At 39.7% G+C, this 144,179-nt stretch overlaps 1 protein-coding gene and 1 long non-coding RNA gene across 3 annotated transcripts; both read left to right on the forward strand.

Annotated features, from left to right (window-relative positions):
* The first annotated feature begins 37,487 nt into the window (after nt 1-37,487).
* LOC124057309 lies at nt 37,488-100,831 on the forward strand. Of its 2 annotated transcripts, XR_006843092.1 has the most exons (5): nt 37,488-37,612; nt 48,130-48,206; nt 71,100-71,177; nt 100,027-100,182; nt 100,396-100,831. It is a non-coding gene; the product is annotated as an uncharacterized LOC124057309 (long non-coding RNA). The 2 variants fall into 2 exon arrangements; XR_006843091.1 differs by having other exon boundaries at nt 100,027-100,831.
* A 39,738-nt stretch (nt 100,832-140,569) lies between these two features.
* On the forward strand, nt 140,570-141,928 carry LOC124057310. The gene is made up of 2 exons (XM_046385384.1): nt 140,570-141,675; nt 141,736-141,928. Exon 1 carries the CDS (start codon nt 140,604-140,606, stop codon nt 141,645-141,647), a length of 1,044 nt encoding a protein of 347 aa, XP_046241340.1. The 5' UTR covers nt 140,570-140,603; the 3' UTR covers nt 141,648-141,675; nt 141,736-141,928.
* The last annotated feature ends 2,251 nt before the right edge of the window (nt 141,929-144,179 follow it).

Below are 144,179 nucleotides of genomic sequence, written 5' to 3' on the forward strand. Positions count from 1 at the left end.
AAAATGGATGTAAAAAAGGGTATTATGCTGGTGATGTGAGGATAGCTAAATGAAAATTGTTGTAGTTTTGATACCACTAATTCCCATAACTCAACAGCCAATCAAAAACACTTGATCTCCGCACACAACAAGTGCTTGCACAAATGCAGATGCAGTTAGTGGACCTCGTACACAGATTTCATATGAATGTGTACATGCATGAAGATTTAATACACAACCTGTTCCTAACGTGCAATACTGCATGTGTAAAATTCATAAGTTAGACAGAAAACTGTGGGCAAGCTGAGGTAGACAAAATAAAGTTGAAAGTGTGTCCTCTTTAGACCAGAAAATACCAAAACATGTCTGGCATAAAGGGTGATTCTGGTCAGCAGGTTGATATGATAGAGCTGGGCATCCAGGGTGTGTGCCTGGTTGCCAAGTCGTTTTGTCAGAAGTGGGGCAATATTTCTGTAATCCAGGGCTATTGTGCCTTTTTGGCAGGGTGCTTTGAATGTGTCAAATGGTGACATTTGTATATTCTGGGGTTTTCATGTTTGGCAGCTCATTGTTGCTCAGGCCAGGTGGTATTGCAAGCCAGTATTGTTGCATTAGTATGGATGAGCCTCGGTTGTAAGCAATGCTGTTGGCAAATGGTGTCATAAACACACTGATTGAGGAGATGTTGTGTCGTTAAAGTGACTGGAAGATGACACTGTTTTAGGATGTCAGTGTGTGGTCTCCTCTGATCCAGTGTCTCATTGCAAGGTCTACCCTCACTGTTGTACAGAAATCCATCTTGGAGCACCAGAGGCACATGTCAGCTCAATTTCTGACTCATGAGTTACTGTTGAGGTAGAAATCACCACTTCTTACTGTGCTCAAGTGGTAATTTCTCAAGTTCACCACGGAGTCAATGTCCAAGTACTGACCTGTCAAAGATATTTCCACACTGCTAGATTACACATTAGAATGATCCCTGATTGACCAACTTTGCCATAAATGAATCAGAGAACAGGACAAACAAGAAAAACCCAAATCAGAAGAATCTCCATGTATGTTGCCTCAGTTGGTGTGGTCTACCGTTGCTTCACTGGAGGGAAATAATGGCATTATTAATTGGCCAATTTTCAACTATTTCAATTTTTAATTAAGATGACTGAGAATAAAGATTAAATAGAGGTCATTAACTCACTAACTTGCGTTATTACCAGCATTAAATTTGCATTAGTGTTGGTTGGGTGCAGTGGTCTCCTGCTTTGGCCACATATGACTTAAAAGAGACCCTTCCAGGGCTCTGTGGTCTTTATGTGTGTGTGTACGCATGCATGCTTGTACTCTACTAACCAGTACATGTGTGCTTTTGAGTGTGCTTAGAAATGTAGACATCAGCATGCTTATGTACATATGTGGGGGAGGAGCATGTTGTTTGTGCTTATGTATCTAAATGCCATGCTTGTGTGTGTGTACATGTGTGTGTCTGTTTGTGTGTGGACCTCTAAGATTGGATGAGTTATTTAGATCCCCCTAGTCCTTCAATAGAGGACTTCAAATTGATTTAGCTGAATTGCCTTTCAAAGCTACTTCAATTTCACCCCATGCAAATTTACACTCCTCTCTCCTGTCTCCCTCTTCCTATCATTCAGTCTCTTTCTCCCTCACTCACAGTGTCTGTCTTCCTCAACCTGCCACCTAACTTTTCTCTTTGCCATTCCACCTTAACTCCTCCTTTCCCCTTGCCCTCCACTTTCTCCTCCTTTTCCAGTGGATCTTTAATGCTCATCCACCTCTCTTTATTTTATTCATTCATTTCTCTCTATGTCTCCCCTCTCCTTGCCTCAAAATTCACTTCTAATAATACTGTGCAGCACATAAAAGGCCATGTGTTAACATGGCAGTCCCGCAGCCAGTTAGTCCAGCGATGTTTGCAAGTGTGTGCGTGTGTGCACACTCTGTTGAGTGTGTTAGGATGCGACAGCAAAGCAGTGAATCATTTGGTTAGCTCCTCTTGTCTGCGCTGCAGTCTGACTCTTGTTTTGTGTGTGTGTGTGTGTGTCTCACCGGACTAAGAGACCATGACAACATCATCACAATTGCAAGTCCATAAACTGGTGGCAACATTTTAGCTTATGTACCTGGAAATAACTTCTGGCATAAACTGCTTGTCAGTTTACACACATACACACACATCCGTACGAACACACTCTGAGGTAAAAACGCAGACAGATAAACACACTAACACTGTCCCAGTTACTCATACACACCGATACACAGACAGATACATAGGCCCGTCATGTTGACGGCGAGGTTAACTGGCTTCCTCTCTCAGAATACACGTGCAAACATATCTTGTCTATAATGCGCATGCATTTGTGTTATGAGCATGAACACAAATCACACACAACGTCTGTGTATAAATCTGCACACACACACATTCAGGTTTTCTGGTACTGCATCTTTTACTGAGGAATCGTTACATTTTTTTGATGGATTCAGCAGTAGGGGGTCGGACTGAGATAGTGTCTATTGATTTTATATTTGGCAGACTGCGCTCTGGCCACTTAGTCCTGCAATATACCTTACAACCCCACCACCACCACCACCCCCCCTCCCCCCACCTCCCTCTCTCTCTCTCTCACTCACTTGGTTTCCCTCCCCTGTATGCTTGTCTTACTGCTTTTTGCTCGCTGTCCTTCTCTCATACACCAATCACTTCCCTTTCCTCCACCCCCTCATGTGCTCTCTCTGTCTGCTTTCACTTTGCTCACTCTTCCTCTTCTGTTCATCTTCACTCATTTACTGTCTCCACTTAATCTGTCCCAATATTTTTCTTGCCTTTTTTCTGTCACTTTTCCTCCTGCAACTCCTTTCACTCCGTTTCCCTTCCTAATCCTTTCTCTCCTCTTTTCTGCTACCTCACCTGTTTTACACAACATCCATCCAGTCCCCCTCCCTCCCCGTTGCAATTTTCTGCTGCCTCATCTTTTTTATTACCTTTTCCCTCTATCCTTCCTCCCCTCTCCCTTCTACACTCCTTCACAATATTTCTCTCTCTCTCCCCTCATCCTTTTGTCATTTCCCTTCCACTTTTCTAGTGGAAAAGATTTTTTACCACATTCTCTCTGTCTGTATTTCCTTTTCCTTCTGCTTTTTTCTAAAAACACACCTTATTTCCTCCTCCTCATCGAGCTTCATACATTCATTTTTTTTCCTCGTTCTTTTTAACCACCTTTCAGCCTGCTCATCTATTCTGTGCTCCCTTCATTTTTCCTTCTTCCCTAAATCTTTTACGCCTTTTCTCCCACCTATTCTCATTTTCTCTTTTTTAAAGTTTTTTAATGTCTTTTTGTGTCTTTTTTTCTTTCCTACTGTCTTTGGTTTTGACACTATTTTGTAAAGCTGCTAACATTTTCAGACATTATATATCATTTTCAGATTATTTATGAGCACTTGGTATAATTACCATAAACTAGTGAGACCATGGTCAGTAAGATTTGTTTCTCTGTTGTACGTCAGTGGTCATGTTTAGAAATTGTAAGATGATGTGTTTCTTTCTTCACTGCGTGAAAACAAATATAAGCCATGTTTCACAAAAGTTCTGCTGGATTTTAAATGATGTCTGATCCAGTGACACCACGGATTGGAAAAGCTCAGATGCACTGTGTGTGGTGGTCTCAACCATTTTGAAGGACAGTTTTGAAGCCTGATGAGCGAAGTTTCAGTTTTGGTTACAAGCAAAATAAATAAATAAATAAATAAATCTAATTTTGGTATTTTGCATGCAGAGCTTATTAATAACCAAGCAGGCAGCAAGTACATACACATATACAAAAAACCCATCTGATCTGATTAACAGAACAATTTGGAACATTACCAAACCAAATTACTCAAAGTGAATTAAAACTTGAACAAACAGATTTTATTAGGCTCCTCTATTCTAAGGAGTGTGAGATCAACATCAATACGTTTTTCACTTGTCCCGTCGGACAGGTGGGTCAGTTTTGGATGGAGAAGTTTGCAGCTATTGGCTGGTGGTCTTACTCCTGACTCCATTTGCTGATGTAGATGGCCTGACTTGGCCTATGAACTGGCTTCAGCAGTACCCTTAGCTGCATCTGAATGGTCAGTTGCAGTAGCCAATGAACGATGAAGTACATTTACAAGTAAGGAGTGTGAAAGTCATTAACAATGCTTGCACTGTGTCCTGTCTTTTGCAGTTCACTGTTCATCGACAACATGATCTTGTTCTGTGAACACACTTTTTTGCACAACAGAGCCCCCAGCTCATAGACACGTCAGACGACATAAGAATGTATTTAGACTTGCTACGTGTTACAGTAAGTGGTAACAAGCAATAGAAAGGTTGAAAAACACCGATCAACAGTAAGTTGTGAAGTTGCAGACAGATTGTAATTGTGATTTATTGATGTTAAAATTCCTCTTTTAAAATACACTTTTACTTTATTTTTGTTTTGGCTTTTTAAAATATTTACTTCCTTTCATTCCCTTCGTCCCTCTTGCTTTTTTTCTTTCTTTATTCTTCTGTCTTTTGTTCTCCCTCTTTTCCTCATCACATTTATGTGTGTGTGTGTGTGTGTGTGTGTTCAGAACTAATATTTGCTTTGCGTCTGTCTTTACTGTAGTCAGTGTACCATGACACCTGTTTGAACTAATTAACTGAGTTGACTGAGGTGATTAGATCTATATTCTAATACCAATATTACTAATCCTGAAGAGTAATGGACTGTCACTCTGAGCCTCCAGCCATCACAACATGTTCACGTAATACTTCTTCCAACTTGTTTAGGTTAATGAAGCGATAACTCTACACCCAGACTAGACTATTACACCTAACAAAGAACTTTAGATTTTGCTTTGAGAAGCATATTACAGTAAAATATATATATTTTTGGGGAGACAAACTTTCCATCAAGTTAATTGATTTAGTAATAAGCTGTTGACTTGTTCAACTCACTGGCTTTGGTCACCTCATGCACTTAAAAAAACGCCATCATTTGCATGATATTTTCTTACTTTTTACAGTTTTTGTGTGGTGGATCCAAGTTTTAAAAAAAAAGAAAGAAATCACACTTTGTTGCTTCTCAGAGTGGCATTTTCAGATTTATCAGCTGTGTGAACAGGTTATGGATTTTGATGAGAGGGACAGATAATGTTCACATGACAAAACTGCTCTTCACAGCCTCCCAGCAGGCCAAAGCTCAGATACAGCAAGTCACTCTGTGCCATTCATTTCTCCCTCTCTAAAGAAAAATAACACAGCAAAAGTCAGAGCTATATATATATATATATATATATATATATATATATATATATGTCTGTCTATCTTTCTCAAGTTTGTAAGATGTCCGTTAAAGGTTGGGATGTTTAAGATTTCTTTTTTCTGTGTGGCTTCATACCTCAAATAGGTGATTTCGGAAAACCAGGAAGACGAAGCTGGTCACTTGTGAGTGTATGACAAACATTACTACATTCTGACATGCAAAAGGGCTGGATTATTTTATGAAAACAAATAATAAAAACAAATCATGATGACTTATTTCACATATACTGCATGTTGAGCTTGACTGAAAGTAAAATGTCAAAATTATTCATTTATTTCAATTCTAATCCAGTGTTTTTTTTTAGGATTTTTCAATGTGTAGTAGAAAGTTGGCTACATAAATGTCTCACACTATGCAGCCAACACTTCTTGAGGTAATAACAATAATTGCAATTTATTACAACTCAGGGAATAGGTGAATGAATAAACAGGAGTATAAGAATTATATTGAATATTTTTTAATATTCATATTTTTTCTGGCTTTCATCCCTGAAACGCCTTGAAGGACTAGAGGGCCCTCCCCTGGGTTCAAGCAAAAGATAGAATAAAGTCGCCTTGTGGGAGGTGAAGGATCCAAGTTTATTGAGCTTCTGCACTTCAAGGGGTAAAATAACTGGATAACTCGGCTTTCGTTGCATGGATCTTTCGATTTTTTTTTTTTTTTTTTTTTTTTTTGACTCCCTGCTGTGGCAAAAGGCATTATGTTTTTAGGCTCTCCATCTGCACATACATCCCATTTTCAGTATAAACAAAATCTCATGATTTTTCTTTTTTTCCCAACTCGTTTTAACCAAATGCAGTACAAGGCTTCAAGGATAAACTTATTACAATTTGGTGGTCAAAAGCCACAGCTAAAGACTTAATACACTAATTATGTCAAAATTCACAATTCAAAATCCACATAAATATCTTACATATGAGTGAATAAATGGTGACGTGACGGCATTCATATATTTTTCATCATACTACCTCCCTCTGCATTGCTCTGAGCCGTTTCTCCTCCTTTGCGCCCTCACTTCCTACCTCCTTCTCTTCCAGTCTCTCCCGGTGTTTTGAGCATGAGCAGAGGGATCTTGTTCCAGTCTGTTGGTTGTTCCTTATCAGCCCACAGACCAAATAACAAAAACAGGGAGTCTGACAGAGCAATCAGGCAGCGACAACAAAAGGCAGGGAGAGTTTTTAGCCCTCTGTTTGTCTGACTGAAATAAATGAAGCCGGCAGGGGTACTGGCTTATATCAGGGGACAGCTTGTTGCAGATAATGCTCTCATTTGGAGGGAAATTGACCCCGGGCGTTGAATTCACAACAAGATAACTTAGTCTAGCCAGACTGCATATAGGATTTTATTGGAAAAGAAAGAGAGCAGGATAAGTTGAAGAAAGGAGAAAAAAAGCAGTCTGACTAAAGACAGAAGAGGAACGTGAGTGTCCATATAGAAAGAGCTGAAGTAAAAAGTAGAAAAAATTTAAAGATCCTATTGTGTGCAGGCTCTATTCTGTGAATCTGTTCAAGTTGTAATATATCATTGGACTAGTAGTAACAATGGGGTTTTCTAAAATCAAGAGTGATGTATTTAATCATCTAAGTAGTAGCTCTCGTGGACATGGATGCCTACTGGATGTAATCAGCTTTAGGTGATTTTTTTCTATTACATTTGCATAATCCCAAGTACACAGTCTCTCTTACTACCTTAGTATCTGAACACATATGTTTCTTAATCTAGTTACAACAACATCAAAAGCCTATTATCTCATTATATCATAATGAACTTTCTGAAGAGCATGGCTTGAGTAGATGGTTTTTGAAATCTCTCACCTTCTCGCTCTCCTCTCACCTCTTAAAGGTAGCGATGCAATATATAGACAGAAGTATTGGGACAGCTGACCATTACTCCGGCAGGGAATTTGGTGACATCACATTATAAGTGAATGGAAATTGGTGCGGAGTTGGTGGATTGGCTTTGTGCACTGGGATGCAGTCATGCAGGGGGTGTCGGTCCTTTTCAACTTTTGCCTTTTAAACGATAAACTTTTAATTATGCAAGAGGTTGTGGTAAATAAAAGTTCCATTATAAAGAATGAACTTAAGTACTTTCTGAAATACACTGTATACTGTGTATAAAATGTGCTGAACCCATAGTTACATTTTAAAACAGCTCACTCAAGCAGGTAAGGCTTAAATACACATTGTGTGTAATTCTCGGGAATACACTGACTTACAGTACACAGGTTAAAAGTTTTAAAAACAGCTCCAATACCAAGCTGGAAAGCCAATTTTTCACTGACCTTTTACAAAGTTCACAAAGTTTCAAATCTGATGCTGATGTTACAATGAAGTGACCAGACCCTAAATCTATTTTTACAGAAAGATAACTTTAACCACTAGAGGTCAGGAAAAACAGTATCTTTAACTGTGTAAAATTATCAGCCAAGTTTATTAAGTGCAAGTGTGCAATGTGATGTAGAAATGTTATTAAGAATATGCTTTTATAAATATATTATTATAGTTTAGCAAAATTTAAAATTTAGAATTTTGATTTTTAAGACACTTCCTATTCCAGAAATATACTTTTTATGATGTTTTTTTCTCACTAGCGTTGATCAGTTTAGAGGCAGCTCAGTTTCCTCTTTCTCGATTCTGAACTTCTTCCTCTATTTGAAGATCCTGGTACTTTTGCACCGAGACTTCTTCACTCATTTTCTCCTTCTGCTGGTGGAACATTATTTTATAAAATTGTCTTTTTTTTACTCTCCTCAGATTCTACAATGTAATGAGAATCCTTTGATAGTTTAGTCTAGAGGGCAGTGGTGTACTTGAATAAGAATGACTGTGAGTTTCTGTGGGCGTGTGCCTGCAAATATGCTTGCAAGTGACTGCTGATATTTAACTAGTCCCTATGCATGTGTGCATGTGTGCATGTGTGTGTTGTTTAAATGTGCTCGCATATAGATAAGTCAGCCAGCCAGCGTGTCATATTTAACTAGAGAACAGGAGGTATTTCAGGGGTGTTTGGTTAAGCAGAGGAAGCGTGCCTGCGGGGTCCTCCGGGGCCCGAACCTCTGTGATCCCATTACACCAGTGCCACCAGGACACTCCAGAATGTAAAACTAGTGTACTGGTAAGATCTCATACATCCGACATGAAGAAATGCAATCATTTTGCACTTTGTAATTTTTGCTCCTGGAATGCCAAAACAGGCCTCGGTTTACCCTGTAGCCATAGCTGGATTTTTTTGGAGGAGATCACAAGTTGATTATTAAGCTATCTGAGATATGAAGTTTGTGTTGGACACCAGTGAGAATCATCTCAGGCAATTTGTATTCAGAAAATGTGGAACCAGACCAGACTGACACAAAATACTAAACACTCATGTCCCTTAAGCCTGCTTATGTGGAGAAGGAAAATGTCACTTGAAAGTACTAAACCAGATCCTGTATAAAAGTCATTGATTTCATATACATTATTAACGCTATGCCTTCAAATATTTCCACTGTGGTATATTTCTAAGTTGTACCTGAGTCAGAACAAATAAATAAAATACATCATCACTAATTCTTCCTTCATGAGTAAAAAATCAACACACCCATTTTTCAATAATTGCTGAAAAAAAAACATTTTAAGAAGCTGAAATGTACGAAAATATAAGGGCTATAAAAGAAATTTATCATTGCAAAATTGATCAAATATACTTTCTTTAATTTCATTCACATATGCCTGGTATACTACTCTACTCTAAAGAGCATACCAAGACAACTCAAGTCATTTTACTACTCCACCAGATGTTCATACCTACTGCAGAAATCACAGCCAACTTTACCAGGCTGCCTCTTTAAGCTTAAGAGTACCAGACAGATTAAGAACAACACAAATTAATTTGCTTTCACCATCTGTGGTTGGCATGACTTGAGAATTGTCTGGTAGAATACAAGTTGTCAGCGAGCTCTTAATGCTCTCTTTAAATGAATTTTTACTGAGGAAAGTACACACCTTCGGTCCTATAACGGAAATACATAGCATTGATGGTGAGGGAGACCAAGACAGAGAAAATGAAATGAATGGCAAAAAAAGATGAAATGCAATGGAAGAAAAGATATATGTTGATTGAGAAACATTTCCATTTAGATGGGAGGGCAGAGTGTTTTCCTGAGGATGGGACAGCGTTTTGATGTGACTCACTCTGCAAAGTCATCACAGTAAAATAGAGCTTGGACGTTGCATCTGCATGAGTTTGAATCCAAACTTTCAAGGAATGCGTCATGAAAACTTTCCCAAACCTTCGGACTGAACCTCCCGGGCAGACATCAAAAAGAAGCTGTAATGCAATCTTGTTCTGAGAGAAAAGTGAAATTGAAGCGATTATTTCATCTTTGTGTCTAGAACGAGTGTGTGTGTGTGTGTGTGTGTATTAAGCCATTTTCAGCGTGTTTAACCAGCAATTTCACCATTTTTGGTATTGTGATCATTCGCTTTATCTGTGTTGTCACAGTAGAATGAAACGCAAATAGAGATTTCTGTTTGAGAAGTTTAAGTTTATTTACAGATTAAGGTCACACCATAGAAAAACACTGACTTTCTGTCATTTTTGCAAATATTTACAAACTACAAAAAAATAATCACAAGGGAAAAGATTAACAATTTAGAATCAGTGAAACTTTTGGAAACAAAGTGACAATAAATGCACAATATGAATTTTTCTCATCCGATATGGATAATCAACAATTACCTGAAAATAAGTTCATAAATTAGTTAATACGCTTGAAATCAGGAAGGCTGAGATGAATTGATTGATAATTGAAGAGATGGGTGATTTAGTATTTTATAGCTCTGCTTAACCATATCTAATGTCATTATCACAACAAAAATAATAAACGGTCCATACTCTTTAAATATTCAAGTTTTGCTGTGTTAAAATTAGTAAATGGGTGGAGAGGCTTGCCTCTGTCTGTATCCTTTTCTGTGTAAGATTTATTGTACCAAACGAAACATGTAGATTTCTACTTGTATTTGTTTTCAGAAGCGTAATTCATTGTCTGCCGAAGAGAAGATAACAGTAGTAACAGAAATAAGATTAGGTCCCAGTGTGTATTTTTCTTGTACTGTGAGCAGCTTCTATTTAACAACTCATAATTTGCCATCATGTTACAATTTGTTTTTGTCTAATTATACCACAATTACAGAAGTGATGAGACAGTAATTTACAGAGTTGCTGTGGAGTGAGTATAATTAAGGAGTCTGATATGTATCTGTCAAGTTTCAAGGTGGCTGTGTTGTTACCTGCCCACTGCTTTTGAACCTTTTAAAATCTCAAATCTGTTCTGTTGAATCTGCAGCCCTACTTACAGAGATAAAACTACAAAGTGATGCCTTTGATAGCAGCTATTTTCATGCCTTCTTACTGTACCTGCATTTAAAGCTATGTGACTTTGAATGCATCATTTCAAATTCTCTCTCTTCTTGTATAAAATATAGGCTACCATTGTCTTTCCTATTTCTTTCGTCAGTGGTAGATAGGCAGAGAAGTGATTCCTTTTTCTCTCAAGATTTGAAAGAGACAGCCTGAGCGACGTATAAAGAGATTAATGCATCAAATGATAACAATCTCCATACAGCAAAAAGCTCTTTTGTGGCGTTAATCATTGAGTGTGTGTGCGTGTGCGTGCGTGTGTTTGTGGAAGTATGTGTGGCCCCCCTGAATAATGATGACGCCATCATTTCCTCTTTATCTGTGTTGCTAAGTAGAAAGAGGTTGAGCAGGAGGAGAGGAGAGCTGGGGAAAAAAACACCAAAGTGGAACAAAGACGAGTAGTAGAGTAAGAGGAAGTATTGAGACAGGGAAAAGAAAAAAATAACTCCACTGCTTTTTTTTTGATAAATTGTTTTTCCATTTGCTATGACAGATTAATTTGTTATAAAAATGATTTTCTTGAAAGTCATTTCATGAAAGCTATAACATTCACTGTTTCAACCCTAGAACATGTAGCATTTTAATAAGATGACCAGATTACAACTGCCTTTAGACCACTGACTGATGCCAGCCCCACCATGTGTTTTGTGAGATCTGTGTGTTGAAGCTGTTCAGCACACTCTTCCTTGCTCTACCTTGCTAATCTCTTTTTCAGGAGGAACATGAACCTTAAATGACTTGGGTGGAATTACATTATATAGATAAAAGTATTGGGACATACCTCTTTATTGCTGAACTTAGGTGTGGGATGGGGATGTTTTCTAGGGGTAAGGCTAGGCCTCCACTGAAGGGACATCTCTGTGCTTCAGCATACCAAGACAGTTTGGAAAAAGATTTGTCTCCAACTTTGTGGCAGCAGTTTGGGGAAGGCCCTTTTCAGCATCTATTTCTATTCCCAGTGCACAAAGCAAAGTCCATAAAGACATGGTTGGATGGGTTTGGTGTGGAAGAATTGGCCCACACAGAAGCCTGACCTCAACACCATCCAACTTTGGTATGAATTCGAACAGAGATTGTGAGGCAGGCCTTTTCACCCAACATCAGTGCCTGACCTCACAAATGCTCTACTACATGAATGGACAGAAATTTCCATATAATGTATGTTCTTTAGCTATTTCTGTGACCAACAGTGGTTTATTCATCTTGGTTCATTCGTCTTTGTACAGACATGATGGTACCAGAAGTCAGCCCGGGTGAAATGTTGTTTAGATTTTCAGCTAAAACTGTTGAAAGGTGTAATGGATTTTCCTGCAAAGAGATTTTTTTTCTGCTTATATTTAGCAGCATCAAAAGGCTTTGTGTGTGTATCTTTGAGGTTGTATGTTACATACATGTCCTCTCACCACTTGAAGAGTACTGGATAGTGTGAAAGGCAATGAGATGTTGATTGGAAAGCATTGAGGTGGAGGAGAAGATGTTGGGTGGTGTGGTGTGGTAGGGTTGAGAAATGTGAGCTGCTATGACGTGGGACTCAGAGACACCTGCTGCTGCAGTGGTGATATAAGTTCTTTTTTTACGGCACAGATAAGTTTACACAAGCCCCCTTTTGTCAACCTTCAGGGGAACACATCTATTGATGTGGTGGTGGCAGGGAGGTGACAATGGTAGCAAAATGAGGAGGAGGAGGAGGAAGAGAGATAGCATGAGAAGGATTCACTCAATGCCTCCTCCCCTCTCTGGATCCTGAGGCGTTCTTATCACACCTCTATCACACTCAATGCCACTTTGCCATCCTATACTTCTCTGCCTGTCTCACATGTTCAGTCCTCATCCTTTCTTTGCTGTGTCTGTCTTTCTCATTTAAGTTCCTCTGGTCCTTGCATGCCTCCATGGCTTTTTCTCTAATAATAATAATAATACTCAAGCAAAGCAAAGAATGGCAACTAGTGGTTAACTGTTCATGCTGTCTTGAAGTGGCATGTATGAATAGATAAAAAAAACAGCACAACGTTTGAATGCTGATTCAGAATTTAAATGTTATGAATGACGCTTTGAAGCTTTTAACTGTTCAGTATTATTATTGTTGTTAATTGTATTGTTTTAATCTTTATTTTTCTTAAAGATTTAAAATCACAGCTGACTCACTTGCATACGGTGTTCTATGATTAGATTAATTACTTTTAATTTTAATTGCATTTGCAATTGAAGAATTGGTAGTTTATTACAAAGTTGGTCCCAGGAACCTTTATTAGTGATTTAGCATTGCTGTTTATTCATGCGATAACTGCATGAATAAACATACATTAAATAAATAGATAAACATACGTTCAGTGATGTTTAATTTTGAGGTGTTGCTTGCTAATGACCCTTTAGTTTACCACTTACAAAATGTACTGTATGTTTGTCTTCCTGATGAACTTCTGTGGCCAAAAACACAAAACAAATCTTGTTTTGCGCGATAAACACCAGTCCAAAAAATTATTCAAAATCTAGCAACTCTCAAGTTGTTATTCCTATAAAACTTCAACTCTTTTTTTTCTTTTTTTTTTTTTTTCTTTTTTTCACCTCTGGAGTGAGATTTTACTCAGGCATGACTTTCCTCAAGCTGTTAAGCATAGGATACTAACATTAAATTCTAATTAGGTTTGGTTTAAGTAAAGTTTCAGTAAAACCCAACCAGACAAAATATTCAGTTCCTATAGGATTTAAAATATGCCTCTGGCAAGTTTGTCAAAACAGCCCAGCAACATAAGCACTCACTCAATTTCACTCACCTGTATAACATACTGTATCAGTATTGCTCTGTTACCTCCTTATAGCTCTGAAGCTCTGTCAGAAGTAGTGTTTATCAATTTACTTTTTTTTTTTTTTTGAGGATAAGCACTAGAAGTTAAAGTCAAAGGCAGTTTACCGCAGTGTAAGCCAAAAGTTAATACTTTAAGGCAACCTGTTCGAGGCAAACATGGAGACCTTCAGAGAAAAAACTAAGACGGGCAAGACATCTCCAAAGCCATGTAAAGACAGGGTTAGGTGATGAATGGAAGTTGATTGATTTTGGCATGGCCACACAATGCCCTCTGTGTATTGTGGCATTGAAAAAATCTGCCATGTTCTGACATCTTTGATTCCTGTAGATCCCCCCTCTTGGCGCTGAAGCCAGCTCACAGTCAAAGCTTTAGGGTATGTAGTTGGCAGACATTATGGGAGGACAGAAAAAGGGAGGAAATAGAGAGTACAAGAGGTGACAGAGAGGAAGAGGACACAACAGTGATGATGAAGGAAAAAGGAAACTGCAGAGATGGAACAAAAAGGATTTAAGAATTGTTTTCACACGTAAGTGGAAAATCTCAATCTGTTAAGGCAATTTGACTATGCAAGACATGTTAACACCACAAATGAAGTTACTTGCTGACACATTGAGTGAAAAGGGCAGAACATTACAGCTACAATGAGTTTGACAACAGAGGATATCAGGACTAATGGCCACGGTGTCCAACTGGTCACTTCATATTAAAATTAACTTCAACATTGGTTGCAGCCGTAAGGGACTTTTTAAAGTTCATAATGTAACACCCCACTAGAAACAACAACGTCCACGTTTTAGAACATGTAGGTTTTTTGCAGCATCATCGATATTTGAAGCATTGTAGTCCAGGACAAGCTCATTGGTTTTGCTGATACTGAGCATCAGTGTCCTTGCACCATGTGATGAAGCTCTCTGTCAGTCACTACATGAGTGTCAACAGACATGGATGTAAACTGCAATTTGAGTGGTGCGTGGAGGCTTTCAAGCACAAGGGTGTTTCCAGTTCTTCTTGTCGCCATGTCTCTATTGACAAACTATGTGACTGCAATTTCATAACACAGCAAAAGGACCACTGATAGCACTTGGCTGTTGATTGCTCCCCTCCCTTCAATTGCCTCTTAATCCCCATGGGTCTTAATTCCTTCTCCCAATGGACTCCCATTTAGCCTTTGTTATAGAAAATGAATGAGAATAGCCTGACCTTGTGGTCACTGGCATAATTCCATGCAAAAAGTAATGCAATGTGGAAAGCAATTGTGCTCAAAGGAAGACGAAACAATAGTGCACTCCACTTGCAGCTTTGGCACTGCGCTCTCTGGTACTTTTTCTGTTTTCTTTTTTTCTTTTTTATTTTCAGCTCTCTGATCACATTCGCCAGGGAGGAACTTAAATCATATCAGACAATCCTGGGGTCAAAGTTTTTCTCCGTTCTTCACTGAACAGGAGAGTTTTACTGAGCTTCTAGCTGGAGGAGCAGCAGCTCCGTGGGATTTCTAGGAGACACCAATGGGTGAAGTGAGCCGGACTGCTCATTAAACTGAGACAGCAGGGATTTCCAAATGCGGCCCCGTTAATCTATCTGGGGAATGTCCACTCTGTGGTAATACATCCCAGACCCTACACTACATCTGACAAGATTCCAACTCCTCCGTATGACCATATATAACAGATAATGGAGAAAACAAGGGGAAGCCGAACACATTCTTCTACATTATGGTTGGTGTACAAATGTCATAGTGTTAAGGAAATCATGCAGTCCATTTTCATAACATTTTATTCACTGTGAGAGTTTTCCTCATTTGTTCTGGACAGTGATTGTATCGCCCCTCATATAGGGACAGCTCAGTGACACTGCATCGTCAGTGAAAAACAAAAACAATACAAAAATTCAGCCAAGTCTGAAACACACTGATAAAAGAGATCAGAGTAGCAACAAGACGCTACACTGAAAAGCTAAAAAAAACAAGCTTTCATCTAATGACTTTGTGTCAGTCTGGTGAGGCCTACAGGAAATCACCAACAAAAACCACACACTGTGGAGAACCATAACCTTGCCAATGATCTGTATGTTAATGCAGATAATTTGATAAGCCAACACTGGTGTTTGTCCTATACATATACAGGCATCTTTTTAGTGCCTAAAGTAATGCTAAATAGCCATTTATTCCTTTAGTTTTTACATTTATAGGTTTGTTTCCACTTTCTTCTCTTTTCGCTCGTCGTCTCTGCTATGGGTTTCTGCCATTGCTCCGAGAGGCTTTGTGATATATCCTTGTCCAGTTTGTCCCAGGTGGCAGTAAACTAAATCAAAGTAAGTATTTAATATTTAAAGACATTACACAAAGCTGTATATGTCATTGATAAACTGTGCAGTGCAACCTAATGTTGGAAAGAAGAAGAAGAAATCCATTCTAAAGAAAAGAAAGTATCTGAGCACACTTGCCCAGAGACTTTCACTGTGTCATCCTATCTGACCACTAAATCTTGGTAGGTAAAGGGACCACCCTTTCTAAAAATAAAAGCACTCAGTGAGGTACTTCAGCTCATTTTGGTTGAAAGTGTCTGCTTAATACCATTTAGCATATTGTATTGGTCCCATTAATGCACTATGGACCTCAGTCTCTAGCTGCCCATTGACTTCATGCATTCCCAGTGGGCCATCTGTCTGTCCATTGACTGCCATTTAGTGTCAATGGAGCAATAATTCGTTAGCTGAATGACGTTTAGACACTCAGCAGCTCGTTTCAGAGGCCAGGGGTTAGCTGGCTGTTGATAGGACACTTCATTCTCTTTCTTTCTGCTCCCTGTCAATTTGTCCACCTTGCTCTTATACTTACTCACTATTCTCTCTCACTGTACACGCTCGCTTCACCTTCCCCCTCTCTTACCCTCTACCTTATTCCCATTTACTTTAAAACTCTGTCTTTATGTGTCTTTCTTTCTGAGTGTCCGTACTAATGCACAGATATTTACTGTATTTATACGGATACGGTTATTAGCAGACATGAAGAGTGCATAATGCCTATTTCACAGAAATAGTTTAATAATGCCCATAATGTCCTTCAGCTGTTGTTTGCTTTGTGACATAACCACTGGTTTTCCAAGTGTTTTAAACTGTGTGTATGGGGGGTGGGTTTGGGGGAGTTAAACCAATTAAGCTTTTCTCAGGTTGGTAACGGAGAGAAACTTGAATTCAGAAGGTGTACCACTGTATTTTACTGTTAAGTAAAAGTAGGTCGAAAATTGTTTTGACATTTTATGAGTTTGTTTTGTTTGCCTATGATACTAAAAGCTACACTCTTATTATTATATTGACAAAAGTTTTGGGGCACCTGACGGTTACAACAACAGGGATTTTAATAATGACATTCTAAATACGTGACTTTGCAGCTATAACAGCTTCCACTCTAATGGGAAGGCTTTCCATAGGATTTATAGGAGTATTTCTGAAGGATTTTTTTGCCCATTCATGCAGTAGAGCATTTGTGATGTCAGTCACTGATGTTTGACAAAAAGGCCTGGCTCACAATCTCCATTCCAGTTTATCCCAAAGGTGTTCAGTGAGGTTGAGGTCAGGGCTCTGTGTGGGCCAGTCAACACTTCCACACCAAACTCATCCAACCACGTTTTTACGGACATTGCTTTGTGCACTGGGGCACATGCTGGAATAGAAAAGGGCCTTCCCCAAACTGTTGCCACAAAGTTGGAGACACTTTCCAAAATTTTCCAAAATTTTCCATTTACAATACTTTTCATTTTACATTTTCCAAAGTGTCTTAATAATTAATTAATTAATTAATAAAGAGGTACATCCCAATACTTTTATCTATATAGTGTAATTCCACCCAAATCATTCAAGGCTCCCGTTTCTCCTGAAAAGAGATCAGCAAGGTTTAGTCGCAGTAAAAGGCACACCTTCAGCAACATTAAAATCTGCATTGTCATGCACTCATCAAACTTTAATGAAACTAGTTAACTTTTGGAACTTTATATACTCTATATTAAGTGTCTTTTACCATATATTATTATTGTATGTTGACTTATCTTCAAATCATCTGTGGTAGGAAGAGTGTGCTTCAACACACAGATCTCACAAAACACATGGTGGGCCTGGCATCAGTCAGTGGTCTAAAGGCAGTTGTAATCTGGTCATTTTATAAAAATGCTACATGTTCCAGGATTTAAACAGTGAATGTTATAGCTTTCATGAAATGACTAAAATATCTTGGTATACCGAAGCATTAAGATTATCCTTCACTGGAATTAGGGGACCCAGTCCAACCCCAGAAAAACAGTCCCATCCCACACCTGAATTCAATAATAAAGAGATGTGTCCCAATACTTTTGTCTTTATAACGTGATATTTTGCTTGCCTGCATATTTTACTTTGTCTGGCAGACACATTGCGATTCGTTGTAGCTTAATTTTCCTTCCTGTTGTTTTTCCTCATGCTGACCTCACTCATGACTGAACCACTTTAAAAAAAAATAAATAAAAAACAATATAAATTCCAAAAATACAGTATTGTGCATTATATTAGATTAGTTGTTTTAGCAATGCTATAATGATCATATATAATCATTTCTCAGTTTAATATGGAAAATACAGAAAATGTGTAAGCAGTATTAAAAGAAAAAGAAAAGAGCTTCTGTTTCTTCAGAAAGTGTTTTGTGTGATCTCCCCTTACACTTGGGCAATAGCAGGAACCCATCTCTCTTAAAGCTAAATGGAATAGAACCCTAATTAATGTTATTGTTTGATCAAGACATACTCGAGCATTACATACGCATGTTGTATGAATTTAATTCATTGGAAGTTTGCTAATATGTATAACTATCAATCACATCATTCCATTCAAAATGCCAAAGATCACAGAATTTGACAGACATAAAATAATAATTTCGCATCAGAAAGGCCATTCTCAAAGGGAAATCGGCAAACACAGAAGGGCCCAGACTGAGATTCAAACCTGAAACCATCTTGCTGTGATGTGACAGTGCTAACCTCTGCACCATTTTGTGTACATATTTCCTGTATTTTCTGTTTGTATCTTAATAAAGAGACCAAAAAATAAATGTGGATGGTCATTAAAACTTTACCAAAACAACAAATCTAATGGTTTGCACAGTACTCTACATCATTGTTGCGATCACACACACACCAATCAATAAAAACAATGCAAGCTGACTATATGCAAATGCCATCTATATACACATTCTAAGAGCAACAGCAACTTATGAGACAAGACTTCTCCTGTCCTGACGCAGCTGATTAGAGACCACTCACATAGATCCACCCATACCAAGAGGGATCTTTTACCTTGATCTATGTAACAGCACATCTATTTTTTTCTTTTATTTTGTGATATCTTTTCACATTTTTGTTGTATCTATTCAAGCCAGTTATTTTTCAGTTTGCTATTTTGCACCCTTCAGTAGGTACTACCATGTGGAGTTCAGAAGTTCATTTGTACCATCATGACAAAAAAGACAGAAAAGGAGGAAAAAGAGAAAAGGTTTTTGGAGTGTTCTGGTGTAATGGATAACATTTTGAGTTGTAATGTAAAGACAGTGTTCTGAGCTGTCTGTTGGCCGAAACAGTATTTGATTTCAAATGTGTATGCCATCGCTGTACAAAGTAGCAAGAGCTTATAAAGGAAAGAACACTTATTTTTCCATTCCATTATAATGCCTTGTTTGCCTTCAGTTTTACCGCAGGTAAACAATCAAGAATTTGAATTCTGTAAATAGAAACCTCATACTTGTACACAAAAAGACATAGTCATGCAAACTGTGTATAAATATTCACTATATACACACCCACGGGGCAACAGGACCTCCCTGTCAGACAGACAACACTGTCACTAAATTATTTTCATTGAAACAATATCAACCAAGGGGTATTAGCTCTCTTATCTTCACTAGGTTTTTAGGGAGTAAAATGTTCAACTATACCTGAGAGTAAATGTGAGAAAATAAGATAAGATAAGAACTTTATTGATCCCGCAGGAGATTGTTGTGCCAGGGTTGCAATACAAAGAAGCTGGTGTTAAATACAATAATATATTTTCAGTACCTTTTTATTGGGCATCACTCTAGTATTTATATTATTATTTTCTTATTACTTTGCATGGAGCGTCACAGAGTCTGCTGCAGACACCAGCTGTTGCTGAGTAAAAAGGCGATCTCACAATCCAGATCATATCCAGATTTGTGATTGTAGGCCACTACTTACAAACCTATACAGCCTGATGTCCTGAGACAATAGAACCATGATTTTGTGTTATTTAAATATGAACTGTTTAATAACTGTTTTCAAACTGCCAATAGTAATATGAGGAAATCAAAGTGGTTCTGCCCCATGAGAATAATAATAAAGTGATAATAAAATATGAAAAGCTAAGGTTATTTGTTTTTCCTCTGTGGGAAGCCCCTCCCTCTCTCTGTAGCTCTTTATAAACATTGTCAAGCTTGTTGGACATTTCAGATGGGAGGTTCTTTGTCTCAGGAAGAAGACAAAGCTGAAGATGAAGTTTGCTGTGTTTGTTTCTCTGCTGGTTATTATACCGTTTCAGGCTGAAGCTGGTTCGTGTATCAATAAAAACTTGGAATTGCATGTGGCATTTGCTGAAGACCTTTCAGGGGATGGACTTTTTGACCCCGATCCTTATGTTGTGGTGAGTTTTTGGCTGTCTTTCTCAAAATATAACCAAACATATAATGGGAGTAGCTGGTTTCTGATGTTGTGTTCCACTTTTCCGAAGTTAGAACTAGCAAGCAAAAGTAGTTATATCTTTAGCGTTTTCATGTCAGTGTGGATATTAGATATTGGTTTATAAAACGTGTATGGATGAAATCTTACATAAGAATGATCCAGCAAGTGCAACAGGCCCTGCAATGTAATTTAAAGAAATGAATTTATGCCTAAACTTCACAATGCTACCAAAATATATATCCCAATCTATATATATATACATATCTTTTAATTATCAAATGATGCCCTTTTATACAGTTCACCAGCATCAGGATTTGGACTCAGCAAAAGACTGTTCCCTTAAATGTGGATAGTTATTCTCTGTGTGATTATTTAAAATAAATTTTATTTTACATTTCTCAATTTGCTCTAACAGGTGACAATTGGCAAAGAGACCAGAAAGACAAGAGTCATTCATGATGATCCCGACCCAGTTTGGTGGGAGAGATTCAACATTCCCAAAATCACCAGTGACAAGCTAAAAATCGAGGTCTGGGAAGTTGACGGAGGACTTCGAGGTGGTGATGACCACCTAGGAACCTGTGTGAAGCCACTGACTACAGAAGGTCACTTTATAACGTGCAATACGGATTCTGGCTATGTACGGCTCTATTATTCGTGTTACTAGATGTAAACCACTCTTAAAAATGAAAGGAAATGATTTGAAGTGAAGAAAATATACTCTTTTTTTTCAAATCTTAAAAGAAAAAACATAAATACATAATACAGATGATTTTTTTTCCTCTCAATATTGTTTTGTCTTTGTTTCAAAATAGATGTTTGCTGTTCTGAAACTATACTTTCAAATGACTCACTGTGCACAACAGCCAACATGTCTTCCTGTAACTTGAGCACAAATCTGTCACCATCATTTGTGTAATTGGATATCATATTAAGAAAGTTGTTTTGTCAACCGAACTGTTTGCTGTGTAGAAACTTTAGCGGGTCAGTATCTTTTCTGTATAACCTTTATAGCTTTTTCCTGAAGAGTTTTAAATGAGATAGTGTATGAATAAAAGCAAATCAAGAAAACAATACAAGCTTTGAATGTATGATTGTTAGAGCACTTACAACAGGAAACACTCAAAATAAAAACATTGGGGTTCATTTGGGTGCTCACACATAACTTTGAGGCCCACCCAATCAACATGCAAACATTGGCGGATTGTTGAGGATAAATATGACAATTCCTTTAATTGAGATCAAATAGATGGCAAATCAGGAAAGAAAAAAGCTGAAAAATTGTGAATAGTGGAACCATCATCGTGGTTTGTCAGCAAGTCCTCCAAAGCAAATAAGTTTTGAAATAAAATGTTCTCACTTGAACTTTAACATACACTACTCACAAAAAGGGATATTTGACTTCCGGGTGAAATTTATGGAAAATGTCACAAGTTCATGCTACAGCGATATTGTATCATGAATGTAGGGCATTTAAATAGAAGTATGCAATGATAATTTCTTCATCTCAAACAATTTATTGAAACAAAAGCTAACAACAGTGGTGGGTGTACCAGAACAAAAAATGTCAATATCTCAATAAGTTGTCATGTGTCCTTGAGCATCAAGTACAGCTTGATATCTCATGTTGTTCACAAGTCGAAATTATTGTCTGTTGAGGCACTGCATTCCACTCTTCTTGAAGAGCAGCCCTCATTGAGGTTCTGGGGTGTAGAGTTAAGGCCTTCTACACGACGACTCAGCTGACCCCATTGGTTTTCTGTGGGATTCAGGTCTGAAGAAAGTACAGGCCACTCCATCTGAGGTACCCCAGCCTCCAGCAGCTGTTCCCTGATGATGTGATCTTGATGAGCTGGGGCATTGTCATCCATGAATATGAAATCAGGCCTGTGTTGCTCATGCAGAGACACAGTGACTGGATTAATGATGTTGTTCAGGTAGTGTCGGCTTGTCGCAGTACCATTCACAAGGTGTAGGGCAGTTCTGTATTGACTAGACACACCTGCCCAGACTGTAACACCACCATCTCCAAAGGCTAATCTGGTGACACCAGTGGCTGATGCATAGCGTTCTCCTTGACAACTCCAACAACGTTGGCGTCTATCATTTATGCCCAGTGTGAATCAACTGACATCAGAGAACAGCACTGAGAACCACTGGTTCCTCGTCCAGCACAAGCTCCCTGGCCCATGTGCCGGTTGGTGTATTCAGGTACCCTTGCAGGTCGTCTAGCACGCAGACCATGCTGATGTAAGTGGTTTCAAATGGTCTGATATGGCACTCGGGTGCCTCTCACTTCCCTTCAATGTGCATGGAGTTGAGTGGCATTCAGCATCCGGTTCTGCAGTGCACTGTTCACAATGAAGCGGTTATCAGCATGGGATTTGGCCAATGCTATGCCTTTCTGTCACTCTTTCAGTCTCTCTGTTGCAACCTGCTGATGACACTCTGTGACACTTTAAGCTCAGTGGCAACTTCCCTCTGAGAACATCCCGTTTGAAGCCTCGCTATGGCCAGGTACTGTTGATCAGTTGTTAGGTGCCGTCTTGGTCTCATGTTGTCAAAATGTGAACAGCATGAGGAAGTGGACTGTTTAAATACAAACTGTCATTGAACCAGAACATTTCATGGCTGATTCATGGATCAGACACTTGTCATTTTTGCAGTTGATCACGTTGTTAGAGAACAGCATGTTATGCAATAAGTAGTGGAAAATTGAACAGTTGGACATGTGCATTCTAAAGTTTAGAGAGGGTCAAATTAAGTTCACCTGTAAAGTTTATAGGGCATTTTAGGTGCTTTTGAAATTTCACCCGAAAGTCGAATATCCCTAACTTTCTGTGAGTAGGGTATGTTGCGTTGCATTTAGGGAGTACTCTTTCGGTATTGCCGTCACATTCACATGCATGTCTGAAAGGGACAATGCTGTACTTTAAAGGTCTGCAAAAGGTTGTTTTACAGAAGGCTTTTAGGTCTGACTCAGACTCATTTAACTTCTATCCTTTCATTGTGCCCTTACATATACTGCATATCCACACATTGTGGTTACGTGTGCATTATACACAACTTTGTTATTCACATGTAGGGCTGGATACTGAACTTCGGTTCTTTTATGGCACTGACGGAAATGCTTCGGTGGTACCGAGTATCAAAATATGCCTTGTCTTTCAATGCCAAGTTTCGGTACCCAGAGGTTAAGAAGAAGAAGAGAAGAATCAGCTTTATTGACAGTATATATATTTTTACATACACACACTGAATTCGTCTTCTGCATTTGACCCATCCTTAGTTGAACACACACATGCAACACCTGGCAAATTACATGCAGTGAAACACACACAGGAGCAGTGGGCAGCATCAAGCGCCCGGGGAGCCTATTGGGGGTTAAGTGCCTTATTAATCACGTGATCAAGACCTGATCATGCTGCTGGTGATTGGCTGTAACGTTACATGTGATTGGGGCATGCAGACGGGGTTCACGTGTGTATGTGTTGGAAACTGTAGTTGTGTGTGTGTGTCGTTGAACCGGTTAAAAAAATGCCATCAAGGTCAAAAGTGTGGCTTCATTTTAGCAAGATTGATGCCAATAATGCGCAATGCAATATGCAAAAAAGTCATCGTTGCTAAGGCTGGCAACACGACTAATTTGATAAAGCACCTGATCGTGCACCCAATCAGTTTCAGAACATAAAGTTGCTCCATGTTTGACTGCAAGAATAGTGGACCGCAGCCTTCCTCCTCTCAGCATTAAAGTCCGCCTGTGGACGTCACAAAGCCCCAGTGGCCTGATTCAAAATCTCCACCACTGGACTCTGCTTCATCTGAGAGAACCAAGGACGGTGCGGTGTGTGGGATTATTAGACACTGACCTGTCATTTGTTTGCAACTGTGCTTTTGCACTGGAAATTATTCGTTTTTATATTTTTCTGTAAGAAAACTGCTTGGAGTAGAAAAATACCAAAGCTGAAAAATGAAACTCAAGATCTGTACTGTATTGTGTAATGTAATTTTCTTTTTGTTAGAATTGATATTGTAAAATTGGTATCGATAAAAGTATTGTTCAGGAACCGGTATCGAAGAGAAGGTATTGGTATTGGTACCAGTATCATAAATTTTTGATTGATACCCAGCCCCAGTGCGCTGCATGTGACAGTTCAGTTGGTTGAACATTAGCCAGCTGGCTTTTTTGAGACATTCTTCTTCAGTTTCTCAGAAGTTAACTAAAAAACAAAGGCTATAAATCTTAATTTACTCAATTGTTGCTGTTGGATTACAGTTTTTTACTGCATTATGCTTCTCTGGTCAGTCTTAATACTTTTAATATATGTGAGAATATTTTAATTGTTGATATTAGGCAGGGTCCACATTAAGCTGAAAAACTGCAGACTTTATGGGACTGGAACCGAACATGAGGGGCCAGCGCCGGCTCTACTGTACTTCTATTCCCTCCTTCTCTCTTCTTATCCTTATTATTTCTCCCTACCAGTTGTGTGTCTTCTCCCCTTGCCTTTACCCTGCATTTAACCTGCTTCGTCTCTCTCTCTCCCCTCTGAGCTCCACGCTAATCATGCAGTAGACAGTTCCACAGGCCTCCAATTCCACTTCAAAGGGCAACCATTTCCTCCTTGTCTGTAAGAGGACCTGTCAGCCCTGCCTGCCTGCCTGTCTGCCTACCTACCGCAAAGAGAGAGCAAGAAAGAGAGAAAAAGAGGGCAAGAGGGAATGTGAGACAGAAGGAAAGGACGTCAAAAGAAGCAATAGAAGAAGAGAGGCAGAAGAGGAGAATAGGAGAGGCAAGTTGTGGGTGGCATCAGCGTCAGCACAGAGGTGCGTTTTTGTTAAGTGGGTGTTAAAAGTATCTCAGTGCTCTCCCATTAGGAAGAGCACACATCAGCGCTTTGTCAGTCTCATAGTTGTTCGAGAAAAATTAAAAAAATAAATAATAAAATCAGAAAAAGTACTCAGGACAATTTTCATGCTTAAGGGAAAAAAAGCTTTACCTTGCGATTCCTATTTGAACTTCTCTCCCTCTTTGCATACCTCTCTTTCTCTCTTTTACTCCTCCCTCCTCCTCCTCCTCCTCCTCCTCCTCACTCGCTTTTCCTCCCCGCAGCAGGGAACAAGCGAGAGGAGCGGTGTCCTGTTCCTTCCCGTCTCGTTTTCGTGAGCGTGAATTAAAGTTGCATTCCGTGCCGCCATTGTTAGGGTAATAAGAAAAAGTTATCTTCAAAGAGTTCGGGTGGCGAGAGAAGAGACAGCCAGGGGGATGGGAGACGAAGTGTGTGTGTGTGTGTGGGGAGGGACGTAGGGTTTGGGTAGAGCCAAGATTTTTTTTCTTGAGTCCTTCTAATGCGTGAAATTACACCTGCCACCTTCCTGTATGTGTACTGTGAAGATGTGTGCGTGTGGGTTTCTGTGCACATAATCACACACTTCCATATTTGTGTATGCGCTCATCCCAACAGATGTGTATATTACTGAACAATAATCCAGTTAAACACACACACACACACACTCACCACCAGACATTCCCCATCCTAGTGTGTGCCGTCTAAAGCTATATTTCTGCTAACATGGTGCGCAACACTTTATTCTTATTAACAGTTCGAATTCCTATTAACAGTCAGTCCCAGATAGCAAGTTAATTAACTCTCTGCCCTCCTCCCCTGGCTATCAGCGCACAGGTAGCCTTTCATGTTGCCACCGAGAGAGAGAGAGGGAAGGGAAGGGAAAGGTAAAGTGAGATGGAGGAAAGACGGAAGCCAGCGATGGAACGAGGGAGGAGTGAGGAAGCAATGGAGAAGAAAAGGACAAGGAAAAAAGAGCAAGGAGAGACGAGGGGTAAGGGAGAGAGGTAGAAAAGGGGAGGGGGCGGGTGGAAACATGAGCTAAATTGGATTTGGATGAGGAACCGCTGAGAGGGTTGTAAAGTGGCAGGGACGGTGGATAGAATGTAACAAACGTTTCTTTTTTTTTTTTTCATCACTTCTTTTTTCATGTTGGGCATTTCAACACCTGCTCAGAGCACAGCAGGAGATGAAACAAATGAAGAGGGGGAATCGGGGGTGAGCTGAGGAGGCGAGCGCTCGGGATGAAATGGTCGGGTTTTGATCTCATATGTACTTTAAGCAGGCTGACATTCAGATCATTGTGTTTTACAGTAGGGGCTAAGAGCCCCTCTGTAGAGCTGAGCATGAGTTTACTAATGGGCTAATGCCCAACATCTCTAATTATTAAGATGCTAAAGCTCTAGTGAGACATGCAGAGTATATCAGGATGCATCCCATTGGCAGTGGTCTGCTATCTCTTGCAGTCAGAATAGTGGATGGCTGTGAAGTGGCGCATGCATACTTTGATTTGTGTCTGTGCTGTGCTTGAAACCACATAACTGATCCGTTCTGCTTAGTCAAAACAGCCACGACTTCAGAACTGAAGATTGAGTGTTTTCACATGGAGGAACAGCAAATGAGGACATTTAGTATTTCTGCAAAAAAAAAAAAAAAAAATCATCCAGCCAAGAGGTAGTTTACAATTTCTCTCTCGTGTTTTCTCTAATATGCTTCTGAGATAAGTAATAATCTGTGTCTTCTCGAGACCCAGGGAGAGCAAAAGGGTCAGTTGTGCCCCAGATTGTCAGATGTTTACATTAAAGTGACAGAGCCCAGTAACTCCCCTGGTAATTATGATGAAAGCTAAGTATGAAGTGGAGCAGGCTTGATACAGGGCGAGATAGATGGTCAGGGTTGATGCGAGGATCTCCATATCTTTAGACAGACCTTAACATGTGACATCAGCCATCTGTATTTTTTTTTTTTTTTTAACATGACTATGGTCATTTCACAACCTAAATCAAACATTAATTGTTATTGTCACTATTACAACCTGAATAAATAAGTCATTTCACCCATACCATGATCTTTCTGCTTTTATGGTCGTAGTGCAGATAAAGGTTGACTGTTAAGGACTCGTCAAAGCTGTGATCGTATTTAACACTTCAGTCACATGTGACAGCTAATATTTAATGCAGCCGTATCATGTTTGGTGGAACACGATCTGTTTCGCCCCCATTTGCCACATGTATCACTGTCAGTACCTTTGGACCTAGTGAGATTTCAGATCTCATGTATTCTCTCCATTTTCAGTTTGGATGCCTTTTTTTTCCAGATATTTAGTGATGAAAACTCACACAGCACACACTTCAGTCTTTGTAGGAACATACTGTACACCAGATCTGTCTTTGACAGTGAGTTTTGATGTGTATTAACTCAGTTCTTTTAGTTTGCACACACACAGAGGAAAGCAAAGTGTGATGTTTTTGTTATTGCTTAAGAATTGTGCAACAGTTTTTGTCCTGCTGGCTACTGGATTCATTAGAAATGTCACTTGGTAATTATCGAAAGGTACTGTACAGCTCATTTTCATAAGTTCTGATTTGTGTCATCACCAGTTTTCCTTTGCAGCCCCCCAAATTCTATCCAAAAAATATATTTTTCTTTTGCTCTATTTACACAGTTTTCTGGCGTGGACCACACTCACAGTGTTCATCTGCAGCAGAACATTTTACTTTTTATTAAGAGTGTTTTCCTCTGCCTTTAGGGTAGACTTAGTCACTCTTTGCTATTACAGTGCAAACATACCACTATACCCATTTATGGCTATAATACACAGTGTTTACCTCGAGGCAGAACTGTTGGTTTTACAAGCCTCTTGTTTGTCAGTTTTTATCCAAAACACATGTCGCTCATGTTGTTGCGCGTGTGTGACAACCAAAAACAGCCTGAGACCAGTCACCACCTGTAACGCCTGGTGCTGAAGAATATGTGTGGTGACACTTAAAGCTTTTCTGTTCTTTTTTGTCTCTCTGCTCTTTTCTGATATTGTTGTAGCCTTAGATTTGTGAAAAAAAAAATCCTCAGCATGGAAGCACATAGAGTCTTGGCAGAAAATTAGCTCCACACTACTCACATAACATTTCATCAGCCTCATCTCCATTGTCCACCTGTCTGCTCTGACTGTGCAGGAGCATCACCTTTGTTACGTGCTGTATTACTGCAATACACATCTTTAACCACATACACTGGTATGATTTTTTTTTTGGCTTTTTCGCAGAAGTAAAACATTGAAGGCGTAATATTCAGAACATTTTGACTGCTGTTGCTAAACACACCATTCAACATTTGCTGTTCTGTCTCCACTTAATGGGTTGAGAGAAAGAGGGAGCAAGATAGCAGCAGTGATTGAGCAAGCTGCACTGCAAATGAAGAGGGAGAGCGGCGGTTAGCATGAACAAAGCAGTGAATCAGAAAGAAATAAGACATAATTTTCTGATTGTTTCACATCAGTTACATCAGAGACACAAATAAACACACTCAAACCTCTGCACAAACCCTCTGAATTTTGTGTGAATGCAGCTTCCTCTCTGCTCCCGTCTGTCTCTGTGCAGCTCACGCAGACAGACTTACAGCTCTTTATGACAGCCTGAGACAGCAGATGAGAGAGACCACTGAGAAATGGAGACAGCTGTAAAACTGGCTGCTGCATTTTTATGGAGTCCCCACCTCACACTGTTATTGGCTGGTGGCTACACAGTGCTGTATGAAGACTGACGGCCAAAAACGTCCCAGCACAGCAAAGTACCAAGAGAAACAAGAAATGCAGACAGAGGACAGGGGTCTCAACTTGTTGAGTTTGTAACAGGTGGTGGGGGATGACTTGAATAAGTGGATGAACCTCCCTCTTAATTTAGTAAGCCAAATTAATGGTTTTTGGCCTTCATTTCTGTATATATTTCAATCGCTTTCAATTCATATCCCTTTGGCATTCTTTTTATCTGGTGAGAAAAAGGTCTTTTTAAGCAAACTTGCTCTAAGCTGGTGGTTTGAAACATCCTATTTCAGACTGCATTATCTTTCCACACGATCTAGATTTTTAGCTCAGCTCTTTGACGAGGACCCTCGACCCTCATGGCTGAATATTGACAAGCTATAATTAGATGATTCCACTTTATAGAAATTGGATTTAAAGTTGGCAGGGTGTAGTTTCCTGTCCTCCAAGACTCCCTTATGGGGAAACAGGCTTATTCCTATCTTGAACTAAAATCGACACTGTCAGTCTCGGTCTAACAGGGGTATCACACATACACACATATAAAGGTTAACCATCAAGGACAGTGGAGACTACCGAAGTTAATTTGCTATTACATTTTCTGTCAGTTCTCAAAGCTGAAAGATCTAAACTTAGTTGCGAGAGTGATTTAGATATAGAGATTGATTCAGGACAGCAGAAGGACTTATGTAACGGGTATCACAGGTTGATTTGGTTTAGATTTTTACATGAGATTCATCTCAGCCCATGGGTAACTAGTAACTGGTCTGGTTAAGGTCACCTTCCGTCATTCTCCTTACTTACTTACTTACTACTAATATATTTTGTCCCATATATGTATATGCATTCATGCCAAATACTAATACGCAGTTTCTTAGACATAATGTATTACAGTAAACTGCGTCACCTCTAGCTAAAGTACAGACACACTCATATTAGAACCTGCTTTGGTATTAAACATTGCAGATTTCTGTGAGTTTACATTTAATCATTGGGATGCTTGGTCTTCTCTCATGTGTTTGAGCACACCTGAGTGTGTGTGTGTGTGTGTGTGTGTGTGTGAGAGTGAGTTGGCCTGCTTATATATCTGAGTGTTACCCTCAGGCCTTTTTTCCAGATCAAGGCCTTCATGGTCTCAACTCGATGAAGAGGTCGTGACAGCCAATTAGCTCACACAAAATTGATCCAACTGTGTGTGTGGCTGTGTGTGTGTGGCTGTCTGTCTGTCCGCCTGTGTATTTTTCAATCAATGCTCATGTTTTATTGGCAAAGCCATTACTCATTTCATTGAGTTGATGGTGCACACAAAAAGACTCAAAAACAGGAAATGTGTCATTTATGATGAAGTGAGACCAGAATAATGGATGTGTGTAAACACTTTTCATTTACATCTCAAACAGGAGTAAACCGTAACCGCTAAATTTAACTCAATTTGTCATATATTTACATATTTATAAAGGTTTAAAATGAATTTAAATGCAAGTTCTGTCAAACTGTAATTTCAGTTGCTTCAGGCGAAGCTTGCAGAGGTTGACTGACTTTACTGTGTCATTTGACTTGGCAAATGACTTCCATAAGGCAGGACTGTACAGTGTGTCCGTTTTAGGTGGCATGGAGATATTTTTAACTTAACAAGAGATGTGTGTGACATTTAGACATGTCAAAGCAAAAGAAGCACAGGTTGAATTAATACAGTTAATTATGACTGCCTTTTCTTTGGATGTACTAGTTCATGAGCTCAGATACTGATCTTGCAGGCTAAGTGCTTCAATAATGTCACCCTCACATGGTTGCATTGTCAGGCATTTTTTTATTTCAGCACATTTTTTTTTTTTACATTTCTCCTCAAGCACAATACTTAACAATTAATATGTATGTATGCAGAATATCAGGCCGTAAACATCCACAACAGTCATGTTTTTGAAAAGGGAAAGGTCCGCTTTTCAGAAAATGACCCAATTCTTGGTGGTCTTAAATGCAGTCCACACTTTCTGTTGTGTTTTTGTGTTTTTCTTGTAGATGTTCATTTTTAGTTGGATGAATAAGGTGTCTGCATCTTCCTTTTAGCCCATGTCTGGTTTCGTGACATGTCTGGTCTAGTCTTGCACTCCATGCCAGGAGTCGAGTTTCACCAAATCACTTGAATTATAGAGTGACTTGTGTATTTACTCACGACTGAGTGCAATATATTTGATTAATAAAGTTTTAGGCAATCTTTAGTGAAGGGTCAAACAATAAAACAAATCAAAAGGTTTTCTGAGGTGGAGTTTGAGTCTTATAGGGCCCACTGTAACTTTTCCCTTTTAGTAATTGTAGGTACATGTGGTAATCTGCCAAGCTTGAGAATGAATGAAGTATTTGACAAGGTTCTGTTGATATGGGAAATATACTTGTGGACCTCAAGATGCAAGTGCCCAGCTGGAATTTAATCCAGCAGGGCAGGAAGGAAAGCTTTGATGAAACCTAAATCTCAGTGGAGCAGAGCAAAGCTGTGATAGTTGCCTGAGCCAACACAAACTAATGAAAATGTGCTGTAAACAGGAAGTATAACTGCTATAACGTGAACACAGTTTGTGTGTTATGAACTTTTATTTGTGATGGACATCATAAAATTGCAAGTCACACATTATATAAATACTGTGTGGGAAAGTGGACCAAATTCCAAAATTAACTTTTTATAGGACACTTCTTATATTTAGTAGCATTTATTTTGTCGTTTACTTTGGTATACAGGGTTTGGATTTGTTTATATTCTACAATATGATCTAATTAATATTGCCTGTTGTCTTAGACTCACCATTCACTGCAGTGATTGTTGTTTTTTGTTGTTGTTTTAATGCAATCCTTGTCATCATTACGTAAAACAGTTTAAGACATACACATAGTGTGTGCCCCAAGGGTGAATCGTTTTTTGCTCTCATGTGATTAGGATTTCATTTTGAAAATGATGATTTATGGTTTATCTATAACTACTTTCAGCACCTCGAGGGGGCTCAGGGGTCACTTTATCATATTAGTGAAACAGGTGGGGGTGGGGGGGTCTCTCATCTTTCATCATGCAGATCCCTTTTTTAGGTACCTGATCTGAGCAGAGATGCCCAGCAGCAAAGCAAGATGTAATGATAGTGGGACTTGTAAATACAGGTCTTTTTGGCTCACAGTGAAAATTTTACTCATTCAGATTATTATTATTTGTTTGTTTGTTTTTTTACTTGTTTACATGAATACAATTGTCACTTTATGTTGTTAACTCCAACAAAGATCCCTATTCACTTTCAGTTTACCTGGTGGAATACAGTGTAGCAAAGGCTTACTTTATAGTTAATTGATTAGTATAGTATAGTATGTAGTATAGTTAGTATTTAGTCCAATCATTTCCCCAGAAGGTTGTACCACCTAATCTCCGGGGCGCTTTAAGTTTGAGCAGACATCTGGCCAACATTTGCAAAGGATTTGAAGCCAGGGCACACTTTTTTTTTTCTTATGTTAACTGTCCCAGTTTTTTGGTTGTTTTGTAGGAAGTGGTTTCACAGTCTGAGATGGTGTTCATCCCTTAACTTGTTTATCTTTAAAACACACTTCCTTTCTGTGTCTCTGGGGATTTCAACAGAAGAGAGGTGTACACCACATGACGATGGAAGGATGGCACTTGGCTCTTGTGCTACATAAATGTGTGTGCGTGGTTAATTAAAAAAAAGAAAGAGCATACACAAGTATTAAAGTGTGTGGGGTTTGTGTGATTTGTTTCTCTGTTATAGATAGTGCTTTTTAAATTAAATTAACATTTAATAAAGTGGATTTTTAAATTGATTTTTTTTTTTTTACTTTTTGCCTACCACCACTTTCTTCTTTTGCTCTTCACGTGCATATCGCTCTCACTGCCTCACTTCATTTTTCTCTTTCTGATTTTTGCTCTTTTTTCACAAACATTCTCACACACACACACACACACACACACACACAAGTTCCTGTCACTGTATGATCAAACTCTGCAACTCAGTTGATGATGCTTTCAGCTGAAAGCAACGCAGTAAATAAAAATAAAATGAAACAAGGGATGAATAAAATATGAGCATGATAATGAATAAATAAAGGTGTGACTGTATTAATAAGAATGAGCCAAAGGTATCAGATGAATAGAAACCAACACACGCCACCATCGCCTACGCTTCTAGTTCTGATGAAAGGCTAAGGTGTGTGGGTTAACAGACAACCCGTCTACCTTTACCTCTCTTCTTTCTCTCTTTTTCTCTACCTTTCATTTTGACCTCATTCTCACCGTAACTTTATTGGTGCGCCATCATAAATATATATATTTATAGTTATTTGGTTTGAAAACATGTATTACACAAAGTCAGAGTATAGGCAGTATTTATATAATGAAGTAGCAACTTTCACCGGTGTCTCCCATCCCAGCCTGTTTTTAACACATCTCTTCTCTAACTTCCTTTTGATTCATTCTGCCTTAAAGTTCCCTCTCTCACTCTGTTTTCCATGGTCTTCAGTGAAGAAAGTTGGGTCAGTGAAGACTGATGAATGCATTTGAAAGCAGCAGGAACTAGTAAGTGATCATTTTTTGAACATTTAATGTTCAGTACAGTCAAGACTTAACTATTGGATATGAAAAAATGCCTTAGAGAGATGTAAAACTTGAAACAGCCCTTTTTTGTCTGTGAAACATTGTTTCCCACCCATTTATTGATGAGAACTCTTCAGATAGGAAATTTATGAAGCAAAATATCATCATGTCATACACATGATGTCCCCAAACTAGCCAGGTGACAGGTTACATACAGGTCAATCTATTTTAGCCCACACAACAAATTTAAGTAAATGCTCCTTTTTCCAAGTTGACTTTAAATTTCCACAGCCATTTAAATGCAACACCTCTCCTCATTCACCACCGTGGGCATTCCACAACACTGTGGCAGTGCGACAGAGAAGAGGTGATTGGCCATGCTCGTTATCATTCCTGTCAGGACAGGTGTGAGCGCACTCAGTTTAACTCACTCTTGATTGGTTCAAACCGCCGGGAGGCCAACAAATCCCTAAACAGAGCATTGGCATATGAAAAAGAGAAGCGAGATAGAGAGAGCAGGAGGGAAGGAGAAGGAGAGATGGAGGGGAGTAACCGGGAGGGTGAGAGAAAAGAGAGAGGGAGAAAATTGAAAATGAGAATGATATCAATATATTTGCAGGTAGAATGATTGGGAAACGGCTCCAGTGTTACATCAGCATGCACAAGCATGTCTACACACACATATGCACATTTCAAAAAACATGCAACAGTGAAGCAAACCTGTGTACACACACATACTTCTGCTTCACACAGATGGGCCAGTGTGAGTACCACTGTGTGTGTTGGGACAGAGGCAGATGGTGCTGTTAACACCCTATGGCACGTTTCCATCTAGTCTCAGACAAACAAAAACTCATGTTGATGCAGCACAAAAAAAGGATGATCCCTAAGACCTGTCAGCCTTCATTTTGGCTCTGAAAAAGGCAAATGTAAAAGAGAGTGAGACACACGACAAACAAAGGAAAAAGAAATTTCACCACACCACCCAGTTTCAGATAACCTTAAACACAATCTGTAATGTTAATGATTGTCAACTGAGAGGTATTCGCCATTTGATATACCTCTTACAAATGACTTTAAAACATATTTAAGTACATGCATGCATTTTTAATTTAAGTGACCTTGGTGCAAATCAAACTTTAAATGGAACATTTACGCTGGCGGAATTGGACCAAAAAAGGCACCGTTGCCTTAATTCAGCGATTGTTTGACGTGATCGTTGCAGTTGTCATGAGCATATTTATATGCATATGTTGATGTGTGCATGACATTGCAACCACATTGGACTTTTTTAACAGTTTGTACTTAAATAAAATAAAATAAATAATAAATATTAATAAAATATTTATATAATAAAATATTTGGTTAGTATATTTGACAAGTAAATGTTTCATTTTTCCTGAGGCCTTAGTTGTTGTTTGTGTGTCACCACACCCTCACACCGATCAGCAGTTTCAGGCTATGTTCACTGTGTACTCCCAAAGATTTAATGTCTTTAATGTGCCGGCTTAGTGTTGATGCTACAACTTGTGCAGACAGCCTGTGAGTCATTTTGGTGCTTTTTTTTTAATGTCTTTTTTTGTTTGCAGGGTTTAGCCATTTTTACGACAATATTTCAGCTGTTTTCTTTGTGTTAAACTGGCTAAGTGTTTCCCCAGAGAGGCAATTGCACAGTCAGCTGACATGCTCATGAATGTTTACATTTGTTGATTTTGGATTTTAAAAGTTTCCGAAAAACACTCAAGGGGTTGGAATGGGTTAAGAAAGTGTTCCTACTTCTTAAGCTAAATAAACTATTTGCAAATCCTATTGGATTAGATGGAGTTGGAAGCAGGACCGTTATTATTATTTTTTAGAATTTTTTTGGCACAAAAGTTGACTTTGTAGCCGTTCATGCTTCTCATAGGACAGTGACGCCACAAATATGATGATCTTATATATCAAACTACACCAACAGTACATTAAATAGCTTAATCATAAACAACTGCAGCAAAAAAAACTGCAACGTGCATATTAATGCACCAGTTACTATATTAAATTCAGAAACAGAAAAAAAACATACATACAGGAAGTAGCATTTTAAAACACATTCATGCACACTATACAACAAATTAACAAAAATACAATGGCTGCTTTTTCCAGGAGCCAAAGTTAAAATAAAATATAGTTCTAGTTATTGGATACCTTCGCGGATGGATGTCACCAGTTTATGTCTCTCTGTTTCTTTGCCTTTTCTTTCTTCTCTTTCTCCCTCAGTGTATCTATCTCAAGCTTTCAGGCTGCCAGCACTGACACCCAGTGTAATATCAAGAAAAACTGTTTTCCCCTTTGATGTGTGTGTGTGTGTGTGTGTGTGTACTTGAACGCTACCTGTTGTGTGTGGAGTGTTTCTGCGTGGGTGCATGAAAGGTGTGAGCCCTATGTATGTATATGTGTGTTTGTGTGCACAGCACGTCTGTGTATGACACCTATGCTGTGTGTTATTTCTTGCATGTGAGGCTGTTATGCAAGAACATCAATATGCGATATCTGTGATGTATCTGCCCATACACATACATGTTAAATATTTGTTGACGTGTATGTACTATATGTGCGTATGAATGAGACATAGAGCAGGAGCCCTCATGGGAACCTGTTATCTGTATCCTGTAGACCTTGAAAACACAAACAGGAGCTACATATATACTGTCTGGATCATCAGAAGGGTGTGGACCACAAAGTCCAGATGAATGTACTATGAAGCAAGTTCAACATACTCAGGACATCTTTCCCTTATCTGCCTATACTAAACAATCTGTCTATCAAACAATCAAACAAAAGTCACGTTAAGCGGTTACACAAAGGTGGTACCAACTCGTCAATCCGACTTTTCTCAACAAGCTCCGGAATGTTCTGTGAATGATGAATGAATGGCATTTTCCGGAGAATTTATTGGTCTTTAGCCAGTGCTTTTAAAATCATTGATCTGTTATTTTGAACATAGCCATGATGGCTAAGCCATAAGTAATAAAACTAAACAAATAAAAAAAAATGCTACTTAACAGCAAGGTTAAAACTGAAGTATAAAGTAGTTAGGTCCAGGTCCTTGCTGTGTATTGCTCCAATAGCTCTCCCATGCTGGCTGCGAAGGTCTCTCCAACCCTGTCAGAACTGCAGAAGACCAAAGATCACAGCAAGTTGTGGATTCCCCACGGGTAGATTAGCTACAGCAGCTTCAGCTCCGACCTTTCATGGCCTCACAGTTTTCTTGGGCAGCAGGTCACCAACTATTGATCCATGCCCAAGTGAAACAGGTGGACATTTGTGCATAGGTTAGTCCCCATGAAACCCCTTGGTCGCTCGGCTGCTAGCTGGTGGCTGTGGGGACAACATGTATTCAGCTGCTGCCTGTCTGTTGCAACACACATGCTCATTTTTTTCTCTGCTCCATCCGTACAAAATCACCCTGGTCAATTGTTTGTTGCACCACCACACGTGACAGGTTACAGTCGCTCATCCTTTAATTAATAGCTGAGTGTGGACGTGTCTCCAAATCACGGTTCAGTTAGTCCATGACAAGTCCATTGTTAAAACACACACAAACTAAATCAAAAAAAATAAAGCAAACTGGTTACAAATAAGGAGATAAATATGATTTAGACACAACAACTGAGTTAAAATGCAAAAGCTTGTCAAATTGCATAAAAACAGTATTCAGATAAAAACGTGAGCTTGTTGGAAAATATGTTCCTGGTGGCAAAGAAGGCCTGTAAGCTAAAATTGTCCATGTGTGTAAGTGTGTGTATGTGAGTGACAAACAGTGCGTGTCAGCTGTGTGGGAGCAACAACATCCATCCATCACACTTACAGCTGGGCTTATGTATGTCATGGTCTCTTTTTTTTTTTTTTTTCACAAAAAAAACACACACACATACACCCACACACACACAGTTTTGGAGATATTGTACCAGGTTCCTTCTGTTCCCCTGATGCATGTCCAAATGGCTAAATGACTATCTTCATTTTGATGTTCTTGTTATTCAACAAGGGTTTCAAAGAAAGTCATCATTCTTCTGTTGTTTCTTCAAAGGCAGGGTCTGGCCAGCCTTGTGCCGCAGAGAGCCGACCGTCTGCAGGTGGTTGTACACCGAGATAAATGTGTGCATCTTTGAGAAATTGGCTTGGTGACATAAAGGCTACTCACAGGTCTGTTTACACACACACAGCTTTTGTGACTATCTTTCCTCTTTCCATCATGTGCCATCAGGAGAGTATCCTGTAGTATATATAAAGTATCAGCCCATAGTAATAGAAGCTGGTAAATGTCCAGTGTGTCTTTGAAGGCTTTAACATTCAGGTGTAGGTGTGTGTGTGTGTGTGTGAGAGAGAGAGAGAGAAAGAGAGAGAGAGAGATCTAGTACTTGCAACAGCAGTTGAAGGGCAGGGGAACAGACTGGACCTAGGTGCTTGGCTGTGGGGGTTAGGTGTAAATATCTCATCCATGACTAAGTTTCAGTCCTGGTCTTGCCTGATAGTACACTTTGAATGCAAAATGGGGACACAAAAAGCAGTGAAATAATGCAGTGGCTATACTGAACACCTGTATGCCTTCCTGGCTTGCTTTTTGCCATCTTTCTCTCCCTATTGGAGGTGAAATGAGTTTCTTTGAAGACTGCCCATTCAAGGAAAAACTTATCTCTCCCTGGGCATATTATGTAATAAAATATTCTGTTGAATGCATTTGGTTTTGTTTACTTTGCATTATTGACCAAGGAATTCTTTCTTGGCTTAAACTGAGCAGTTGCTGCCATTCGTTAATATTCACTTGTTGTGCATGTTTATGTGAATCTTAGCGTAAGATAACATTAGAATGTGAGTAATTATGACCATAGAACCATGCATACCCACTGGAAATGTATTTTACACTCTACTTTACACTCAGGAGCTGCCCGCTGTAACTTTTGAAAAAGTTACTGTGTCTTGTGATTTATGTTGGCATTGACTTTCACGGTTGTTCCCAAACCAAGTATTTTGAGTTGCCTAAATCCATAAAGATATTAATTATGTCCTTGTAGCCAAACGCAAAGATTGGATGAAAGATATTTGTTGACATTGAACATTTTGCAGATACATTCAGTGTGAACATTTTGTTTTGACAGTGAACAGTTTGCACAACATACCTGCTATTGGTCTCAGAACCTAAGCTTCCTTCATATATTATACTGTAGACACCTGCGTGTATCTGTTTAACTGTCAACAACCTCTTCATCTAATTCTCTGTCCTCCAACTTTAGGACTGGGACAGAGATGCTCCAGAGTTCACATTTACTGAAAGAAATCTATTTCTAGATATGATATTGTCACAGTGCTAGAGCCCAATATAGTTACATTAGTCTACGTGAAGATGGTTAGACATTATGATTGCCAGTGGCTGTTGCACAAACCCACATGCAGACTCACGCTTCAGTAATTTATGAAACATGGCTGGTTATATTAAACTTGTCTGGAGTCTATTTACTGCAGGTAAACCTTTTCTGTCCTCTGTTCCCGATCCTGTTCCAGTAACGTCAGAGCTGGTGAAAGAAAGGTAGACAACTGTTGAGAGAGCCTGAAAAAGAAAGAAAGAGATGGATGAAATTATAACTCTTTAGTTGCTGTGTCACAGCCAATCAAACCTGTAATTGATGGGATCAATTTAACTGAGCTAATGAAGCCCTTTCAGTCTGAAGATGATTCTCCTATTTAATTTCAGCTGTTTCAAATGAAGATATTGAATGTGATCTGACTATAAATGAAGAGTTTGATTCTCACATGCTCGTTGTTTACTGTCACATCAGCAGTAGTTTGGTTGGATAGGACAAACAAGGAATATCTAATAAATAAAACAGTCTGTATAAGGGCAACAATTCATGTCATATCATGTGTTCCATCATTGTTCTTTTAACCTTGATATGTTTTATTGCTAAACTGCTGTTGCACTTTGACTTTTTCTTTAAAAGAACATGCTATAAAATATGTACAGTTAAAAGCAGTTACCAAATTCTGAAAAAGTAAAAAGGGCACTGGTATTATTAACTTTTAACCTTTTTTTCTAATTTCCTGTGAGGCAGACAAGTTTTTAGACATGAGCCTTTAGGGAGACACAAACCATACTGTTTAAAAATGTTGAAATTGTCAGAAATGACCCCATCAGATAAGCATGATAGTTTAATAATGTGTGGCAGTGTAATCATAGATATGTTAATAATGTAAATTTGGGGCAAGACAAGTTGGCAAGTGCATGAAAAAAATAGTTTAACTGAAGTCACCTTGTGTTATTCATATTCATGAATTCATGAATATCTTTCTATATAATTGGTGGAGGTTTTCCTGAAACAGTACCTTCTGAGTATGAGCTCTTACCTCCAGTTCTATATATCAATTTTTTTTTTTTTTTTTTTTTTTTTTGCTTAAATTTTACCAATACAATAATGGCTGTTGGATTTGTACAATATGTGCCGTGTTGGTTATATGGGTTACAAATGGGTTACAAATGTCTTCAATCTACAAAACTCTCTTTTAAAGGAATAGTTCCGCATTTCAGAAAATACACTCGCTTTCTTTTTGCAGATAGGTGAGATGAAATGATTGAAACCGGCTTTTCCTGTCTGTCAGGCATGGAGCTGACACCAGGATTTGTTTAGCTTAACATCAAAACTGGAGACAGAACAAAGACCTAGCCTGGCTCTAAACCTAAACCTGATACGTCTGAAGGCCACTAACTTGCATACTGCATCATCTAGAATACAAGTATTAAAGTAAAAATGACAATAAGTGGGTTTGTATGTTGGCAGATTCCCCAAAATAAGATAAGGTAGAATAATCCTTTATTTGAAAACATCAAACTATTCCCTGTTATTGCTAAGTAAACGTGTAAATGTGTGTGTGTGTGTGTGTGTGTGTGTGTGTGTGTGTGTGTGTGTGTGTGAGAGAGAGAGAGAGAGAGAGAGAGAGAGATGCCTTTACAGTAGCAATATGCAGGTGTCATCTCAGTACACGTATGCTAATGTTAGTGCATGTACTCTTACATTGTTGCATGTTTGTGTGCATGTGTGAGACACTCACCGGGCAGCAGAAGAAAGCTCATGCTGTGAGTCGCTAGCTTGCTCTGCCACAACAAAGGTGTTTCATTATCATTGGTTAGCACACACAGCAGGTGAGATGGAGAAAAGACACTTGAACTTGAAGCCTGTTTTATCATTATGACCAGTTTAGATATCAGTGTGCTATGTTATGTTCTGCTTATTTTCACCAGTCACAGAGGAAATAAACCCTCATATTTTATTTGTATGGTCTCAGCAGGAACAGTCATGAATTTCAAGATGCAGTATATTTTCCAGCATCAGGTTTGGTTAAGAAACTGTAGAAAAACAAATGCATAAAATAACTAAAAAAACAGTGTAGGAGTTAAGAATGACTCGCGATAAACTCAAATGACATAACCATTTCTCTTTGACAAACACTGTTTTATCAGTGCACATTAAATATTACACTAGTATTCAGAATTGCTTATGGACTGCCTGAGGCACCCTATTTTAAAACTGAGAAAACAAATTAAAACTAGAGAAAAATGCCTGGTAGCTTTTAACACTTTTTTTTTTTTTACAACCCATACTTGCAGTTAGTGGGATGTTTTACAAGCTGGCCAAATAAATGTCAATTAGGGTGGACCTTTGAATTTTACATCACAGACATATGGGTAAATAACTGTAGGTCATTTTAGACAAAAGGGCCCTCACTAAATAATGAATTAGTTTTAAAATCAGTTTCATAAGATGTTATCCAATTCTACTAATTCATTCAAAAGCAAGTTTTATTGTTGTGACAATGTAGTGAATTGAGCTTGGGCTGTTTGACCCAGAGTTTGGCTTCAAGCATGAGTGAACATTTTGGGGATAATTTTCTTTCTTCCCACAAGTTATATGAGAATGTGTTAAGCCTGAACTATTTGTTGATGAACCACGACCAGGCTCAGTGACTTTCTGTAGTTTTGCCATCGTAACAAACTTAAAAGTTTGGGTAAATAATGTGTTCATGAGTGAGCTTCAGAGGTGTTGGTTGAGGAACAAGGGCTGGGTGTTTCTGCCTCCTCCCGAGCTGAGTTCAGCCGCATGTTGCAGCTCAACATTTGTACAGAAATAATTAATGTAGATCTTTTCATCTATATCTCAGAAAAGACATAAAAACATATTCCCCAAATGTAGAACTGCACCTTGAAAATAAAAACATGCAGCCATTCTTTGACTAGTGTATAAAAACCCACAGCTTACTTCACTTCGGCTGAATTGAATGCGAAGAAAACAGGAAATAATTTTTGACCTGTGCAAATGTGGATGATGACTTGCAGGTGGTCATCTACAGCACCATTAAGCTACTGCACAGGTAAGGTTGTCGAAGTGCTTGGGCTGCATACTCAAAATACACTTACCCAACTGTGCTGTGCTGGTTTTTTGGGTCTGGGATAACTGGATGGTATGGCAACATCTGTAAAGCTGGGAGCATACATCACTTGCTCGTTATATGTGAAAATCATTGGTTTTAAAGCACACCCATCACATTAGCTCATGCCTGAGTAGTCTCTTACCAGAAAAGGCCCTAAGTGTAGCATCTGATTCAACTTGTCTTCTTTACACGATCTCAGCTTTTACCTTTGGGCACAGGCTGAATTGCTGTAACATTCCTACATGTTCCTGCCGACATGTATTATAGCTATGCATGTTTAGCAATAAAGTCAGTGGGTAGGGACTTGACATGCATAGATTGTTTGAGTGATTGTAGGGTAAATTATGGAGATGATGGATGCACTGCATGTGGCAAAAAGTACTTTAAGTATGTTAAGAGATCAAGAAAACATAAACAAAAAATATCTTATTTTCATGTAAAATATGTTATCCAGCAGTAAAACTGTTTCCAAACAGTTTTGGGGGGTTGAACAGTAGTTTACCAGTGCAATCAAATTCAAATATGCATGTCCATATATTTTTGTTTCTAGGGTTTTTATACATGTGTTCAAGGTTAGAGACTTTGTCCTTCGTACAAAACGGCTTTGCATCATGGCAGACAGCCCAATGACAGTAAATTGAGAGATACAATACAGAAACATAAACAAAACTGCATTAATTAAAACCATAAAAGAGCCGCAGATTGAATGTCCTAGCCAGTGGAGAGTCCGTAAGTCATGGTGTGTGTGTGTTTGTGTGCAAGAGAGAGAGATTATGTGTGTGTGTAGGCACCCATCTGTTGTGTGGCAGTATCCATGGAGACCTGTGGAGACATAGAGGAGCCACTGTACAATGTCCTGTTGTTCTGCACATAGCTAACACTCAATCCTGTGCGTGTCTGAATCTTGGCATCCACCTGTGAATGGAAGTAAGCATGCTTTTGTGGCTTTGTGTGAGAGAGTGTGTGTGTGTGTGTGTGTGTGTCTGCTGTCTGACTGCAAATACGCTCCATATTTGTGTACGTTTGTGCATTTACACACACCATGGGACTCCACTGCCAAATTCATTAAATTTGCATTACTCAGCCCGATTAGAAAATGTGCCCTCTCTCCTGTGGAGAGATGAAAGATGATCACAGCACCACAAAATACAAGTGAGGCAGACGGAAATGAGGCTAAAGGATGGAGAGATGAGGACAGCAGTGACCTCAGGGTTAGAAAAGCAGCTTTGTAACTAAAAGGCTGACAATTTCACTCATTTTAACCATTTGGCGGAAAAAAAAGTGAAATCCATTCTGAGAAAGATTCATAGGTTGCTTTCTAAACTTTATTGACTAGACAACAGCTCATTTTTAGGAAAGTTTGACAACACCTCATTTGTATTTTAGATGACAAAAATCATCATTACTTGCAAATGTTAGCAATAATTTAACATTAACATTATATGGAGCAAACAGAATCGTGCAGCCAAGTGTCCCTACAAGTAACATCCATTTTGGACCATTCTGTGCCTCTGTCATCCCATTGACATAACATCACAGAACTGAATTTAATGTTTAATGTTTTAATGCATTTTTATGGACCGTATCATGATCGTTCTGGATTCCATAATCTTAAGTTGCCTGAATGTTTGCTTGTGGGAGGTGTTGCTGCTCATTCCTCAGTATCTCCCACATCTGATGCATTTCTATTTTCATCAGCTATCTACACAGACTGCATGCTCACCTTTGTGTTATATGCTATACATTAAACATAACTGGGTGTTTTGCAGACTCATCTGATGATAGACTTGATTAGCTTGTTTTGTGATGGGTTGTGTTTTGACAGTCATGTAATTGAGAGAAGGGATAGTCATGAATATTCTCACTGTTGGCATGTTAACATTTCTGAAAAACTGTAGGCCGTAAAGTATACGTGGTCCAAAACATGCAAAAGTATGGTGCTTTAGGTCTCTTACTCTTTCTGTAACTACTCTTGTAATTACTTTGTGTGCATATGCATGCAAAGGGTTTCCATGGTTCTTTAGTGACCCTGTTGGTTCAACTTTTTTATTCAGTTGTTTTACAAGAAATATGCTTGTTGTGTTTAAGACCATAAAATACTGTTATTAGAAACTTTGACAAAATCGTAATTGGTGCTTATTCGGGTGGTGGAATGAGTACAAGAGGCATGAAAAAAGACAACAAAACTAGAATAAAGGCAAGAAAAGTGAAGCAAATAAGAAGGGGAGTGCAGGAAGAAGGGATTTACATGGGAAAATATGTGCTACTGCAAATCAAGTGAGAAAGAAAAGCAAACAAACTAAAGAAGAACACACAGGAAAAATTATAGAAAATCAAAGCGAGCAATGTGGAGATGATGGGTGAGGAGAAAGAGGGAGAAGAGAGGGAGCAGAGGGAGGGAAACAGGAGGCTCCAGATGGAAGGTTTGCGTTGCCGGGGCGGGTTGCCGAGGAAGTCATTAAGCAGCCATTTCATCTGCGTCTGCTTGGCTAGCGAGGAATCTAATTGCATCTGAGGAGTGGAGAGGAGAAATGCCAAAGTACATTTAGATCAAAGATAGAAGACACCAGAGAGCCTGTAGTCACCCCCTCCTCATCTCATCCTCTCACACTTTGGCTCGCTTTCTTGCTTTCCTCCCTTCTGTCCCTCCCTCTCTCCCCCTTGTTCCTCCCACTCTCTCCCAGATCTTTCTAACTTTTCCATCCTCATTTTGGATTTTTTCTTCACATTTTTCATGCTGTCTCGTCTCCACTTTATTTATTTTCCCTCTCTCTCTCTGTGTGTCCCCCATCCCCTCACCCCCTCCTCTTCACCCCTTCTTGATTTCTTCACCTTCCTCGGCTCCTGGAGTAAGTAATGGAGAGTGTGTGGGTGGTGTATTGTGGGAATTTTTTTCTGGCTCATATTCTCCCTAATGGCTCTAAAAACTGTCACACATCACACTCATTAGGAATACAAGTGAATCTGCATTTTACATACTCAAAATAACTACGAAGCCATAACACTTACCCTCACACCCTTCCCCTTGTGTCATCCGTTTTCTTTGTTTGTTTGTTTTTTGCTTTCTCTTTTCCTCTCATTCCTTCATTTCTGCCTCTTCCAGCCTTCTTCTTTCTGACAACAAGTGTTAGCTGTCTTTATTTGGGTGCTGCTGAGTATTTGTTTTGTGAGAAATAAAAAGGCTCTGCTTGTATTCTGTGCTTGTGCAGTAGTTTGCTGGCAAGGTTTGCTGTTTCAGTTATGTGTGTGGGCGGATGGTGTCATTGTGTGTGGGTCGATGTGAGATATAGTGTGTTCCTCTACTACTGCCCTTTTACTGTTTGTTACGGGGTGTCTCTCAAAATGTTGATTATTTGAGCACTTTCTGAGCAGGAAAGACAATTAGAGGCAGGTTGCTGTTAATTTAACAAGACTTCAAAAGATAGCTGAAAAGTACACACAGACTGTGTACTTCTACTTGCTGCTTACTTGCGTGTGTGTGTGTGTCTGTATATGTGAACGAGAACTTAAGAAAGTAATTGCTTTGTCCGGGATTGGCCTTCCACTTTCACCCTAAGAAGAGGAATTGCTTCTCGCTTTTAACCTCTTGAGAGAAGGGGCTGCTGAGAGGGGGGAATCTTGTGTCCAAAAGGATTTCAGCTTCTCCTTAGGAACCATTAGAGCCATTTATTCAATCGAGTGACAAGGCCAGCATTTTAGCAAGAGGTGGACATTCTGCAGTGGCATCTATCTCAGCTCAAACAAAGCTGATGAGAGAGGATTGGGATGTAAACACAAGTACCACTTTGTAACATTAAACTACAACTACACTGAAAGAAACACAATCAACAAATCAATTCCTGTTGAGCTGAATGATACAGTAAACTTTTATCTGCCTCTTTAATTACCTACCACTGTCGGTATGTTTCCTAACTAACATTTTATACCTGGCAAAAAGAAATTAGAAATATGATTTAACTGTAAGGTGACTAATTTTGCTTGATGAAATCTTAAGCTACTTAAAACCACAAATGCAATCAGGCAGAATGTTACTGGTTATTTGTTATTTGTAGAGCAAATAAGTACCACTGCAAAGTTACTGGTTATTTGTTGAACAAATATGACAGGATTTGTGAAAGAAATCAAACAGGGTTTGCTCTAAAGCTCAGAAAAAATTATTAAAAGCACATTGAGGCACATACTACTTTGAATTGTTTTTTGTAATTTATTGCTTTCCACAATATCAGCAAAAGTTGACTATTTTATAGTTAAGGTTAGGGAAAGGTAAAACTCAGGTTAAAACTCAACTCTTATCACCATACTGGTCACTTACGGTAACTTTTGACTATTTGGTATATAAACATGACTTAGCAAAAAGCATATTGCCTGTTAAGAAATGAATGAATATATCCCCATGTCAAATGTTTTTTGTTTTTTGAACTGCAAAATTAACAGAGTCTGATTTTATTTATGCTTTATATGAGATATTTCAATATTTTTTTTCACATTCCAGTGCTAAAATTTGAATGTTATTAAGAATTAGAGTTTCCTGCACTTTGAGAGTGTGTACTTGTGAATTCTCCCATTTAAAGGTAATTTTGATCATATTAGGCTATCCTAACTCAAAGGTTTTAAAACATCAGCAGTGAGCTCATGAGAAATCTTAGAAATCTGTAGAGATGCTCTTGAATTCTACAGAAAAAGAATAAATCATAAATCATGACAACAGTGAAACTTAATCAGTTCTAATAGGACCCTGCTGACGTAGCAGATTAACATTCTGTGCCACCTGCAAGGCTAAATATCAGTCAAATCAAGTAGAATTTGAATCAAGGCACCACCAGCAGGTATTCAGTTTTATGCAAAAGCAAAAGCATGCTGAAAGCAAACAAAGACACAAGTACTTAATGTTTACTTAAAAGGACAATGCACTCTACTACAGGTTGTGTACATTCATTAATGTATTTCTTCAATTTCGCAGCCAGAAAAATAGACAAAGCGAATTGTAGGCCATGTTCGAGAAACCTAAATTAGCATATGTGACACCAAATATTTCTTTGTTGATGATACTCACATAAACTGAAGGATGTATGCTATACGTCTTTATTCCCTGTGAATACAATGCTGATGTTAAAATGCTCAGTGACTTGTAAACTATATATAAAGATTTGACAATTTACTTTTTCTAACATGACTCATGTTAGTGAACCATAGTCAAATGGAAATGGAAGGCAGATCACAGTTACTGGAGGGAGTAAAACTAAGGTTCTTCTTTTTAAACAGCAGACTTAAATACAGGTGTAACTTTAAACAGTATTAATTGCTGCATTCACCTGCAATGAATGCTCATTGAAGTTATTACTTCCACCTGTGTTTTTGAGTGAAAATGCTTTGATAAAGGCTTGTGTATCGAGTTCATTTGAAAACAATAATGAAGCAAAAAACCTGATGCTTTCAGGATCAAAATTGAGGTGTGTATATGAAGAAAAGTTGAACAGGACAAAAAGAAAAATTGTCTTGTCTTTACTTTATCTTCCATAGGAGGGGCTTACACAAAATTTCTCGGTAAATCTTATTCATATTTTGTAATAATATATTTTGCATTTCATTAGCTGAACTTGTTTGTTTTATACAGTCCAACCATATTGATCCTAACTGAAAAGTTGAGATAAGGGATGTTTTGCTCGAGAACGTTACTGCACTCGTGGGACAGAATGTGAGGACAAAATATAAGATAAAATGTATTAAGAACAGAGACCTCCTCACACTTATTTCTCATACAAGTATTTAACTTTAAAGCCACTCTGTGCTTTGTAATGCAGGTACACACATCAGTTTTCTGAAATAAACTGAATAAGGAAAAGTCATCTTAAAGGCAAAAATTTCCATGAGGCTGCTTTTCAGACACAGAGGTGATGATGAAGTCTCTTTGTCTTGTGTCTGCTGACTCTGGCTTAACTGAGGTGGATAATCAGGAGCTAATATGTCAGAGGAAAGAACAAAGATGGGAATGTGTGACAGTGAAAATTAGAGAGAGAAAGTCAGTCTTGGTATATATGCGGAGGTTCACACATGACTACAAATGTGGAACTGAGAAAGCCTGAAAATGGCTTACAAACCCGAGAGAGGTGTTATCTTCTTCTGTAAAATCAGGTTAGCATGTTATGCTGCAGGGAGATGGAGATGAACCTCCCAGTGTTGCAGAATTCAAACAAATCCTCGTTGCAAACTTTAACCAAACATGTTGTTTGCTGTGATTACAGGCACAATGCAGGTGGAGAGTGGCATCACTGGAGGAATGATCGGCCCAAATGAGACAGAGAAGGGGAATGCAAAAAAGGTAAGAAAGTGTGCAGGTGTGGATAAGGGAGTGAGATGACTGGAGAGGGAAAATGAGGAAACCAGAAAATGCGTGGAAGTGTATATATGAGACAAAAAGACAGACGTGAAGGAGGGAGAGGAGGCAAACACACGTTATAACCAAACTCTTCCACCTGTGAAATAATAAAAGATATGCTGGCTTATCATTTTCCCTCTCCTTTTTCCCTCCTCTTCGTCTCCTTTGTTCCATTCTTCCTACGGAGTGTTGCCGGGAGGCAGAGGAACGGTGCTTTAATGTGGCTCCTATCAGTTAGTGCTGTGATGTCTTTGTCCTTTTTACCTTCCATTCTATCTCCCTGTCTCACTTTGTCACTCCGAATATTAACTTCTGAAAAAAGTTCGCCCAACTTATTGAGAAAGTTAAGGGGAAAATCAAGGACTGAACCTCAAATCTAATATAAAATAGATGTTCTTTCTCCTGAAACACTAAGGGGTAATGTTGATGTTGTGAAGGAAAAATATAACATAAGGAAAAAAACATAAAAAAAACATGTATTGGCTGTTAATACTGTGACCATGAAAAGTTTTACTTTTGACACAAATATGTAGATTCAACACACATAAAACTATATTTGACACCAAACAGAAATAACTGCATTTCCATCTGTTTCATATGTGTATTTTAAATATAAGCATAAAAGAGTTGTTGCAAAAATGTTTTATTTTTGATGTTTATTGTAGCTAGCCATTATATTAGCTGTCTTAGGCTAATGTGTTGCTAATGCAACATTCTTTCATACTTATTATGGGGACTTAATGTTGATATTTAACTATTTTTTCCTGCCTTGAGGACAGTGTTCCTGCCAACTTTTATTTCTAGTGTGTAACAAAGTCTGTCTTGCAGGTTCAGGCTTGGGTTTCATGTTACTCTCAACCAGCAATTACTTCAAGCAAATATAAAACTAGAAGGGCATTCGCAGGCCATAGACCTCTGCCAAGGCTGATAATCCAGGGAGAGACCTTATGTTTGTCTATTTCAAAATCAGAATTAGGACAACATAAAATAGTTGAATGCGTTATAGAAAAGAGTATCCAGACACACCTCTTTATGGGGTTGTTCTTCAGGGGTTGGGCTGGGCCCCTTACTTCCAGTGTATGGAAATGTGGATGCTTCAGCATACCAAGACATTTTTGACAATACTTCAGTTTTTTTGTTGGGTTAAGGCCCTTTTGTATTCCAGCTTGACTGTGACCCAGTGCACAAAGCAAGGTCCACAAAGACATGGTTGAATGAGTTAGGTCTGGGTTAGGGTTTGATGTGGAAGAACTTGACTGGCCCACACAGAGCCCGGACCTCAACCCCATCAAACACCTTTGGGATGAACTGGAACAGAGATTGTGAGCCAGGCTTTTTTGTTCAACATCAGTATCAAGCGTTCAACTGCATGAATGGGCAAAAATTCCCACAGACACACAAAATGTTGTGGAAAGCCTTCCCAGAAGAGTGGAAGCTGTTACAGCTGCAAGGCTATGGGTTTTTAGAATGCAATGTCATTAAAGTGCCTGTCGGTATAACGGTCAGGTGACCTAATATTCTTGCCTATATAGTGTATGTGGGCATTACATTCTCACAGTCATAGTCATGCGTTTCATCTTCACCTATCTCGTAATGTTAAAGTCAAAGTGAAGAGTAGTTCATGTGTTTGTGATTCTACCAACTCTCATGAAAGTGGTCTCAATGTTTCTTCAGTTCTTTGTTTCTCCTTCTGACAAACAGACAAACAAACGGAACAGAAAACAAAACCTCCTTGGCAGAGGTAATAAAAGACCAAACAGAGTGTCAGTAAGACATTCACTAGACTCAAATGGATGCTAAATACAGCCAAAATGAATGAACAGGGCACAGAACTGCTTTGGAAAATAGCTGCCATGAAACATGGCAATAACTAAATACCATCTGCCTTGGCCAATGGAAGACAAAGAGAATTACACTGACATTTCTCTTTAAAATATTATTTGCTCACTCCACAATTAATGCACTGAGGATTTTTGTTAACTGTATTTAGTTAAACTGTTTAATTTATTTGTTTGCTGGCATCATATGTTGTGTAATTTTTAAATAAAAAGAAATAATAACAATAGCTAAAATAAATTAAATAGAAGAAAGAAGCAAATGTTATTCCCAGAAATAGTTGTGTCCATATGCACAATACAGACAGGCTTCACAGAAAGTAAAACTATTTTTGCTCTATTCCCAAGATTATGCGTTAGGAAAATGCTAAGTATGTTCTTATCTCAGCGTTGGAAAAAATTCATGTGAATAAAAATTGATCTTATTTCCACTTTGTAATGTTTCAGAAGGAAAATCATTGTACCCTCAGCACAAGACTCAGGATGGATGTCGGATTAATCCATACAGTTCTTTAGTTACTACCACTGCTGCTACTGTAAAACCTTTTTTAGGAAATTGGAAGCTTGCTGGTATAACACACCTTTTGATACATATATGACATAATTTTTCTTTTAGAGGGTACAGCTTCCACAGTGTAGCAGTTTTCGTTCCTCTCCAGTCTTGACAGCACTGCCATCCTTTCTGTTAGATGAACTGTATATTTTAATACTAATCCCTGCATACCATCAAAGTGAGAAAAAAGGGAGAAGGAGGTGTGACTGTTACAGTAATCCCCCGGGATCCCTAATGGGCAAAAGTGAAAGAGAGTGGAGGATTAGGGGTCTGTGACGGCCAATATATTCCGTAATTAGCCAGTTAACAGCCTAAGCGATGGCAGGATTACCCGGGTCTTAGCTGAAAACTTGACAGAGGCAACACATGACTGACAGATTGCAGAGTGCTGTTGAAGAGGGAACTGGAAGAATGCAAGGGGGAGAAGAAAAAAAGAAATGGAGCGAAAGAGAGGGGCAATGGAGTGGGAAATTGAAGAAAGAATGAACGTTTTTCTATAGTTAAACTTGTCATTTAAACAGGACGTTTGAGATTTCAGCAACTTATTTGATGCGTCTCTCAGCCTGACTGACTGAGTCTCAGGAGGCTCCAGCTACATCTGTAGGTGTTTCCATCCACCCAACAGCTGAGTGGAAATGCCAAAAATTGACAGAAAAAAAAAAATCTCAATATTGCATAAATATTTTGTGCAATGGAAAATGAACTGAATAAATCATGACAAACATGATCTGATTGAACCATCTACTGAAACCTCCCCTTCACTGAAGAGACGATACATTAAGATACATGACTAAGATATCAGATTGGCATGACGATTATCATTTTTTACGTTTTTCATAGTTTGATGTTTTGACCCTTTTCTTCTCCAATCGCATAATCATACCAGACAGGAGGGAGAATTTTGGTACTAACTCCTGCTAATCTTAATGTATCAACTCCTAATAATTGCATAAGGGTACTGTGCAAAAATAAATAAATAAACATGGGTGATTACAAAGGGCTAACATCCAAATACAATACATTTTGAGTGTTGTTGTTTTGTTTTTTTTTTTCACTGCATCTTGTCCATCAAGTTGACTGATCAAGATGTGATCATGTGTTCAAGACACAGTTTTGCTCTGTATTTTTGCAGCAGCCATCGAGTGCGCTGTTTATATTTTGTTGAGCTCCACTCCTCTTTACATTACATTACACTACACATTTTAAAAGGGTAACCAGTATTTTTCAACTTATTGCATTTGAAGAGTAACCTTCCCCAAGATGACCTATAGGTTCACCTTCTTGAATTTCCCTCGGGATCAATAAAGTATCTATCTATCTATCTATCTATCTATCTATCTATCTATCTATCTATCTATCTATCTATCTATCTATCTATCTATCTATCTATCTATCTATCTATCTATCTATCTATCTATCTATCTATCTATCTATCTATCTATCTATCTATCTACCTGTCATAAACGTCAAGTGGCTGCGTGACTTATGGCTAGTCTGTCATGGGAGAAAGACAAAAAGTATGATGAAATTGTCAGATTACTACTCTGTCAATCCGTAAAACTTCTTCTGACAAAATCAGATTACACAATATCAGCCCAATAGTGGGCTTCAGATGTGGTGTCGTAAACAAGTGATGCCCCATCTGAGACACATCAACAGACTGCTCTGAAGGCTACTCTGGAGAACTATATTTTATCTCTGTTTAGTTAAGATGTAAGTATTAGATCTCAGTAAATTTAATTATATATTCATGACTGAGGTCACAGTTGAAGGTCATGTTACACTAGACTACATTATATTGAGAGGGGTTTCTCATTTTTTGTCCTTTGCATGAGATGAACACAATATTAGAAACACCCTTCAATATATTGCAGTCAAGTACAACACCATTTCTCAGTATGACCTCAGTCCTGAAACATGTTTTTCAGTTCACACTGTAGAGAGCTCTGTGACAGTGTCAACAAAAGATGATTATGGGCATTTTAAACAAGGACTTTATGGTAGAACAGTTGTATTAGATTGTACAAGTGTACCTAATAAACTGGCAACTGTGCTGTCTTTTTATTATCCTGCACTTGTTTTCATTTTAACTCAAGTCAGGTCACCTAAAATTGCTGGTATGTTTCAGAGTTTATGATCAGTACCACACCCTCTGTTCATAACACCTTGGTTTGATGGGACTGATGTTTATTTGAGTAGCATACATATTTTACAGGGGAACATATTGTCACAGCAGAGTTGTTGGCTTGGCTTCACTTGACCATCCTGCTGTTTGCAGGCATGCCAATTCATACTTCAGACAAAAACAGGATGGTAGAAAAAAACAGGTGATCTTTCATCATATATACAGAAGAATTAGCTTTTGAGCACATTAACATGCAAACTTTAAGTTTTGCAGAAAACATTTTTTTCTCTTAAATGTTGTCAAAGGTGACACAAACAAACACAGATAATGTGGGTTTTGGTTTTTTGAGGGAAAAAACAGATTTTGTTCAGAGCTTCATATGTTTGTTTCTCTTGAGATGATTCATGAGAACATGTTAATTAAATGTAAGTCCTGTTTCTTCTTTAATTTGCTTTTTGACATCTGAGAGATTTCTTTTTTTTTCCTTTAGGAGCGACACACAAGTGCAGAATAACTTCAGTGTGCATTAAATAAAGCTGTGACTTGTAGATTAAAGCTGAAAAGGCAAAATGGCAACTAGATATAGTTACTATAAAAGTTGAACTTCACTATCCAGTAATAAATGAAAAGATGTCAGTAAACTGCATTTGAACTCTATTTGAACACAGGTTAGTTTATTATAACCAAACTGATGACTTCATCCTGAAGACAGTGACAAAACCGTTGGTGTGTCCAGCTTTTACAGTTGATTCAGTTTGCAGTACAGCACAGATAGAGAAAGCAAGATTAGAGAAGAGAAAACAAAAACTTGAATAAGAGAATATGTAGTAAGAACAACAAACAATAGCTTCACAACAGATATAAGAGCAGGTTTGAGTAAAAGTGCTGTTTTTAAGTACCTCAATATAAACATGAGGAGGGGGAGTCCATAGTTTGGGGGCAGCTACTGAAGACACCCTGTCACAATAGCACTGTCCTGGATCTAGGGACAGGAAGGAGCCATTGGTCTAAGGATGTCATGTCTCCTGAAGTGAAATGTGGGTGATAATGTGGTTCCATTTTTGTCACATCTCCCTTGATGACATGCCACCTCTTGGTTGTTCTAAACTCCAGTTTGTGAGATTTTTCTCATGTAACTTTGTATCCCATGATGTTCATGTAATTAACTTCTACCTTAGTCAGAGTTACTCAACCTGGTGATGTGCTGTCTTACATTACTCTACTGCAACTGTCTAGAACATCAACACTTGCAGTCAGTCTTTTTATGAAATATCTGCTGACTTTAAAAGTGTAACCTAAAGGCTCTTTGCCTGACAGAAATGTGGACAGTTTGTAAGTATCACATGGATTTGAACTATGAGTGTTATGAGAAACAGCTGTGCAATACTAATATTCCTACAGGATATAGAGAAAAGTATTGGGACACCCCATCCTTACAACAACGTGGATTTTAATGAGATTGCATTTTAAACACATAGATAACTTTGCAGCTGTAACAGCTTCCACTCTAATGGGAAGGTTTTCCATAAGATTTTGAAGTGTTTTTGAGGGGATTTTTGCCGATTCATGTGGTAGAGCATTTGTGAGGTCAGACACTGATGTTGCACCAAAAGGCCTGGCTTGCAGTCTCTGTTCCAGTTCATCCCAAAGGTGTTTAATGGTGGACTCATTGCGGGCCAGTCAAATTGTTCCACACCTAACCCTTTCTGTTGTGTTTATGATATGTGCAGATCATATCAACTTTTACAAGGTCTTTCAAAATGTCACCAAAAAAAAAAAACTGGTCAAAAACCTGATCAAACCTGGTGAACACCAAGTGAAGGAGTGTGATTACTGTATAATTGATTTAGTTTGGAAACTTTCCCACGTACAACATGATTTACAACATAACTTGGCATGTTTTCTTGGGACCCTCCGGGGCCTCCTGGGACTCACTGGACCTTCATTTGAGAGCTAATACCCTGCTATCACCAGCACCTGCTGTTTTCTAATCAGTACTTATCCAAAGAGTGTTCCCTTGAACAGACCCTTATCCTCTGTGGACCAATTAGAAGTCTCCCCTGTCTGTTGTTTCCTGGTTCCTCTAAAGTTCTGACCAATGACAGATGGCCAAACATACAAACAACAGCAGACAACAAGAACATAGTGGATGAAAAAAAAAAAAAAGAAAGAAAAAAAGCATCCTGGGCATGCAACGATTTAGAATCAAGCCAAGTGTAATGTAGAAGAGGCTAAAGAAAGAAAAGCAAAAAACATTTTCAGAAAAGACTACTTATTGGTACAAAATAATCTTAATGACATGTACGCGTCATGCCGAATAGAGCCATGTTTCTATGATGTGACACATGCTGCCTGTGTGATTAAGACACATTTCAGCGTCTTTTTTCATGCTGTGTAAAGCTATAATCATTATTCATCATAACCTGACAGCTCAAGCTCAAAACAGAAATTCTGCAAGAACTATCTTCTGTTCAGAAAACATCTTTGACTCCAAAGTGTCAACCTTTCAGAAGCAAAAAAACTCAACAGTGGGATTTTGTTTCCAAATTCTACAGTACTGTTTGAATTCATTACACATACTTTAGCGACATTGTTCTATCCATTATGGGACAACAAAAAATGTTAAAATTAGCATAACAAGAAATACCTGTACTGCAAAATCTTCACCATCTGTCTTATTTCCCCTCGTGATCAGCTTCACATACACAAGCTCTGAAGTGCAGGGAACCTGTCCAGGTATTTGTGCTCATTTTTAAACTCCCAATCTCCCAGACGGATGACGTTCATGTTGTTAAGGTTATCATCCCTTCTTCATTTTAATAAAAAATAAAATGCGCAAACAGCTTTTTTTTTTTTTTAGTGCAACTTATCAAACTAATTGCTTCCATTGTGCCAGGTGAAATCAAGTCAAAAAGAAACTGAGATCGGATAATTTTAAGCCTCATTGATGCGGGCTGTAATCAAATACAGAGATTATCTTGAACATGTTTTATATGTGTTTGATCCAGAAAAACTACATTTCCCTGCAGGAGATAAAAATCAGTCTCATTTTTCTACTCCTCCATCATTTTTATGTGTTTTATTTGCATTCGTCTGTCAAATGATTGGTTGTTCGCTGAAAAAAGACTTAGAAGATAAGAGACAAGAGATATGTGTAGGTTATGTGATTTATATTACACTGGAGATTATGAAACTACGGACAGATACTTCCCAGAAATCACTTTTTAGTCAAACAGCTTATATGTGTAATTGTATTGAACTGTCCTGAAAGATAACATTTCTAAACTGAAATGTCTAAAAGCGACTAGACCTTGAGTTATATTGTTTGATGAGTTGTGTATTTGCATTATTCCCAACATTCAAACCCACAAAAATTTTTCATTTCATTCATGGTAACGTGAAGTTTCATTTGGTTGTCTGTTGTGAGTCAGACAGTGAGGGACAAAGTGACTCATCGCAGCTTGAATAAAACTTTAAAACCTTATGGCCATCATCAGCAGTGGTGATTATTTAACAATGAAGACAACAACTCCCTTGGTTCCACCCCACTTTCATGTTTTGTTTTTATTAAAGGACCCTGAACAGAAAAATCTACTATCTGTTTAAAAAATTGTTAGCATTTTGTGCTACTTTTTACTTTCATTTCACTGTAGAGTCACAGAGTCAAATATTCTGTGGCCTACTTTTACAACTTTTGACAGTTCGTGTTAAGATTAAAATTTCACTTGTGAAAGTATGATATGCTGCCCAATGATGATGATTATCATAGATGAAAATATAAAAAGCTGTGAGTAATAAAGATATTTATTTTAAGTACGTCATGTTGGTGATAGTTGTGTGATTTTGCTCCAGTAATATTTTAAATGCAAAACTTGCACACATGTACCTTACACCCTTCATTATTATTATGACTTTTGCCAGTAAAGGCCCACAGGAAATTTTATAAGAATTTCACAAGTTTGCTCAAGAGCTTTCATGTTACTGAGTATCTTATTTTGTGCAAAAGACAGTTGCCATCTGCATGTTTGTTCGAACAAAAACATCACAGCTCCCTTCATTAGCATTTGCACTACTGTTTAGTCTCAGTGTGTCTTCTCTGCTCAGGAGATGAGGTTGTGTCATGTTTCTGACTCTTCAAACAGGAGCTACCGCTGTGCCTTAGAGGAGCTACGATCATGTAATCTGTTGCTTGACAAATATTTCAGTTGAGTGCATTCCACTCTCGACCAGGTGTGCTGCCGCCTCTTTCTCTCTGTATGCAACAGAGACGCTGCTCTCCGGAAGTCACCTTGGATAAGAGCAGAAACCAGATGAACAGAACTGAGATGGAGAGAGACCAATAGAGAGCGTGACGGGAAATAGAAAGAAGGAGGTGGGTGGCGAGACAAGGGAATGAGACTAAGTGGGGAAAAAAATCAACAGTATAAGACGCAAAGGAAAGGGAGAATTTAAGAGACAATGACCAAGCTGGGAAAGATGCATATGGGAAAGCACTGAGAGGGGAATGAATGTGTGGGAGGCTAACAGCAGAAAAAGGGGGGCAGAAGAACAGAAAAGGACGATTTGGGTACAAGCAATTTGGGTCTTTTGCAGCTAAGATCGGTGTCACTCATGACAACACTGTCGTGTCACACACACACATTGTTAAACAGACCTGACTGACAGAAAAAGAGACGGAGGGAGGAAGAACAAAAGCCAAAGAGAGCACCAATCAAAGATGCAGATTTTTGTCACATAAGAATTAGGAAAGAAATGGAGCAAAAAGCCCATTGTTTACCAAATGTACAGTTATGGTCACTTTCCTCTTACTACGTGAAGTGATCAATGATTCAGAGATGTCACAAACGCATAAAAAACGAAAACAAAGGCCTCATACCTTTCGCAAGAGTGTAATTTCTCTAAAGTGATTTCCAATAACAGTAATTCATCTTGTAGCCGTTTTGATACCACACACACACACACACACACACACACACACACACACAGTCATTTTGTAAAATCCAATAGGGAACATCATTCAGTGTATAGTTTATTTCACAGTCTCTCTGGAAAGGAGAGAAGAAATAAAGATGGAAAATGACAGAAATATGGAATGAGGATGGGCAAATAAAATGAGATCTTCAAAGTCATGTCTTTTCTACTTGTAAAGTTGTTGTCATTGGTTTTGAACTGACTGAACTGAAACAAGGTAGTCCAGCATGAAAAGAAAGAGGTTGCAGGAAGACTTGAGCAAATGCTGAGGAAAAAAGATACAAGTGTCATTTTCTCTACAACTGGGTGCGTAACAAGAGGGCCTCTTGCTGGGGTCACATGACCCCCTGTAGCCATGCTCGGTCTCTCACTAGCGAACTAATCTACTTGCATGTATTTGATGCAATATTATCTCACAAATCACACTGGCTGTGAGTATGACAGTTTTATTTAATAAGTTTTGTATTTAAAAAATATCTGCAACAGTACAGTGAGTCATTGTGAGCAGAGCAGGTGGAACTACTTTGATGTTCTCTTGTGTTATATTGCAATATATCCATCCTTCCATCTTTTCATCTTTTTCTTTGTGTATTTCTACCGTCATAGTTTTTCCACATTTATCGTTGAGTCTGTTTCCTTCTCCATATACGCAAAACAGGAAGTAAACAAATATGTACAGTACCAGCTGGAGGGAACACACATATAGCTTAAATGTGTGTTGATAGAGAACACACACATGCATACTCACAAATATGCCGATACAAATACACAGTGTGCATGCATGTGCTTCTGTATTCCCACATATACTCAGCACAATTGACGTCAGTTGATAAGAGGGGATGCTCAGTTTAAAATAGAGCCTGGATTGTGGCTGTTGTACACACTCCCCAGTGATATTGCAAATGATTTGTACTGTTCTTTTCAAAAGGCTCTGTCATTGTCATTTTTGATTATCGAGACAGAGGCCAGAGGAGACAGATGAGAGAAATAGGTGAGAGAGAGCTCAGCTGACAGAGAGGATATTTTTCAAGCTATTAAATGATATCCAAAATGATAGCCATTTGAATTGTCCTCTTTAATGCATTTGCGCTGGTTCTGTTATTCACTTACTAGAAATAATTGCATAAATGTCACTGAGTGGATGCAAATTGCTACCGTGCAAGGCCAAGCGTAATTGGCCAAGTAGTTACCCCTTCCTGCAAAGTTCTGACAGTTGAAAGGAGAGCAGTTTTTTTTTTTCAAACACCAGGTCTACTGCTGCAATAAATCAAGCATAAAGTGCAATGGAATTACGGTATTGTATTCAGTTTATCACAGTGCATATGGCACTGTTAGTTCATATATCTATCCATTCGCTGTTCCTTTAGATTTGTCTTTCTTCTTTCATCATTTCATCTTTTATGGTTCACAGTGTAGAATTACATTACAACAACTGCAGTCTCTAACAGTTACAATTTCTCTCACAGTGTTGAAATGGACCTGAAATTTGAATTTGCCGTGCTTCCTGTGTGAGAATTTTTGAAGTATAATTATACTACAGCTTTTGGGGATTGTTTTTTTTCCCATTTTTTCCCATTTTTTGGGGAAACAGTGACTCAACCTATAGCCTCTGAATGGGTCTTTCATCTTTTTTGTAATGGAAAATCCATCATACTGCATGGCCAACATGCACTGACTGAAAGCATCTTAAACTCACATACCATAAGGTTTCAGCTGAATAAAATGATTTGAATAAAGTGATTTCTAATTCAAACCACGTTTTTTTATGGGTTCAAATATGGTGATGTGGTGAAAATGAGAGAGAGTGCTGAGAAACACATGACAGTGTGACCCCACTCCCTCTTTCCACATACTGTCCACATCAGGTTGACCTAATGTCTATTTTTTTCAAAACTTATACTGCAGTAACTGTACCTATATGATGAGTGCCATCAGTGAAAGTACAGTTCTTGTAGAGCAATGAAACAGATGTATGACATGCATAGATAGATAGATGACTTTATTCATCACCGAGGGGAAATTAGGTTGTCATAGCAGTCCGGTATATTTGAATATAATAAAAATACAATAGCACAATAAAAATGCAATAGCATTAAATACTTAACAATAAAAATAGAATAAATATACACTTAAAGGACACAAGGTAAGTGAGGATATAAGGTGCAGTGGCAAGATGATGGTAATAATACTGATGTATGATGTTACTGTAAATACAGTGTATGTATATACGTATATACGTATATATATATATATATATATATATATATATATATATATATACGTATATATATATATATATATATATATAGTAATAGTACCTGTTTCTGTTAATAATAATAACAGTAAAATATAATAACCTTATATTATACTTTATATAATAACAGTAATGGTAGCAGCAACAGTATATTACATATATAATAACAATATATAATAATACTACTACTAATAATATATGTATACATGCATATGTAATGGGATTCAGAGTGCAATGGGTGACAGGTAGATTTAGTCCAGGTGTGTAATCGTGGCTCTGACAGAGGTAGATGAGTTGTAAAGTTTGATGGCAGTAGGTAGGAATGATTTCCTGTATTGTTCCTTAGGACAGCGTTGTTGAATGAGTCTGTTGCTGAAGCTGCTCTTTAGCTCGTCCAGTGTTTTATGGAGGGGGTGAGAGGGTTTGTCCATGATTCTCCTCCACCACCTCCTCCAGGGTGCCAAGTTTACAGCCAACAACAGACTCTGCTTTCCTGATCAGTTTGTTCAGTCTGTTGGCGTCCTTTGCCTTGATGCCCACACCCCCGCACAGCAGCAAAGAGGATAGTGTTTGCCACAACAGACTGATAAAACATGTGCAGCATCTTGTTGAAAGGACCTGAGTCTCCTCAAGAACTAAAGCCGGCTCAGGCCCTTCTTGTCGATGGTCTCTGTATTGGTGGACCAGTCCAGTTTATTGTCCAGTGTTACACCCAGGTACTTGTATGACTGTGCTGCATGTGTGCTGCACCTGTACCACAGCAGACTAAAGCCTGACAGTTGCTATCTTTTGAGGTAATTTCTCATTGTGGTTATTTCTAGAGAACATCAGGAGGACATTTAAGCTGTACTGATATCAGAGCAGGTTATAAAGTTATAAAATATATTGCACAGCTCTTATGCATAAAGTGAAATGGCTCATTATCACAGGGCCAGTGTTGGGTTACTCAGTCTCTTGGGAAACATATACTGGCTGTCGGAGCTGCAGCTGTCTCTTCCCTCTCTCTCCCTCTCTGTGTGTGTGTGTGTGTGTGCGTGTGCGTGTGTGTTTGTCATATACTGTCCATTTCTTGCCTTGCTACAAATGGTCAGCAGATCCCTATTCCATTAAACACTGCGTCCTGTCAAATACAATGATCAATAATGCTCTGGAAAACAGAATTGACTACATGTGTATGTGTATTTATTTCTCACACTGTGTGTGTGTGTGTGTGTGTATGTATGTATTTTGGCAGGTCTGGTATGTATGGTCAATTATTTGTGTGCCTGTGTGTATGTTTATGCCTGTAGGGTATCTTAATGAGGTTATCATAGATTTCTGTTTTTAAGGGTTTGCATGTGTGTGGCTCTCCTCTAAACAGGTTGCTTTGGATGATGGATAGGGTGACAAGACACTGGGTAGTGCATACTTGTAATTAAAAAAATAAAAGAAACAGGAAATAATTTGGTTATTTATTTATTTGTGCAATAGATGACAGTCATCCCGCCTAAAGGTTTACAGAAGGCTAGTTCATCATTGCCGAATCAATTGTGTGAACAGGTGCAATACTGCTTAGCATGTATCATTGTGTAAATGCCACAGTTTACTTTGCAAAAAATATTGCTGTCTGGAGAACTTACCAGAGTTGTAAAGTCCTTTTTTAAAAATAAAAGTGAGAGACACTGCAAATAATAGTAGTAATGGTAGTCAAATTCACAAGACCAGTATCAAAAGTCTTTCAAATTTTGAGAAGAAGCTGATATAGAAAATTAAAATGAAAAGTGAAATGATGTGTCATGGCACTTATTTGATGTGAAACCGATGGTAAACACCCTGTTTGAAGATGTGGTCTTGTCCAGTTCAGAATAAAACTCTCAACAGCAAGACTGTCATTGCAAAGTCTTATTCATAGTCGAAGCATCAGTTCAGTTAACACTGGAGCTGCAGCCACTTGTGTGAAATGCAGTTCAGGTGTGGGGTAAAACAAAGAGGAAATGGTATTAACCTAGTGTCGTTACTGCTGCAGTGACTCTAGCTCGTTTTGCCTCGTGCAGCTTTTAACATGAACTCTATATCACAGCGTAGATATAGAGTTCATGGGCAGAGGAGTCAACACTGGGAAAAAGTCTTAACTTAAATTCACTGTCTCAGTTCTTGTGTTATTGACCCTCTCCCGTAAGGCCTTTGTGAAAATGGATAGCCGGTTTTTACCCAAAGCCTTTGGATTCTGGTCTGTAATGATGACATAGCTCTTCCCTAATGGAGCTTTGGCCTTGACTTACTGTATGGTGCCTGATTTACTAATCAATTCATTGATCACTGGGTTGATAGATGCCTTTACGGCCCTCTGGCTTTCTGTTCTAAGCTCTCTGAAAGCTGTACAATGCTCACTCATGCTCTGTTCATCTTTCCCTGTTTCCCTCTCTTCATCCTTCCTTGTCCAAAACTCTTGTGTCAGGCTTTTTTGTCTTTTTTCCTTGAAGGGAATGGAGCAGCCTATCTCATTGTATCCCTGACACGATAAAATATTACGGTACAGGGATCGAAAGCTCTCGCTCCTTCAAGCACCAACACGTAAATCTTTCTCCCTCACTGCTGGCAGCAGCCTAAACATACGTAGCCATTGCTCTGCATGTAAAATGCCATTGCTTTTTTTTTTTCTTCTCAAGCAGGAAGACCCTTAGTGAACAGGTTCCAAATGGAATTGAACCTTGAACCCCTCAAAGGTTAAATGGAGGGGAGATTGTCCAAGGGAGACTTGTAAATCTGGTCAGTGATGGCTCATCTCACACCCCCAGCTCCAACCCCGACCTGCATCCCAGCATCCACTTCTCCCGCCTTAGCCTGAATGGGGGTGTAAATCGCTGTGGCTTTGTGAAACGGGAATAGAGTCAGAAGGTACTTTATGGCTGTAAAAATAAATAAAAATAATAAAAATACAGAGATGGATGAGACAGCCACAGGCCTCACAGCCAGAGCACGAAAGTTTGGTGGATATAAAATAGACAAAAAGGTCATATCTTAAGGGGAAGAAGTATAAAAAGGAGGAAAAATGAGGATAAAAAAAGAAACTAAAAGGGAATAGGTGGGTAAATTTGGCTTGAGAAATACAAGAAAAAAGGGAAACTGAGAGCAAGGAGGATAAAAATGGACTAGGTAGAAGATAAATTAGTCAGGAGGTACATTTGTGTCTGTAAACCATAATTCCTACAGTGACTCCTGAGGCTCCGTCAACATGCAAAATACAGCTGACTGACAGCTTAATGATTGGCACTAAGAGGGGAGGGGAGGAGGAGAATGTGGGTGGAGCAGAGATGGATGAAGTGATGGGGGAGAAAAAAGGAGTTAATGAAAGAGGAAACAGAAAGAGATGCACAATGATGGACACGCCTCAAGTTGATGGATGAATCCATGGATACATGGATGTAGATATGTATCTGTGGGGTGATGAATAGAGTGAATGAGTCAGAGAGGAAAGAGTCAAAGTTACTTCATTAGTACTTTTAAACTACCAAGTTACCCTAATATCTTGATATAATTACACTTAACAAGTGAGATGCTCTCGTAGATGATTGACAGTCTGTAATGCAACCTGTTTTCTTCCCATTGGATGTACGACCATGAGGTTTGGCTCTGTCGGCATTTTGTTTGATTGAATTTGTTACAACTTTACTCCTTTTAAAACATGTTTCAGTGACATAGCTCATTTTTTGTGTGATGAAAGAAAGAGGTAAAAATGTATTTGTACAAGCCATCTGCAATGCCCACAGCACTGCAGATGGCTTGCACAAATACATTCGTTCATATTAAAAGCTGCGCATAATACACCTGCCCACCTGTGCCTTCGTGACTTTTTGAGCTGCAGGTCTGTCTCTGTTTGAATATCACAGAAGCCCTGGTTTAACTGCAAACACCACGTTTCTGTGTATTAAATGCTCACAATTTTAATTATCAACCATCACTGATATAAATCATCATTTCTGTGAGATTAGACATATTATTCAACTCTCATATAATGTTATAATTAAACATATGTCTTCTATTATTAAGTCTAGATTTTTAACAAATTAATGAACAAAATTTGTGTCATTTTACATGCAGTAATAAAAAATAATTTACTTTGTGTTCATCAAAGCTGGGGACAGACTGGTCCTCCTGTAAGAGGAACAACAGGAATTCTGTCACCTGCAAGGGACTTGTAGCTGATGGTGGACCTTGAGAGGCAACTCAAAAAATCCCACAGCACATTGCAAGTACCACATTAAGATCTCGTGGTTCTGGTATTCGGTTCCACGAAGCAAGTCATGCTCTCGGAGTTGACAGGTGGCTGGAAAGCAGGATGTTTGCTGGTAGAGGTTGAAAGCAGGGGCTTTGCACCCTGATCTCTTAAGACGTTAGGCATCGACTGAGAGACAAGGAGAAGAGCCGTCTGCGGTACAACCAATACAGCAGAGACCTCAAGGTGGCTTTTCCTCAGATGGCTTTTCCTTTCCCCTTGCCATCTGGGCACAAGCTTGGGTGTGGTCAGCCTGGGTCACCTGGAGGAGGGTGGTAGATGTTGAAAGACCTGAAAAACCCAGGATTTCAGGAACATTACTGAATATGTGCCCAGTAGTATCAGTGGATATTATTGTTAAGTATTACTGTTGCTATCTACGTTAGATAAAGAATTTTAGAATGAAATCTTGCATTTGCGTTGGCAACAAACTTAAACCACTTGAAAATCAAGTGAAAATTCAGCCAGTGGTGCTGATTTTAATTGTGGGTAGATCTGCTGCCTTCATAGACTTACATGCATTGGAGGATTGGATTCCCTTTTCCAAAATAGCAGCCCAGTTGACACATCACATATTTTTCTATTACTCCACTGATGCATGTTTCCCATCATAGACAAATATTACTTGGGAAGCAGAAATCCTACTAATACTTCTGGCTCAGTTTAGGTACTGTTCTCATTTGGGTTTTTGTCAATGAAGAATACCACTCACCATTACTCAACAAAGAAAACTGATAGTAAATTGTAAAAGTTAAATACTAGTCCACCGGTGAAACTGCAGCTTGTAGTACATGCTGTTCCAGAGGGTCTGCACATCTTGATGGACACTTGACAGTTTCGCAGAGTATAGTTTGCACCGTGCTCTACTTTAGTCATTTTGATCATACAGTATTTTAGTTTAACATTAACAATAACAATTAAACTAAAATTGAATTTAATCATTTATTTGGACATCAAAAATCTGAGCCACCATCAGCCTCCATCTATTTGATGATTGTGCATTTTCTGAATGACAAGCACACAATTTCCTGTGACAACCAGTCGTTTGAAAGTGAAGGAATTTGCTCACAAAAAAAGCGAGGGGCAGGGAAAGAGCAAGACAGACAAATTTTAGATGAGGACAAAGGATGACATAAAGAGGAGTGATAATAGAGAAGAAAATATAGAAAAGACATGGTGAATGCGTGGCTGCACATCTGTAGATATTAAGAAGTGTGTGTTTTCTTCTTTGAATGAAAACTATGATTCATGCAATTGAAGATGTCCCCTGTTGCAATGTCCTTTCCCTGCCACAGCTATCTGCTCCAGGGACAATTCAACCCAGGCCACATTGTTACCCATGTCCAAAAGAGACTTACACACATATGAACAGAAACTGTGAACTAAAAGTCATGTTATAAACACTGGTGTGGTACAACAAATATAATGACCACTTTTCAACAGGAATATGAAATTTGACCACTAACCACTGCACCACCAGGTGAAGTCTGTTGATGATCCTGAAGTGTAGAGAAATGTCTCTTGTTCTTTCTGTCTCTCTCTGACATACTCTATTTTTAGGTTACACTTTTACTACTTACCTGCAAACACTCATGAACGCAGAACGACACACAAACTCTTTCTCCCTCTCTATCTCTCTCTGACACACAGTGCATGTGTACACACAAAACTTTTTTCTTTTCTTTCCCTCTCCTATCAACACAGATGCATTAGTGCACATGCATACACAAACAAATACTTTCTCCGTCCTTGTTTTTTTAAAAATATACACACATGCATTCACGCAGATTGTTTGGACTGACTGACACACACACACACACACACACACACACTCACACACACACACACACACACACACACACACACACACACACACAGGTTGGATGGAATGAGGAAGCTTGATATCGCAGAGGGACCACCAGGGAAAACTCAACTAAATCAATTCATATAATGAATGGCCCAACAGACTGTTGTCCCCTACCCCCCCCAGCCCCACCCCCGTGCGTGCATGTGTGTGTGTGTGTGTGTGTGCGCGTACATGGCCTGAGACCAGCACACTTTCATAAATATTGAACAGTTATCTTAATGCTTTCATTATAGCCCTGACTCACAGTGGCCGAGCTTTGTCCTTTTGACTCTTTGTTAGAGGAAACTGGCCCTCCCTCAATCTCATCTGCTTATATTATAGCTTGGGAGCCAGCTATACCTACTGCCTTGAATTAATGATAGGGACGGAGTGGAGTTGGGGGTGGCTGTGTGTGTGTGCGTGTGTGTGAGTGAGTGAATGTGGGTGCTAGGAGCAAAGGGTGAGAGAGCAGGGAATGGGAAAAGGGAGGGGGGGCGGGGAGGGGGGGTGTTGTGGTTGACTGGATGAGACATGCACACCAAAGACTATCTATGAATATATGTAAATATGATGGATGTGTTTGGGTCTAATTTCTCCAGCTGCCTCAGCTAACCCCATGTGAGGCGTATCGTGATGAAAACTGTGAAAACCGCTGTGTGGCATCCGTCTTCCCATCACAGGACCGGTTCTCGCTGCTCTGTTATTGCAACGACTTTAAAGATGAAGCCGCGGAAGTTTTCACTTTTTTAACTGCACGCTGGCTGAACCACTGTTACAGCCCTACATGGAATAACTGTTGTTTTTTTGTTTTCTTTTCTTTTCTGTGCTCTGTGCAGCTGCGGGATCTGACATGGTATGGCTTGATGAATACTTGAGTTTGAGTAATAATCTATGACTTTTTGCGATTAAAAGCCTGATTTCCCTGTGTCACTGCCTGACGGCATGGAAGGTGATTCACCTCACAGCTGGTAATGAGCACATGAACTAGCAGGAGCATCAACATTCTCTGTATTATAATGTAGCTGGCTGAAGTCCGACCTGTAGGGGTGGGCGTATCGATCCAAATATTGATAATATCAATACCTTTTTACTAATTACTAATTACTATTGGTATCAGACACTGGCATCATGGGATTGATACTTTCCATTCAGTACTTTGCTCCCATTTCATCAAAAAGTAGACTGTGCAAACACCTCTTCTTTCCCATCTTGCATCTGCGCTCTCTCCTGCTCTGCTGTGTTTTCAATAAAATGCTTCTACGGAGTAGAAAGAAATTAGAAACACTTGACATTTTGTATAGCTGAAGAGTTGTCTGCAGCACATTGGCAGAAGCTGCAGAAATTTTAAAAATTTCAGCCTAAAGGAAAGGAGAATGTAAGTTTTAAAATCTTCTCCAGTAATAATTTTGTGCAGATTTCATGTATGCAACTTTAGTTCATGGCAGTATTTTTTTTTTTTTTTTTTTAACCAAAAAATGTTGTGTAAAATCTAACATGGGTTTTAACATGAAGTGTAAAGCAAAAATTGCAACATAATTTAGTGGTCATGAAAATATATTTAGATTTAGCATATTCATGATACATTCACTTCATAAACAATGATACACTGCTCTCTGTTACATGAAAGTACATAAGCTGCTTTTACAAGTGAAAAGTATCGGTATTGGCATCGGCAATACTGGCCCTGTATTTATTTGGTATTGGACCGATACCAAATTCTGCAGTATTTCACACCTTTGCCAAGCTGTGTGCCTGCAGGTATTCTGTGATGATTTTGGGGGTCATTTTTGATTTACAGCAGAGGCAGCCCACAAAATTGAAAAATGCAAATAAATTACTAGTGTGTATTTACAGTGTATTGTCAACAAACATTGCATAACATTTGCAGAAAATTGCAATTTACACTTTACTGATCTGAGCTGATCCAGTAAAAAATACACTAGATCAAGAAATGTAGAGGTGCAGCATAAAGGCCACAGAAGGACATGTCTGAATACCAATGAAACCTGAGGGATCAGCCCTTAATACATTCTTCATATATTTTGACAATTAGTGCTCCTTGGATCTCGACAACTTTATCTTGATGCGTTACAGCTTTTGGTCTTGCTCAGGGTAAGCATACTTTTTTTTTTTTATTTAAGAAAATTTAAATTACATCTAATTTAAAGGGTCCCTGATGGAGGCTTCAAGCCAAACAAAGTTTAACAGACTTTACTGTCAGGAAAGCAGCAGCAGTGTCATAAAGTTTCTGAAATACATTCACTGCAACTTTTTCTCAAGTGGATGAGATATGTTGTGGTATCAAGATAATGAGGTACCAATGATGTTTGCAGTGAAAGCTGCACTTAGAGTTGGTAAGACCACAAATTGGAAAATTTTCGGTCCATTAATAATATAGCCAGCTTAGATTTTCCTTTTTGCTAACCTCCAGTGGTTGAAATTATCCGCTCACCACAGTGATGTCAAGGTGAACTCAGACTGTGCACCCTTCTGATTAGACCATCACTGATGCTGTGTGCTGTTTAAGAACAGACGCCTGAACAAAAGAGATCAGTGAGTCAGTATTCTTTACTGTTTTGAGTTCCTCACTGAGAACTTGTGGTGACCCCTCCAGAAATTAGTCTGCTATAAAAATATCTTGCAATATCTACATGTCATATGAATGCAGGATAGATTATTTCATAAGTAGCACTTCTGGTTTTGTACTGGTTCTAGCTGGTACCTCTACTCTCTTTTACAATTGCCTTTCTCTTTCATTATTTCTCATCATTCCAACACCAAGCCTTCCTCTTTCATTTGCACTTCTGCAACACTGGCCTGCTTGCTTACAAATGCTGGCATTTCTTACTGCTACACTTTTGTAAGTCCAAAGTCGTTCGTGACACTGTTGGTGCTCGAGGCGACCTCATGCAAACATGCCCTGCAAAATATTTTGTGCATATCTAAATCAATTTCAGAAGATGTGAGTCAAGCATGATAACATATTTGCTTCTGCCTGCGTCCTGCGTCACTGCTAGCCAGTTGTCCTCGGGGCAACTGCCTATATTACTTTTTTTTTTTTTTTTTTTTTTTTTTTTTTTTTTGCCAATAGTGTGTGTCAGACTGGATGAGCGTGTCAGCTAAGTGCCAAAATTTGTCACGTGTGGCACAGAGTGTGTGTTTATGTCTGCGTGCTTGGTGAAAAAGAGGATTGTTGTACAGCCAAGAAGAATCAGAACATCAGAGGCTGCATTTTGTTTCTCACATACCCAGTCTCATACCCTCACACACACACACACACACACACACACACACACACACACTGCAATCACTCAAACAGTCAGCTTGAACATTACTCTCCACTTTGTGATTTCAGCTGCGTTTGTCTAATATTCTCCAAATAAACTGAACACACTCCAGAGAGAGAGACAGGGAGAGAAATGGCTGCAGATACAAGAGGAAAAAAACAGGCTTTTTCAGTTTCTGTGTTTTCTGTAGTTCTGTTAAAGTAGCAATCAGCCTGCATTGATTTCCCAGCATCCCCTTGTGGTCTAGCACAAGCCAAATTAATGGCAGATTACAACCCTTTAGCTCTTTTTCACAACCAGCTTTTTGCTTTCTCTATTTCCTCCACATTGGAAAGTTTCAAAAGTTTCTCTTCTCCTCTCAACCATGTTTCTTTCCTTGTCTCTATGTTAGCTGTCTTCCCAGTTTCTCTTTTCAGCTAATGCACTCTACCAATCCTCTGTCTGTTTTGCAAAGTTTTACAGCATGAACTTTGGTAGCAACCTTGCATCTGACAAAACCAGGAAAACAAATATTACTAAATTTCAGTGTATTTTAATTTAGCTTTAATCTCTGTCTTTGTCCTCCGCAGTATTAGTGCAATAGGTGGTGGGACGTACAATGGCTGTCCTTGTTTTCTCATGAACATGTTTTTGAGCGTGTAAACATTTTGATGGCAGAGCAGAGTTATTTTTCACTGAAGCCTTTCTAATGAGTTCTTGTGTGGGATTGGGTTATGAATCCACATGACAGGGTTGAGACAGAGCAAGGCCACTGCACACACACATACACAGGCAAACACAGATTGTCTTCCAGCCAGTGTCTTACACATACAGCATATAGAAACCAGTAGCATTTTCCGCTGACAGTGCAATTTCCAACAACAACAACAACAACAATAACAATAGCTCTGGTTTTTCTGCAGCAGCAGTCGAGCACTGAGCGTGATACACCTCTGCGAGTGTGTTTGTTGTGTGTGCGTTTGTGTGTCCATGTGTGTGTCTTCCTGGGGACAGAAGAAAAATGAGCAAACAGAGACAATGGCAGGGAATACAATTTACATTGTGCTATCCCGCATGTGTCCCTAGAGAGGTGCATCTACAGGAAGCGAGACATCTCCTGTGTGTGTGTGTGTGTGTGTGTGTGTGTGTGTGTGGGTAGGTTGTTTAGCAGTTGGATGGCTACGTATGTTATGGTTATTGTGTCTGCACACACACGTGCACACACATGTGCACAGAAAAGTGATAGTGTGCATGTATATGTTTGTGAAAAGGGATTAAAAGCATGGCATTATTGCAAACAACTTCAGCCTGATGAAAGAAACTTCTCTACTCTCTGTAGGTGTACAAAAAAAAAGCACAGTGAGAATATGTTCTTGACAGGGTTCAGTATAACTTTCATTTGGGCCACACATCAGGTCTTTTTAGATACTCAAATGACACCTTGATGCACGGTGATGCTTTGCCTGACTGATGTCCCCATCGACAGGGCATCACTTCTGTGTGCCTTCCAAAACCATTTTTACTGTTGAAGTATAAAGACTTGAGCTGTGATCAAAGACAAAGACTGTCAGTAAGCAACATGAACATAAACAATTCAGGATTTAAAATTCTTAAAAACAAATCTACTCTGCAAATGTTTTATGAGGAAAGAAATACACCCAGCACACTTGTTAGAGCTAAAAGATACTTTCAGTTCATTTTTGTGAATCAGATTTTTTTTTCTTGTTTTAGAATGGACACAGCAAACACACAACCAACACTGGTGGCAGAGGATACCATGCAAGGCGACCCCTCCCTGCTTATTAAGAGGTATGACCATTCACACAAACACTCACACAGTGAAGGAAGACTTTTAAAATTACTCCAGGTCTAATTAGGACAGGTATGTGGTAGGATGTCATTCAGCAGTCAGTCAACAGAAGTTTTGGAATCTGCACTATGGATCACCAGCATTGGTCTTCATGTGATCTGTCACAAACAACACTTCTGCAGTTGCTGATATGCAGACATAAAAGTGCTGATTGGCCAGTTGTCAATGCTATCTACTTCAGCATTTCAACTCCCCATTTCAAACTGATGGGCTACACCGTCTTTTCCATATTAATACTGACCGACTGAGTAGCTGTTCATTCAGTCTTGGTCACTCTGGACTGCTGTAATGGGAATAAAATGTAAAATGTCCTCGGAATAGTTTTGAATTGGTAAGTCAGCCTCATTGTGAATGAAAAGTCAGGTTCATTTGTCATTTTGGAGAACGGTCATCACGTCTCTTCTGACAGGCTTTCAAGTTCAACACTTGAGTGCCGAGCCTCTCAGTGTGTGTTGCTCATGAGTAAGACAGTCTCATGCAGTCTCATCAAAGCAGTTGTGTGTGTGTGTGTGTGTGTGTGTAAGCCTAATGAAAGGGGAGAAAAGTCTCAGAAGGATTTAGAAATGCACTAGGGAACCATAAAGACAGCTTGTTAGCTAAGTAACAGGGCTTCAGCACACATATAAACACTTGCTCATGCTGTATACACGTGAGCAAGCTTTTTTGTGAGAAGTAAAACTAACTTTCTTCCTTAACTTTTTTTTCACACAGACAGAGGCTACCTGCCATTTTTACATATTGTGACATCTAAATGGCAGATAGGTGCAACATGTTTTGGAACTGGTTTAGTTTATATGTAAAAATAGGAGCCAGGTTTGAAAATACCGGAATTTACCTTTAAGATTATAAGGCAACAACATAAGTGCAGCATCCATTCAGATTGTAAATAAGCCATGGTTGCCACTAATATCAAAATTAGAACTATGGGAATGTTATATAAAGATAGTCATGTTTTAATGAAGTGATGACAATGTCCCTCCAAATTTATGTCGAAAACAAGAGTATGTTTGAAGAGAGGTTGGTAGGAGTTTGACTGCTGTTTCATTGCTTTTACAAACAAAAACATGGAAAACACTCATTACTTTTCTGAGTAGTTTTAAGACTCACCTCTTACCATACCCATTGGCATCTCTATTTCCAGCTTTGCAAATCTCCTTTCCAGCATTCAAAGTCAGAGACAGATCACAGCAAATTACAAAGAACAACACATCATGTTGTTATCCTCTTGCATACAAAAATTGCCAGAGGTGAAAAGACAATTTTTCCCATTTACTGAGATGTTGTGAATGCAAAACACAAATGCACTGAAGGAACTTCTACATCATATTAGTTGCTGACTTTAATGTCCTGTCTCAAAGTTATAAGAATACATTAATGAATAGTCATCAAATACCAAAAAGCATGAGAGTGAAACAAAAAAGAAAGAGCAGAAAAGTAAAGAGAACATGGGTTCAGAGGAGGACGTGGGGACGAAGTCTGTGAGGAGATGAGCTGGAAAATGACTGGCATCTATGATAGCATCATAATAAATAAATATTTGATGTGTTTGTTAAACACTAAATGAATGAGTCAGGGGGTATATGTGGTTAAATTAGCACCTCTTCATTGTGTTGTTATTATTGTTGATGAATGAGTCAGATTTCAAGCATTAAAAATGTAACGTATTCTTCACTGTTGTTCCTAACGACAATTACACTTTCATAAAGCCTGATTAGTTATTTCACTGCCATACCTAATGCTAAATTATCATTAGGAACTGTAGTATGATCTGGTTCATGATTACCTTAATGACATTCCATTCTAAATACACAGACAGCTTTGCAGCTGTAACAGCTTCCACTCTTCTATGAAGGCTTTCCACAAGATTTTGTGTTTATGTGAGAATATTTGCCCAGTACGTAAAAGCTGAGCATTTGTGAGGTCAGACACTGATGTTGGACAAAAAGCCCTGGCCCACATTCTCCGTTTCAGTTCATCCCAAAGGTGTTGGATGGAGTTGAGGTCAGGGATCTGTGTGGGCCAGCCAGGTTCTTCCACACCAAACTCATCCAATCATGTATTTAAGGACCTTTCTTGGAAGGTTCATAAAGACATGTTAGAAGTATAGCATTGGAAGCATAGCATTGTCCAAAATGTCTTGATATGCTGAAGCATTAAGATGTAAGGGGAAGTAAGGGGCCCAGCCCAATACTTTTGTCTCTATAGTGTCAACATGAAATTGGTTTCCTCATTCTGCCAAGTGAAACAAAACTAATAGCAGTGAAGTTGTCCAGTCTCATTTATTTCTTCTGTTTGCAGAAACTATTATCTGTTTTTCCCCACCTCTCCTGTCTTGATAATTATCTTACAACACCTCAAATTTATCTTGTGACCCCTTGGACGTCCCAACTGCCAAGTTGGGAACCAACATCTTGAATAATACAAAATCTTAATTGTGTCACACCCAGCCAGTGAAAGCAATTTAACAACTGACTTCACGCTCCTATAAGTAACCACACATGGACTACAAATAAGAATGCGGTGATTCAACTTTGTCTCTCCTGATACTGATTCCGATACTTAAACTCAGGTTCCAGTCAGGCAGTGCTATTGGTTCCAGTCCAATAGCACTGCACTCATTTGCTGTGGAACTCATTGGGATAACGAAAGCAATATTACGCACCACTGATTGCAGAAAAACTGAAAACTGTGCTGGGCGGCCAAACAAGGCTGAATAGTATTGAACTATTGGTTGATAACAGTCGATTTTATTGACAGTGATGAAAAAAAGTGCTGTATTTGATACTCGAGCAGCTTATAAAGGTCAGTATCAGGGCCGGTAACATTGCAGTGGATTCCTAACACCTGCAAGTATGGGATTAAAATGTGAGACTGCAACAGTATACATCTTTATGGCCTGTTTGTCACTCTAACATCCACTGGCTTGGATGTAAACTGCTGATTACCATATTTTCCATCTCCATGTGAACTAGATACAAGAACAACAGTAATTCTACTGGGTGCTGCGACTGCTCGCTGTAATGACAGATGAATAGTAAACACAGCAACACACTGACTTAAACACTACGTTTTCGGCTCCAAACTTGGTTCTCCTTTGTGCAATCATATAAGACCCCTTCTTAAAATGATTACAGCTATTACTTTCCTGTTTTCTGGATATCATTAATGTCACTCCCCCACTCACTCTGATTCTAAGTCATCATATTTGTTTCCTTCAATTGTTCTGTCTTTTATTTCACATTCCATTTTCTTGTCACTTTGTTTCCAATAAATTTACATCCCCTGTTCCCACTCTTTATTGATTTGTTCTCTTACTTTTCATCTCTTTCTGTTATTTCTCATCTCTTCAGCCCTCTGATCACTTTTTTTTCAGAAAGCTACAACAATAAAAGAAACAGAAAAATCGTGCCTGAGCTGTACGATTTTTTTTTTCTTTCCTTCGTAGTCGTCTGTCTTCCCAAACAATATTACAAAAGCAATTCCACACCAGTCAATAGGCTCCTGGATTGGCTCTCTCATCCACCATGTCCCAAAGGGGCTGCCATATCATCAATACAGATTTATACGGTAGCCCAGTAGCTAATATACACAAATGCCAATACGCTGGCTTTCTCTAGCTGGTAAAAATACATGGAGCAATCTGGGCCAATTTTATGAACAGTACTAAAAGATTGGTAGTGGAAAGAAAACAAGCCAGAGAGACAGTAGCTGGGGAAAAGAAAGCGAGAGACAGCAGGATAAATTAACCCAGTGAAGTTGCAGGCAGGCAGAAACAGAAGACAGATAGACACAATCAGCTGTTCTAGAGGAACTGTCCATCTGCTCATCAGCATTACAAAGGGTACACCACACACCAAGTGGCACCAACACTTAACTTTTTCACACTTTTAAAAAACATACTTGATTTCTTGCACCAGGTGGTCGCTAACTAAAACAGGTTTCCATCCTAATTTAGTGCAGATTTTCCAGAACAAAAAATCCAAATGAATTCATGTTTCCATGCTAACTCTCTAGTTACAAATTTTTGTCTTCAGTGGAGAAAATGTTTCATATAGTGTATATCAAGTCTGTCTCATTTGCAGTTTCTTGAGTTTTGTTTATAGGTGGATGGGAATGCACTTGCACATTGATGGGTGTCTGACATTTGTTGCCAGGTAGGTAGCATAGAATTGGTTTATTTAGACCTTTAATCACTGAACAGCTGCCTGCTGTACCTGGAAACAGTGCTAATGAGAGTGCTGAAACTGACCTCCAACAGCAAAGGCTGTAAAACCAAAACAGTGAGCTGAACGGCACTAAATGGCTCAGGAGAACTGAGGTGAACTGCAGAATCAACCTTCATTTTCTACAAGTTCATCGATATGAGCAATCCCTTCGGCATCATATCATTTTTTATTATTAATATCAAATATTAATTAGTGCAGCTGCTCACTCCCTTTTTTGATTAGCTTGAGCACCTCCTCACCATCAGAGAAAGTTTGTGAGTAAGGATGACACAGCAACATTACAGTCTTCTTTTTTGTCATCACTTGTTCTACAAAGTGGCCTTTTATGTTTTGCTAATTAGTTTTTAAACATTGTGTGAAATGTCTAAATTAATCTCCATGTCCTGGTCCACTTAAAATATTCACTCTCTGTTCCTGTATTCATGAACAGTGATGCATACCGTTAGTGTCATATGATAAGATAAGCTGCTACTTCAGATTCACTTCTTCCACCTAAGGGGACCTTTCACACCATTTACTTTCCCAAGACATCCTGATCAGCTCGTTATTGATTTGGGCAGTGTGCTTGGTGGAGCCATGCACCACAGATATTCACACCTTTACATGACTTTGCAATGCACAATTTTGCTGACCTGGCTTTCCTTTCGTGTAATTTTAACATTGAAGCAACGTTCAGGATTCAGGTGTTCATGTGTTAGACAGACATACTCAGCATAGTCTCTGAAGTTGAGCAAAATATGAAGACTTCAGGAAAGAAAGAAGGATCCTTTTTTTGCACATTAAATTTTAATGACAAAAAAAAAAATTGCCTAATTTCCTAATTTATTTATATATTTATTGTTATTTATATGTTGGACCACATGTTTTTGGGCCACACGTATTGATGCTGTGGATAACCTTGCTTGTAAGCTTTCTGATAATCAGGCAGTCAGGGAAGATAAAGATACCTGTGTCTTTAGATGGAGTGTGAGTCAGAATAGGTCCGCCATGGGGGCTCTTGTCTCCTGAATGGTTGGTCATTCTGTTTAATCAAACCTCATCCTAACACTCTTCCATACGTCTTGATTGATTGACATGATTTACTTCTGATGAAATGTTCTGACTGCATGTTCTGACGTTAATGCTTCATTTGAATCGCAGAACCACATTGAGGGTTTTTAGGGCTCCAGATTTCAGAATTGCTTTACTGTTTCACTGCTTAAGACCAAACCCAAATCCTGTTTTCCCCCCAACACAGATCTGACTGACCTTGAGAGATTAACCTCTCTGTGAACTTCATGTTATGCTCTGTTTCTACATGCTTTCCATGTCTCAAAAAGCCATTTTCATCTCAGGTAACAGAGGAAGTGTTATTGTTGTTTTGATGATTACACCAGCAAACAGCCGGTTTTCCTCCAACAGTCCATTACCTGGCAGAAAAAAGAGCACTGAGGATGTATCCAGCTGTGATGATAGCTTCAAATTGTGATTTACATTTTGCTAAGACACACACAGTCACACATGTGACAGGAAATTATTGACTGTGTAGACTGGGACCAGATGCTAGTAACATGTGCTGGGGTGTGTGTGTATTTATCATAGTGAGAGTGTGTATTGTGGGGGGCAGCTTAATGAGGCTTTGTAAACCAGGGGAGCCAGGAACGGATAAGGTGTGTGTGTGTGTGTGTGTGAGAGAGAGAGAGAGAGAGAGAGAGTGGGAGGAGTCCCTTTGCAACACTGTCACCTTGTCCAAATGGACCATTTTCAGTCCTCTTTCAAACACACACACACACACACACACACACACACAGGGAGACTCTCTCCCTAGATGCACAGCTAACAACAGCAGGATCACAGTAGGAAAACGTAACAGGGATCTGAAGCAGGAAGGGAGAACAGATGGAAGGAAACATTACACATAAGCACACGCACGCACACACACACTGACCCCCTTCTGACTCCCTCACTGTTCAAAACTTGCAGCCTTGTCACAGGCTTTAGCTGATAGCATCTACCTTCTTGTGTGTGTGTGTGTGTGTGTGTGTGTACTACCCCCATACAGCTGTCATTGTGCAGGTTGCAAAGGCACCTTTTACAAGACAAGATGCTTCCCATAGTCTCACCATATGTTAGCTCATTCCAACTCAGTGTCCATGTGTCATGTTAAAGTCATGTACTGATGTAGCTGTGACAGCCTCATTTTTAATGCTAGTCTAATAGAAAGTGTTTAGCAAAAAGAGGTTTATTGCCTTTTGTTTAGCTGTGTATTGTGTTATATTGTAGTAATTCAACTAAGATGGTGACTTTTACTGAAAAAAGCCGAATGCCTGAATTATACTTTTTAATATATACATGTAGTTGGACTAAATTCAAAAATGTCTCTAGTGTAACAGCTTAAGCTCCCTAGAGAAACAAGCAGAAAAATACAAAATAAATTGTCTCCATTTATTTTGTGTTTGTATTAAATTACTGCTCTCGATAAATAACTTTTGGAGTCAGCAATAAAAACCACAGAGTCATATTTTGGCCAAAGTCTCTTGACCACTCAGTGGTGTCTGAGAACGCTTTATTATTCATTATTATTATTCAGGTCATTTGGTCATGAAAAAGAGAGGCATGATTATTTTTTTAGAAAACTAAAAAGTGAATTAAAAAAAGGTCAAATTAAAATATTAAAATCTTTGAAATAAGATAAGATAAGATGAGCTTTATTGATCCCGCAGTGAGGAAATTCACTTGTCGTGGCAGCTCACAAGAACAGAAGAAGAGGGCACCTGTTCCTTAACTGCTCATTACAAATTCCACATTATATGAATACGCAAATATTTTTCATTTCAAGTTTGTCTGCTTTACACAAGATGTCTCCTATTTCACTGTCCATTGTCAGCGTATGTGCACTGGAGACGTGGAGTTTCCACATCATTCTTTTGGATGCTGAAAATTGGACCATGATTGGCTTGCGCACTATTTGTGATGTAACAAATCAGGCTTGTAAGCTCCACCCCTTAAAGTCAGATTTTCAATGAGCACAAAAAAAATGAAAGCAAAAATTGCATTACAGTGTCACACGCTGCATGTGCATTATTCTACACAGTGAAAAGCAAACATTCAAAAATCTTTCTGCTGTTTAGTGCCGTTCATATCCAGTGGGTTTATCAGAGATTTTTCAGTGACTAGAGTGCTTTATAGAATGGGCAACTGCAGAGTCTGTTGATAATTCTCTATAGAGACCCTTTCAAATTTGGCCCATTCTTAATATTAAAAATATAGACAGATGCAGCTTCAAGGCTTTCTCCACTGATGAAGACTCCCGGATCTCCCCGTGGCTGCCAGGTGACCCATTGTAATAGTATCCTATATGAAAAAAAACACTATATAATAGTGTGGCTACAGTGATAATATAGAAATTTCCAAAAACAAGTCAAGCCTTTATGTTTTCCATAATGGTAACCTAAAGAAAAGATGAGGAAAAAATGTGAATGGACAAAAAAATTACATTTTTGAATGTGGTGAACCCTGACATCCAAATATGTGGGTTACATGCACCTATATTGGTCCTCTGCTTCAGTGTCCTTTCATTTGTTTTTCTTCTTGCCTGACTTTTCCCTTTTTCCCTTTTTCCCTTTTATCTCCCATGTCCCTCCATGGCTAAGTCTTAATGACCAAGCCGTGTGAGCTTGTACACGTTTATGATAATGTGCACAGTAAATAATTGTACATGTTTCCATTGCGTGATGCATTTGTGTGTCAGTGAATGAGAATCAGAGAAAAAAAAAGTGCATTTAAAAGTAAGTATTTTCAGTTGTCTGCCAGAACCACAGTACTGTGTGTGTGTGTGTGTGTGTGGGTGCATGTCAGATCCAAATGGTCGTGTCTTTAGGGTCCCAACATTGCCAGTTCCAAACCTACCTTCACACACTTTCTCATAATTCCCTACTCTCTGTCTCTCCTGATTCTTTGCCGCCTTTATCATCAGCTAAAACAAATAGCCTCCCATTCCCCAGACAGACATACACACATGCACACTGCAAATCATTCTTGTGAGGACCGATCGGTGATGAACATTAATTCTGCAACCCTTTAACCCCAAAGTACATTAATTACTTTTGCCCATCTTTACCCTAACCCTTTTTCTGACCCACAGACCTCATATTAGTCATGTCTGTTAAGATGAAGACTCATAAAAACTCATTTTAGAAAACTTGCTCTAATATCTGTCCTCACAAGGATAGAAGTCCAAAAAAGCACATACACATACCGGTGAGAATCATTTCTGTGTGTAATTTTTCCCATTCGCTGCCGGTGGAGCAGGCTGTTTGATTGGTTGCTGCAGTGATAGATGCCTGGCCAGTTTTCTGATTACTACAATCTTCGATCTCCAGGGCCCAACATAATCAGAATAAATGTCCCCTACTGTAGAGGGAATAAAGTGTGTGTGTGTGTGTGTGTGTGTGTGTGTGTGTGTGAAAGGGTGACACAGGGGTAGATGAGAAAATAGGTATGAGTGTGTGTTGTGACAGGGTGGTGCAAGTGTTTGTACAAGAGTGAGTGACAGATGGTCTGTAGTGTGTAGCATTGATGTAGCAGGACAAATTGATTTTGGTTTGTTTTTGGGTACACCCACCCTCACACTGTGTATTTTCTTTTCTTGACACAGTCAGGTGTTTTTGTTTTATGTCACCTTAGGAATTTTTTGTTTTTGACAAATTCTAATCTTTTTTGTAACTTTCAGAACAAAGCAGATGATAGCAGTTCTCATGACCATTTTGAGCACTTAAATAAAACAATATAGTGATGTGATTAAAAACAGTCGTGATCAATCATATATGATCGCAAAAAATACATACATCAATTTAATATATGTACAAGTACAAATGTGTCTTTGGCTAAAGAGGGCAGCTTGGCTTTAAAGCAAGAGGTGAGACAGAAGAAGAAAAATACTTCTAAGTATTTTTAAGTTTAAAATCTGAGTAAAATTTCAAACTGTGGCTAATTCCTTTCTTCCAGTCATCGCTTGCAGAACAAACTCACTGTTTGTTGTTGTTACGCAGTTTCGAGCTCATTTATCACAGGCCACGAGTTAATTTTGTTATCCACTCACAAAATGTTGAGGAAATTGCTGAACTGTCAGCTCTTTCTCTACAGGCATTGAAGGAAGCTGGTTACCATGCCAGATGACATCCATCATCAGGAAACGTGAATTGCAAGTTGAAAATACACAACTTGAGACCCCCTCCTATCCACCAGAAGTGTTTTTTATACATTCAGAGAGAAATTTACAGGCGGAAGATAAGACAGGAGAGCTTAGTGGTGCTCTTCTAGCATTACTTTTGTTTTGGTTACGTGCAGGTTCATAATAACTCTCTGCATTACACAAAACATTAAAAAAAGCATAACTATCTGATTATGAAGATAATTGTCACTGAGTGTTTTATAAATGACTTACACAAAACACGATCATGGTGTAAGCTGTAATTTTTCCATATTCTCATATTGGTGTGTTATTTAATGTCCTACTTTTAACAGTGATCTTTTTAAGCAACAATTTAATGGTGTCAAACATGCCACCTAAACACAGAAACACCTCTGACCCACCCTTTTTAGATTTCATTCCAGCCCCTTGCATCGCATAGATCAGGCTTTATTAAATCAATGTTTATTAGCCTTGAATTGACTGTGGTGTCAACCTAAACATATTGAATTGGTCAAGATATTGGAGTGTCCTCCTTATCACCTCAGTATTTATGGCATATGAATGAATAATGGATAATGGGAGTCAGTGGTTAAAACAAGAAAGGTTGCAGATTTCATTCTTATTTTAAATAACATGCATTTATACAATCACTTTCAAAACATTAATTGCAAAATGCGACAATATGATAATGCACCAATAAAATATGTTTAAGGACAATAATGAAATAATATATTCCTTCAGGCAGGCTTAAATCAAGCTCATCCTAAAGCCTAAAGAATTTACAATTTGCCCTGTCTTATAAGAGGTTTGAAGGTCAGGACATACGTTCAGGCGCCAGGCTCAAACATAAAAGTAATCAATAAAGTCTTAATTTAAAATGCAAACGTTGGCAGTGTCAGGTGGCATGATGTGTTCCCTCATTGTGGACTGAGTGTGAGAACTGTGGCTGGAGCATTTTGCACTAACTGAAGTCTAGACACTCAAATTCTCAGGAAAAAAAAAAGAAACATTAAGAGCTTCTTGTTGTTTCCAGCATATACAGAACTAATAGCCTGCCATACCTGTCAACTGGCAAAGCTAACTGCACTGTGCACTGTGCATATTTGTGTGCATGTGCATTAATGCCAAGCCCCTGTGTGCACCCGCATTTGTGTATGGGTTTAATTAAGACAACAAAATCGATACTGGAACCATCTTTTTGAAAGTGTTTCTCACCAAGACCTTTGGGAGCATCAGAAGAAGGGGAAGGGAGCAACAGGGAGTAGCAATATATAGGAAATAATAATGTAATTTAGTATTGATTCCTCTATAATTGATTTTAAGAACTCAGTGAATCTTTTAAGATGGAGAAATCAGCATATTTTCAGCAACCCACATACCATTTAAAGGTTTTTACAGTCAACCAGGCTGTCTCTTCAAAACATTAAAGGTTCCACACGCTTCCATTTTCCAAGCAGAAACTTGCAGCTTTCATTCAGTATTACAAATTTAGCAGCATGAGGGTCCTCATGGATATTTTAAAGCGATAACTGAAATGTTATTTTAATTTCAGTTCTGCTTTAAACATTAGCCATGGGGGAAAGGAAGAAAACAAGAACTGAGAGGACAGAGGGAAGATTGCTTGTTGAGGGTGAGGGTGAGCAACAAAAGTTTTTTTTTGTTGTTGTCAAGGGCTCAAGAAGCAGAGCTATTTCAAGACTGACTATGTAACTGCATTTACAGGGTTGTTTGGTGATTCATTTTGTGGGAAGAAAGAAAAAAAAAAACAATTCGCACAAGCAACATAGAGCGCATGCTTCCGCCAGAGCCGATAGTCCTCTCTTCTGTGCAAATCTGTAAGCTCAACCACTGTATGTCTGGATATATTTCCAGAAGTATTTATTTATTATCTCAACATGTTGTGCATGGCTGAAGCACCAGCATCAACATCATTTAGAATCCACTAGAAGAGTGTTGTATCTGCAGAGAGCCTGTATTGTCTTCTTTTTATTAATACCATTATTTTTGCTGTGTTGGGGATGTTTCTGAACATCATCTGCTAGGTAGTGGGCTTGTAGCCCCCGGCCAATAACAGTATGTAGGTTGATGTTAGGGTTAGGTTAAGGTAAGGGTTAGGATTAGGCAAGTAATATTTATTGTTATGGTCAGGTGGTGGTTAAGCTTCCTAGAAATGAATGTAAGTCTATGTAATGTCCCCAGAAGTGATGGAAATTGTTATTCGTGTCCACCTGTCCACCAGATGCCATCTGACTGTGATCCTTCCCCTCACCTGAGCTTCATGTCCATCTTTCCACCTGCACCTCATTCTATCCAAAGTACATCCGATCATCTATTTTGTTCCTGTTATCTGTTCTAGATTACTTGGATTTTGAACTGCTGCCTGTATATTGCCTGCCTGCCTTGCCCCTACGGATTTGTTTACCCTGCCTTCCTCATGTCTGCCTTACAATGCCATAAATCTACACTCTGCTGCAATAAACCAGTGAACGGTCTGCCCCCTTTCTGACTGCGCTTTGGTCCGACCCCTGTCACCTGTATTTATTGGACATGACAATTTGCACTTAATCTATGAAAAAAAAGCCAAAATTTTATTGCTGTGCCGGCATGTAGTTATTTCTTACTGTACATTCAATTTCCAACCGTACTACATTCAATTTTCATGCACTTCTGAACGCTCGCCCATACACATCAAATGATTTCAGAATGCAAGTGTCCAGCGGCAGTGGGAAAACTTAAAGTAAAAGGGTTACACTTAAGAACTCTGATGTCAATAAACTGTTTCAGCTTCTATAATCAATGCTCCTCCTGGTGGATAGATAAAACATTGCACCTGCATTCACTGAGTCATCAAGGGAGATTACATATCAACCAAGTGCATGGTGCAGTGCGTGGACCCAGCTGGGGATCAGCCATCGGGCAGCCCAGGCTCTGTCATGACCCACTCAGTAACTTTAGATTGCTGTCACTTTATGAACCACAGTGTTGGCAGAGAGAAATGAGGAATGAGAGAATGAGTGTTGGGGGAAGGTGAGGGAGGGAGGGAGTGTGTGTCGTAAAAGAACTTTTGTGACATTAGTGTGTGTTGGTCATTGCTGCTGGTGTTATCCATATGCCCAATAAGGAGTGTGAAAGGAGGTACTTATGTGGATGTGTGTGTGTGCAGAAGAAAGAGCACAAGAGAGGGGAAACGAGTGTGTGTGTGTGTGACAGCGACTCTAATTGCTCTTCACCTCTACTTCAAAAGCTTTTAGCCTGGTCAGCACTCACCCAATCAGAATGCCCACAGAAAAGAGCAAGTCAGTGAGCAGAAGAGAGTCAAGTCAAGGCAAGACTGTCTCTCCACTAACTGGATTACCTTCACACTCTCTCTGTCATACTGTGCTGAATACTGTGGCGCGCAACAAAAATTAACTAAATAAAATGACAAATATGGTCACTTTGTAGTGTTTCTGTTGCCCTCTTCTGTCCCTACAGCCTGAAAACTGATTGGTTTCATTGTGAATTTTCCTTTTTGCATGTTTTGTTTTGGGGGTGGGGGGTTGGTATTCCTCTCACCACTCCCTGTCCTCCTTCTCCTCCTCCTCATCATCATACTTTCACAGCACTCATTTCATTTGCATTGATAAGTATGTTTCTCAATTTGGGGAATAAAGAATAAGTGTCGTACACTGCCTCCTGCTATCTAGACGCAGCTGTGAATAAGCCAGCTACAAAGCTGGAATAAATGCGTTTGCAATTACAGAGGAGAGAGGGAAAAAAAGAAGACAGAAAGCTTCAGCTGTCAGCGAGATATGTGTGCGCCTCATCTCTTTCTCTCTCGCTTGCACAAATTCAAAGATGCTTCACTCTGTATCACTGTCAGAAAATAAACAAAATTGCCAAAGAGGTTTACATTTACAATACTCAGTGATAAAGAATACACCCATATCAAAATAATGAGATTTTTGCAATGACCTTTCAGTCAATCCACCATCTGTCACTGAAGAAATTCAAAAGGTGTGGAAATATGACTGCTGGAGTGTTTTGTATTTTCCATGTGCTTTTCTTTTCTCCCCTGCCACAAACAGACAGTGAAAATGACACTTGCAAGCTAACAGCACATTCCAACACATCAACTGTGCTCAGCTAGCTATGGCAGAGACACTTGGCCTCAGTTTCAAACAATACATGGTTCTTTTTCAGAGGAGATGTTTTGATGTGTCACAATAGGGGAAGCACAGGTGTTTATAATAAAATGATTAATAGCTGGATTTCATGTAGCTGCTTCAATTTCATGGTCCTGATATTGGCCCACCGTCACACTGTCATGGCTTATCTGGACTGTGTAATATAAGCGATTGTTACTGTTTGTAGTAACAGTGTTGTGCTAATGACATCACTCTAAGGCTGGCGATGTATGTCTGTCTGTCGGTCCACCGTTTTGGTCCAAATTACTTTTGTACAGACATTCATTGTCCCCAGAGGATGAATCTCATGATTTTGATGATCCTCTAACTTTTCTTTCCCTGTTCCAGTAGTATAAAATGACAGATTTTGCACTGCTTTTGGATCTTCTAATATTTAATAGGATGCAGGATGACTGACAAGTTGATATTTTAATGTTAAATAAGGGTTTTGATTTGGTATTTCACATGGTTAAGTGACTGTCCTGATTCTATTTTGACAGTTTATTATGAACAAAATTACATCATTGCAGCCATTTTAATATCATACTAACTGAGTTACAAGAAGGTTAAAATTGTGGCATGAGCTTAAATCAAAATATTTGGGCCTCACATTCTGGCAAAATTACCAATTTGTATAAAATTTGAACTTCTGGTTCCTCATCTCACACCATCATCATGTCAAATTTGTCATTTTTGACCACATACATACAAAACTAATGACATTCTCCTCAGACTCAGCTGTACTTTATGTGTAGCACTAATTAGCAAATGTTACAATAAACTAGCATGGTGGACGTCGTGGTCTCAGGTTGTCATTACTCATTTCTAATTGGTTGCCAAACTTCAAGGGGATCTCACATAATAAGAAGCATTCTGTTGGCAGATGCTAGAAGAAAGAAGGGGATTGTGGTCATGCTGACATGCAGGCAAGAAGAAACTTTTTGTTGGGACTGATTTTTTAACTGAAGTGAACCGGAACCAATGCTGAACACAGTGTGTAGTTAGTAGACACAAGAAGACCATCTCACAACAATGACCCAACAATGAACTCAGGTTATATCAGAAACTAGAACAATCCTAAACCTAGCGCTGGTTCCACTAAAAGTTTGAATACTTAAGAATCCTGAAATTAGTTTCTGTAAATTACATTTTGCTGCTGAAACTAAAAATAAAACCGAACTTATTCTTGTGTCACCACCAATGACACGCAAACTGCACCCATTCACACACACTTTACAAAAGATTTTTTTTTGTTAAATCCACTTCAGTATCTCATAATCAGCTTCTAAATTCTTCCACGGCTGTGGGCTTTCACTCGATAACTATGAAGTATACCTTTTTCCACTTTTCCAATTTATCCTTTGATAAAGTTGCCTTCGTAAAAGCTCATTCCCCCCCGGTCTAACTGTTTTCTCCACAGGATTAGATTACCAATCTAACACCTACACTCCTACATCCACCATTTTCTCTCTGGATCTTCACCTCAGCTTTTTCTGTTCTCCATCTCCCTCCCTCCCTGTCTCTCTCTCTCTGTCTCTCCCCTCTCCTCTTCAAATCTCCATCTTATTTTTCTTTCTCTGCATTCTTTTTGGTTATTCTCTCTTTTTCATCACCTCCAACTCTCCACTGATTAAGAAAAAAGAGAAAAACGAGATTTGTATGAAGGAGAAAGAAAAACAGTTGTTAGATCGGTGGGAAAGTTCAATTAAATTGCTGGCCTCTGGGCTTTTGTGTTGGTGTGTAGATGCGTAGGCGTGTGCACACCTGTGTGTTTATGGTTGAACATGCTTCTGTGGGGTATGAACCGTAGTGTGCATGTGTGTGTGTGTGTGTACACACTTGTATTAAAATGTGTGTGGGTATGTGCACTTTCTTTGCATCTTTCCTGGTGTGCGTTTCAGTCTCAGTTCTCCAGGATTAGTTTTTCCTCCTTAATCAAGTAAGAGAGAAGCCCATAGGTAATTACAGCTTCTCTCCAGAAAAACAACAACTGGGTTTCTGCTTTCCTGTTGGACTCCATCAAGGGCAAATGAAGTCACAGTTAGCTACAATTTGAAAGGACGAACAAAGTCACAAAGTTGTTTCTGTCATCCTGCAGCATGACATGAAAAGAAGAGACGTTCAGTTGAATTGTGTTTTGCGTGTAGGGAGGTTGTGATGTTTCTCGCCATATAAAATTGGTCATTGGTCATAATCTAAATTTTGGCGTCGTTCTCATGGTTTAAAAAAATTGTTTATTTGTCTGTTTTCATGTAGATCTGTTGTCCTTCTATTTTGGCTATAATAAATAAGATGAAGAACTGCTTGGCAGGTCCTCATTCATGACTGCCACTCAATATTTAAAGGCACTGAAAACCTGTTTTCTCTGTTACCATTGTACATTAGTGAGGGCCTTCTGCAGGAACACACAGGTTAGAAGTTACAACACTGCTTTCAAAATTGCTAAAACACATTCAGAACAGAACAATGGTACATTTTGGTGCATTTCTGCAGTAACCATACAGACATATATAGAAAATCTTAACATAACACTACAGTCTTGTTACATGTACTTGAGAGATATACTTGTGAATGCTTGATTGTTGTTGTTTTACCATTTTCCTCTTCAAAAGATTTGTTTAAACTGGTCCTTTTGTCTCAGCACATCTAAGCAGTGTGCTCAGGAAATGCCTCTGGTAACAGAATTTCAAGTACGAGATTGATGTAAATGTAAAACTCCAATGAGGGACTGACAATGCAGCACCAGTCACCAGAATAGTAATTTTATTTGCAAGTTTTAAAATACAGAGTTTCTGCAATTATTACTCTTCTGAAATCTGCATTTCTGTCATTTTTTTCATTAGTTTCTAAAAAGATATTCACGGTTTTTGGTGTAGTTACAATGACTGACAGAAAGTGGATGAAGGAGGAGGTATGATGTGAGCACAATTGTGTGTAGTACTGACTAGGGTACTAGGGTTTAATATGACGTCGGCCTACCCTTTGCAACTACAACAGCTTCAACTCTTCTGAGAAGGCTTTCCACAGACCATTCTTCCAGAAGCGCATTTGTGAAGTCAGATACTGATGTTGGACGAGAAGGCCTGGTTCGCAGTCTTCGCTTTAATTCATCCCAAAGGTGTTCTATTGGGTTGAGGTCAGGGCTCTGTGCAGACCAGTCAAGTTCTTTCACACCAAACTCGCTCATCCATGTTTTTATGGACCTTGCTTTGTGCACTGGTGTACAGTCATGTTGGAACAGGAAGAGGCCATCCCCAAACTGCTCCCACAAAGTTGTGAAATCTCTTGGTAGGCTGAAGCATTCAGACTTCCTTTCACTGTAAGTAAGAGGCCAAGCCCAGCTCCTAAAAAGCAACCCCACACCTTAACCCCCCCTCCACCAAACTTCACACTTGGCACAATGCAGTCAGACAAGTACCCTTCCCCTGGCAACCGCCAAACCCAGACTTGTCCATCAGATTGCCAGATGGAGAAGCATGATTTGTCACTCCAGAGAACGTGACTCCTCAAGAGTCCAGTGGTGGCGTGCTTTACACCACGGCATCCGACGTTTTGCGTTGCATTTGATGATGTATGGCTTGGACACAGCTGCTTGGCCATGGAAACCCATTCCATGAAGCTCTCTACACACTGTTCTTGAGTTAATCTGAAGGCCACATTAAGTTTGGAGGTCTGTAGCGATTGTTATTTTATGTGGCCTACCACTTTGTGGCTGAGTTGCTGTCATTCCCAATCACTTCCACTTTGTTATAATACCACTGACAGTTGACTGTGGAATATTTAGTAGCGAGGAAATTTCATGAATAGACTTGTTGCACAGGTGGCATCCTATCACATTACCACGCTGAAACTCACTGAGCTCCTGAGAGCGGTCCATTCTTTCACAAATGTTTGTAGAAGCAGTCTGCATGTCTAGGTGCTTGATTTAATACACCTGTGGCCATGGAAGTCTTTGGAACACCTGAATTCAATTATTTGGATGGGTGAGTGAATACTTTTGGCAATATGGTGTAGTTGGTTATAAGCCAAACATGAGCCTGTAGTGATAGCCCTTCCACTTAAACCCTAAACTAAGTGCATAAAATATCTACTTCAAACTGAAATTGATAATACTAAAAAGGATACCAAAATTTTAAACTACATGATTTATTAATGAGTAAACTTTTATACCGTGATTTAGATTGAGTTTTCTGTTGACGTTGCTGCACCTTCCACTGCATAGTTTGTTGGAGAGGAGCAGGAAAGAGAAGGTGTATGTGTGTGTGTGTGTGTGTGTGAGAGACCTGACACACAATTATCCATAATGTCAGAGCTTTTGTGTGTGTGTGTGTGTTTCTGTGCACCTTTTGGCATGTATTTAATAACAGCTCGATCCTTGTATCATCAAGCAACCACTGTTTTATCTGTCTTGCAGGTCTTCAAAGACTTTAATAAGCTTATGTGTTGTCAGTAATTAGCGGCTAATATATGATGAAAGAAGAGCTGCTAATTCCTAATTTTCCCAATGCACTTGCTTTAACATGCGCAGCATCAAGAAAGCAATCAGTGGTGTGGGAGGGAAAGAGAGAGGGGTTGGGGAATGGCTTGTGTTTTCTCAAAAATAGCCCTTTTCAGACAAGGTAATTAATGCAGACATGCCATTAGTTCTGCATTTTGGCCTTCTGATTAATATCTCAAAACAGCCAAATCAGTAAATTTGTACCTAATTTCAGAGGAAGTAGAATCAGAAGACCAATTGTGTTGCATCCCATAATTGATAGAAATTGCCTTATTGTTTAATGCAGCATAACTGATCTAGCAATTTCTTTTAAATCTTTTTTTTTTCCCATGGAATATTGACTGAGTCATCTTGTCTATTTTTCTCAGCAATCCAAGATCTTTCACACGATTACTGCATTTTCACATGATGCTACATTGTACTGTGTTACTATATCAAATAAATAAAATAAATATATATCCATTTCACAGCTTAAAAAAAGAACAACAGCAACAGCACACACACACACTCACATACACCTCAATGGGAGTGTTCTCCTGCTGTCAACAACTTCCTGTTGTCTTCCAAAAATGATTTATGATTTATATAATCATCAGTATGTTCACTTGGTGAATTAGATTCTAGTACTTGAAATGAATTTACCAGTTCAGCAGGGTCAAAGTGCAGCATCAGCTACAGAGCAGCACATCCTGAGCTGCAGAGGATTCACTGTCTTGCTGAAGGATACTTCAAGAAGGACATGCACCCGCTGTCAAGGTGTGTTGAGCGCAGGTTTTCCAGTTGAAGGTCAGCCCTCTTAATCTTTGCCTCCACTGTAAATCCCTACCAGGGCAGGATTAGGATTGGGAGATCAACATGGGATATGTAACCAGACCACTGACAGGGCAGAGGGAGCCAGGCACAGGTGCATGTGAAATGGCGAGGCTAATTTTGCACTTATGATGTTTTAAGTATGACACGGTTATACTGTATACATAAGAAGAAGAAGAAGAAGAATCAGCTTTATTGACAGTATATATATTTTTACGTACACATACTGAATTCGTCTTCTGCATTTATCCCATCCTTAGTTGAACACACAAGCAACACCTGGCAAATTACATGCAGTGAAACACACACAGGAGAAGTGGGATGCATTCAAGCGCCCGGGGAGCATATTGTGGGGTTAAGTGCCTTGCTCAAGGGCACATCACCCATCCGGCTAATGGAGGGGAGGCATTTTTTGCATTAATCACTCCACCACACCCAAATGTTTCCTGCCCGTCCGGTGGAGGAATCGAACCGGCGACCCTCCAATCCAACCTCTAGGCCACGGCTGCCCCCGGGAATAAACAGTAGTGATAGAGGGAGTTATTAAATTACAGTAAATATGCAGCGGAGTGAGTGGTGAGTGTTCAGCTTTATTTTTTGTAAATGTGAAATGTTGGTTTTAGAAGAGATTTCACTAAGTGCACTTCATGCTTGACTCACAGTGGAAGAAAAGTGTCCACATTCATGCAGCAGAACTGGAGATATCATTTTTTACATACATTTTGACAAATTCCTCTGCCGCCTAACATTATTGATAATGCAGCTCGACTGCTAGTGGTTCAGTCTGAGATTTTGGTGTGTTATGCTAATAGTGGTTAATGTAGCCTTGCCACTAAGTTCAAGCGGGTATGAGGAGCAGATGTCCAGACGAGTAAGCTCCCATCTTTCTAATTCCACACGCCCATGGACAAACTTGGAGACCTTCAAGAGCCATAAAATTCATTTTTTTACTTTACACTTCAATTGATGTGTTAAATTTATGGAGTTCCCATTTTAAGCACATGGTCTGCTCCAGCATTTGGCAGCTTTCACACCCATATGAGACCACATTCCATCGTCGATGGAAGAGGCTCTAAAGGTATAGCACATTTAAATGGCCAAAATGTACTTTTACTAAAAGTACTTTTGTATGGTCACCTCTGTGGACACAAGATGTTGGATCAAGAAAGTGATTTGCCCCTTTGTTGGATCAAGAGTGGATTAGGTCAGAAACTCACATCAAATTGTCAGAAGTAGGCAGTGCTTATCAAATGCGAATCAAAATTATTTTACTGAATTGTGTATATTTTTGGCCCAAATGTTTTCAGAAACATAATTTAGTGCATTGTTCAGCTGTAGGCCTAACATCAATGTGGAAGTTTGCAACAAGACTGCCATTTTCTGTCTGCTTCACCACCCAACTGTCACTACATCACTCACTTGCAAGCGTGTTTAGTAGCTGGGTGCACCTTAGTGCATTCCAGTTGTTGTAGATTTTCTATATTTTGGGAAAAAGGAAATACTGCAGCCCTTTTTTCTTAAATTTCTTTGGTTATGTTTGGCAAATTTTCAATTATATTTTGTCCTGCTATAGTCTTGTCTTTGTCCTTGCATAGAAAGCCCAGCTTTATGAAAAGACCATCTACTTGGTGGTGAAACTTTAAAACTGCTAACCACATGTCCGGTCAATCATACTGTCAGTAGTATAATCCTTTTAATAGGAAGAGATGTCTCTCACAGCTGCCACCTGCACATGTCAGTGTTGATAAGCTCCGCCTGTGGCTCTGCCTCCAGGCTGTGATTGGACCACTGATTCTGGTACGGACAGTGAGTGTTTATCTCCGTTCCATTGTAAGTTCCGTTACACCTCCTTTTGAAAGCTAATGACAGAGTTTTTAATTGGGGCAACACTGTTTTCTGTGTTGTCACTTGATTTGCCAAATGGACATTGGTATTGTTTTCAAGTACATCACATCACAGTATTTTTCGATTTTCTTTTATACATTTCAGCTATTAGCACGCTCTGGTTTTCCTGGTTTCCTGGTTCTTTCCACTTCTTTGTCTTTGTGTGACCATATGTGAATGATTTTTATTTTTGAAAAGCTCTGTTTCTTTGTAGTGACACATGCAGTTACAGACTCAACTCACCTGCACCTGATTTTCATTGATTTGAAAGAGGGTCTGACTATGAGCTTTAGGTGAAATTTGCATTGAGTGACTATTATGTGTTAAGTGGTTGGCAAAATGTGTGCCTTTTTTTTTCCTGAAAGTGTCTGAAGACAAACAGAATTCATCAGAGGGTTGTAGCAAGTGTGCGTGTGTGTGTCAGAAATGCTACATTGAATTTAGATTTGTGCACGTCTTAGTCCCCTGAGCCCTGGTCTGGATGTATTTGTTTATTCGATTATGGTCAGACGTTTAATAAGCACTTTTGGGTTGTCCCACCTCTGCATAATGAATTTCTTTGTGGGTTGTCTCACTTCATTGTGTAAACCTGCAGATAAATTCAAACTTGTATAATCCACCAGTCACTGAGGTGGTGATTTTGATAAACATTGTCCCTATTTATGCTTGGACAGTTTCATCCTTTTCAATTATCCTTTTTTTCTGTAAAAAAAGAGAAGGCATTAACATCAAAATTATATTTTCAAATAAACTAAACATTAGGAACTTTGTCATTCCCATAAGGCAGAGCCTGGAAACGATAGTTATAAACAGGGTAGATGAAGCAGATATTTCTCTGTGTGTGTGTTTGTTAGTGTGGAAATGAGCTTAAAGCTTGCCCCCATGGACAGAAAACATGTGCACTCTTTTACATTTTTTATTGATATCAACTAATGAGATGAATTATAGAAAGTACACACATCAAGAGTTTGTGCAAATGGGAAGGCAGGTTTACAGAAGTGTGTTACTGATTCCACTGCCATTAAACAGTATGAGAAACAGCAATGCAGTCTGTTCAGTTCATACCACATACTACACTGCATTTCATACATAGATTAGTCTGTTGTGCAAAGTGTGGAAATATACTTTTAGACATAAGTTTTGATTATACCAAGGATTATTTTGGGTGCAAGGACTGACAACTCTAACAACTTTACCCTGGTGCATTGCTGTTGGTGTTTTGGTGGTTGGTGGTTTTCTTTACGTTCAGTCAGTAGCCATGAAATCAGATTTCCCCAGAGGAAATTTAAGCATGAAACTTGGTCTTTTGCTCAAATAGTGTTTATGAAAGCAGGTTACCGACAAAAACACTTAAGTGCATGTACATACACAGTCTAAAAAGCATTTGGACCAGTAATTCACTTCTCTTCTTTCTCTCTTTCACTTAACGTAACCACAGAGATAAAATGAAGATGTACCCCGCATATAGTTTATTTAAACAGTAGCAGAGCAGATGCTCTCATTTAAACCTACATACTAATGAGCACATCATATTCTTCATAAGAAGAGCTTGCAGAATGTGTGTTTGTGTGTGCATGAGCTGTGCTTGCTCATAACCTTGTTAGCTCCTATCGTCATACCACTGGACCACTTTGATTTATGAGTAGTGCAGTGTAAAATAATGGCATGGTTCTAAAATTAGGGTTAGGGTTATGAAGTGCTCCACGCTATATCTCTTCCTTCCTTTCATACTCTATGAAAAGGGAGCAGGTCACTGCCCTTCAGCAGATTTTTCAAGACTTTTTTCCCATAAAGACGCAATTAAATGGAAGTTTCTTTTCCCCAGCACCTCACCTGCAGTGTTTTTTTTCTCTTAACTAATGGTTGCTTGTGACTCAAGTTACGGAGGAATTTTACTCCTTTAGTCCTTTTCTCCCAAACTCTCAAACAACCACAGCTGTCTCTGAACTAACAGCCCATTACTGCCAAGTTGCTCCACTCAGCCAGCTTGTAGTCCAGTCTGAAGATGGCAGGTGTCACCACAGTATGTGACCTGGTGGGAGTGCAAGGCTGGAAAACTGTAGGATTGGAAGCAGAGATCAGCACAAGGTCATGTCTTTTGGCTCAGCAGGCTGTGGATGGCGTTCACACCATGCTCCGTGGCTCAGCCGATGCACAGGCTGCTGCAGCAGGGCAGTCTAGCTATAAAGATTCTGAGTAGCCCACTCTTAGGAGAGTTCAGGCAAAGTGACAAAGAAAGCGCCACATGCAGTGTCAGTGAAGGTTAACTACCAGGCTGCTCTGAGGGGGATTGGGCCACCTGAGTGTTCAGGGAGTTTGGAGCAATGCACTTCTGTGAGGATGCTTCTAAATGTAAGCATGTTGCTGATGAAAGCGAGGCAGGAGGTCATCACATTTAACAGCTATGAGACACGCCGTGATCCCACCACTGGGCAGGGTTTTCTGCCCTGCAGGAAGGAAGGCAGGGTACAACACTGACCCTTAGACCGCCGGGGGTAGAAGGGTTTACAGGAGGCATTTGAGAGCACTGCTTTCTCCTGTATGGCAGTTAACATACAGCATATGCAGGGCCACGAAATTAAACCACCATGATGTTATCTGATCTGATTATCTGATGTTGTCTGTCAGCACAGATACAGAAGCAGGGAGACCAAGTATTGACATAACTTACTCATGTTTTGCAAGTCCTTCTGTATTTCCTTTGTTAATCTACATTGGTTGATACAAACAAGATTTCACAAACTTAAGACTGCTGAGCGCCTGAATGCACCACACCACAATCATTCAGTCACTACTTTATAATTTTTTAACCATCCAGCTCCAACGATAAAACATGTCCAAGGTAACTGTACATACTGTACAGATGTATGTTTTGTTTCAATATGTGTATATATTCATGTTCTTGCACTTCCACTTTACATTTATGCTCTGTGTGTTCAAGTTCCTGAATGAATAGTGGGTTTGGGTTTAACATTGATTTCTCACTCGAAAACAGCATACTCTCTATGTATATATATATATATATGTATATATATATATATATATATATATATATATGTATATTGCTTTATTATGCATAATTTTAGCCCAATAAAATAAATATGTGTGTACCTATCAGTGTGGGAGAGAAAAGTATGGAGAGAAAGAGGACGACAGCAGGAATATCCGCGTGAGAAAGTGGCTAGATGAAGTTAACACTTTCTAGTGGCAGGAACAGGAACTGATTCACAGAGAGAGAGAAAAAAAAAGTTCAAAATAGAATTTTACATGCATGCAAGCTGAGTCCTGCTCAAAGTCTGATCCTAGATTCCCCCCATGAAGTTGTGTTAAGGACACCCGATAAATGTAAGGTCAGTATTCACTGTCTTTTAAACCCTGTTTTGGTCTCCACTAACTCCAGAAGGAATTTCCCTTCAGGGATAAATAAAGGAATTCTGATTCTGATTCTGATTCTGAAACAACTGTCTCTTTAAAATAAATGCTCCACTATGCTCACTGGCTGGTGATAAACTTTGCCTGCTTGCTGTTAGGTGCTGGTAGCAACAGGTAGCATGCAGTGGCTTTTTCAGGGCTTTTTCCCTGAGAACATCTGAATATTGCATCTGAAAAAGACATTGATAAAAGCAACAAAACCAAACCCAAACAGTAAAACAATGGGCTGTAAAACTAAAATTGGAAAAAGTTGAAAGACGCTGAACCACTTTGTAAAGCTGAGTGGAAATGCAGTGTCGTGTGATACTTTCGAGACCCTTCACATGCATGTACTCATTTCATGAAGTGTTGGTATAAAAATATTGACTGTATTACAGCTTTAACATCAGACTTAGAAGGGCACTTACAATCATGCTGACTATGTTTGTGACAAATTAATTATATTATTTATAGTTCACATTATCTAATAGCACTGGCAGATTATTTTTTTGATGCCACAAAACCAAAAGGCTGTACCATGTAAAAGTCTTTCCATGTATAGGTGCGTATGGTATGCAAATATTTTCAAAGTTTGATTGAATACAGTGATAACCAGTGCTTAATTTAAGTTTTATGCATCTATGATGAATCTCTCATGCATTGATACTGCAGATAACCTTCTTTTGACTTTGAGAGAAATTAATTATTTAATTGTTAACATTCTAGCCTCATCCCTCTGACTTCCACATCATTTCTTTGTGTAAAAAACAAAAAAAAAGAAAGAAAAACATCATTCCTTGACAAATCTTCCTCTTTGGGGTTTGACGGAGAGGAGTTCAGTAGCAGTTCACTAGAAAAAAAAATCTGTGACTCTTCATTGCTTGTAAATTTGATAAAGTCTGAAATCACTTTCTAATGGTGTCATTATTTTAGAAACTTCATCTTCGATTAAGCTGTCTCACTTGGATTGACACGCTCAAATTTAAATTATCACAAGTTGATAGGAATGTATAATAAGCTCCACCTCAGCAGTGTGACCTCGCCGATGACTCCCCCAGATATAAAAACATTTAAAAGTAGTTCTCTCTTACACTCGCTCAAAGACAATATTTCACATTATTTCACTTGCTTTCAATATAACCCCATGTTACTCCAACCAAAGCACTGTCTGGCATCTGTGTCTGCTAATAGGGTCATTAATATTCATATCTTCACAGAGATGAGATGAGAAACACAGTGGTGAGCACGCAATCACACACATAAGAGACAGTACACCCACACCACAAAGAGAAATCAGTTGGTTGCTCAAATATAATTACTTGACTGCTGGCTGCCGTTTAAGACAATGCCAAGATCGATTATTTTTTTCTGTCTTTTCTCAGTATTTCTCTTCATTTTAGTTTTTCCTGCCACTGGATGTTTTCTCCGTCTTTCTCTTTTTTCTATTGCTTTGTACATCCAAACATGATGATGATTTGATTCAAATTGCAAGCGTTTTATTGATGTAATTTTTCATATCAACTATCTCTTAAACATATCTTAACTGCATTGTAAAGTAGGACTGTGTCTCTGCCATAACACATTAGTTTTCAAAACTATGCTAAGAGCCTTATGAAGGCCATGAGAGACAAATCACGTATGTTTTATTTTCACTTAGGCTGCTTCCAAACATATAAAATCCATCTGCTGGAATGGCATAGCTTTGTCAATAAACTGCAAGACTTTGATGAAAAAAAGCAACCTGGATTTATAGCTGAGATTGAAAGGTCACTGTAAACAGTCGACAAAACACTCTCGCCAAAAGGTCTTTTATGCTGATATTCTTGGGCTTTATTTTATATCATCCCAGCAAAGTTCTATTTTATGGCCACAAAAGGTTCAAACAAGCGTAACTTTTTCAAAATGGGAAGTCTTACAGCTAGGCACGACACTGGCCAGTCAAGAATGTGCAAGGGCACATTCGGTTTCACTTCGTCGTTAGGCAGGCAGAAGGCAAAACGACTGTGGCTCTCATAATGTTTCCAAAATTGTTGAATCTCATTATATTGTAAATCTCCGTGCAGTGTTAGTGCTAGTAAACATATGTCACCATTTGGAAACCAACTTTTGTTTTTTTGTTGTTCTTAAAAGGTCTGCTTCTTTCATTTCAAAAACAATGCCACCCACTAACTTCGTTCTGTGTCCTCCTACTTCCATGAAAATCTAATTCTTGGTAATTCAGGCATGACACAAGAACCAGAGTTTAAACATTTTAAGTGACTGGAATAACTGAGGTGGTTATACTGTTCGGCTTATTAGCTGTGTATTTCATGTATTTTTAAGTTTTTAAATCTTCAGTACATTCAAGTGAAGCGGAAGGAAGGCTATATCTGTCAAAACACCACATATTTTAACACGAACCTTCTGGATGTCAAGAGCAATGCAAACTCTCCCGACACATCTCATCTCCCTTTGATGTAATTTGCAAAAACTCACACACTCTGTGTGCATATACATGCCAACATATTTATGGTAAATTTATATGTTTGTATATGCCTGTACAAATACAAAGAGTATGCTTGTGTGTAAATGCGTGCACATCAGAAACAGAATCAGAGTCAGAATCAGGTTTATTGGCAAAGTATGTTCACACATACAAGGAATTTGACTCCAGTTACACTTGCTCTCAGTACCTACATAGAAGAACATAAAACTATAACAAAGTAAAGATAAATAAGAAGTACTAAATAGACAGAGGATAAGTAACAGTGAGATTAGTACAAAGGAATGATACTTCATACTGGGTGGATGGAGGATGGGTGACAATGTATATCAATGGCTTTACAATACTATATACAAATCTTTAGAATCTGTTCCTGAGTCTGGTTGTTTTGGAGTACAGTGTCCGGTAGCGCCATCCAGAGGGGAGAAGTTCAAACAGGTTGTGGCTAGTGTGTGATGGATTTGCAGTGATGCATCATGCTCATTCCTTACAAGTCCTGGATGGGGGATCATTTAACACCAGTCATCTTTTCTGCAGACCAGATTGTTCGTTGCGGTCTGTTCCTATCCTGTTTGGTTGCTGAACCAAACCAGACAATGATGGAAGTGCAGAGAACAGACTGGATTGCTGCTGTGTCAAACTGAACCAGCAGCTCTGGGGCAGGTCAAACTTTCAGAGTTGCCTCAGGAAGAAGATTCTCTGCTGGGCCTTCTTGATGACTGTGTCTTTACTTTAGGTCCTGGGAGGTGATGGATCCCAGAAACCTGAATGTTTCCACCATGGATACAGTGTTGTTGAGTATGGTGGTGGGGGGCCTCCTTCTCAAATCCACTGTCATGTCCACAGTCTTGAATGGGTTAAGCTCTAGGTTGATCTGAGTACACCAGCAGACCAGCTGAGCCATGCACATATAGGCATGTATGTGTGTGTGTGTGTGAGTGTGCAGAGGGATCACACACTGATTTCCTCTTGTCTAAACATGGTGACTATTTACCTTGGAAGATTGGAAACCCCTGTCAGCCATGGTAATCATGATGGTTGCATGCGTGTGTGTGTGTGTATGTGTCAGGTGAGTTTTTGAATATAGCTAAGAAGAGATAAAGCTAAAGAGTGGATAAGAGAGCCACTTACTCAAAATGTTTTCCACCGAAATTGCTGTCAAAATCAACTCATCAAACAACTGATGAGATTAATTTATGATACGAACTGAACTTAGGAGACATCTTTAGCCATGTCCTTGGTAAACAGTTAGTAATACTAACACTAATGTGTTAGCAGGCAGCTGGTCAGTGTTTTTGAAATTATGAATTGTTTTCATTTTAGCCTCAACAAAATTTTCCCCAAATGGATTTACAGTGTTTGCAGTCAAATGCTTCAAGTATTCCATTATAGGCTGACACAGTCCACCGCAACGGTCAGGGATTTTTTCTTTAGGAAAATAAATTTCATGCTGTGGATCCTAGTTTTGATGATTGTTCAAATACCTGGAGGGTTTAATCAGGAACTCACAGAGTGGTTCAAATATTTGGCTTTTTCCCTAACCCTAACCATCTAAGTGAATATTACAGATGACGTTCAGTGAAGTTGGCAGTACCCTGGTCTACAGGTATTCCTTGCTGCATACAGCCCCAACAACCTTTACAATATGGTGTAAATAATTCTGCAAAGCACTTGCTGCTTCTTCCTAAGCTTATCGCTATGAGCACACAGTGAAGACTGAAAGGGACTCAGACAAACCTTGTCAACATTTTCATCAACTCTTATCTTATCTGAACCGTAATGGCTGGACAGTAAGCAGACACTGCCTGCAGAGACTTTAGTGAGAAAATAAACCTTGAAACAATAAAAGTGAGGGTGGACTATGGACAGTCCTACTTTTAACTTTCATTTGTCTACACCAACTCCGGTGGGAAATATTTTTAGCTGCTAATCATTAAATTATGTTCATTAGCTTGTTGCTGTGTGTCATTTAGTGCATGGCACATAGTGACAGTGTGTCTGTCCTTCACAGCTAGGAACAAGAATGATGGGACTGTAAAGCTGTCGCCTATAAAACCAAAACATTGAGCTGAAAGATGATAAAAACCCCTCTCTGCATCTTGGGGAACATTGAAAACTTTTTAATTTTTTTCTTACAGAACAAAGGCGGAGCATTTATTTCACTGGCTCAACTCTCGGGATTCATGATATTCTGGATGTCAAGACCTCCAAATTGGCTTTTAGGTCAGAGAGTGCAGGAGAGCAAAGGAGAGAGAGCACTGAAGTGTTTCTTGTAGGTTGTGAATCCAAACAGGGTGAGTAGAGAGAGAGAGAGATGAGAGGGTAAAAAATTAAAAGGTTTCTTATAGAGAGGGAATTTGATACAAAAAAAGAAAAAAGTGAGAGCGAAATAGAGTTGATGTATTTCCCCGGGGGTGAGAGCTGTCTTTTAGATGACTGTTTGAATATTGTGAATCTGTTCTCTATGGATATCTATCACTTCCCTGTGGATGTGCGTTCCCTACCAGCCGCCATTTATCAAGGTAGACAGACCGGGAGAACGAAGGCGTGGCTGCAAGGCAGATGGAGAGAGAGCAGGAAGAGAAAAGCTTTATTTGTAAGGAAACGCTTTTGAAGACAGTGTGTAAGTAATTGCTTACACAAGACGTGCACTATTAATGCATTATGTGCATGAGATAAGAGCTCTCTGTAATTACACAGATGGAAGCTTGGACTGGTCCAATTCTATCACACCAAAAATGTAAGAAACATCTTGTATCAAATGAATTCAGTGAATGAGAATGATGTTTGAACAATAATGATAATAAAATTCACATCGCTTGACAACTCAAAGTGGCTATCTGATTGCAGAGTTAAATGCTGAATCTGAGGTCATGCTTGCGGCTCTGTTTAGGATAGTCTCTACTACTGGGGGTCCCCATGAGATCTATTGGATTGAACACCACTGGGACAAGTGATCTCCTTTGTCACAGTGTTCTCAGATAGGGGAAGGGGCTGCCTGAGGAAAGAAGGTAGATAGGTAGGTAGCACAATGTCTGTGGCCACCAGTTCCTCACGCATCAACCTCCTCGAGTTGCAGTGGAGGTTTCTGGTTCTTCAACACTCAAAGCCCAGAAAGTCAAAACAACTTCTAATTCATAGACACTGAAGATTTTGAAAGCATGAAAAATCAACTCTAGATAGGAGTCAAACTTCGGTCCCAGCAAGAAAATTAACCACTGAGTTACGCCACCCTTACAGTGTTTATCTGCCAGACTCACAAGATGATTATCAGGCCATTTTGTATCAAGTCTTCCGTAAGAGAAAAGACTCGGGATCGATGGTCAGCAAATACTATCACACGGTAAGAAGGGTTTTGAGATTATATCGTAGTCAGCTTAGTTGAATAGGCAGAATAATCATATGGCATCACACATGCTTTAAATACATTATTATGTTCCACCTGCAGCTTCCTGCGTAGGTCCTGTAATGTGTGCAGCTGGCGTACTCAGGTATCTCAGGAGTCATCAGCATGTGAGGGAGAGAAAAATAGGTCCTAACATTTCAGGAGTGAGGAGGATATTGTCAGTGTGTTTACAGCTGAAAACAAACAAATCTGTCAGATCAGTGTGCTTGTGTGTGTGTGTGTGTGTGTGTGATGCAATACATTTTCAAATAGGATTCTTAGAAACTCTTTTTTTTTTTTTCCTCGGCAGCTTTTGGCAAAAGCTGCTTGATAGAAAGAGGGACAAAAGATGTTATGTACTGCATGTGCCTCCTTTGAGATAGAGTGTTGTGCTCCCTGGAAATAATCTGAATTTGATGCTGTTTGTTTGTTTGTTTTTGTGTTTTCTTATTTTTCAATCATTTTGAGGCAAATTTAAACCTTTGGTTGTTTGTGGCATCTCTGAATGTTCGGTATTTCAAAATGAGACATCTACTGTGCAAGTGAGTGACACGGATACTGATAATCCTGGTTCTGGCATGAATGAATAAGACATTACAGGATATTGTTGAAGTAATGAGCCATCCATAGACCTCTGCTTCCCTCAAGGAAAACTGATATAAACATTTAAGTGAGGTGCAAATTAGAGTGAGCGGTGGAATAATGTCTTAGAGGTGAGTATGTTGTGGCTTCTTAAAGTGTGCTTCTTAACAGACTTGCAGATTTCAATACATTTTGAGGCAACAGTTGTCTGAGTGGCACTGAAACCCATGTGGTTGCCCTCACTAATGTCACATTGTCACTGCATGTTATTTCTGTTTCTGAAATAGATGTCAACAAATTTGTATTTGATTAGTTGTTTGTGTGTTAATAGCTAGGTTTTTTTTTCCTGCTTATCATTTCATACCCCTTCAAAAAGCCTACAGTATATGGAAAAGCAGAAAAGAGAAGAGAGTTCTTCAAGTTTATCTTTCAATGTCAGACAGACTATAGCAAAGTAAAAATTTCAATGGGGCCATTGCATTTGCACAGTAGGGGTACTGATTAAGAGGGTACCTGTAAAGAAAGCAGCAGTCCAGCAAAAAGTTTTACAACAACCTTTTCGGGAATGCATTCTCTTTGTTTGTGTGTGTCTTACGACGCACACTTGTTTAAAGGGAAGAAAGAGAAGGTCGTCAGGGGTTAGCCACAATTGGCAAGACATCACTGCAAGCCAGGGTGCACTTTGATCCCACTCTGGAGGAGGTCAATCTCAGGGGCAGCTCAGGACAACTTGGCCCAGTTGAACTAGCAATGAAAACTGAAATCAGTGTGGCACGGTTTGACTCGGCACAGCCAAAAGAGACAAATGAAAAGCCCCAATAGTGCCATTCTCTGATTACGGTACAGTTGCATGATTACATGTAAACTGTATGTATGTTAACTACATACTTTGGCAGTTGTTTCCCCTGTTTGTTTGTTCAAAGTTGTCCAACCTCCATGTTTACGTTTTTATTTCTTTATCTATTTCCATCATCATGTCTCTGTCCCACTCCATCTGTTGCTTTATCCCTGCCTCCCCCTTCATCTGTCTCAGAGGAGGTTTCACTAACAGGGTACTTGACAGGAGAGAAGAGCATAGGGAGAGTGGCCTTTTTCTAGCGACTCGGCTAGTCATCCAAGGCTAATTAAATATCGCTTCTGAGTGCTCAAGTCTCTCGCTCTTGCTGTCTCTCTTGCTCTTTTCCTTAAAGTGGGTGTGTTTCCTGAACTGAATTAGCACTTGTCCCTCTCTCCTACTTGCTTTCTCTCACTCATTCTCTCTCTACCCCCTTGTTTCTAGTCTTTGCCTTGGGCGCCTTACACTCAAATTAACCTTTCACTATAAAAATCACACAGGGGAGCAATAGCCAGGCAGGTGCGTACATGTGTGTGTGAAATTTAGAAAGAAGGAGAGAGCGAGAGAGCAGGAAGGAAGTGTGTGCGTGTGTGTCTGTGCGTGTGTGTGTGTCTACAGGGTCGACCTAAGCCTCTGTCCATGTAATTGTGAATTAGAGTCTTAAATGAGCTCTACTTCCCCAAGCTGATTAAGAGACCAGGAGGAGGCGAGGTGGAAAAGGTAAATGAAAAGGAAAAGCAGCAGAAAAGATGTCTTTATATGGAAAAAAACGGGACAGAATGAGGGAAGGAAAAAGAAAGGAAGAAGAGAAAGACAAAGAAGACCCATTAAAGGCTGGAGACAGGAAAGAGGATAGAAGGGACGAGGTAAGGAGAAGGAGAGGAAGGAGACACATAACAGACATGATTCTAAAGAAATAAATCGAAAGTTTGGGGGAATTTTAAAATATTTTAAATCCATTAGCCATTCCATGATATAGTTGTACAGTTGCCCAAACCCAGACTGCTTATTTGAAAACATTAATAAATAACTGACTACTTGAACTGCAAAACTAACTCACGGTGTTACTTGTTACAACAAAAAAGTAATCTGATCCTCACCAGTAAGGACCTTCACAGAACTACTGCTTGTGTCTTCAGAACACAAATAAGAAGAATATTTAGAGTTAGGAATTACCAGGTTTCTTTAAAGGTCCACTGTGAAGGATTTAGTGACATCTGGTGGTGTGGTTGCAGATTGCATGCAGCTGAACACCCCTCACTACACCCTGGCCACTAAAAAGAGCCCCTCTCTAAATGCAGTGTTTCGTTTGTCTGTTCTGGGCTACCGTAGAAAACTGACAGTCCCGTTCTCCCTGTAAATATAAAATGTTCTTTGTAAGGTAACTAAAACACAATAATTCTTAGTTTGTGGTGATTACACACTAATGAAAGCTTCATTATGAATATTTTATTCCATTTTTGCCCCAAAATCCCCCGCAACAACTGCACTTTATTTGCTCCAGAATAGTTACTTTTTTGCTTAAGCTTATTGACCACCTCCAGCTCATCTGTTACTACAGACACCTATTGAATTGACTAGGGTCCACTGTTCACACGTGTACTCTAAGTAAATCCCTATTCCCATCCTTTCCTACCTTAGATTCCTCGAAGGAATCAAGGCCATGACCCACTCGACAGTATATGCTTATGACCATTAAAAATTTTAGGATGACAGAGCCTTCAACATGTGATGAGTCTGTGGTAGCATTGGTAGGGAGAGCCAAGCCTGCCCCCAGGGCTGGAAATTAATCTGTCTAACTTAAAAATGTTACATGCTACTGACAGGCTGTGTCCAACAGGCTGAACACCACACTGTCAGCCTGTTGGACACAGCAGTCAAGAGTGGGCGGTAAAAATTAAACCATCCAATTTCCAAGTGTTAGAGACGAGGAGAGGCAATGGGAGCAGAAGGAAGGTACAAGAGGACAGAAGGGGCAGGAGCAACGAGCAGAGTGAATTTTTAAAATGCAGACTTGTCTTGTCTCCTTGGCTTCTTGACTGTCGCTTCTTCTCATATAAAATATGTATGTATTGCATGACGAAAAAAAAATTAGGTGATGTTTTTTTTAAAAAAAAAAAAAATGGAAGTTTAAAGTAAAGCTTATCACTCTGTGCCTTTGAGGAATTAACCTTTTGGGGCTAGAAACACATTTTCTAAGCTAGATTTCATTATGTTGCCCTAGTGAGCTATCAGCACACCTGGTTCACACGTGTTTCTCTCACCTCCTAATGTTCAAATCTTCTGCTAGATCTCAATCCTCTTACGAAGTAACATATGAAATGATGTTGTCTATATCCACATCTCTCTCTCTTTCACTGTTGTGTGTGTGTGTGTGTGTGTGTGTCTGTTGTAAGACTGAGAGAGAAAACCTTGTTGGCCACACAGATGGGAGAGCAGAGGACGATTAGAGTGGTATTACGTTGTCACTGGGTAGGCACACACTGCTTTAATTAACAAGTGCACAAGCACACAAAGACATTTCTGTGCACACATGTTTACAAAAACACACACGACAAAACACAAATGCATGCAATTATTACATAATGCAATTAAGACATCCACGTAAAAAAAAAGAAAAAAAATACATATGCACACAACATAAGCACATACAGTATACACGTAATGTATTGACGCACATTTTGGTTGGTGCTAAAGACCTCATGGTTCCAGAAAGTATCTGATTGATGTGACTCAGGGGTTTGTAGGGTCAGTGGTTTGTACTTCCTGTCTCATGTTGACACTGAACCTTATGTTCAGTATATGCACAAAGGGATATGAACTTTCTCCCTTGGTAAATTCAGTTCACTGTGGACAAAAGAGTCTGCCATTTAATCAGTCTGTCTGTTCTCCATTGGCAAAAAATATTACTTGTGTCAACAGTGGCACATTTCCGTGCCTTCTCACATACACAAGCTTTTCATCGTGATGTTTTTCATCATAAAGAAAACTCATTGAATCATAACGCAATCAAAAATGTTCTCCACATTTGTTAAGCGGTCAGATCCATCATACATCTACAATCTGTAGCTGAAATGCGACACTGACACTCGCAGTATTAACAGCTAGATTGAAACTAATGTCTGCCTTTTGTGCTGTGTCATTATTTTGTTCTCTCACTCAGAACACTTTATATTAGATTATTTAGATTCTAAAACTGTATTAAAATTTCATTTGCTGTGTACACACATAAACTGAGTTTCTACATATACAACATGATGGACGGGAAGATAACATTTTGCATTGTCACACGAGAAAAGTAAGGGGAAAAAAGCCAATCCCACTGGATTGTGATTCCATTTTATGATGAACAACTGATCTTGATGGTATGTTTGACAAGTGATGTTGGGTATCAGACTTCACTGTGTTTTTAGTACCAACAGATTAACATTTGCACATCTGTACCTGTTTTCTACTTTTTCTTTCATCAGACAGGTTAAATCACAATTTCTTGAATCACCTTCAAAATTGAGGAATGAAATCTATCATATTGGTACACAATTTTTTTATGATGACAATTGTTTTTATTATCTACTAACAAAAAACAGAGAGCATCTGCCCTTTACATTAGGATGCAACTACTGCATGCAACCGCAGTATGTTGTCTGCCAACATATTGCACGTATACACAGACTCAGAGAGGGCCAAAAGTTAGGGGGAGAAAATGTTTCTTTCTTTTCTTTCTCCGTCTGAAATTCATCTGCAGACATTAGACACAAATAGAGGAAGAAAGACAAGGAAAGAATAGAGGTGAGAAGGAGGAGTGTGTGTGTGTGGGGGGGGGGGGTCAAGAGCTCAATCTATCCCTTAGATGAAAAGCAAACGGCAATTGGTGTGGCACAAACATGCGTGTCATCCCTGGGAATTGGTCGGCGGTTGGTGGCTCATCAGGGCCCTTCTTTCTCTTTTTCTGTGCAAATGGGAGATAGATGGAGGAAGAGAATGAGCAAGAGAGAGAGACAGACATTTATATTTCATTGGACCAGAAGGCCCGGATGCCTGTTAAACTGATGTCGCAGCTCTCCAGAGAAGGAAGAGAGGGTAGAGGAAGAGCAAGAGAGCACAAAAAGAAGGAAGGAGGGGAAAGTGAGAAGGAGATGCTGAAAAAAATAGTGAGAGGGGAGTGAAAAGGCGACAGAAAGACGAGCAACAGAGGTCAATCTAGAACAAATATCCATAGTGACAGAACAAGAGGCTCGGATGCGGCGAGTTGTTACTGGGAGTGGATAAGAGGGGATTTACACAGTGAGTGGAGAGGGAGGGAGGGAGTGAAATTGGAAAACAGAGAGGGACACACACAGAGAGAAATGGCAAAGACGAGGGCACAGTGAGAGACGAGGAGAGGAAGACAGAGCAGAGAGAAGTGGGGACAGAGTCAAGAGGGAGAGCTACAGTACCTGAGTGTGGCTGATGGAGAAAGAAAGATGTTGAGATGATAAAAGAAGAACACAAGGGTGAGCAAAAAGACAGGGACAAACGCAAAGAGACAAACTTGACAAAAAAAAAAAATGGAGACAGGCAGAGAGACAAGAGAAGGTTAGTGTCTTTTTGAAGTCTGTCAAACACTAAGAAATAAAGCCAAGAGCAGAGCGGATGAAGACAGGCTGAGATGGTGCAGTTTCTTGAGCCTCTGGTGCCACTCAAAGGTATTAAAGGCTGAGCTGGAAGTCGATAAAAAAAAGCTGTGGTCAAGGGAGTAAGGTTTTTACAGATGGGGGCGAATACAGCAAACCGCTTCCTCCTCAATCCTCCTGTCATTAAGATTTGCTATTTTATTACCAGGCCCATGATTCATAAGGACAAAAAGAGACAGATCAACAAAACAAGATTACAGATTCCACATCACAGGGAGCTATCATCATCATCATCATCATCACTGGGTTATGGCCAGCTTTCTGCACTAACCTGACTTGTTAAAGCTGCCAGCACGAGATGTGAACACAGCACTGACATCCTGTCACCATAACTTGTTGGCAAATATTTGCATTTACATGTCCAGCTGATTCAGAGAAACACAAATTCTTTTAAATCATGTTTCTAGCCATCCTCTATTCACTTTTCTTTTATCTCTTTTGTGGTCTCAGCCAACTCACGAAGGACATATCTGGCTAGCTGCTAAATGCACTACTTCACTTTTTTACCAGAAAACAGCTGCCTGCTGCAGCTGGAAACAAGGTTGATTAGAGCTGTGAGACTGGATCAAAACAGTAAAGCTGTGGCTGTAAACCCAAAATAATGAACTAAAGATACTAAAATTCTCTGTAGAGTTTGATGGGAACTGCAGGTGGTAATTCTCAATGTAATGTAAATGAAAAACTGAGGAAAACCTTGTGCATTTCTGCTGGAGAAAGACTGTTTCTTTATAATGTCTTCACACTTAACAAGGTTTTCACACGTACACACATGCATGACAAAACGTAAGACTTAAAAAAGGGAAGATTATCAGACATAGTAATGTGCCGCTGTAATCAAAATGATTCATATCAGTCTGACAAAAACTGAAATTGACACAAAGTAGGCTAAGGCAAAGTAAATTGTTTTCTCCAGTAGAATAGCTGCTAATTTGTAAAATTCAGGCATTTGTAATGTAAAGGAAAACCTGTCCTCTCACTGCCCTGTCAGTTCAGAAGACCTTTATCAGTAATGTACTTAAAACAAATTGGAATTTCAAAATAAGTCACTGCTAGAGAATGATTACTCACCCTCATGTAAACGGGTTGCTGCAATGTATGTAAAGTGAGTGTTATGATGTCAAAGTGGTAGCTCCTGCCTCCACTTTCTCTTCTGTCTCAGACTCTTTCTGTCTCTATAGGATCATTAGTCGTGCCTTATGATTCATGATAACTTTATTGACAGACAAGAACAGTGTTGAACAGGTCAGGCTGCAGTGCCTGTTTTCATCTGTTTGGTGTGATGATTGCAGAGGAAATAAGATTTTTTTTTTTTTTTTTGTAGATGTGTTTTCTGGCCGTTGGGACTTTGTAGTAGGAAAGACTGGCGGAGGAGGTGGGGGGGATCCTTCCCTGATTATTGACCACATGTACAGATCAGACAGGGAAGTTTTAGGTCAACTAGTTATTTTTCTTGGGAAAGCATTGTTTTGTGTTTGGTAGAAAAGATGTTGAACCAGGATGAATTGTTGAAGGCAAATATAGATTGAATAAATGTCCTGTAAACCAGGGTTAAAATGTCTCAGCGGATGGAGGCATAGCTGGGCTTTTTTGTACACAGTGAGTGTGCTGGGAAAAGCATAAAGAGACACTATCCCTGTCTCAAGGTATTTCTGTTTGTACATGTTCCACCAGCTGGCCTTCAATACTGAGGAGTTTGGAAAAGAGGTGGTTGTTATGAGTCTGGTTTCTCTCTGCTCCCACAGCACAGCTCTTTTGTCTTGGTTATGTTTTCTGAAAGTCTGGACCAGATTGTTTACTGCCTGATGGTATTCAGACAGAGCGCTGATGCCAGTTCAGACAGGCCACTAGGGAGATGTCATCTGCATACATTAAAAGTGTCATTCCTTCACTGCTGCAAGAGGTGTTTTTGCTGTAAACAGAGAAGAGGACAAGGGATAAAGCACAACCTTGGGGAGTTCAGTGCTTAAAATCAACATATCGGGTTTGAAACCATTAAGAAGCACCTGTTGTGGCCTCTTCTCTAAAAAGAAAAACTCCATTAATCAGTGTCAGGTTGACCCGAAGCTCCAGTTCAGTAAGGGAGCTGTGTGTACACTATTATAAGTAGAAGCAAAGTCCATATATAAAATCCAATGGGACTGGGATGTGGGGGAGTGCTGACTCCAGAAGGCACTGAAACAGCTTGTTGAAAACCCCACTTAGCTGAGTGGAGGAGTCTTTCAGCACCCTGTCTCTGAGCCAGTCAGAGCCAGAGGCTTTGTGTGGATGGACTCTACTCAGGGTGGAGGTCACTGACTGCCCATCTGTGGGCTGAAGAAGGTGTGGAGCTGGAGCTACAGTGAATGTAGGGTCCTGACAGTTGATCAGTGCAGGTATGGGGGCTCAACCCATTGTGATGTTTAACTCCAGCCATGCCTCCTTTGCAACTACATCTTGAATCCCCCCCCACTCTGCGCTTGTCTCCTTGTAAAACAAAAAGCCTTTTTTTTTCTTTTTGTTGCCATATCACAAGTCCTACATATTCTGCCTTTTGGTGCGAGTTGTTACATGTTGCTCCAGACTGGACAGATGCAAGATGGTATGATGTCTGTTAAAATCCTTCAGGAGAAATACTGGTCTCTCACAAGGTGATGTTTTATTGCTCGCTTATCGTTGCTAGCCATACAGAAGCCGCCCTCAGTCAGCTTCCATGGTTTCTTTAAATCTCTGTCAAAGATTTTGATGTTCATCCAGATGAATCAGCCTGTTCTTTGACTCAGTCTCCCCTGAACAGACCCCTGGTTGCACCACCACGGGCTGAACTCCACTTGCGTCCCTGCCGGCTTTCTTTCTGCCTGCGTCCTCAGCCCATGTAGTCCTAAAAATACAGCATCTCAAGATTCTCGAGCCTTGAATCTTTATGTTGCTCAGTCTACTAAGCCTTTAGCAAACCGGTTACAGGGACACGAGGAGTGTGAGTGAGCATAATCATTCTTCCTGTTTTTCTATGTGAAAGCTTCACAGGCTACTGTTACTGTACCCATAACGAACAACAATCTGTGGTGAATGACTCATTCTCACTCTCTTTTTTCCCTCTCTCTTGCTGTTACTTTAGTGTGAATGTTACTGCTACATTCTTAACTACATTTGCAAACCACAGTTGAATGCAAAAATATTGAAAATAATTACAGTGCAGAGTAATGTCAGGTTGATTTTTCTTTTTCTCATTAAATTCACTGTTGAGTTAGTTGTAACAGAATACAGAGCCACCCAGACAGATGAGCAGATGCACATATAGCTAGACAGAGAGACAGATGCGGACAGATAGGGATGATGAGAGAAGAGGGGGACAGATGGAAAGATGGAGATAGATGGAGACAGCAAGTCAGGGAGGATATTGGAGCATTTGGCCTTGAGCCTGAATCAACACAGCAAGCTGACAGCTATATCTGTAGGCTTTATTAACATGGAGAGGCACAAATCCAAGCATGAGCACACACAGGGGCATGCATACACACATATATATATATACACACACACACACACATACAAACAATAGAAACTTCCAGAAATGGCACTTGTGTAATGTACATGATCAGGTTTCCAGGTGCATCTTTTATGTCCCTGAGCAGACGCTCTTTAAAGGCAACACACACACACACACACACACACACACACACAAACACCTGATTCTGATGGCTTTCCGAGATAAACAGAAGTAAACAAAGAAAAAGCGAAAAAAAAAGAACAACAGCGATGTGCATTAGTGGAGTCAGTTTAAGTGAATATTTTCGCTCTAGTTTAAGCTACAGCCTAATACATATTTTACCTCAAAAGGCTACAACAGAAACATCAGAGCTACCCTGTTCAAACATGATGAAAGAACTATGAAAATTCCCCACCTACTGTATGTGGGGATGCACTCTGTGGTGCTCTGTCTCTCTTTCTATGGTCCTGCATCTGTCGCTGTCAGCAGCAAGGGAGCTGTTCTTGGTGCTCATTTCTGTCTGCATCGGCTGTGATGTTTACCACCAGCGGGACATCCAGACAAAAACTAACATTTCTAATTAACAATTTTAGCCAAATTCTGGGTTTTTTATAGCCTGTTGATCCTGTGATGGTGACTCTGTTGCTGCGTCTTCAGCACATGTCGAAAGCCTCACTAAATCAAATGTTTCTGTCGACTGAGGATTTGTGGTGAATGAGTGCTGTAAATTTATTATTATTTTCCATTTGTCTTAGAGTGACATCCACAAAGTCCACTTCAGCCTGCCTTTTAACGGTTGCCTTGACTGGTTTGCCTTAAAAGTGCTTAAAACTTGTACACTTTCAGACTATATTACATATCTTGTATGTATTTCTTTAGCTTATTACATTGTGATATCTGAAAGCTCTGGAACTGATAAAAATAACTAAATGAATAAATAAATAAACCTGACTGGCTTATCTGTACTTTTTGGCCACAAAACTGTCATGGCTCCAGGAATGATAAAGTCAATCAGTCAGTTGGTCGGTCCACTACTTTGGCCAACTTGAGAGAAAAAATGGCATTGTAAACGTAAGGCAAGTAATTATGTAAAAAGACTCCATGTTAGACTTCCTTGAGCACTGCACAGTATGAAACCCAGTTCCTGGTGTTGCTTTTTTGTCTCCCACGCTCTTTCTGTTAACCATCTCTCAGCAAAAGATCTGTTGAAATTTGCTCAGTATCTGTAGTGAAAATTTGCAGAAATTCATAAAATCTTCATTAAGTAATTATCTTTTTGGAGAATTTAGAAAGAATTGTGTGTCTGCACATGAGAGAGAGAGAGAGAGAGAGAAACGTGGCAGCTGGTTAACACAGTGGGCATAAGGATCAGTATTCTGTCAGAGTTGGCACAGGGAAGTGACATCACCTGTCACAATGTTTAATTAACACCTTGGAGTGTGTGCGTGTGTGTGTGTGCGCGTGTGCAGATTAATTTGTACTGTGGTATGTGCAAGCACATGTGTTATATGTGTGTGTCATGTTTTTGTGCAGTTTAATTAGCATTATCCTGTGTGTGATTGTTAGAGCGGGTGTGTGTGTGTATTTTATGGTACACACTCTGCCCGCGTGTGTGTGTACCGTGTGTGTGTCAATGACAGCTGAGGTCACTCCTGGGGGTTTTAATCTGGACTCGCATCAGGAAGTGGGATGGCTTCAGCTGGTCTGATTGGAGTTTCTCTCGGCAACCCAGAGGTTCACCAGCTGTACAGATGATGCGCTTCCTGTAACTATGGACTCCTCTCCCTCTCTCTCTCTCTCTCTCTCTCTTTATCCCTCTTTATCCACACACACACACATATTCACACTCACATATTCCCTCTTATTATCCAGCAGTTAATTGGACCTTAAGACAGTCTCTGTCACACCTTGGAGTGCTGATTAGATACTCTGCCATTTCTTTGCTCACATTCTCATGCAGCTAACCACTTCTCACATCACACGCCCTTAGCGCAGTACTGAAACTTGACTTGGGTTGGGTTTAGTTCAATAATTATGCCCATAGTTAGACATTTGTGGGTCCCTTAGAGATCTTCTCAAGGTCAAAGCTATTATTATCCATGTACAGTCTATATTAGCCTTTATTCCCGCTGTTAGCATTGCTTCTTCATGGGGATCGGAGCCTCAAACAGAGCTTTCCTTCATTCCTTCTTATGATTAGGATTTCTAGTCTTCCAAGCAGGATGTCATCTTTCTTACGTCAGTAAAGTTGGAGATATTATTACACCTGGGAGAGCCAGATTCTTTAGTTTTGACTATATAACATGGCTCTGACATTGGTTTTAAACATACCAATTACACATCTCCAGCACTCAGAATAAGAGGACCGACCATTCATTTTAATCCAAATTGGCATTTGCCCCCAACCTCTTTTGCTCCATTTTTTAAATTATCTCTACACTGAAGCATGTATTTTCCCAGCCTCTTAAGCTCTGACTCTCATGTTTGAGTGTGTATTTTTTGGTCACTTGCCTTGTTGGTAATTTAGAGATATGGCAAACACACAAAAACAAAAGGATTGTTTGTTTACCATGCATCTGGTCAAAAGGGTGGTGCTGGGAAATTGTTAATGATCGGCAGAAGTTTTTCTGCAAAAGAAATAAATATCTTCTTCCTGATCTTTTTTTTTTCCATCTGTCTGTTTTTTCTTCTCTCTCTCTCTCTCTCTCTCTCTCTCTCTCTCTCTCTCTCTCCTAGTCTGAGTTTTTTTTCTTCTTTCCATCTTGCTGTGGTTTGACTACTTCATCATCTGGGCCCCTGTGACAGCAAGGCATTAATCCTGGCCCCTCTCTCACACACTCAAACACAGTATGCCCACACATACACACACATAATCATGCAGAGATACCTGCACGGACGCAGACATATATGAACACGCTTGCATGCATACGCCAAACGTTCCCGCACTCCTGCATATAACGGCGTGCACAGTTGCATGAATGAGCACACCACCTGGATATGGATGTCAGATCTGGAAAAAGATTCGATCCCTTATCAACCACAGCTCATGTTCATTTTATTGCCACACAGTTCAGCCGATGGAGTGAAAGATGTAAAATGAAAAACAGCTCTGACATTTACAACATTACGCAAACTTCAGTGCAGCAATGAAAGGTAACGCCATCAACAGAGAAGCCTCATACATTATCATATAGAACACGTTCAGTTTCTTGTAGCCAAGTGGCAACCACCATGGTCAAAGGCTGAAACCGATACAGATGTATGTAACGTTTCAATGCCTTCCTACAGTAGACGCTGGCTCCAAAAAATATCTGGCTTCAGTAGAAACACACTGAATCAGTTTCTTTCTTGAAATATAAAATCAATGATATCTTGTTGAGCACGGCTATAAAGGCATTGTGTCAAACCCTCGTGGCAGCTGTAGATCCTGAATACTAACAAATACAAATAGTCGACACTTCATCATTGGTTACAGATGACATGTTGACATTTTACCAGTCAATAATATGCCAATAATATTATGGATTACTATTGAGCTTAGAATATGGACAGAGGCACAAATGTTTTGGCTTTTCAGAAAGAAAAATAGTAAAATGTGAGAAGAACAGAGGCAAACTTGAAGTAGGGGGGACATTAAATAATTCATAATTAATAATAATAACATCATCATTCAGTTGCAGTAATTTAAATTAATGCAATAATCGAGTGTTTGAGGGGGGCTCTCGTAAATATACACATGCATGATTTGTCTGTTCGGGACATGTTTTATATTAATAATAATAATGCAAGTATAAAAATAAAAAACAAACCACTTAATAATCATCACCTTGAAAAATGCACTTAGTCTACTAGAAAGACTGCACATGTACTGTGTGCCAACCAGAGAAATCTTTAATAGAATGTTTAAAACAAAAGTCACATTTGGCGTTTCATGCTTTTGGAAGGAAGATATGTTAGGAAACAGTCATTATTAAACACCAAGTGTACTGCCGATTGCAGCAATTAACCAGATAATGTCCCAGGCTGACACTGTTTACACTGTGAAACATCAGCAGCAATGCTCACGACATCATGTAAATAAAAACAGAACACATTGATAGCAACCTACACACATTCATAATGCTGGTTTACATCTGTTTTTTGGGGGGTTTTTTACATACTTTAATCTGATTTTATTAATAAGTGACTTTTAATCATCTGTCTCCAACAAAAGTGACACAAAAATATGTTGCATTTATATCATAACTGTCATTTAGTTGTCCATTCACCCAGCCATTCTCAATCCTCAATACCTTATCAGAGCAACCAATCAGAGCATGCATTTGGAAAAAGGTGATGCAACAAAAGAACACATCCAGACTGGCTTTGCTCTGAGCTGATTGTGTGGAGGAAACAGGATTGTGGGACTTGGACTCATTGGTATGAAACGAAGAATGACTTCAGAGCACAGGGCAGGTATCATGGCACCTATGGGCACTGACTTAATTAGCAGCTCAGCTCCCAAAGTCATTATCGAGGTGAAAAGAGCGCTTACTACCCCTGCAGATTTTACTCAGTCTGACCAGGATTTAAAGCTGCCCTCTGGCCACAAACATGCTTCTCTAACTCAGGTGCCTGCTAAATAACATTTTTTTTTATTCTACAGTCAAGCAGTACTGCTGCATCTCATCCCAGTCATAACAGGCCAGGCATAACAGATTAAAAACACAGTCAGTCAGTTATTTAATAGCAACCTTATAATGAAAATACATGTGAATATAGATTTCATTTTGCCATGAAGGCTCTGTGTCATATCACTCCCTGTTGAAGCTAATTTAAAACAGCAAAACAGCAAGAACAGGGAGAGATCAATGCATCCCCCAAGGGGGAACCAGGAAGAAAGAACAGCATTTTAAACAGACTGCTCAGCTGGTGATAGTGATATGGAAGCTAAGCTGACACATCAGCTGATTCAGGGCACTTCAGTTGTCTGAGTTAAGTAGCTTGAATTTATGGTATTTATGCGCATTTTTTCAGCTGCTGGAGGTGACCAAGTGAAGTAGCTGGGGATGTAGTTTCTATTGGGGCAGATTCAGTCCATGTAGCTGGGTTTCATGTAGGTTGTCACTTTCTCTAATATGAGTTTATACAACTGATATGGACATAAAAACAAGTAGGTGGGTTAAAAAGGATAAATACAGCTCTGTATGTGTGGGTGCTAGGTCTCTGTGTAAAATAGAGCTATAATGACTTCAGATTTTCACTGCATGATTATCATTGCTGAACAGATTCACAATAACAGTATTATCACAATGTCTATCGAAAAGTTGGAAAAAAATCTATCTATCAGCACTCAGTTTGTTTATTGTCTGTTTTGTTTCCTTTTGGGCAAATGGAACAAAACATGAGTGTGTAATTCAAAGAAAGAGACCAGTTACACTCATTGAACAGTGAAAGACAGCCAGATTAACTGATGAAGATCCACAAGGCCTGTCATCGGCTCTGGATTGTATAATAAAAATAGCATAAGTGACTTTGAGATAAGCTTATGGTATGCTGTACACAAAGTGAACCGAATCAGTTTGTGTGTTCATGTGAGCGTGTGCCATATGGACATTGCAGGCAAGAAGAACGTGACTTGGTCAGTATGTACGACTGTTAAATTAGTTTTTAAAATATTTAAATGTATAGCGCTTTTTTGTTGAAAAAGTAATAAAATGAAAAGGCGCTGAAAACAAGTAGAGCAAAAGACATAGAACACAAAATGACTAAAAACTTCCTCAAAGGAAAGTCTAAACAAGTGGTTTTGAGCTGCCTTTTAGAGGTGTCCACGCAGATCAGTTCCTGTGGGAGTGATTTGCAAAGTCTCAGAGAACAACTTCAAAAGCATAAAGTCAAGTGCCTTTGATTTTAAGTCCTGAGCGAGGTACAACTAACAAGCCCCGGGCTGCAGTAACTCTGAAATGTAAGAGGGAGCTTGACCATGCAAAGCTTTCAAAGTGATAACAAGGATTTTGAATTGAATTCTGAAGTGGGCGATAAAAGAGGGAAAAGGAATTAGAGAGATAAAAGGAGGACCAAGGAGACAGAGAGAGAAAGAAAGAGACACAATGAAAGAAAAGGGGAGAGAAAGACGTGGCGTTGTACAGACAAATTGCTGTCGGAACTGCTAGCTAGTTCGATAAAAAGACAGGTCTTAAACTATGACCAAGGTCGACTCCCCTGCTTCCTAGCCTGGCCACACTGACATATTTACGCTGCTATCACTATCATCTCTGTGCCTTTGCTTCTTTTCTTTTTTTTCCTTGCTTTGCTCCTTCATCTCTACTGCTGTCTCCCTTTTTCAATCACTCACATGCAACACAAGAACACTGCAGCTGCACAGGGCAGAAATGCAGCACTTCACCAGTCCAGTCAGTATACAAGATAGAAACATCATATGCATTTTGCATGCAAATACAAAATGCATATGATGCTTTTAAAACAAAGAAAAGTGTATTTGTAATGCAACAACTCGACATTGTTTGAAAATGTCTAGCTGTTGTGAAGAGGTCAGGTCTGTAGTATTGAGAACACTTAAGTCATGTTCCTAGTGTTTCGTATGGGAATTGGTTTTAAGGGTTTTAGCAATTGAAAAATTATATTCCACTTCTTTGTCATTGCACACAATTGCTAACAGTAAAATGCAGCAGTACAATGGAAAAGCTTGGATGTGACATTTAGATCTGGGGAAATTAATAATTGGAACCTGGCAACAAATTAAAAAAACATGTCAACAAAGGAGCAATGTGTTTGATAGGAGTGATACATTTTTGTGTGTATGTGTGTGTGTGTGTGTGTGTGTGTTATGTAATAATTTACAAGATATTAAGTCTGAAAAATAAGCATAAGATTATGTAGTAGAAAATATGTTTCTTCTGCTTTCTGGTATCTTTTAATAACAATGTATTGCATCTTAGCATCTCTCAGTGGTTGTGAATCTGCCTCTTTATCTTCTTAATGGCCTTTTTATTTATTTATTTCTGCCTCTAATTGCAATGTAAAACACACTATGCGAGTTCACTAAATGAAAAATAATAGTTTGCTTAGCATTATACCTCTTAACTTTTAATCATTAAATTAATATGAAAAGACAGAAAGCAGCATTGGTTTTGAAAAAGACCTGAAAACAACAGAATCCATCAATTTAGCATAAAGGACCAATAAATAGGATTTTTTTTTTAATTACCATTAAATATATAATTAGATCATTCACAGCTGGTAAAATCCTAGGTTCCTTAAGCTCACACACATACACCACAAACACACACTTATCAGCACATCCAAGGAGCTTAATAACAGACAGAGCTTCTTTGCAGTAATATCTCTTCATTATGTCTCCATAATTACACGTTAAATGTTGCACTAATTAAAAACATCAACTCTTGTCATGATATATGGTGCCCAATTGTTTGTCAGCTTTCTATTAATAGCTCATTTAGCAGTGTGCTTAATTGATTTCCTGGTGCACTAATTGACTGCACGGCTAGAGGGAGATTTGTTTTGGAAGGTGAATTGAGCCGATTTTCTGAGTTTCAAAGCTGAGACAAACAGAGAGATGGTGAGAGAGGGAGAATTACATCTTAGTCACAAAGGTAATTAAGACTGAGAGCCTGACCTCGGCTAACAATGACTGATTACAAGATTAGTTTGGAGCTTAGCCGCGTGCCTCTGTGATATGTTTACAAAAGTTATGTTGAAAAGTCTGCTTTTTTAAAACTATGTAATCTGCATATCTGTTTATCCGCTCATTTATCTGACATCAGCCGAAGAACTGTGAGGAAAAATGTCGGACAAATGGGAACCTGATCTCGAGTTAACGTTGATTGATTGGAAACTTATTGATGTTGTTTGAGCAGTGATGAGGAGGAGTTTTAGAAAAGGGAGCACAGCCTGTTTTTGTTATGTCTGCATTTAGAAATTGATCTTATAAAGGGGTTAAAAGTAGAGAAAACAAAAATGAATAATTTTACAAGCCCATATTTACTCATTAAAGTTCAGTAACATCCACAGTCACATAATAAACAAGGATTGAAGGAGCTTTATTGTCATTTCCCACATGTAGAAACATGAGGTGGAACAAAATTCATTTCCCTGGTCCCAGTATAAGCCCAAAAACCTACAAGACTAATGCTATAAATATAAAAACAACACTATATTTATAGCACCTCATCATCGTAAAATACACATTGTATATCCACATGTAAATGTCATTTGTATGTGTATATCATCATTACAGAATGACTCCTTGTTAACCAGCTTGTGATCACGTAAATTATGCATACAGTTATATACAGAGTATTGTTAATATGTAATATGTACAGCAGGTTATAAGGGTGAGCATGCACATGTATTCCTTCAGAGTGACCCACTGAGAGATAACAGGGTGGTCACTTGTTCAGAACATCCCACAGTCTATCAGAGCATCTGACATTGAACTGCTCCACAGTGTTCAGTGCAACCTGAAATCCACCTGATAGTCTTCTCATCCCTATCAATAATTCTACATTTATTTGACCTAAATTCTGTATTAACAAAACAGGCAAAAATATGCAACCAACTGAGCCCAGGACTTTGGAGATCCAGTTGCTGCAAGTTTATTGAAAAAAATAAAATAAATAAAAAGACAAACAAACAAACAAACTCTTAAAACTTCTGCATCCAAGAGCTCACCCAAACCTTGTTGTTTTTTCCCCTCCTCTTCTGGCCTTTTCAGCATAAATTACACATACAGTGCAAGCTGCTAGTTGCTGTCCATATTTACATTTGTGTGAGAACACACAACTCCAATCATTGCTGACCAGGGTGTTTTTAAGTGTGCAAACACTCTTCGTAGGTTGTTGCTGGTCTTCTTTGAATTACACATGTAGCGATGGCAAAGCACATTGACTTGTAATTGTGTATTTTTCTTCCTCCTTCTCCATTTCTGTCTGAATTTCTTCCCTAAATGGATCTCTCCAAGGTCTTCTGACTGTACCCTTTGTGGGGAGTTTGTAATTTATTTATTTATTTTTTTTTTTTTTGCTCACTATAAACCCAATTTACTTAAGTCAACTGTCAAACACCTCACCTTGGGAAGAGGGAAATGTAGCAGAGAAAAAGGATAGAGAAGATGAAGATGTAAAGAAAAACTAGAGGGCAATGAGAGAAAGAAGAGGAAGTACAAAAGAGAGGGAATATATCAGGAAATAAAAAGAGAGATAAATGAGCAGGTAGTACGTGTGCAAATATCAGAGAGTGTGTATTCTGTGTGTGTGTGTGTGTGTACGTATATCCCTGTAGTTGTGGGGACAAAAATCTGTTTACACAGTCACATTGTGAGGACCTGCCTTATTTATGGGGACAAAATGCAAGCCTTCACAACGTGAGTGATTAAATATTAGAGTGAAGACTTTAAGATTAGATTGAGGTTAGGCTTTGGATTGGGCAAGTAATGTTTATTGTTATGATTAGATGGTGATTAAGCCTCCAGGAAATGAATGTCTGTGTAATGTCCCCAAATGTGATGGAAACAAGACTGAGTGTGTGTGTGAGCATGCGCGTGCGTGTACCACTTAACGTTGGTGCGTTGTTCGCTAGGTCCGCATTTCCCACAAGGCCATACATGAGTGAGCAAGCGGCTGGTCCCCAGGGATGATGACAACGGCAGTCCCATTGTTTCCTCTATGATGTATTGCCCGGGAACCCCTGGGGGCAGGAACCACTTATTTAGACATCAAATTAAGGCTGAAGACACACACACAAGCACTCCACATTATAGGTGCACACATGCACACAAGATGCCTCCCAGAGCACATATACACACAAACTGAGGTTGATTTACAGCCGTGCGTGCACCCACACACTAAAAGAACAAGGGCTTACCACACAAACCCTCACATGCACACAAGACAGCATGCAAATTCACACTCTCACTTTACACACACGGGGTCTCTGCAAGAATCTCAACAAGGATGGAGACACACAGAGACAAACCTGTGAGTCTGGGGCATATGTTTGTTTTTTCCTGTGGTAAAACAAACACACAAATATTAACTCATGCATACTCATGCATCCTAGCATTAAACAATTACTTTTTATATTACTTAGTAGCACGTTTATGGCAAACTTATGTGCTGATAGGTTTCAAAGGTGATGTGTATAACTAGTGACGGAAAGTATTTGTTTGCATCATCACTAAATGGAAAATGTGAAGTTGATTGCTGTTTATTGTAGAACCCAGTTGTGCATTGGCTCATTTAGAGATGTACAAAAGTCTAAAGTATTTGTATAGTAAAACTACATTAGGATTCAAACTCCACAATCTATCAAAGAAATGCTTCTATATACTTTCCTTGTATGACATGAGAAGAGAAAATATTTGGTAAAATGCAACAAAATTACAATAGAAGCTCAGCAAACAAGAGTTTGACTTTGACAGTGGCCTAATGTGCACTATGAATGCAGTGGGTTCTAATGTTAAGGCTGTTTTATTTATAAAGCTCAAAACCTCCTATCCTTAGACCTTCAATTTCCCCTGAGTAAAAAGAGGAAAATGTAAGAACCTCAGGAAGAGCACCGAGCAGGCTGCATATTCTTCCATTCAGCTCGCCTTTTTTTCTCTCTGTGAAAGCAACAGTGGTGAGGTCCGGTCATCCAGTTATCCAATCAGTGTGCTCACTGTTTGGTGTATCACCCACGATGCACCTCACCTCACACGCTCACCTTCACAGTCAATTTACCGCACATGCCTTTAATATCCTTGCTATCTCCTCCCATGTTACATCAGAGCAAGCTCTTCATTCTCCTCTGTGGTATCAGATACAGTGATGGGCCTGTAGTGCAGCAGAAGTCCTCCACAGTTCATCTCCCAAGCTGTTCTAACTTTATACCAAAATGCAAGAGTCTGAAGGAGTGTGTATTAGCATTAGTATGACAGAGTTACTGTCATTGCAGATATGACTTCCATAAATGATTACCTCTTCAGAAAATTCTTTCCTGATTATTAAACAGTCAAAACCTGTTACAAATTGTAACTCAAAATTCACTGGGACTGCAGTGGCCTCAGGGTGTAATTTTCATTTTCAGTTTAAGGGAAGTCATCAGCTAGGATTTGCTCACTCTAGATGAGTCTGTTTTACTGATGAACATGAACAAACAAAGAGAAGAACAAAAGCAGCCTGAAGATAAAATTTCTAGAAAATTCCCTGTAATGTCTGTTCTTGTAGCCTTGTATTTTTTAAGATTCTTTTATATTTTTTTATAATATTTTAGAATTTATTGTATTTTTGCTTTTAGGTTTGTTGTGCTGCTAAATGTTGGCTGCAGTAAACAAAATTTCGACTGATCCCGTCATTCATCAGTAAATCTTATTTCTCTTTTATTATCCAACTTTTCAGTGCTGACATATGGCCAGTGTCACTGCAACATGGTGAAGTGTCATCGTTTTATACAATCAATGCGGTCCTGTCAGAAGTTGTATTTTGATATGAGATGACTGGTCACAGTTGCTAGAAGTCTTAAAATTTCAGCACCCAACAATCATCTCGTGGTTGTTAACCATTGTGCCTAAATCCTCATTGACAGACTTGTTTTTGCTTATTAACTGATGATTACAACCACCTTACATCTGATACCACTCAGTCTATATCATCATCATCCTCGTTTTGAGCTGAAAGTGTGGTGGAGAGCATGTAGATCATGTAGCATGTGTATCATGAGATCAATAAACTAATAAGCTGGACATTTTAGACTGTTGCTGCATTAAAAGGAAAACCACAGCTTTCACACAACACTCTCAGTGAGTGTTCCCACACCCTTTTCCTTTATAAGTTCAAGGTGACAGTTATAATATTTCATGTTGTCAACTATACCAACAGCACTGATTGTATTTTAGCTCACTTTAGCTCACGGACATTGAACTTCATATGGGCAAGTTAACTGTTAATCATTTTGTTGTGCATGAAGGCTGTAAATGTTTTGTTTTGTGGGATACATGTAATGTTTATTTTTACATTTCACATTCTATAAAAGATTTGTCTCATTAAGTCCTTCAGTGCAGCTAATGATGTCTTATTTGTATCTCCACAAGGAATACACGTGACAGTGCAGGCACTAAACTTTTAAGTCACTTCTGTCACTCCCGATGTTCTTTGATTTGCAAATCAGTGTTATGGTGAGCATTTTAAGTGCCACAGATCTTACAAAAAGCACTTCCTTTGCTCAAAGATATAAGCAGTCTGAGTACCCTAGACCTGTCATTGCTTTAGCCACACTATAAAGAATTACTTCAAGAATGCTGCAGAGAATTTAAATTGCAAATTTAAGATGCAGAATTCAAATCTTGACTCTTATTATCAGAATAGATATGGGGACTAGAGCTGAAACTTGACTTGAACTAAAACCATACATAAAGAAATTCTGCAGGATTCTTAATCACTGAAATACCTGGTAGTATGCAGTATGTGTGCAAGTATGTTGAACTGAATACCTACATGTATTTTTGTAAGACAGAGATGCTGTTTCTGCTTGATTTTCTGCATGAGTGTGCATTCATGTGTGACCTTATACATGGCTCAGCATGCAGGCATGTATGTGTGTGCAAGTGTGTGTGTGTGTGTACTACGACTTCCCAATTGAAGTAGTGGCAAGGGCTGAGCAGGTCTATCAAGGCTTGGCTGATTCAGCACTCCACAGCACAGAAGGAGAATTAAGGACTGGACACATTCACACACATACACACACACACACTCTTTCCACTGCCAAGTCACCCTAAAACATGCATGCTCATATATGGACACTATCTCAGTCTTCACGCACACCAAGACCCAAGACTCACACGATTAAAGAAACTGCACACACATACACACACACACACACCCACAAAGCATACACCTAATGGAAATAGGATTAGATGTAGCAGTAGTTATTACAGGAAAGTGGTGTGTAGTTCTTAGCTCACACAGGTCACACTGTCCTCATTTTTATGTTGTGTGTTTGTGAGTGAGAGACAGATAAAAATATGTGTGTGTGTGTGTCCCTGCAGTCTGTATGCCGTGTGCATTATACATTATGCCCTTGTACAAGTGTGTTGTGGTTGACACAAACAAATAAAGGCTCCCCCCCAAATACAGGATGAAGGATGTATAAACTCCTGGTGCCTGTCACATAATGTGGATCTCAGTTAAGCATTTTCCATTTCTACTGCTTTAACATAGTAAATTCAACAGTATAATTATGCTATTTTTTACATGTTGTCCTTCAGGATTACTCATCTGAAGTATTATTGTCCCATTTCAGTCACTGCAGGTGTATGTGTGTGTGTGTATGTGTGAGCCAACTGTACTGGTTTTAATGTTGTAATGTGCAAGTGTTAACACATAGTAATAGATGCATTTGAAGTAATATTACCATATGGTTTTATTCACTGCAAACCAGAGCAGCATGGCACTCGGACGCACAGTTGATTTCAGATTCAAAAAGAGAATTTTGCAGTAAGGAAAGGAAAGTTCAGGAGAGAAAGCTGTGAGGCACTTTGACATTGTGCTGAGAAGATTGTCGTACTGGAAAACCAGAGTGAGCTGCTGTAAGCAGAACAAGGCAGGCTGGAGAAAGTTAAGTTAAAGCTATAGACAAGGCTTTCAGAGTGGATTTAATCAGTGTTGGTCAAACAAAACCAGGTATCAAGAAATATAAGAAAATAAACAAATAAAGAGATGGAGGTCTACTCTTCAGTGAGTAGCTACGATGTCAGAACAGTGGTGGTCCCAGGAGGCAGCATTAAATTCATCCAAGCACTCGTGATGTGAAACTAGCGCTTCAAGTAGAGTCTTCACAATGCCTACAATCAGTGGACGGCTGGGAACATCGATAAGGATTACTCAGCCGCAGGGAAGTTAGAAGCTCTCGTCTGCCTGTGGACTTGGGGGTCACTGTCTGGGATAAACTGGACAAGAATATGATCAGAATGTCTTTCAGAGTTTGTGTGGTGTGTGTGCAAAATTAAGGGAGCAAAGACAACCTCATCGTCGGCTTAAGGGAGGAACAGCCTGACCTGCGTGAGAAGAGGCTATCACCCAGCAGCACAGAGGTCAGGTGAACGCGTGCCAAGCAGCTCAGTATGAGGAAGATGAAGAGGAGTTATTTAACGATGAGCTTCTTGTTCTTAATAATGAGAAGAAGGCCATTTATAGTGGTGATTTTGAGGAGGAGGTTGCTGATGACTCGTAATTGATTAATAAGAGGTGGGGGGCAGCCGTGGCCTATAAGTTTGAGAAGTGGCTTGTGACCAGATGGTCGCCGGTTCGATTTCACCCTGGCCTGACGGGAAAAATTTGGGTGCGGTGGAGTGATTGATCAATTAGCCGGTTGATGTACCCTTGAACAAGGCATTTACCCCCCCCCCAATTGCTCCCCAGGCACCTGACATGGCAGCCCACTGCTCCTGTGTGTTTCACTGCATGTTGCATGTGTGTGTTCAATCAGTGATGGTTTAAATGCAGAGAAAGAAGTTGTAAAAATATACTGACAAATAAAGTTTGAAGGTTTTTTTTGTTTGTTTTTCAATTGATCAAGGTAAACTATACTGATGTATCTTAGCTTTTAAGTCTGGATGGATAATATTTGACTGAGCTGTAAATCACTGTGCATCTCTGAATGCACAGTATATTGAACCTTGAAGTAGATGTGCTACAGAAGCCAAAGACCACACTGGGCGCCAATCCTTTCAACTAAGAACAGGAAACTGAGGCTACATTTTACACAGGTTCACCAAAATTGTACAGGAGAAAACTGGAAAAATGTTGCCTGGTCTGAAGAGTTTTGATTTCAGTTGCAACATTCAGATGGTAGGATCAGAATTTGGCATAAACAACCTTGTATCAATGGTCTAATGGTGGTGGTGTAATGGTGTGGGGGATATTTTCTTTTACACAATTTGGGCCCTTTGGTACCAAGTGAGCATTATTTAAATGCCACAGTCTACTAGAGTATTGTTGCTGGCCATGTCCATCCCCTTTATGACCACAGTGTACCCATCTTCTGATGACTGCATAAACACGACAACATGCCATGTCACTGTACTCAAATGGCCTCCACAGTCACCAGATCTCAATCTGATAGAGCACTTTTGGGATATGGTGGAAAGGGATATTCGCATCATAGATGTGCAGCCGACAAATCTGCAGCAACTACATGACGCTAACATGTCAATATGGACCAAAATCTCTGAGTGTTTCGAGCACCTTTCTGAATCTGTGTCACAAAGAATTAAGACAGTAAGGAGTCCAACCCAGTACAACAAAGGTGGTTTATCTAATAAAGTGTGTATTTATCTGGAGCACCCCAGATGTGTTTTGTTTCGGTGTTGGGACAATTGGGTTTTTTGTGTTTACCACCCAATACACGAATGGTTGTACTACATACAAGTGAAATTGTGAAAATGTGTATGTTTACAAAAGTGTTAGGACACCTGATCATTACATTAACAGGGACTTTAATAATATCACATTCTAAATACATGGACAGCTTTGCAGCTACAACTGCCTCCACTCTTCTTTCCACAAGAATCTGGAGTATTTCTGTTAGAGTTTTTCCCCATTCATGAAGTCGAGCAGTAGTGAGGTCAGGCACTGATGTTGGACAAAAAGGCCTGCCTCGCACTTGCCATTCAGTGTGTCGTAAAGGTGTTCTTTGGGATTGAGATCAGGGCTCTGTGTTGGCCACTCAAGTTCCTCTACACCAAACTCATCCAACCATGTCTTTATGGACCTTTCTTTGTGCTCTGGGGCACAGTCATGCTGGAATAGAAAAGGACCTTCCCCAAACTGTTGCCACTAAGTTGGAAACATAGTATTGTCCAAAATGTCTTGGTATGCTGAAGCATTGAGATTTTCCTTCACTGGAAGTAAGGGGCCCAGCCCAAGCCCTGATAAACAGCCTCGTAAAGATGTGTGTCTGGATACTTATGTCTGTATAGTGTAGAATCAGCTTTTAAAAATAAACTTTTTTGAAGGTGATAACTTTTACTATCAGCCACCTCTGCAAAATTTTGACAGCGTTGCAATGCTGTACTGTCAAAAGTCTACTACTGTGCATGTTAAAACATATCCAATAAATGTACCTGGCCTCTAATTATAATTGTAAATAAAGTCGTATTTGAAGAAATATGAAGTATGGTACTTGCCACTGTACAATTGTAGTTTTATTTAGGTTGCTTCTCTCTCTCTCTCTCTCTCTCTCTCTCTCTCTCTCTCTCTCTGTGTGTGTGTGTGTGTGTGTGTGTGTGTGTGTGTGAAGGAATTGTCTTTTATGTTTTGAAGGTTTTTGTTTTTTTTTTTTATGATCACTTTGTGTGGTGTGCCTGAGGAGGACCTGTAACTGGTCACTGCTAATGGCACTGAAGGAAGCTGTGATTGCAATGTGCATGTCTTGTTCTTATGACCACACCCAGCTGTGATGTAGTGCTGCATTATAGGGAACTTAAGTATAACATAACATCACTGCCGCACATGATATGTAAAGAGCATTTAGTCATCACTAGGTGGCAGTGAGAGCAAGATTATTCTCCCAGGTGCAGTTACTCTTTAAAGGCCAATGATCAAACTCTGTGGTTTGTGACAGCACTGTAAACATGCCTGCCTCGCTGGGAGGGGCATCTTGGGTGTGTGTATGTCGGTAACTGGGTTTCTAGTTACCAGTGCATATATTTGCATTTCTGTTTAATTGTAGAAATCCAGAGTGTGTATGTAGAGGAGATGTGTAAGTATTTACATGTTTATGATTATTTAAGAAAGACATTTGTGTGTCAAAAACTGTGCATAGGTGTTTGTGTGTGTAGGTGTCCTGTGGGGATAATGTGATGACGCCTGTGGTGTGATCTGTGATGTAAACAGGAATCATTAACATAGTGACAGTCACCAGCATTCACACTGTGTCTACACCACCTGGGAGCTAAACACACAAACACACACACTCACAAGAAAAATGTGCATAAACATACGCACCTGGAAAGTAATATGCAGTCACTGCATGTACCATATAAGCGAACAAAACCAGACTTGCACACATACACACACATTTTACATTACATATAACATACATTCAATCCCATCTCATCACTTCCTGGAGCATCCCCTTGTATCTTTATGGAAATTGACTGCAGACAGGGATTGCCTTTTTATGTCTGATTTATGCTGCTGCTACTGCTGCTGCTGTGTGTGTGTGTGTGTGTGAATTGGGCATAGACATGGATTGTGTTTTTATACCTGTTTTATTGGACGGCCTCTATTGCTGTCAGGACCTGATAAAGAGAGAAAAGGAGACATGACAGAATGAAGGAAAGGAAAGAAAAGGAAAGGAAGAGGTGGTAATCAGAGGAAAAGAGAAGCAGAGAGGAAGTATGGAAGAGGTAGGGGAAAGAGCATGAGAAGTGACATTAAATGGAACAAGGCGTAAGAAGAAAGAAGACGAGACAAACTATGCAGAGAGAATAGAGAATAGGAAAGGAAGAGAAGCAAGGGACTTAAGAGAGGAGTGAAGGAGCTAGTGAAAACAGATGTAGGAAAAGAGAGAGGAACTTAAAGACAGTAGGTAGGAACAGAGAGATAAGAGAAATAGGGGGAAAATGAAAATGCAGACAATGAGTGGAAAAAAAGAGGAGAGGAGAAGAATGAAAACATGAGGAGAAGAGGAAATAAAAGAGGTATTCAGGTGATCAATCCTCGCCTGCTCACAGGAGCGACCCATTTTTCAAACCCTTGTTTAGCAACCTGTGGCGCTGCACAGCACCACACTGCGTTCCTGAGCAACCCCACCACCCTCCACCAACCTCAGCAAGCAGCGAGTGTGTGTGTGTGCATGAAAGAGGGTGAAAGGGGACAAGCTTGAGAGCGCTTTTCCCTTCGCTGTTTATTGATATTCTGCTTCCCTAAATACAGACCAATCCGTCTCTGCTGTCACAGACTTACAGACAGAGTTAGAAGAAAGCTATATGCAGAGACACACACACACACTTCCTGGATTGGTTTAGAGGGTTGGGAGGGTTGAGTGAGGAAGAGGAAGAAATGGGGAGGTAAAAGGGAGAGAGGAGAAAGAAGGTACAAAGGTGAAGAGTAAGATAAGAGGGAAAAGAGAGACAACTGACAAAGAAAAGAGGGAACACACAAGGAGGAAGAAGAGAAAAAAGAAAGGGGAAGAAGAACAAGAGGAGAGTGAAGAGAGGAAAGGATCTTAGCACAGGGTGAAGAGGATGTGAAGAGGAGAAACGCCATCAAGAGTGATTGATAGGCAATCTGCTCATCTGTGTCAGCCACGCAAACCTTACCAGATGGAAAACAAGGCATTTTTATCCCTCTTCTCTTCCTTATTTCTCTCGCTTTTCTCATTTCCACTATCTTTTCTACTGTGCCTCTTGTTTTATCATGATCTGTCTCTCTCCAGCGTAAGAGGCATTAATTTGCCTCAGCTGATTGCTTTGGAGCATTTCATAGAGCAAACATACTCATCAAAACTCTCCTCTTCCACTTCTTTCCCCTGACTCTTCTTTCCTTCTCATCCCCTTTTCTTCTCCCTTGAGTCTCTTTTTCTCTTTTTTGCATAATTTCCAATTTCCTCTCTTTCCCGTAAAATTCAGCAACAGTCACTGTCTACCCATAATTATGTTTACATCACTTACTCTTTTTTTTTCTTTTTTAAATTATGGTTTGAATTATTTAGTGGAAAAGTAAACAGTATCTTCAGAACTCGTGTACAAGACAATTTCTAGAATAATATCATATTCTCAAAAAATAATTAAAATCTGCAGTAACCAATTTATTTTATTTTATTTTATTTTTTACTACTTGGGGGCAGTGAATGAATTGTTAATTTACATATTTTACTGTTCAAAGCTTTCCCTCTCTGTGGGGCAAATAAAATGTCACCTCAGGCTAGTAAATCTGGCAATTCACTCGCCCGACTGGGACAATATAATTTAACACATAGTTGTTTTTTTTCAGAGCTGATGATGGAAGTACCTAAAGAGTGAGCTGCCTTACTTTTTTCCCCATCTCTGAGTGCTGCACATGCCCAGTGCTGACTGGGACTTTATATGTCAGTCTGGTAGGTGAAGACATTTATGAAGTGAATCACAACATTTTCACTCTGCTGGAGACTGGAGTTTAGTTGGGTGGCATTACAGGATGTGGAACAAAACTGCAACTTTACTGGCTATTTCACAAACTATTGTACGGTTTTCCCGAGATTCGACCTCAAGGAGAATAAGATTGAACATGAACTTGTGTCTTTGTTGTTATTTGATAACTACTAATAAGTAGAGCTGTTTATACATAGGGCAAGTAAATATCAACTTTGGGAAAGTAGATTTCTGAACCAGGCTAGTAGAAAAAAAAAAACTATTTACATTGAACTCCTATTACATGTAACACTAGTTACTCCCTAATAGTGGTCATACCAAGAATATTTTACCCTTTCATATGGAACGGCATAGCATTATTATAGCCAACATTAATGTTTTTGGTGATAACGAGATTGAAATCCTGCTCTCCCAAGGCTGACGTGACAACCCTGAATCAGCCAATTTGAAAAGAATTTGTTGGGAATTTGGCAGCATTAACCTTTGTTCAAACATTTCGTATGTCGTGTGTTCATGTTTTCCAAATTAATGTTTTCTTGTTTGCTAAGACTAAACAGACCATTTGAAGTCAAAACTTCAAAATATCTTAGGAGGATGCTGGGGTTGATGTTGAGGTTTACTGAGACATAGTTTCACAATCTTTCCCTGACACTAACCAAATATGTTTATTCGCCCAACCTTTTAACAGTAGTTTCTATGGCATTTTGGCCTTTATTAGAGACAACACAACAGAGACCTGACAGAAAAAGAGGAAGAAGGAAGAAGAGGAAATAATATGCCGCAAAGATTGGGCTCAAACCAAGGACAATGCAGTGACTTAGTCAACTTCAGAGATATCTAGGGCACTATATGACATCTGTACTTACCCAATCTTAGACAGGCCTTGACCAAAGCAGATACTGACAAACAACCTATTTTGTCATTTGGCAATAGTACCTTGTTGTAGAATCATTTGCATTTGTGTAATGATTGTGCAAAACTTTAAAACTGCATGAGCACACTTAAATTAATTTAAAAATCATATTTTAGGAAAATACCTCCACTAGCAATTTGAAATATGCTGTTTGACCTGCAATTTTAACAGGCATCAGAAATTGTGTTGAAGTTGTGCAAGTTGTTAGTTGGTTGCATTAGAACTGCAGGGAAACATAGTTGCAGCAGAAAGAGAAACTTATAGATCACCAGCTGGCATTTAAATATTACGTGCAGCATATGAAACATAAAGTGAAAATGAGTGCAAAAGATACTTAGAAATGTAATAGATAAGCAAGACCTTATGGTGACTTGCAAGGGCTTAATTGTACTTTTCCCTTTTCCCATCTCCTGATAAAAGCACATGCCAGAAATATAAATGCATCACCTTCTGTGTCAGACTATTTTTTCCCAGGAAAATCAGCAAAATGTCAAAGCTTTCATAGCTAAGCACACAGAAGGTTGTTACACAATTATATTCACATTCTATGCGATGATAGAAAGTAAAACTATGACATCTGATTTTATAAAAATGTCACACACGCTTAGAATTAAAGAATTACATACATCTATTTGTGAGTTTTCCCCTTCTTTTGAATATCACCCAATGGAGATTTATTCTGACCCTGACAAAGAAAGATTTTTTTTATATATTGAATAAAAGATAGATTTGCATAATAGCCACTGTTATGCAGCAGCATCCTGTTACTGAAGCACTCTTTTGATAGGCAGGGACAAAAGGAAGCTGGAAAGATGTGGGGACAGGAGAGGAGAGGAGAGGTGGAGTGGAAGAGGAGGAAGAGTGGAGGGAGGGATAGAAATATATTGATGGGTGGATAAAGGATGAGGACAAGAGCAGGGGAGTTAAAGAATAGAAGGATGACAGAAGAAAGGAAATGTTGAGTAAAGGATGCAACAAGAGTTAGAGATGAGAGAGGAAACAATGGGAGGAATAAAAAGCATGAGAAAATACCAAATATATCGAAAAGCACCATAACTCTCCAGAGATTTCATTTTGGTGACTCATATGTCATTATGACAATCATTCACTCACTCATGTGCAGAATTTCCTTATGTTCATTTCTCTAACAAAGGAAAACATGAGAAGAAAAAAACATTGTCTATAGAACTGGTGACTTTTCTATTCAAGACTTGCTGCCATTAAATTGATCTCGGGTACCTAAACGTAAATAGTGTTGCTCATTCCATACTGCCATCCATCCTGGGCAAAATGTCCTGCTTAGTTTCCTATTCAAGTCGTCGGCACATGTTAGTTATTACATACCATAAAACAAATGGTACTTAGCTCCTACATAAGGTAACAATTTTCATTAAACACGTATAAACAGTATACAAATATTCACCAACTATTCACCAGCTGCATCATATCATCATCTTCTTCTTCTTCTTCTTTTTCTTCTTCTTCTTCATCTTCTTCTTCTTCTTCACCTTATTGCATTGAACTTGTGGAGCCTTGTAAAACTTTTGTCTTTTAACATCCTCTTGCTCTGTATTAAAACGACGGGCCTTGCTCATTAAACACGGGTCAATAAAAAAAAGTAGAGACTCCATCGGACGAACAAAGATGAATGTAATTAAAAGAAAAATGAAGTTAAACAGAGATAAAGATGACAAAATGAAATTTGCCTATAGAGATCCTTTCTTTTTCAAATTATCGTGGAGAGACAGTCACTCATTTCCTTTAACAAGAAACGTCAGAAACAAGTCCAGTTTGCAGGGAACGCACAATGCACAGACACCCAGAACGCCCAGTTTTTATCTGCTCTTCAAATCAGAATCAGAATCAGAATCAGAATTCCTTTATTTATCCCTGGAGGGAAATTCTTGTTCTTACAGACATTGCACATGCAGTATTCCCGACCAAGAAAGGAGAAAAGTGCGGAGTATAAAAAAATAGGATAAACAATAAAGATAGGATAAACAAAAACTAAAATCTCAAAGTACAGGTATTTACAAAAACTGTATTCAAATTTTTTAAGAAAATTTAAAACGCAGGTAAGTACATGTGTAGAAAACCAATATATACATTGTATATATAAAGTGAGTAACCAATATATACATTGTATATATAAAGTGAGTGAACATTCAGCTCACACAAGGTGTAAAACAGTTACAAAAGAACAAATAAAGCACAAAAGTGAAGGCTGTGATGAACTGTTGAGAACAAAATTCTAACTCTGATTCTCACACAAGCACCAGATGAATCACACACACACAAAAACAAAATATAGAACAGCAGGATGCCGTTTTCAGATTTAATTTTATATTTGCCTATTTTTTTCACTCAGCCTAGCCAAATGTTAATGAGGTGTTCAATCCCAGGCTCAACAGTATTGTTTGACACCCCCTCTGGTGAAAAGTAGAGCTGCAATGATCGTTCTAAATTAGTTGATCTTCATTAATAAATCAGCAGTATTTCTTAAAATATTTCTCAGTATTTCTTACAGTACTGACACTAGAGACAGTTTACAAGAAAAAAAAAACACTAATGAAAGCAAGATTTTCAGCAGGTGTTGCTTGTTGAAGTGAAAGACTTGCAGGAGGACGAGTTGTAGGCCTACACTGATTATGCATGGGCCTGACGTTTCAGCCCAGACTAACAAGACATTGTCTCACACCTTTTCCATTTTCCTTTCTGTGAGTCCAAAGGCTTTTCACTATTTTCTCCTCCATATAACTCTCTGCTGTTGTGTTAACTGAGTCTAATGTTCAAAATTTCTGTTTGACTGACAGATCGGTGAGACCATTCCCTCACATACATATGAAACAAGAGTCAGCCAGAGTGAACTTATAGCAGGAAAAAGATAATTATTGTTCTCTGTCACACAAAATCTCACTCACTCTGTCTCTCTCTCACACACACACACATACACACAGTCTTGTTTCTATCACCTTTGGGGACATTACATAGAATTACATTCATTTCCTGAACTATCACCTAGCCCTAACCTCAATCTAACCTTAAAATAAGTCTTCACCCTAATATGTAATGATTTACATTTACATTGTGGGGACTTGTGTTTTGCCCCCACAAGTAAGTAAACAGATTGTTGTCCCCATAACAACAGGAATACTTGTCCACACGCGCGCACACACACACACACACACGTACATCTTGACATTGATTTCTCTAAAATAGGACACAGGACACAGTTCACTTAGCTGTAACAGTAATCAGCCATAAGCTTTTCTCTCTGGGTCCCCCCACCTTTAGATGCAGGAGCTGAACTCTGAAAAATGTGTGTAGCTTATTGTTGCGTTCGCTAGGTTGCGGGTGAGACACGGGAAAGCCACGGGTGATTAGGTGATTAGTGGTAACAGGTGAGCAAGTGGGAGGTTCACTTACCTGGCTGAAGCATGGGCCAGTAAACAGTTGAAACGTAATAGTAGTAATCCAATAGCGGCAAACTAGAATCCGGTAATGAACGAGCACGAGCTATAAGAGGGTACGAGCACTAGTTTGGCATGTTGTCTCGTCAGGAGAGATGCGCCACCGGTAAGCTGCTGTTTACATTGTTTCAGCTGCGGTTTAAGTTTGTTGTTTGTGTTGCCGCTGTGCTGCCGTGATGCGGTTCATGTGTTTGACAACTGTTACTTTGGTCACGCTGATAAAACATTCTTAGCGGTCTGTTGATTAACATTGCCGGTTTCATAGTATCCGTGTCTGAATTTTGAATTGTAGCGCTTTCACCGTCACATGAGTACACTTCCTATTTTGCGGTGCTGGTTGGGTGACGTAGTTGTTTGTAATTGGTTGTATTCCCGCTCGCAATGCAGGCTGGGTAATGTAGTCAGTCGGTTAATACTAATAATGAATTGATATGCTCTGCTTTACTATTTATATTGTGCTATTTAAAATGCTTAATAATGCTTACTGATTATTGCAATTGATGGATATGTATTTATATGAATTCATACAGTATATTTAGCCTATATTTGTGTGTTTTTTATATATGGATATATTTTGTATTATTCAGGAGTTTATACAGTATGCTTACTTGGCTATCAATATTGCTGTTTACATCATAGCCTTTTTATTCTATAGGTTTATAACCTACTGCAATTTGTGGCTACTACTACCTACTGCTATTTGTGGATGTTATCAGTGGAATAATAACTTAAAACTGGAAAATCAAATAAAATAAATAAAGACCACAAAGAGTTATATCAACGTGTCCTCTCCTGGCGCCCCGTTCGGTGGGGAGAATCTCAAAGAACCGAACAGTTATAAACCGAGGCCCACTGCACTGGATTGAGTGCAGCAAAATAGGCACGGACTGCCTTATCAAGGAGGCTCAATCAGCTGACCGTTCACCTCTGTGACGATCCCCAAGTTTACCACTAGTCAAACTGCCCGTTGATTATGGAGAAAAGAGCAAGTCCACACACTAGTAGTGACAGCTCTCCAGTCAACAGAAAGGGAGGAACAATGGCAGACTTGGAAAAGCTTAAAAGTGTGCGTTCAAGAGCACAGGCATCATTCACCAGAAGGGCTCATACTCTCACCAAATCAGGACTCTTGGAACCGACTGAAATCCTCAGAGAATGGAAGATATTCAGAACGGACTTCTCTAGAGTCACAGACGCGGGCCATGAGTATGCTGAAGCCCTGAGGGACTCAGCTGATGAAGAGGTCATAGCATCTGCTGACCAAATTGATGAAAAGACTACTGAGTGTGAGAACAAGTTCCTTGAGGTGAAGAAAGCCACTCAGGAAACCTTCTGGACCGGCTACGCAGAGGAGGCATTTTTCAAGCAGGCTAAAACGGCTGATTCGGCTATCACTCTGGCAGAGGAAGAGGAGGTTAACCCTTTGAAGTCTATCAAGGACCGCAGGCTGAGGAACAGAGGTCTTGAAAGAGAGGTCACTGAACTCGGGGAAATGCTGATAGAGTGGAAGGAGTTGGTTCCTGGCTCGAAGGTGATTGATCTGAAGACACGCCATAGGGCACTGAAGAAGAGGGTCCTGGCATTGTCAGATAAGCTGGAAGAGGATGAGGCAGACCAAGTAAAGGGGAGAGAAAGAAACCTGGGAGATGATGGTAGTGTGGTTGGTGATCCAGCAAAAGATTTTTCTTTCCTCTCTCTCCCTGACATGTCTGCCAGTTTCAAGCTGAAGCCTAAAACAGACACAGGAGTGTCAGACATGAACACCAAGCCCCCCTCACAGCAAAGCAGTAGTCCAGGAATGACCCAAGGCAACTCTAATCTCAAACCTCAAATCAGCCTTGAAAGAGCGCGGCTACCCACTTTCTCTGGTGACATGAGGGACTATTACCGCTGGAAGTCCGAGTGGGAAGATCTACAAGACTTAGGTAACCCACATGGTGCAGAATGTATAAAAAGGTTCCACTTATTGAATAGTCTCCATGAAAAAGTGAAGAAAGACCTCGTCCTATCTAGCTGTGAATCCACTGTTGATATGTTCAAGCTGCTGGACAGCAAATATGGGAACAAAGCAAAAATAGTCCTATTAATCACCAATGAAGTCCAGTCTCTTCAGCCTGTTAAAGGAAACAATCCCAGAAAAACCATTGAATTGATCCAGGCTGTGGAAAGGGCACTGTACAACCTCCAGATTCTTGGTGAAGAGGACGCTGTGAAGAACCGTGTTGTTGCACAGTCTATCGAAAGCAAGCTTCCCAGCTCACTCAAGAAGGAGTGGATCATGCACAAAACTGACCCGGAAAACAGGTTCTCTCCACTGGATCACTTTGACTGCCTCCTGAAATTCTTAAAGAAGCAGGAGCAGATTCTTGAAGAGTTGGACCAGTTGGAGCCAAGCCCTGCAGAGAAAGGCCCAGTGGAGAAGGGTGCTGCAGATAACCCAGACAAGAGAGGGAGGAAAGCTTTCACTAAGTCCACGGCAGGTCAGAGGGACGACCATCCCAGCTGCACTGTCTGTGGAGATGATTCACATGCTGGCAAGCTATTTGCATGCAAAGTCTTTCGCGAGCAAGATCTCTCAAAGAAAAGAGCTACTGTGAAGCAGCAAGGGTTGTGCTCCAAGTGCTTGCGGCCCCACCCCAAGGATGGGAAAGGATGCACACCTAGGTACCTCTGCCCAAAACCAGACTGTCGGAAAGGAGGAGTGTCGGACCACAATTACCTTCTGTGTCCTAAGCCACCGACTCCAAAGAAGGACAGCAACAGTGAGGAGCAGAGCACCAGAACTGGAGGAAGGAAACTTGGCCTAACCAGTAAACAAGAGGAGTTTCTGGCCGAGCTTACTCCAGAACAAAGAGAGAAATACAAGAACGCATTCTCAAACAAAACATCCTCCACCGTATGTGCCAAGGTCAGTGATGAACTGCCAGAACATCCAGTGGTGATGATGCTGATGGAAGTTACGACAAACTCAGGCTGCCTTATTGGCACCCTGATCGACCTCGCATCTGACACCAATTACATCACTAATGAAGCAGCTGATCGCCTTGGACTATTCGGTGAGAACATCAGGCTTATTGTCCATGGAGTTGGGGGGATGAAGAAAACTGTCCGGACCAAAAGATATTCCCTCCGGCTGAAGGTGAAGACATCCAAGGGGAAAGTAGCTGAGCATCGAATTCTCTGCTATGGCCTGGAAAACATTGCTGAGGTGACCCAACCCGTCACAGCCGAGCAACTGCATAGGTTCTTCCCAAATGTACCCAGAGACGAATTGGTCCGTCCCACAAAGATTGACCTCCTTATTAGCCATCGGGAAGGTCGTCTTGTTCCCCAGCCAATCAAGATTGTAGGTGACCTCGTTCTCTGGGACGGCCCGCTGGGAAAGACCGTCGGGGGAACCCATCCCGATCTCATGGAGACAGTTGACTTGGCTGTGTACCGCTCTGAAACTCACCTCGCGAGGACCATGAGGTCAGCCTCCATGGCGTATAAAGAAACCATCATACCTCAAGAGGAGGAAGGAGATGTGCTTGTCCAGAGCATCGCAGCCACCAACAAAGAGGTCGTCGAGTGGTTCAGGTGGGACAGCATCGGAGCTGCGTGCAGTCCTCAATGTGGCGGTTGCAAGTGTGGCAGGTGCCCCCCTGGAGGAAAAGAAATGACCCTCAAAGAAGAGCGCGACCTTGAAAAGATAAAAGGGTGCCTAACATACGTACTGGCGGATAAACACAGCAGTTCTCCCCATTGGGACTCAGCCTACCCCTGGAAAGCAGACCTCACAACACTGCCAGACAATCGGCAAGCAGTGGAGGCAACCTTCAGAAACACTGAGCGACGTCTGGAGAAGGAACCTGCGTGGAAGGCTGCCTACAAAGAACAAATACACGAAATGGTTGCAAGAGGAGCTGCCGCAAAACTCACAAAGGAGGAAATCAACAACTGGAAAGGACCTATATGGTATATCAGCCATTTAGTTGCGCCGAACCCTCATTCCTCCTCAACCCCTGTGAGAATTGTGTGGAACAGTAGCCAAGAGTTCCGAGGCATAAGCCTGAATGATCTCCTCCACAAGGGCCCCGATGTCCTCAATCCCATCAGAGGTGTTCTTCTGAGGTTCAGAAGTGGACTCCATGCTGCACTGGGTGACGTAAAAAAGATGTATAACTCAGTGTGGCTAAAAGATGCTGAAGTCCACCTCCACCGCTTCCTCTGGAGAGACACCCCTGAGGACGACATTGAGGTGTTTGCAGTGGTCAGAGTCAATATTGGGGACAAACCCGCAGGATGTATCGCCCAAGTCGCTATGAGAGAGACCGCCAATCTTCCTCAGTTCGCTGATATGCTTGAAGAACGGCGAGCTCTGACTGAGGATAGCTATGTGGATGACATCCTGACCTCCCATAATGACCTCAAGACGCTGGAAAGGATCACCAAGGGCGTGGAGGAGATTTTAAAAGCAGGAGGCTTCTTTCTCAAACCGTGGGTCCTGTCACGCCAAAGTGGGAGGAGTGGAGCCCCTGCTGAGACAGCTGCTGACTTCAGTACAGAAACAACTGTACCCAGGATGCTGGTACTACCCAATCAAATGCATAATGGGGAGAACAAAGCACTTGGGGTTGGCTACGAACCAGAAACGGACAAGCTTCGATTGCTGACGTCTATCAACTTCTCTAAGAAAAGAGGAAAGATGCGGACCGGACTGAATCTGTGTATGGAGGATGTCAGGGAAGGAACACCAGATCCCCTTACCCGCCGCATACTTCTCAGCCAGATTGCCGCCTTGTACGATCCGATTGGTCTCGCTTCACCAGCCAAACAGAAGGGTGTGATGCTGGTGAGAGAATCATTCCAGGAAGCTGGTAAGGACAAGGACAACCCATCTAAAGATACATGGGACGCCCCTCTCTCACCAAAACTTCGAGAGTCTGCAATCACACTCTTTGAAGAGTATGTGAGACTTGGCCAGGTCAGATTTGAGAGAAGCCTCACGCCACCGGGAGCCATAGGCCAACCAACAGGGATCACATTCTCAGATGGAAGTGAGTCCTCCTATGGAGCCGTGCTCTACCTGCGGTGGGAAACCCAGGACAAAATTGAAGTGAAGCTGGTGGAATCCAAGGCTAAACTCACCCCCCTCGATCAAAAGGGAGATGTGATCAAGGCAGAACTGTGTGGTGCGGTTTTTGCTACCCGCCTTAAAAAGTACTTTGAGAAGCACTGCCACATAAAGGTCAAGCAATGGGTTCACTTTGTGGACAGCCAAACAATCCTGGCAGCCATCCAAAAGGACAGCTACGGCTACCAAACATTTTTTGCTAATCGCATTGGTGAGATTCAGAAAGCTGGTCAAGTGGAAGATTGGAGGTGGATTGAAGGCAAGCTGAACATTGCTGACATACTTACCAGAGGTGCAACTCCTGGGGAGCTCAACGAAGGGTCAGAGTGGCAGCAAGGCCCTGAGTTTCTGAAGTTGCCCGAGACTGACTGGCCTATGAAGATGGCCAGTGAAATTACACCCTCTGCTGCTGAAGATGTGGCAAAACTACAGCGGAAAGCCTTCTCAGCGGTGGTTACCAGAGCCCAGTCAAAACAGAGAGCTGACCCCAACATGCCTGACCTCAAGGTAGAAGCCAAGTATGAAGGAGTCAATGGCAAACAGATACCACCCGCTGTCCCTGGTGCAACATCAGTGGAAGACAGACCAAGAAAGCCCTGGGCGGTTGGGCTAGTGCACCTCGTGGAGCCTCAACGCTTCAGTTCTTTGCCTAAGTTGTGTGGTGCCATAGCCTGGACTCGACGGGCTGCAGAAATCTGGCTGAAGGGACGCCAGACACCAGACTCACCAAAGTGGGAGGCAAGATGTCAGGCACCAGACTCACTAAAGTGGGAGGCAAACCAGCTTGTCCTGTCTACTGAGGAGAGAGCACAGGCCTTCCAAGACTTGGTCCTCGCCGCCCAAGATGGTAGTCACTTCCTAGACTCAACATTGAACCGCTTGGTTGTCTACAAGGACGAGACCACAGGAATCCTTCTCTGTGGAGGAAGAATCCAGTCCTGGAGGGAAGATGGTACATCTGTTCCTTTGATTCCATTTCATTCTTGGCTTGCAACCCTGCTGGCAAGAGAAGCCCATGACGAGAATCATGAAGGTGTTGCTGCCACACTTCTGCGCACCAGGAAGAAAGCATGGATTGTGCAAGGTCGGAGAATAGCAAAAAAAGTTGTAAATGACTGCATTACATGCCGCAAACTGAAAGGAAAAATGTGCCAGCAGATGATGAGTGATCTGCCGCCAGAGCGCTCCCAGCGTGCTAACCCATTTGAGTATACCACACTGGACCTCTTCGGCCCCTTCGAAATTAAAGATGCTGTCAAGAAAAGAACAGGGAAGAAGGTATGGGGCATAGTATTCTGTTGCATGGCATCCAGGGCAGTGCATGTGGACCTTGTGGACGACCAATCATCTGAAAGCTTCCTTCAGGCATACTTCCGCTTCGTATCATTGAGAGGCCATCCCAGAAAACTGTGGTCAGACAAGGGAACCAATTTTATTGGTGCTAAACCTGCCCTACAAGACTTGCACAGGTACTTGGCTACCTTACGGGAAGCATCCATTGAAGACCAGGCGGCCAAGCATGGAACAGAGTGGGCATGGAACTTTCATCCAGCTGACGCACCACATCGCAACGGGGCTGCGGAAGCTGCAGTTAAGCTCATAAAGAAAGCTCTCACTAGCCTTGGAGGGACGACAAGCTCACTCACCTGGGGCGAACTCCAAACCCTCTTCTACCAGGCAGCTAACCTCACCAATGAAAGGCCGATTGACGCCAGGGCACAAGAGCAAGAGGACTCCATAGAGTATCTGACCCCCAACACTCTGCTCCTTGGAAGGACCAGTCAAGGAGGAGATACAGGAGGAATCGACTTGTGCACCCATCCTTGGCGTCGCCTCAGAGCCATCCAGATTGGTGTGGATATGTTCTGGAAGAAGTGGAGTGAACTTGCCGGACCTAACCTCTTTGTTCGTCCAAAATGGCACCAGTCACAAAGGAATGTAGCGATTGGTGACATTGTTTGGATCGCTGACCAAAATGCACTCCGAGGCCAATTCCGGCTTGGACGGATCCTGGCTGTGTACCCCGACAAGAAAGGACTTGTGAGAGACGCAGACGTAAAGACCTGTGCAGGCCTCTCTGCCTCGTTGACTGCTGGGCAAGTCAAGAGGAACCCTCAGCAGCCAACAGCAGTCATCCTACGGAGAGACGTAAGGAGATTAGTAGTCCTCATCCCTGTGGAAGACCAGTGACCCCTGGACATCGTTAGCCATCAGTTCTGTAGGCGCTGCCTCAGAACCTCAACGCCCAAACCCCCGATTTTGAAGGCATTTGCTTCAGGACGTCACTGCCCCTTCTTTCTCTCTTTCTCTCTCTCTCTCCAGCTGTTTGGCACGTGTCTATGCTGCCATCGGCACCACTTGCACCATTCATGAAGAATGAAGAATACACACTCCATATGACCAAACCTGGCAGAACACTACACATCTGTCAGGGGAGGTGTCCGAACAGTGACAATGACTATCCTTCATGACAAGAATATTGTATGTGTGTAAAAAAAAAAAAAAAAAAAAAAAAAAAAAAAAAAAAATTGATGTATGTATTATGAGGTGTAATGTGATGTTTGTCTATGACCGCCTTGGATCACATGATCAGTCGGTCAAGTGGGAGGTGTTGCGTTCGCTAGGTTGCGGGTGAGACACGGGAAAGCCACGGGTGATTAGGTGATTAGTGGTAACAGGTGAGCAAGTGGGAGGTTCACTTACCTGGCTGAAGCATGGGCCAGTAAACAGTTGAAACGTAATAGTAGTAATCCAATAGCGGCAAACTAGAATCCGGTAATGAACGAGCACGAGCTATAAGAGGGTACGAGCACTAGTTTGGCATGTTGTCTCGTCAGGAGAGATGCGCCACCGGTAAGCTGCTGTTTACATTGTTTCAGCTGCGGTTTAAGTTTGTTGTTTGTGTTGCCGCTGTGCTGCCGTGATGCGGTTCATGTGTTTGACAACTGTTACTTTGGTCACGCTGATAAAACATTCTTAGCGGTCTGTTGATTAACATTGCCGGTTTCATAGTATCCGTGTCTGAATTTTGAATTGTAGCGCTTTCACCGTCACATGAGTACACTTCCTATTTTGCGGTGCTGGTTGGGTGACGTAGTTGTTTGTAATTGGTTGTATTCCCGCTCGCAATGCAGGCTGGGTAATGTAGTCAGTCGGTTAATACTAATAATGAATTGATATGCTCTGCTTTACTATTTATATTGTGCTATTTAAAATGCTTAATAATGCTTACTGATTATTGCAATTGATGGATATGTATTTATATGAATTCATACAGTATATTTAGCCTATATTTGTGTGTTTTTTATATATGGATATATTTTGTATTATTCAGGAGTTTATACAGTATGCTTACTTGGCTATCAATATTGCTGTTTACATCATAGCCTTTTTATTCTATAGGTTTATAACCTACTGCAATTTGTGGCTACTACTACCTACTGCTATTTGTGGATGTTATCAGTGGAATAATAACTTAAAACTGGAAAATCAAATAAAATAAATAAAGACCACAAAGAGTTATATCAACGTGTCCTCTCCTGGCGCCCCGTTCGGTGGGGAGAATCTCAAAGAACCGAACACTTATACTGTACTGTGTGTGTGTGTGTGTGTGTGTGTGTGTGTGTCACACTATGTCACTGACTGAGCTATGTATGTATAGGATGCATGCTAACCTTGAAATTGCTCTGGCATGATCGTTTTATTCATATATACATTCAGTGCCAACACACCCTTTTCTTTCACCGGCTTTCCTCCTCTTGTCTCTCTTTCCATTCACGCCTCACATTTCTTTTCTTGCTCCCCTCTCTTCTTAAATAAATAATTCTCTCATTGAGGAGTCATCTTGTCCGTCTCTCCTCTCCTCAGCTGCTGTTGACACTTGTATCTGCCTGTCTACATCTCTTTTCTTCTCCATGTATTACCATTTGTCTCTCAGCTCTTCTATCTCTGCCTCTTCCTCTTCACTTTCTTCCCCCCTCAATCTCTCAATGTCACTCTGTGACATTGTCATGAATTGGCGGTTTCTTTTTTTTTCTCTTGCTGCTAATTCAATTAACAAGATGCCATCTCCCCAATTAAGCTTTCCAATTACCGCTCCGCTCTTGGTCCGAATGAGAGTTGTCTCCCATTTGGTGAAGGTTTTTCTTTGTGTTGGATGTTGAATTGAAATGGACTTGCAGTATGTGTGATAAGACCTGCTCATCATCATCAAAAAAAGAGACAGGGAAAAAAATTAAAATAATAAAAAAAAAGTGTTCACAGCTCACTCACTCTGATTGCTCTTGCTCATTACTGGTTTCGAGGCAATCGAGGGTTTGGTTTCACTTTCCGCAGACCTCATTCAGATGTGCTGTGCATTAACCTGCTGGGACATAATAATACAATCACATAACAAAGTAAAAGTGTCTAAAATGTGAACAAATGGAATCATGTGTTTGCAGTGTTCACATGATGTAATATTTTTTGTTTAATACTCTTAAATAACTGCTCACCTGTGGTTGATTTTCAGTTACTTTGCAAGAAAAACAGCCTAGTAACCTCACAGCTGTTTATCTGCTCTTTGTGGACATTTTTGTCAAAAAGCATGTAAATGGTCATGTCAAAAAATATAAGAGCAGAAAAAAAATAATAAAACAAGAGAATAAAGGTGTAAAATTGCACATTAACAAGCCCTATCATGCTGTCTTTTTACCACACGCTTCAAGTTTCATAGTTTGAAAG

The sequence above is a fragment of the Scatophagus argus genome, chromosome 4 (genome assembly GCF_020382885.2).
Source record: "Scatophagus argus isolate fScaArg1 chromosome 4, fScaArg1.pri, whole genome shotgun sequence".
In the NCBI taxonomy this organism is placed as follows: domain Eukaryota; kingdom Metazoa; phylum Chordata; class Actinopteri; family Scatophagidae; genus Scatophagus; species Scatophagus argus.

Excerpts from the sequence above, each read along its gene's own strand:
- LOC124057310 (XM_046385384.1), top strand. The coding sequence starts at position 140,604 with ATGTGCCAGCAGATGATGAGTGATCTGCCGCCAGAGCGCTCCCAGCGT.